General features: G+C 46.1%; 1 long non-coding RNA gene across 1 annotated transcript; it reads left to right on the top strand.

Annotated features, from left to right (window-relative positions):
• The first annotated feature begins 18508 nt into the window (after window positions 1–18508).
• Window positions 18509–137665, top strand: LOC111095218. The gene is made up of 7 exons (XR_005357043.1): window positions 18509–18713; window positions 116189–116294; window positions 119982–120193; window positions 120489–120597; window positions 133381–133597; window positions 134872–135000; window positions 135932–137665. It is a non-coding gene; the product is annotated as an uncharacterized LOC111095218 (long non-coding RNA).
• The last annotated feature ends 2222 nt before the right edge of the window (window positions 137666–139887 follow it).

The following is a 139887-nucleotide window of genomic DNA, read 5'->3' as shown; positions in this document are numbered from 1 at the left end:
AAGCATTCCTGCCTCCTCAGCCTTGGAGACCCTTTAGAAACCTTCAGAGAAGGGGTAATGGGGAGCAGGGACTGTCAGGGGAGCCTGGAGCATTCCTGTAACCCATGGAAGCATCCATACATGGCCCATGGAAACACCTAATCATGTTCCTCTCCTGCTTGGAGAGGACCAGGAGTAGGGCAGGATGGCCATGCAGGGAGTGGTGACTTCAAAGATCCAGGGACAAAGCAGAGCTTGGAGCCATGCTGGTCCCTGACAAAGGCTGCATTTCCCAAGGGCTGGGAGGGACGCTGGCCATGGGTGGTGTTTCCAAGGGTTGGGTGCCTGCAGCCATCCTGGCCCCGAAGCATATCCCTGGGCTAGGGTAGGTAGGGGTCAGTGCTTGAGGGAAGAATTCAGCTCTACATCATCCCTGTTATGCTCACCTCTCCCCATTCTCAGTTGCAAATTCCCAGTAAAATCAGTTTAAAGTGGAGGGGTACAGGCATGATTAATGACTCCTATTCACTCATCCAGGGACATTTAGCTTTGCCCTGTTCTCTCTGTGGAAAAAAACCCTAGGACTTGGGACCCGCCCCTTCCTGTTCTCAGCCTTCCCTTCCATCTGGGCATTTGGAGGTTTTCTCTGCATTAATTTCAGACTTTGTGTAAATATCGAACCTGGGATTTTGGAAGGGAGTGTCCTGCAGCCCAAACTTTCCATCAGGCACAAGCACCCTTTTTGGGGCAGGGATCCTGGGCCAAGAGCTGAGTTCCCTCCACTTGGTGCTGACCGCCAACCTGGCAGGACAAAGAGCTCCTTCCTGCAGGGCTTTGGGAAAGGTCTGGGGACCCAGTGTGACTCTGCAGTGGCCTCCCTGGCTGAGAAGGGAGGCCCAGTTTAAAAAATTATCCTCGGTAGAGGTTTCTGGAAGCTGAGAGTCTTGGTGGAAATGCCTGCTTGTCAGAAAGGGCTATCAGGTGTTTGGGGTTATAGTCGAGTCCCTGGGCAGGCAGAGGGCCAGATGCCTGGCTTGTGGCTGATGGGAAACAGCGGGCCACTGTCTCTCTGGGGCAGACGCTCCGGTTCTGTGGGTTTAGTCCTGGGTTCCAGTCAAGTCTAAGTAAGAAAATGGATTATTGGAGAAAAAAAAAAACCTCACTTTTTTTAAGACTTTTTATTTTGGGAGGTGCCTGGATGGCTCAGTCGGTTAAGCATATGCCTTCAGCTTGGGTCATGATGTTGGGATCTTGGGACTGAGCCCTGCGTTGGGCTCCCTGCTCAGTGGGGTGTCTGCTTCTCTCTCTCTCTCTGCCTCTGCCCCTCCCCTCCACTCATGCTCTCTCAAATAAGTAAATAAAATCTTTAAAAAGAAAAGATTTTTTATTTTTAAGTAATCTCTGCACCCAACATGGGGCTCCAACTCACAACTCTGAGATCAAGAGTTGCATGCTCTGAGTCAGCCAGGCACCCCAAACCTCATTCTTTTGACCCTAGTTTGCATGCCTCGGTTCCAGGACTGGGCAAGACTTCATGGTGAACATCCTTCTAACTCCTTTTGGGTCATGTTACTCTTTGACAGCCAGTGGGAGCTGGGGCCCCAGCTTCCAGGAGGTGATCTTTAAGTTCCTGTTCAGTTTACTTGGGGGCCTTAGGGCACATTTGAGAGTCTATGCTAACAGTGTGATCTATGGTGGGCATCTGGGGTCGTGTGGCATAAATTTGACCTTTGGAGGGGCTAGAGACTAAGGTCAACTATGTGGACAGTCAGCCACGTGACCCACCCCTCAGTAAAAACCCTAGACACTGAGGCTCTAGTGAACTTCTCTGGTTGGCAGTGCTCTGTATTGTAACGCACTGTGCACTGCTGTCGACACAACTCCACTGCACCAGCGCAGCTGGAACTCTGTACCTGGTCACCTTGGGACACTTTCCATGTGCCTCTTTGCTGATTTTGATCTGTATCATTTTGCTATAAAACACCGTATAACACCATAACTGTGAATATAACAGATTTACTGAGTTCTGTGCATCCTTCTAAGGAACTTTCTCTACAGAATGGTGCTCTTGGAGACCTCCTGACACTGCACTTTACCAGCTTCTTTGGGTGAGCTTGTCTTGCCCAGCATAGTTCAGGGCTGGCTGATGCGGCAGTGGACAAGACACCTTCACCCCGTGGCCATCCTTCACCCACATGGCTTTCCCTTCTTGGGGCATGTGCTCTGAAAAGCAGAGTATTCTTTTTTAGCTCTCGTGTGGAAGGAGCAATTGCCTCTCATCTGAAAAAGTTCCAACCATTTCTTGTCTTTCCTCCCTCCTTCTTTTCCTCTGTCAAATCCCCACCACATGGAAAACTCTGTGGTAGGTACTGACGAGGATCCAAGAATCGACCCGTGTAAATAAGATGTGTGAATAAATCCTACAGTACGAGAGGAAGAGCCTCTTTCAATGAAAGAATTCTGGGAGCTGAGAAGATGCAGAAACCGCTCCTGTCTGGGGGGGCCTGGGAGAGTTTTGAAGAAGAAGTGACATTTGAGTTGAGCCTTGACAGACAGGTACCCTATGGTAGAGGGAAAGGGCATTTAGGAGGGAGGGATCTCATGAACAGAGGCACGGAGAAAGGAGTACATCCAACCCATATAGGATCAAAAAAGTTAGGAACAAGGCTGGGACAGATTCTGAAGAATCTCTGTAATTAGGCTAGTGAGTTTGGCTTCTGTAGGAGACTCGCTGGCATGAGGGAGTGGAGTTCAGATCTCAGGTGTGTTTCAGAAGGAAACCAAAACTTCTGCTCCAGCTATTTCCGGCCCTACCTCTGTGAAGTCTCCCTGTTACCTCATCGTGACCAAGTTCACCCTCCTCCATGAGAGCAGGATCATACACTGCCTGCAGCTTTGTCTGCCTCTGCAAGGAGATGCCGCCCACTGGGGTGTGCACTAAGCTCATCCTTCCTTGGGTCTCCTGCATGCCTGAGCACCTACCCCCACTACTTCCTCTAAAAATTACCACGTATTGAAAGCTGACCCCTAGCCAGCATGGTGCCCAACAGCAATCGGAACAAATGCATCCTCTCATTCAATGCTCACAATTATCCCTGGAGGGGGGCACGATTGCTACTTCCATTTTATAATGGAGGATACAGAGGCTCAGAACAGGTCAGTAACTTACCTCAAATCCTGCAGCCAGGGAGTGGAAGGGCCAGGATTCAAACCCAGGTCTGCCTGACTCCTAGCCTATTCTCTGCTTCCCACATATATGCTAGTGATGGGGGCAGGCGCAGAGGATGGAGGCTGTCAGGGGTTTGTTCTCATTATTCAAAGGCTTTTGGCAATCTATGGACACAGCCCTAAAGCATGGATTCTGTTCACAAACATCTGCTGCGTGCCTGCTACAGAAGGAGTCTTCCAACAGATCGGGTTAAGCGTCAAAGATGGATTCAGAGCACCAAGATCACCTTGAGGCTTTAGAATAAGGCTGAACACCCCAAAGAGCTTGCTCTCTGAGCTCCTCACAGACACCCTCTGACTCTCCACTTGCTCCAGAAGAGTTGGCAAAGAGCTGTGAGCACTGACATGATATTATGCTGCACTCCACTCTGTTTCCTCCCCTTCCAGCTGTCTCCAGCATGTCCCCAGTTCTCAGCCAGCCTTCTCTGGCTGTGTAGCTCTGCCCTGCACGGCTGTCAGGATTACGGTGCCTAATAGCCTCCCAATAGGAAGCCAGCATAGTAGCCTTCCAGAAAGCGCCTTCTAGGGACTCATGCTGTCTGTCTGCTGCCTCCCGGCTCCTCCCCGCCAGTGTTTCTTCAATGACATAGTCCTCACAAGAAGGCTGCCTTTCCGTTTGTGCTGTTTTAAATTCTTTTAAAAAGAATCGTGGCAAAATACACATAACACAAAATTTACCATCTTTTTTTGGTGGATCCCATGTTGCTTGAACTCATGACCCTAAGATCAAGACCTGAGCTGAGATCAAGAGTCAGATACTTAACGCACTGAGCCATCCAGGCGTCTCACAAAGTACCACCGTAACTGTTTTTAAGTCCGTATTTTTTATAGTTCAGTGACATGAGGCACATCCACATTGTCATGTTACTGTGCCACCATCACTACCATCTGCCAAACTGAAACTTTGTACCCATTAGAGGATAACTCCCATCTCCCCCTCCCCCAGCTCTTGGCAACCACCATTCTACTTTCTGTTTCTATGAATTTGACTACTGGCTTTCCTTTTGAGGAGGAAAATCAGTAACCCTATCTGACCCAGTATCTAGAGATCTTTATGTGCTATTCCAATTGGCCAATTGGACAGGTTCTTTTTTTTTTCTTTTTCTTCTTCTGGAGTGCTTTCTATATTCAAGGAGACTTTTGTGCACTCAGGGCTCTTCCGGGTACCATACTGCCTTCAGCATCCTGGGACACCTGCAGCTTCATGGGGTTGGGCTCTAAAGGCACACAAGGCAGAGACCAGGTATGATCAACATTTCCCTTGAAAATTTCTTAGGAAGGCACCATGTTGGGGTCCCACATACTACCCCCAAATGAGTCAAACACAATTGTCTTTTTTCCATTTCTGGTTTATTTCTTTATCTGAGCAGCAGATGAATTAGTTGGCTTATTAGAAGGGTCATGTTTTACAAGCAACACTTCTCATTAAAACTAGAAAGATGCTTGGCTTTTCAAGATGCTCATACTGTGAGAGGAACAAGGGACCCGATGTTTACTCTGGGAGGAGGAAATTGAGTTTCTCATCTCTGGCTTGCTGGGGACACAGATACATCAGGTAGAGGAGCACCTGCAGACTTTCTCACTGAAGTGTGTTCTCTCTTGTTAACTACGCTGGCACTGTAGCTGAGCCTAACGCCCATCTGAGCTTGGTGGGAGCAGCGGTGGCCATCTTCTCGGATGGAAAAATTCACCCACAGCTGCACAGACAGTGGTCATGCTGGGATCAGGGCCTGGGGCTCTCTGCTTCCTATTTAGTTTTCATGGCAGTCATGGTTTCTCCCACCTAGACTGAGGGCTCTCCTAGAGGACAGGGCAGACTTCCCACTCCTTGTGTATTCCCCGCTGTGTCCCATAGAGAGCTTGGCACATGGAATATTCTAATTGTGGATAACTGCTTACTGACTTAGAAACATGTTCACATAAAAAGCAAACTGCAAAATATTATATGCAATGCAACTCCATTCCATTTTTGTGTGTAGCTATTCATGGGGGAAAAGACCTGAAAGATATACATAAATTTAACTCTGGTTGTCTTTGGGTGTTAGGTTTATGGTAGACTTTTATTTTTCCATTTCTAGTGTTTACATTTCCTCAACTTTCTGTGATGTTCTCTACCATTTTTCAAAGGAAAAGTGTTTCCAAAAATAAAATGAAATTTTATATCCTTAAAAAAAAATCTACATTCAGGACAATAAACTCCCCAGTGACCAAGGTGCCAGCCAGTGAAGAAGGGATGGGGTGGGGGCGGGGAAGGGTGGGAGGGCAGGGTGGAGGAGAGGAGAATGTTCTCCATGTACTATAAAACTCTTGGGAATGTGCTGAGAGACAGAATTTTCTTGCATCACAGTTAAGTGTTCAACAGACTCTGGGTCGAAGATCTTTCAAGCTCATGACTCTCTTCCAAAGATGATCCTAACTGTGAGCCAAGGAATCCCCATGAAGTTCATAGGCATGGAATGCCAGAATGAGCGGAGCTTTATGCACATACCCTGATGGATGGGCCCCAGAATGAGCAACAAGTCCCTTTGCTTCTCTTTCTTATGCTGGATGTCTGGGTCCAATCTGAGAAATTGGCCTTCTCTCTGGGCATGAAATAGCCAGGAAACCAGGAACATTTGGAATCAGACAGCCATGAGTTCCAGCCTTGGCCATGCCTTAGTTTCACCATCTACAAAATGGGGATAATTAGACCTACTTCAAGCTTCTTGTGGCTTTGGGTCATGCAACATTTATATCCTTTCTACTCAATACATCCAGTCTCTGGTTAGCACAGAAGCACTGACCAATCAGAGAATATGTCATTTATTTGACTTGATAGAACTTCCTGGACATCTCAGATGAAGCATGGATCCAAAATATGGTAGCAAGTCAATAAAGGGTGTCACGAGTTGAATTGAGCCCCCCCCACCCCCGCCCTGCAAAAAAAGGATATGTGGAAGCCCTAACCCCCAGGACCTGGGAATGTGACCTTATCTGGAAATAAGTCCTTTCAGATATAATCAAGTTAAGGTGAGGTCATTAGGATGGACCCTTAATCCAGTATGACTGGTGTCCTCGAAAGAAATGTAAGCAGCATGTGGAGATCCTGGCATCCATGCAGAGATCAGGGAGACAGAGATCGGAGTGAAACAGGTGCTGGCCCAGGAATGCCAAAAACTGAAACCAGAAGCTGAGAAGAGTCTAGGAAGGATTCTTTCCTTCAGGATTCAGAGGGAACATGGCCCTGAAGAGACCCTGATTTTGGACTTCTAGCCTCCAGAACTGAGAGACAATACACTTCTGTCATTTTTTTTTAAAGAATTTTATTTATTTATTCATGAGAGACACACAGAGAGAGGCAGAGACACAGGCAGAGGGAGAGGGAGAAGCAGGCTCCATGCAGGGAGCCTGATGTGGGACTCAATCCTGGGTCTCCAGGATCACACCCCAGGCTTCAGGCGGCGCTAAACCGCTGTGCCACCGGGGCTGCCCCTACTTCTGTCATTTTAAGCCTGCATTTTGCAGCGCTTTGTGATGGCAGTCCTTGAAACTAATACAATGGGTAACTCTTTATTTTACTACCACCACGACTAAAGACACTACTACAAAAGGAGATTGCCCCATCTTACTTGGGGGTCAAGTCAGGATGATTTAGATTTCTCTAGAAAATTATTTTTCATGTCTAATCTAAATCTCTCCTGCCCTCCTTTTCTCAGTGGGGACGTATCACGCCTTGGGATTTAATTTGATTTTTTAAGATTTTATTTTTAAGTCATCTCTATAACCACTTTGAACCCAGGGCTCAAATTCACAACCCTGAGAATAAGAGTCGCAGGCTCTACCTATTGAGCCAGCCAGGAGCCCTGGGCTTGTTCTTGATGGATTTTTCTAGAACCTTCTTGGTTGCCCTTTGAACCTGATCTTCGTGATTGTGATATTGTGATTTGAGAATCTTGTGATTCTCTTGGTTTGGCTCTTTGACCCTCATGCCATCATTGGGCTCATCCATATCCCCTTCTGCTCTCACTGATTGATGACAGTGGCTCTCTGCCTTTCTAGGGAGCCAGGAGAAAGGAGAAACATATCCTCGATCCTGGTCTGGATTCTGTCTTTTATTAACAAAAACCCAGAAGTGAACGTTTCTTTGAGGTTTCTGGCCCGTCTGGACTCAGAGCATCTTTTCTCCTAGGGTCTGCATAGGACCAAGAAAGGCTGACATTTCAACAGAGGCACATCTCAGGCTGTTCAGCTGCCTTAACTTTTTCAGAACCATCAACGGTTCTCCTGGGATAATTAGACTTCCTGGTTCCCCAGTCCCACGAGGGGAGGACAGGGCACTAAGCAGGAGATTGGCAGGGCCAGAGAAGCCCAGTTCTGCACCAGCTCCTCCCTCCCCAGCCTGCCTCCTGAAAGCACAGCCACAGAGCTGGTGGCAGGTAGAACACCTGAAAGAATTTCTTGCTGGTCCACCTTTTGCCAGTATGGTGCAGTCCCAAGAGGTAGTTGAAGGATTCGAGTAGGATCAGGGCTGGGGTGTAAAGCTCTAATCAGCTGTGCCCTGTACCACCCCAGGGGGCTGTCTACCCACGGAACACAATGGAATGGGATCTCCTGGAATTGTGCAGTGGGGGCCCCTTGGTACAACAGGGCTTGCTGCAGGGTACCGGCCCTGTTCCCCAGCTAGCTTCAAGGTGACAGAAGGCACAAGGCTCTTCTTGCATTTCCCACGTGCCTCCGTGCTCCAAGCTTGCATGGCTGCCTTAAGAGCATAAGTAGTCAGGAAATCAGCCGAGGAGCTTCAGGTTGGGCAAGAAGAGGTAGTCACGTGACTACCTTACCCATTGCTACAAAATGTCAGGTTCTCAGATACCAGGAACGACCCCAGGGATATTCATGATGAACAGCTATTACTGCTTTGAGGGCATTTGCTCTGTGCCCGGTACCTTGCTTTAGCTATGTTATATTATCCTCACAAACTCATGAGTTAAGAGACATTATACCTGATTTACAGATGTGGAAACTGAGGCATGCAAGACTAACCAACTCTGGCAAGGTCACACTGCTAGTGAATTAGCCAGATTGAGTCTGGAGCCCATCCACCGACTTCCACTCCTATAAGACAATGGCCTGATGGATCCTTTTGTGAATCGAAGTGCTACAATGTCATCAGGAAGGGGGCTGGGAATAAATCATAGGCGACCATTGGTGCTCATCCCAAGTGCCCTCCTTCAAGTTGCCCAGGTGGCTCAGCGGTTTAGCGCCTGCCTTTGGCCCAGGGCATGATCCAGGAGTCCCAGGATCGAGTCCCACATCAGGCTCCCTGCATGGAGCCTGCTCCCCCCTCTGCCTGTGTCTCTGCCTCTCTCTGTGTGTCTCTCATGAATAAATAAATAAAATAAAATAAAAAAGTGCCCTCTTTCATGCCCATCATCTGTTCCCCTATCCCAGCTCCCACCTCCCCACTGCTAACCTGCAATTTGTAATTGTTAAGAGTCTATTTCTTCGGATGCCTGGGTGGCTCAGCGTTTGAGCGTCTGCCTTTGGCTCAGGGCATGATCTCGGATCCGGGGATCGAGTCCCACATCTGGCTCCCTGTAGGGAGCCCACTTCTCCTTCTGCCTATGTCTCTCTGCCTCACTCTGTGTGTCATTAATAAATAAATAAAATCCTTAAAGACAAAAAAAGAGTCTATTTCTTGGTTTGCCTCTCTCTCTTTTTTCCACTCTCCTTTTTGCTCATTTGTTTTGTTTCTTAAATTCTACATAGGAGTGAGATCATATGGCATTCATCTTTCTCTGACAGATTTATTTCACTTAGCCATTTCATCAGACATATTCCTTTTTAGGTCTCAGTTTTCTGATCTCTGACAAGAGTAGAAAAGCACCAGATCAGTGGCTTTCAAAAGACATAAAAGTGGAGATGTTCTGATCAAATCTGACATGGGGACCCCTAAAATCACTGCCCCTCTCTCCTTACCTCTATGGCCCCTGTAGGGTGTCATAGACAACCCCTGAAGACTCTCGAGCGCAGTTTGAAAAGTACTGGGCTAAAGTCATTTGTCTGGTCAGCATATTTTTACTAAGCATTTTCTAGGTGTTGGAGATTGAAGAAGATCAAGACAGGGCATCTGTGTGATGGGCTCCTGTCCCATGCAACTTTTGATTTGGTGTGACTGGGGCAGGGGGCAGAAAACCAGCAAGGAAAACAACCAACCAGCACTTTTTAGACAGTGGCACACTACAAAGAAAGTTCAACCCAGGGCTGCTGGAACATGGGGGTGGGCATGTTTATCTTTAAACTGGGTGATAATGAAAGGCCTCCTGGAAGAGGTGTCATTTGAACTGAATGACCAGAATGAGCCAATCTTGCAAAGCCAAATGAGAAGAGCCTCAGGCAGGAGAGACCAGGAAGGCAAAGGCCCTGAGGCAGGAATTAATTGGGAGATGCTGAAGGTGGTGGGTGAGGGGAAGGTGATGGGGAAGCTCAAGGGGAAGAGGAAACAGGCTCCTGAGGGCCTGTGGGCCAAGGAAGAGAACTGGGCTGTATTCCAAGTATAAAAGGTCTTCTGAGAGCCTCTGTAATTCCCAGAGGCTTGAGAAGGGATGTGCAAATAACCTGACCTGATTGCTGCAAGCATAAGCATCTATGGGCCAGTCATCGACACCATACTTGCAGTAACTACAGAGGGAGCTGGAGTAGTTACAGTTTTCCAGCCACTGAACATTACAGGAGCCTTATTTGGCACGTGTGAGTCTTGCTGACCCCTGAGGGTAGGCCCCTGGAGTCCCGAAGGCATTGAGATGGCAGCTGGAGCTCCTCGAGAGAAGAGTGGATGAGAGGGCCCAGGTGAGCAGAGGAAGCAGTGGGAGGTGAGGCTCTAAGCCCCTGCTAGGTCTTCCCTCAGCTAATAAAGCAGCTTCTACCTCCAACCCAGCCTTACAGCACTCTTCTCTCTCAGGGCTGGGTGTGGAGACAATCTATGCAATCAGGTCCCCCATACCAGGGGGATCTACTCTGCTATAACAGTAACAAAAGATCAGTGGAAGCCATTGCAGGTTGGGCTTAGGAAAGAAGAATCACAAAATGAGGCTGCTTTAAGGGGGAATAAATGGCCCACAGGAGGGTGAAGAAGCTCTTTGGTTGAACGGTGTGGGGCTGAGGTGGGGTCGGTACTCATGGAGGTAGTGTTGGGGACAGGGGACAGAGGTAAGCATGCAGACACAGCTCTTTCTTGCTCAGCTCCAGGGGCAGGGGTTCACTTCAGGGGCAAGGGCTATACATAGACATGTCCATGAGACTGGCACTCCCTGGAGTCACATGGCAAATTGAGCACACAGGGCTAGGCCTCTGGTCCAGGTGGGAGGGCTCTACCTCACTCACCTGTTTTTCAATCCTGGGAAACAATGAAACTAAAACGATCATCCTGCATGGCCTACCTTTAAAGAGAAGGTGGCAGGTATCAGGTGAACAAGAAGAAGGTGTCCAGCCTTGCTCTGAGGGTGAAGAAAGCTTGCTGGGTCAGTGACCGTGTTTGAGATTAGGGTTCTAAGCACTCCTCGTCCCTTGGCCCCCACCTTGGGTCCCGTGCAGCTGCCTCATTCCTGCTGCAGGATCAGAGCTGGCTGACTGTATGGACCCTCAGTTCACTCTAGGAGAGAAGAGCTCCCTGGCCAAATTTGACTTAAGAAACTCAGGGAGATTTCCAATATCCATCAGCATATTGAGAATTCCTGCAGAGCAGGGGTGCTGTTTGAGCCGTGGGGATGAGACCCCCTTTTACATATAATGTCCATTGACCATCTCTGAAACAGATGTTCTAGGGAACCTATTTTTGGGAATCTTGGCCTAGCTTCATTCTCCAGGGACAAATATACGTGAATCCAGGGTCAATGACAACTATGTTAAGGAAGCAGGGCCTATGTGTCAGGCAGGAGAGAGGAGTCAGAGAGGCAGACTGTGACCTTCCCATTCCTCTAAAGGGCAAACTTGGGGCAGAGGCTGTCATTCTGCCTGCAGGGAGAGTTGGGGCAGGTGACCCTCAGAGGAAGGGCTACAAGAAAGTAGTTTAGAACCAAATGCACCCAGAGGAACTGTTTTGGGCTTTATACTAAGAGTTCAGAAACCAGACTGCATTGCAATCACCTGGGGTGATTCTGAAAAGCACAGATTCCTACCCTGTCCCCCAACCCCATGCAGAATCTCTGGGGTACATTATGATTTAGGCATACTTTTTTTCCCCCAAAGCTACTCCAATGCTTTTGATTCTAGGGACAGAGGCTACTTCTGATGACAGCATCCGAGTCTCTTTTAGAGCATCTTGTCAAGCTGAAAAACATCCACTACATTCCTGAGTCATCATAAAATCCAGGTGTTTCCCTAAGCCATCTGGATATGAGGTCAAAGTGAGAGTGGTTTTTTTTGGGGGGAGGGGCACCTAATGGGAGAAGGAAGGGATGGGAGGAAGGTCAGGCCAAGGTCCAGGTTTGGTTGGAGAAAATCCCTCCAATATGATCAAGGGTGGAGGCTGAGATAAGAAAGCCCAGGGGTTCTGAGGGACTTGGAAGGCTGGGCTCCCCTTTGCCCTGGACATTTCCCCTAACAAGACTTTCTTCCCCCAAGCATCTGGGCAACCATCAAGGACTCTGGAGGCACACAGTGAGAAGGTGGCCCAAGGGTAGACAACGGGTAGTCTCAAGATGAAGTCTGTCTGCATTTGGGCTCTTATGGGATGGCACAGTGTTTCTGTGATAAGGCACCTCCTTTTATTGGTTTGAATGTGACAGGTGATGTGGAGGGAGGAGCTTCAGCAGCCCATGGCTCTGCTGAGAGCCCCTGAACTCTCTCTCTGAGACTCAGGCTCCTCATTTGCATAACTAAGGAGGCGGGTGATTTAGGTGTCCCCTGTGTCCCTTTCTGATTTAATGCTTTTTTTTTTTAAAGATTTTATTTATTTGATGAGAGAGCACGTGAGCACAAAGAGGAGGGAACAGCAGAGGGAGAGGGAGAAGCAGGCTCCCCACTGAGCAGGGAGCAGGATGTGGAGCTTGATCCCAGGACCAAGGCAAACACTCAACCCACTGAGCTACCCAAGTGCCCCAATGCTTCATGACTGAAAAAATAGAGGCTCAGGGAAGCCTGGCAATTCCCAAATCCACCCCTTTGGCTAGTGACTTTCAGTCAGGCCTTAATATACTGTTAAGTTCAACTCCATGGAGTGGAGCAAAGGCCTTGTTGTACAGATGGGGCTCACCCACACCTCCTGCTACCACGGAGGTTCCCTCCTCCTGGCTGGCACAACTCAACTGCTAATAACTGCAGTACCCTCTAGAGGGTGCTGCTGTCAGCGCTGTAACTCGTGCCTGGTGCCCTACAGGAACTAGAGGACCAGGTTTCCGGAGGGCTGGGGATGGAGGCATGGTAAAGTGGAGGACCGCCCATTTGAAAATTGCTGGTATTCTTCTCCTCAAGCATTGGAGGTAATTTATAGTGCGAAGGTCCGCTCATTCATTCATTCATTCATTCAACCAGCCTGACTGTGTGTGCCAGGCGCTGGATTAAGTGTAGCACACACCATGAAGGCAGGCCTTAGGATGTCCATTTTACAGAGAAGAAAACCAAGGCTCAGAGAGGCAAAGCAATTTGCCCACATTATGCAGCCAGGCAGTGCGCAGTTCAAGTGGCTTCAAGCTCAGCGTTCTCCCACTGCCCATGCTATAGGATACACACATTGGCCTTCCCACTGGAGCAAACCCCACCCCTTGATTCTCACCCCCTGCTGGGAGTTGTGTGTGTGGGGAGGTGCTGACCCACATGCCACCCCCCACCCAACAGAATGCATTACTGTGGCAATTGTGTCCCCAATGGCAACCTTCTTTGGCCTCATGATCACACATCCATACTTGCTGATGCTATGATTTTTCAGAGTGGGATTTCGGAAAACCTCAAAAATTATAATAGCAGTTTGATATTTTGTTGCAGGTCTACTTTGTGCCAGGTCCTGTCTTCGCTTTATCTTGAACTCTCTCAGTCATCAGATGAGCCTCATTTCATGGATGTGAAAAGTGAGGCTCAGAGAGCTTAAGTGACTTGCCCAAGGGCACACAGCTGGGATTTCAACCTACATCCGGGGCTGCCAAAGTCCCCGTTCTTTCTGCTTTACCACTGGGGCCTGGCTCCTTGTTTTCTTTTGTTGTCTGCCCTTCATCGCCTGCCTAACCCTCCCTTCTTGCCGCCCTCCTCCCCCTTCCCCCAGCCGTTGGACTTCTGTTGCACACAGCTGGGCATGCTCTGGCCCCATAACTAAATGAAGGTCTGGAGCAGGACTTCTCAATATTGGCACTACTGACATTTTGGGCTGGATAATTCTCTGCTGGTAGAAGGAAAGTGCTATCCTCTGCATTTTCAGATGTTTAGTAGCATCCCTGGTCTCCACCCACTGGATGCTAGTACTATCACCCCTCCCCTATGGCGACAACAAAAAAAGTCTCTCCACATAAGGTCAAATGTTCCCTGGGGAGCAAAATAGCCCCCAGTTGAGAGCCATTGCTTTATAGGAATACGGGGTTGGGGTCAAGTTGATTATAGCCTGTCTTCTTCAATAGACAATGAGCAGCTGGAGGGCCAGAAGAGTGAATGGTTTACCCACATCTAGTGCAGTGCCTGTAGCATGTAGCAAGTGGTGCTGCAGGGAGAATGAATGAATGCTTTCCATGGATATGGTATGTTTCAGGATGAGGGCCTGAAGGCCTGCGTTCCCATCCAGATCCTCACTAGTCTGCTCTGGGCCAGCCGGGGGCACACACCTACCCCCTCCTGGGCCTCTGTCCCCTTTGTGATCTCTTAGAAGATTATCACAGCCCCAAATGCCCTGGACACCTATGGAACTGCCATGCTCCACCTCAGAGGCCCAGAGTCCAGGGGCTGAGGAGGGGCTGTTCGCCAGGTTGGATGCTACACAACTGCCCGGTACTCAGTTCCTTCATTGGACCCTTGCCCCTCAAGCCAAATCAATCACAGAGAGAAGAGCAAGCCCTCCCACACCCAAAAGAGACCCAATGCAGGAGAGGTGGCTTCTTTTTTGGGTGTGTGTCTTAAAAGGGAAAACACATAACCTCAAAGGTAACCAAATATCCAAATCATGATGGCCAGCAGCGCACACCCCAAATCCACCTATTCATGAGTTTAACAAAAAGCTTCTTTAGGATACACTGTAAGGCCATTGAGAGGGAGAAAAGTCGCCTCTCACAAGCTCAGGCCAGCCCGCAGGCCCGCCCGCCTAGTGTGTGCACACACGCACGCGCTGCGCGCGCGCACACACACACACACGAACACACACACGAACACACACACACACATACACATTCGGCTGCTTACAAGGAGGCTCTGAGTTTTTAAAAGTAAACTCTATGGTTTCCGTTCTTGCCCTGGATTCAACTTTTGAAAAAAGGAACTGTTTTCCCGTTTTCCCTACAAAGGCCCACACGCCCCCCTCCCTCCATTCTGGTCCTCCGGCCTCTCTCGGGCTCTCCCTCTCTAACCCTGAACCCGCCCAGCACCACTGCCCCTCTCAGCCACTCCTCCCCTGCAACAAGGACTCCGTTTCCAGCCACGCCCAGGGGCCCAGACCTCCTCTCGGGGATGGGGGTATCCTATCCGGTCTGGGGGAAGGAGAGCAGCTAGGGGAGATGCCACAATCTCCTTTCCCTCCATTGAACAGAGAGCTTTCTTAAGGAAAGAGGGAAAGAGGGTAGCAAGGCCCACAGCATGGTCAAAAGGCCAGCCTGGTGATAGCAGGAGAAGATGGCTCCTGTTTGGAGATGTTCCCACCCACAGGGGCACCTGGGTGGTTCAGTGGGTTAGGCATCTGACTTGATTTCAGCTCAGGTCATGATCTTAGCTCTGTGCTCAGCACACCATCTGCTTGTCCCTCTCCCTCTGTGCCTCCCTCATTCATATTCTCTCTCTCTCTCTCTCTCTTTAAAAATAAATAAATAAATAAATAAATAAATAAATAAATAAATAAATAGATAGATAAATAAATAAATGAATAAAATATTTTTAAAAAAGGTTCATTGGCCCTGTCACTCCTCACACTCCACTTGCAAGCAGGCCTGTTCTCCACGCATTGCTTCCTGTCTGAGTCTGGGTTGTCTTCCTTGAACTTGCCTTTCACTCCCACCCCCAGCTTCTACTTCTTGCTGCCCCCACTCCCAAGATGTTCAAGGGTCCAGTCCAGGTGTTAGCACAGAGGCAGCAAGGATGCCCCAGGACCTGCCAGCTGGAGCCCCGGGGCAGGGATTTCTCAGAGACAGAAACATTACCAGGATCAGGGGCTTTCAAGCTTTTTTGACCATAGCCCGCAGTAAGAAATCATCAGTTAAACACCAAGTTTGTATGTATTGTGTACATACAAATACCTATGTATTATAATCACATATACACTTATCTAGGACTGCAAAATATTTAACAGTAATAGAAGTTTTCAGAAATAATACTTACCTTTATTACATGGAAGGCACTATGAGATTTCTCTTTCCTATGTCATTACACTGCCCTAAATTGATTTTACCAGCTGCAGATGGACATGTTCTGTGCTAGATGTCCCTGCAGGAGCAGACACAGACTAAAAGTGAGACTCCAAGCAGGGGCCCGTGGGCCTCCCGTTGCTCAGCCGAGGCCCTTCTCAGCCCAAGAAGAAGGGGCTTGCGAGGGACCAGGTTCTACAAGGCATCATGAAAAAAATCCACGTGAAAAGTTGGGACATGGCCTTTTACTATTACAGAACATTCTAAATGAGTACTCCTGAACCTACAGATTGTGACCCCAAGGGGACCTAGAAGCCATTAGAGGAGAGGAATTAAGGCTTATGGTGCCTACTGAGAGCCTGACAAGGACCTCTTCAATATCATGTAGCCAATTAACTGGCTGAGTTGGGATTTGCACTCAGGTCTGCCCTACCTGGCAGGTTCCCACCTTAGCAGCTCCACCCCACCATCCAGGGAGTGAGGTCCCTTGGAGCTCCTGCTCTGACTGGGGAGTTCGACAGTTTGTTCTCAACATGTGGGGATAGAAGGCGCCTCCATGGGCATGCAGGGGTGCAGGCTGCCTGGGATGTGGGTGCGTGTGAGATGGGGAGCAGGGGCAAAGTATGTGCATAGCTGTAAGAAGGGGCCTGGAGTCAGGTGTGGCTCAGACAGCACACAGACTCCCTGCAAATAAGTAATACTACATCTATCATTTTACCCTCTTGGATTCTTTACTCCTATATTGACCAGAGGGCTTTCAAATAATAAAGAGAGAATCCCAACTTAAGTATAATTTTTATGAAAAATTCTAGGAAAAGAAAAATATTTACTTAATATTGAAATTAGTACTACTACTAATAAATGATATTGAACGGTTATTGAGTTCAATAACTGCCCAGTGGCAGGCACCATGCTAAGGGCTTTGCTTGTATCGTTGCAGCTACTGTTTATCGAGAGGGCCAGCTACGGGCCTGCACTGAGCACAGACCTGGCACCTAGGTGGCGCTCAGAAGTTACTGGAGAATGAATGAAGGTACCAGGTGATGCGCTAGAAAGTGGACCTACATACATCTCATTTAAACCCAACTTGATATAACCTGAAAAGTTCCAGTATTTCTCTGAGAGAGTTTTTCTTCCTTTTGATTATTCCTTCATCTGAAACTTTTTAAATTGGAGGAGCGATCTCTCCTTCTGGGTTAGAGGCACCACCTCCTTTGGGTTTTCTCCGCCATGGCCATGTGGTTTTCTCCCCAATGGCCTTTCCATTCCTGGGCAGTCTCTTCCAGGCTCAGTGCCTGACAGGCCAACACTCCTACACTGATCTTCAAAGCACCTCCTAAGCCGCCCTGCCCAGGGCCACAGGCGATCTGATCGTCCCTTCTCCTTGGCAACCCAGAGGCAAGGGAGGAACAAGGATTAGAGCCTAGACATCTGGGTTCTTTAATCAAGATGAGCAACTGACTAGAGCCTCAGAAAACCCAGATTCTAGTTCTGCCCTTCCCCTAAGTCACATATGACCTTTAGAAAGTCATCATCACACCTTTCTGGGTTCACTTTCTTTCAAATGTGTTTCCCAAGATCCAGGGTTCCCCCAAATGGTCAGATACCCACCCACCACAGTATCCCGGACCTGAAACACCACACTAATCCATCCAGCTTCCTTCCTTTCCTCCTGGCAGTCACCCTGACAGAATTGGAATTTATGCACCAAACAAAATGCTGGCTGGGTCCTGGGCTCCTTCGTGGTGAAACCCTAGAGGAATCCTATCAGAACCATTCTCACAATTGCAAGGAGTAGAATGATGGAAAAGTTTCGGTTGGATACTGTCTTTCAACAGGAGACAAGCCGGCACCCCACAGTTGGGTCTGGCCTAGAATGCAGGTTAACACTGACAACCGTCCACCCAACCCCAGGGTTAGAAAGGCTCCACCTCCATTGGCTTCAACTGCAGAGGAACCCAGAGATGGAAAAACTGTCTCTGGTCATGTGTCCTCATTTAGTCTCCTCTTTCTTGAGAGATGCCCCTGCTTGGTGACACAGTTTGTCTCCCTTGCGGACAGCTCAGTGGCCCTGTCCCAGGTTCTGTCAATTCCCCCCAGCTTTTTGCCAGCCCTCTGGGGCGCCCTGTGGCTCCTGGAGTAGGCCAAGTGGCCAAGGCGGTGGGACCAATGGGTTCTTACAGCCTCTGCTTGGGCACCTGCGGTGCCCCTGACACACTGTTCCTCCCACTTCGTGTATCCCTCAGAGCCTCCTCCTTCCCGCTGCCAGCACAGGCCACGGCTCAGAATCAGGAGGCGCCTCTTCCAGCTCAGAAGTAGCAGCGGGGATCGGACCCCGCAAACCCACTCTAAAGCTGCTAGCCTGCCCACCCCGGCTCGTTCCTGACCCTAGGACTTGAAAGCACGCGCGGGCGTTTGGTGTAAAAGCTCCCTTAATTTCGGGGGATCGGCAGACCGGAGCCCCTCCTCACGTGTCCCTTTGCCCCATTCGCGCTGCGTCTGCAACAGCCAGAAAGTTTGCTCAACTCCACGGGCCGGCGGGGGGCCCCGGCACACGCCTCCCCCCACAGGGGACACGGAGCGGGGCAGCCGGGCGCGCCGCGGGCTGGTCCAGGCCCCCCACCCGCCGCCGGGAGAGCCTCTCCCGGAGGGAAGGAGACAGTTACCTTGAAGAGTTGGACTCCCTTCCGCAAGAACTTCAGGGCCACACACCTGGCCAGGCGGCAGGGGCTCCTGGGGCCGGGGGCGCGGGTGTCGCGGCGCTGCGGGGAGGCGCTCCTGCGCGCGCCGCGCACCCCTCTGGCGGCTGCCGGCGTGCTGTCCGCAGGTCCCCGGCGGCGGCTGGGTGGCCGAGTCCCGGCGGGCCGAGCGAAGGGCCGCTGCAGGGTGCCCGGAGCCCCTGGCACCCGCGTCAGACGCGCGGAGGGAGGCCGAGAGAGAGGGACCTTGAGCGGCGCGGCGCGCGTCCTCAGCTCTGCGAGCCCCCTCTGGAGCGGCGGGGAGGTAGGTGGGCGGGCGGGCGGGCGGGCATGGCGCGCGGTGACACATACATAGGGGCGGGCGGGGGAGGGGAGGCCGGCGCCGAGGGAAACCCCACCCCCGGGAGACCCGAGGGGCGGCCGGGGGGGAGGGGCGGGGAGGGCGGAGGCGTCTGGAGAGCGCTGGACCCCGGCTCCGGACCGGCGCGCCGCGGGGAAGCCGCCGGGGCGCAGGGGCGCGAGAGGAGCACGCGGCCCGGGCCCGCGGGAGGCAGCGGCGCGGGAAGGGCTGCAATGCGGTCGGCGGCTCCGCAGTCCGAGGGGCCCTGGAGGGCTGCGTCGCCCCGGCGCCGGCGCCCGCACCCGCACCCGCGCCCGCACCCGCACCCGCACCCGCGCCCGCGCCCGCGCCCGCGGTGACCGGCCGCGGCTCCCGGGCGCCCGGCGCGGGGAGTGCAGCGGACGCCCCGCGGAAGCCACCCGGCGGGGCGCGCCCGCTGCTCCCGGGCCACGGTTTGGAAGGACCCTCAGGAGGAGCTGGCTCAAAGTTTCTGGGGATGGGGTGCGCCGGGATGGCAGGGCGCACGGAGGTTAGGGCGCAGCGGGGAGGCGCGCTGGGCACTCGACCCTCAGGGCAAAAGGCTGAGGTTCTTCAAAGTCCCGGAGAGACCAAGGACGCCTCAAACCAAGCAGGCTTCTCCGGCACTTCTGTAGCTCCAGACACCACCCTCCTTAATAATTTCGTTTCCAGTCAAAAGAATAAGAGAACCAACAGCGCTTAACACCTTCGGTGAGCTGGTTGCTTAACATGCATTAATATCTCACTTAAATTTCCCCAAAGCCCAGTGAGGTAAATATTAGGATTCCTCCATTCCCAAAGGATGTGAAAACGGAGGCTCAGACAGTGATGGAGTTACCTACTCAAGGCGGGGTCTGAATTCAAACCCAAAGTCGTGCTCTCTCTGCTACACGAGCTGCTGACTAAGCCACGGGAGTTTTGGAGCCACCCAGGCTGGTTGGTGGCCCTCGGGGTCCTTATGAAGGATGCTGGTGATGCTTGACCCTAAGATTTAGTGGCCTCGGTCAGTGTGGTGGAAGCCGCTTGACTCCCTCACTGGGCATGGATTGAATGAAGAAGAGCAAGAAGTGGGGTGTTTGTGGGCTGCCCATGACAGAGATAGTAGACTAAGCTTTTTCTTGATTAAAAGGCATGAAAGTGGCTCCGTTTCCCAGGGGTGACAACTCTGGAATGTGTGGGTTTTTTGCTGGCCATCTCTGCTAGGGGGCAGGACTGGCCCTGGCCCAGCACATTCCCTTGTCTGTTCTCTACACAGGCCGGTGAAGCCTGGAGAGGGCGTGGTTCCCACTCCACCCACTGGTCCCCAGGAGCCATGGTGAGGTGTTCCACTGATGGGCAGTTCTTGGCTGTACCCCTTTTCTACCTGAATCTGTTGGTTTCTTCCCGTCAGGTCTCCAAGTTACAGAGCATCTTGGGCAGTGCTGACAGGAGGGTGACTAGAACCTCTCAGGGGGGAGAACAGCATCTTGTCTTTCAAACAAAAAAGTGGGATGAAATCTTATTAGTTACTGACCCAAGACTGCCTCGATCAGGAGAAATGATTCTTCTAGGAAAAAAAAAATATAATCCTTAAAATTCCAACAGGAGGAGTCATGGGTTCTCATGCCAATATTTGCCTGATGCTCTAGGTGAGAACAAACCACACCCTCATCTGTAAAACGGGGTCATATCTGACTTACATCCCAGAATGTGTAGGGTTAGTGAAGGACAATTCAATTCAAAGACAAATATTGATTAGATAATTTATCTTTGTAATGAAGTGAACAAATTCTTATTGATTATCTAATTTTGTAATGAGGCTGAGAGACATACAATGGGCTCCTATTATATGCCAGACGCTGTTTGATACAGCAGCCTTGCAGGTGGATATTATTTCCATTTTGCACACTAAGAAACTGAGACTCACAGGCCACCCAGGTAGTGAATGAATGCAGGTTAGCATTAGGTCATTAGTGACTCCACACTGCTGCCCCTTCGGGCTACGGCAAACACAGGATGATTGGAAAGTGCTGGGACAATTTGAAGACCACGTTCCAAAAATTAAAGGATGTAGTGTCAGAAAGCCATTGGTGGCATGTGGATGTTCCCCTGTTTAATGCAGAGTGCTCTTCCTTGTGTAGTATTTCTGATGCTGGTCATCTCTCCTCTGCTCAAATACTTAATGCCCTTTCCAGGCTGCCTGATCCTATCTGCTGCTATGGGCGACCTTTTAACCTCTGGCTGCTCCAAGTGTGGTCCACAGACTAGTGGCGTCAGCTGGGCACTTGTTCAAAATGCAAAAATCTCAGGCCTACTCCAGACCTTCTGCCTCAGAATCTGCATTTTAATGAGATCCCCCCCAGGGGAGTTTTATATGCCTTCTGAAGTTTTAAGAACCACTGTGCTGGCATCATTCAGCAGGTTTTACTCAGTCAACCACAAAACTGCAGAATAAGAGGATCTCAGAGCTGAGAAGGGCTCTAGGAGAAGATTGAGGACCACATCCTCATTGTCTGGAACATAGGATCCTTGAACATGCTCATGGATTTGACTCCCTTCTGAGTCCATGTCCCATTTTCACATGGTTCTCAGATTTTGTAGAAGCACCTGCTGGTTCCCATCACTGTGGGTTCAACAGTGAACAAAACAGGCCCATTTCCACCTCCTGGCCTTGTCTGCCAGACCTCCTTCCACATGGCAGATCTTTTTATGTTTGAAATCAATGATTCCACTGCTCGTGCACTTTCCCTCTTCCCCTTTAGGACTGGGCATCACCACTTCATTCTCTCCTTCCTCATCTCTCTCTAGCCATGGATGCTACCCACTGCCACCAGTCTTCTTCCAGCAGGTTGGACTGCCCTGTCTCGTGTAGTGAGTGATTCAGACCTAAACAAAGTCCTGCTAAGTGTGCTTAGCCCAGGGAGCTCACCTCCTTTGATGGGGTACTATGCTTCTGTTAATGTAGCCTACATTTATGTGCTTTTCTGGCAACCTCATCACAGCTCATTCTGAGCCTGTAGTCAACTCAGATCTCCTTTCTACATGTACTGCCATGGCCCAGTGTCTTCCCTGGTTTGTTCTGGTATGGTGGGTTGTTCTAATCCAAGTGTGGGACTTCACCTTTACCTATCTTAAAAATTTCCCTGATAAGATAAGCTCAACACTCCTAACCCTCTCGGTTCCTGTTTCTGTCATTCTCTGTGTTTGCTGTTGTTCTCATCAGTGGACTTTCTACAAAGCTGACTGGTGTCCCACTTTTCTGTCTTCACTTATCCTGGGGCTGAGTTCTAGAGCAGGGCAGGATGCCATGGCTCCCTATCCCAATTATAATGGCTGCATAATGCATCACCCCAAACCTTAGTGGCTTAAAGCAATGAGTCGTTTAATGTCGTTCCGGGTTTCTCTGAGTCAGGAATCTGGGAGAAGCATGGCCAGGCAGTTCTGCCTTGGGTTATCTCGTGGGGTTGCAGTTAGATGTCAGCTGAAGGCTTGACTGGGGCTTGAAGTTCCAGGTCTACTGTGGCCAGCAAGTCGGTGTTGGCTGTTGGCCAGTGGCCTCAGCTCTTCTCCATCCAGCCTGCCAGTGGAACTGCCTCATGACATGGCAGCTGGCTTCTGCCAGAGCAAGTGATACAGGAGGCTGAGTGGAAGCTGCAGTACTCAGATGTCCTAGCTTTGGAAGTCACACACTGTCATGTCTACCATATTCTTTTAGCACACAGCCCACCCTGAATTAATGTGTGAGTACCAGGGGTAGGGATTCCTGGGAAGCATCTTGGAGATTGGCTTCCACAATCCATTAAATTGACTCTTAGAGGATGGCCAGTCTCCTTTCAGTTCACTTAAGTGTAGCACCACTAGCACTTGTTTCTGTCCATTACATGGGGACACCATGTACATATCTTGCTAAGTCCCAGTGCAAGCTCTTTGCAGAATTCCTTTGAAGCATCCTTTGAATACTCTTGTATGAGCAAGCAGTCTAGCTTGTGCTCTGGGACAACATATCCGTCCCAATTTCTAATTTTTTTTATTTTTTAAATTCAGTTAGCCAATATAGAGTACATCATTAGTTTCAGATGTAGTGTTCAATAATTTATCAGTTGTGTATACCACCCGGTGCTCATAAGGAGGGCATGTGATATGATGTCCCAATTTCTGCAGGACAGCCTTCAGCATCCCACTCCTCCTGATACAGCCAAAGATTGTTGTGTTGCTCTGCTACGTCACACTTTTGGTTGATATTAAAACTTGTGGACAATTAAAACCATCAGACCGTTTTCATGCTGGCCCCCGTAAAAAGGGATTCCTGTCTATCTCAAGCAACAAAACAGAGTTAAGGAGGGAGAGGTTCCCTGTGTGTTCAGTAGTATTGGAAGTGAACCCCCGGTCTGGCACAGAGGACTTAGGGGAGTTTCTTAACTTCTCTGGATATCAGTTTTCTCATCTGTGAAATGGAACCGTATGGAATTGTAGAATTGGAATGAGGGATGTCAGTCAACACCTAGTCAGTGATCTGGCTCCAGGAGCAAGATGGTGAATTTTCTTCCCTTTCCTCTCCACTACAATTCAATGTCCCTCAGTAAGTGTGTGCTGCTTTCTAGGTTTGTAAAAGAAGCTAAAATACCTTATCAGAGGGCAGCAATGATAAATACTGTATGTAATGCATGTAGAGAGGTTGTGATCTTTTCTGGAAGCAAAGGGCCATGGAAGTATGATATAGAAAAGTCTACTTATTGCAGAACGGGGTGGGGGAGTGGTCTTCTGAGAATTAGCGGAACATTTGAAATGTGCCGTTTTATTACTATAACACTGTGCAAGTGACAAATTCAGAGAGAAATGTTCTAATAATAAAGACCATGGGGTAAGCTAATGAAACACTTACAATTCCCCACAGGTCTATGTGGCGTAATGACGTTCAGACACTGGAAATTGCTGTGTCACATAAGACATAGAAATTGAAGGGCACATTTAAGGAAACTCACATTTCTTGAAGATTCAGTTTGATTTATTTTCCCCCTGAATTTATAGCAGATTCTATTTTCAGTAGAACCCTGCCATTTATAACAGAGGAAATTATGGCAAGCATTTTACTCATGACTCACTAGTGTTTTTATCATTGAGAATACGCAGGGAATGACACTGAGTGGGATGTTACCATGTTGGTGTACAGCATCGTCACCATCATCATCACCACCACCATCATCAGCTAAAACAATATTTTCCAAACAGGTCTAGGGTAAGAGGAGAGGTAGAAGGAGTCTTCTCTTGGCAGCCTCAGCCCCTGAAACTCGTGGGAGCTTGCTCACTTTCTCTGTCCCCAACCCTGAATCCTAAGGGGCTGCCTCCCACAACCCCTACCTGCCTGAACTGGCTCTTTCTTGTTCTTTCCCTTATCCCTGCTATCGGAGAGTTCTGGGAACTGATTGCTCAGCCCTTGTCCCATTGTGCTTGCTGATTTTATTTTCTTTCATTGATAAACATGGGATCATTCTGAAAATTTTTTGTCCTAAATATTTCACACATTCCAGTAGAGATACAAAATGCATGCTTTCTAGGGATGCCTGGGTGGCTTAGCACGTGATCTCGGGGTCCTAGGATCGAGTGTTGCATCAGGCTTCCTACGGGGAGTTTGCTTCTCCCTCTGCCTATGGTCTCTACCTCTCTCTCTGTGTCTCTCATGAATAAATAATAAATAAATAAAATCTTTTAAAAATATATGCTTTCTAAATGCAGATATGGTATCCCATGCTTGCTTGCTAAAGACCAAATGTAAGAGGTACAGAAAGCATTTCCATGGCTCAAAAATCATCTGTTAATACACAGACATGGCTTTCCCCCACAAAACTTGGCATTTATTTGACACTAAAGCCTTGGGGAATAGTTATCTTGACATTTTAGCTGTTGCTATTGATCTGTTTGGTTTCTTAATGTGTATTCCTTTAAGGGGAGAACACACAGAATGTGTAAGGGAGGAAAAAGCAGTATTTAACTAGGTAATCTTTTATCCTTAGGGCATTTACTTATTAGCATTTAATCTTGAAATAATCATGAAAAAACAAGGATTATCAAAATGCTGGAGGGTGCATTGTCTACCCTGAAAACCTTAAGTTCAAAGATATGAAATGTCAGTTCCTTCATGGGCTAGCGCAGCTCATCTGTTTTCTTTCCTGCCTTCCTTCCTTCTTTTTCTTTCTCTTTCTTTGTTATCTTTGTAAAATATGCATAACCCAAAGTTTATCATTTTAACCACTTTAAGTGTACAGTTCAGTGGCGTTAAGCACATTCACAATGTTCTACAACCATCTCCACCCTCTGTGTTCAGAGCTTTTTCATCTTCCCAGACTGAAACTCTAGACCTGTGTCTATTAGACACTAACTCCCCATCCCCATCCAAGTCTCGGGCCACCACCATTGGATGTTCTGTCTCTATGAATTTAGTTACTCTAAGTACTTCATATAAGTGGAATCATACAGTATTTATGTTCTTTATTGACTGGTTTCCTCACAACTCAATGCATTTTTAGCATATACAAACACCATTATAATCACAATGAAGTGAGGACCTGGTTCCCTGGAAGGTTCCTTTGTGTCACTCCTAGTCGGTACATCCCACTCAGGGAGACCACTATTTTGCCCTTACTGACAGACCAACCAGTTTTGTCTATTCTTAAACTTGATAGAAATATTATTATCCTATGAATAATTTGTTGTGCCTGGCTTCATTTGCTCAAGCTGAAGGCAAACTGGAGAGTGTAGGCCCATCCAAGGAAACAGCCACTACTTTGCTCCAGCTAAATATCACCAGTCAGGAATTCAGACTCATTGTTGTTGGATCATATAGTATTAATATTAGTATTGGTAGTGGTGGTGAAGATGATAGGGATGGTGGTGGTAGTACTAGCAGTGGTGGTGGTAGTAGTGGTGGTAGTGGTAGTGGTAGTGGTAGTAATAGTGGTGGCAGTGTTAGTAGTAGTGGTAGTGGTGGTGGTGGTAGTACTAGAAGTGGTGGGAGTGGTGGTGATGGTGATGGTAGTAATAGTGGTGGCAGTGATAGTGGTGTTGGTAGTAATAGTGGTGGTAGTGGTAGTAATATTGGTGGCAGTGATAGTGGTCTTGGTAGTAATAGTGGCGGTGATGGTGGTAGTAATAGTGGTGGCAGTGATAATGGTGTTGGTAGTAATGGTGGTGGTGGTAGTGGTGGCGGTGGTAGTACTAGTGGTGGTGGTGGTAGTACTGGTGGCAGTGGTAGTGGTGGTGGTAGTAGTAGTGGTGGTGGTGGTAGTAGTAGTGTGGCAGTGGTGGTACTTGTTTTCCTTGAAAGCGAAATTTCTGGATTTTTACATAAAGTCAGGCAATAACTACCTTAAACATTAAAATATGGTGTGCATCAAAACATTAAAGGATTGGCAGGACACATCTGTGAGTGGTGGGATCATGCTCTGGTGATGGCAGTTGATTAACGGACAAGGGATAATTGAAAGGAAAAATCAAAGACACTGGATCTTAAGGGAGAAGCATGAAAGGCCTCCGATTTTTGAACCTGCCTGCCTCAGGGACGGGGAGTCCCTACGACAGCAGCAGAGATGTCAGGAAGAGTAGCCGACTTGGGGAAAAAGGCAGCAGGTGCCATGGTAGTCAGTTGTGTTTTCGGACAGAGTTGGAGGGACCATTGGGGGAGGTGGCCAGCAGGCTGAGAGAAATGTGGAGTCCAGGACTTGGGGAGATGCTCAGCCTGAGGAGAGTCCACTCACAGGAAAGCAGGGAATGTGGAATTCTACCCAATAAATGTTAAAATAGACTTTAATTGCATACTGTAACCAATTAAGGGAGAGAAGCACAGTAAAGATGGAGGATGAGAGATTGTTGGATAGAAATGCAAGGATGCTGAGAGACACAGAGACAGCCCCAGAAATGTAGAGAGGGAATGCCAGAGACCCTGACACACTCAAGGAAAAGTGATGCAGATACACCCCGGCCGGGTCCCACCTACTGGGCCCACCTTTGGTTTCAGATCAAGTCAGAAGTCCAGTCCCTCAAAAGTCACCCCAGCCTTCCTGAGGTTTCCTGGCTTTATAGGAGCTCTGTCTAATTTGAGCTAGAGGTTCTCTCCAGAGCTGTGTTGGAGCCAGTTTAACCTTTGAAGGATGAAGAGGAGAAAAAAGGGTGAACGTCATTTATTTTGTGTGTGGGGGGTGGGTGCTTATCATTTTGTTGTTATTTCTGGCCTCCCATTTCCCACAGTTGATGGATGAGGACCACTGAGTCCCACTGTTGTGCCTACAGAGTAAAGCATTTGACCAGGTCCTAAGTTGCGTGTGTCAAAAAAAATAGCAGCCATAAGGCTACCAAAGGGACACTTACATTTTAATAAGGGAACAGGAAATTGACAAATTAGAGCAATTTAGAGCCTTGACAAACAAATATGAATATATGAGAAAATCAATACTGAGTAAAACTCACTGATCAAGAGGAGGTAGATGACAGATACTGAGTGGAGTTAACCAGGGAAGGGTAAGAGTGCCAGGAAAACCTATGAATTAATTGAAGGGGGGGCAAATAAACAGAAATTGCACAGGAGGGAGAAGAAGGGCTTCCTCCCAGCCCCCCAGCTTGAAAATCAGTTGTTCCCCACGTCCAGGTGAGCTGGGTCCTGCTGCCTGCCCAAATCGCACACCGGTGCGCGCTCTCCCCACCCCTGGCCCCTCTGCATGCCGTGGTTGGAAACGTGGCTTTTCCAGAGTCAAAAGCCAGAACACAAGGCACCTATTCACCCTGCTGGGTTTGAAATTCTCCTCCGAAATTCCTTTAACTGCAAACACCTTCTCCCGAGTACACTGTGCATCTTTTCAAATTTCAGACATAAACAGCAGCATGGCCCCGCCTGGCAACCCCCTCTCACTCTCCTGATAAAAATAGAAAGGGCCAAGGTGGGGAAAGTCGTGGGCACAGTGGGGGTTTTGTGGATCAGCTGTTTGCATGGGTGTTCCTGACCCTCTCTGCCTATTTTGGGGAGGGGTGTCTCTCAGGGGAGCTTCAAACTGAATTCTCGGGGGATTTGTCATCCCTGGCACCTTGGCCCCTTCCATTCTGGGCCCGAGACACATCTCTGTAGTTGTGTGTTTAACTGTGTGTCCCAGGGAGAAACACGTTTACTTGTGGTCATTGGCGTGGTTGTGGGGGATGGAAAAAGTGGTGGGTAAGAAGTGCGGGGAAGCAGTTCATTTCCAGAAGCCATTGGTATGAAAACTATCACGAGACACCCAATTGCACATGGTGGAGGCCTGGGTGTGGTGTGAGTTTAAACCAAGACAGGCACCATGACCCCATGAATAAGTGAAGGGCTTTGGGAGGTCACGAGGTGTTCCTGGCGCAGTTGGCTCCTGTCCTATGGGACGGGGGTGAGCTAGGAGGGCAGGGTGAATTGACCAATTCCCTGAGCTGGGGCTTAGGGGACCTGTTCTAGTTCCAGATGCACCCTTTACCAGTGACATGAAATATCCCCCAGAGAAAGATGGAAGATGGGATCCTGCTGCTTCTCTGCCCACAGCCATCCAGTGGCTTCTGGTCGCACTCAGGGCACTGTGGCCAGCAGAGCTGGAATGATCTGGCCCTGCCTCTCCCACCTATCTCCTCACCCCCACAGGGCTCCCTTGCTCTTGCCCTTAATGTTCTGGCTCCATCTCCTCTTTGGATCGTGCTTTCAACATCAGGGAGGCCTTTGCTGACCACCCTGGCTTTTCTACCTCCTTCGCTTCTCTCTTATGGCACCTGGTCCCTCCCTTATTAGCCTGGACCACAGCTCGCTGGTGTATATTTTGATCTGTTTACTTGTGCAGTGTCTGCTAGCCTCTCTTAATGGACTGCAAACTTTGTGAGGGTGGAGACACATATTCCCTGGCCCCCACCGCAGTGTGTGGCACATGCAGCTTCTCAGTCAATATTTGTTGGATGAACGAATAGGTCTATTTTGTCCTCCTCTGTATCTTCTATGTCTGACACATTTAGATACTCTATAAGTGAGTCACAACAACTCACGTGCATGGAGCACTCTGTGTTAGACATTGTTCTAAGCATTCTCTGTCTAGCAGCTGATTTAGTAGCCATAATTATTTATTGTTTTATAACGGAAAGGAAGAAAAGGGAAGAATGGAAAGGAAAGGCAAGGAAAGAAAAGGGAAAGGAAAAGAAAAAGAAAAGAAACAGGCCCAGAGAGGTCAAGCACCATGCCTCAAATCACACAGCAAGTGAGTGGTAGAGCAGATTTGATGCCAGACAGTGAAGTTTCAGAGCCTGTGCCTTTACCCTCCTCATCCTGCTTGAATGAAGGCGTGAACAACTAGCTCATTGCAGAGGTTCATAAACATTAATTTATCACCACCCCACACACTTGATTGAAAGGGTCAGATTGGATCTTTATAAGACAGTGAAGATGCAGTCAAGTGTATAATCAGGAATAAGAATCAGTGGGGTAGGGTGAGGCCTCAGTACCGACCAGGCAGCCTCTCTGTCAGGAACCCCTCCCGGGGGTAGAGGGGTTGGAGCTGTTTAAATGATGAGAGAGAAAGGTGTGATGGGCCAAGCCAAGGCTTGAGGCTTGAGCAGGCAAGGTTTGGAAGCAAAGACATGAGACAAGAAGGTGCATCTCCCGTGAGAGATAGTCAGAGCCATCAGATGATGAAACTGATGAGAGAACAGAAGTACCACGAAGATTTGCTAGGATGTAAGGCTGAAAGTGGTGCCCAGTGCAGTCGTCAGGGTGGGACCGACAGGTGGGGATTCTCTTTGGCCAAAAAGAAGTCAGGGAAGGGAAAAGTCTGTTTGTTTAGTCAAACCAGAAAACAAGTGTTGGAGCTCTGGAGTGATATCAGACGTCAGTTCACATGCCACGGTTCAACTCCTGGCATTTGGTTGGTGCCCCGAATGTTGCCATTTGCAGCCACCTAAACCCCACCCTAACTGCACTGGAATCCACCAAATTCTGAAGTACTGCCATCTTGGTCTCTGGGAAAAAGATCATCACCTCAGAATCTTCAAGCTGGACAAGACTCCAGCATCCTTACTCTTGTGTTAGGACTGAGCTGGTGGCTTGGACCCAAAGTTCAAAGTGGGTGATTGGGAATCAAGGTTGTATGGGCACTGGGAATAGGTGATATTGATCACCTAAAGTGCCAGTTGACCTTTGACCCCTGTTTCAGTCAGCATAGGTTATGCTGCAGTAACAACAGCCCCCCAAATCTTAGTGACTTAAAATAACAAAGATCTAATTCTCATGTATGCTTGTGTCTACCAAAGTTAGACTGGGAGCTTTGCACCAGGTTATCATTGGCATCACTCTAGGTCAGCCTGGTGGAGCAGCCACTATCTGAAGCATTGCTGGTTGCCATGGCAGAGAGGAGAGAAAGTTCTGGAGCATGATGTATTAGCAACTGAGTGCTCCAACCCAGAGTTGACACATGTCACTTCTGGTTACAAATTGCTGGCTAGAACTGGCCATGTGACCCCCATCCAGCTAAAGTGGGAGGAGAAGTATAATCCTATGTGCTAGCAAGATGAAGGACTGAAATATTGTGAACACTCAATATTACTATCTCTAGTCAATCTCTTAGTGATAAAGTAAGGTTTGGGTTTCACCTATCTATATTGTCACTGAGATCCTTTCCTTAGGGGACGGAATGCTTCCCAGAGTAGGTGGGGATGGTAATGGTGCACGGGAGGTCCTGATAGCCCCAATACTGGGTACCTGTTTCCAGAACAACCCCATCAAACCTTGAGGCAGGTTTTGGACATCTGTTGGAGCCCCATTTGGTGGCTGGTATGCCCAAGGTCTAGACCTACTCTACTAAAGAGTAGGACAGCCTCCTCCCTATAGCTGTTCCTCACCAAAGCATTCACCTTAAGATATGTTTTGGGTCAAAGTCTTTGACCCAAGGTGGTGGGTCACCTTGACAGATGAGGCCTCCTCTGAGATCCTCAGAAGGCCTCATGGCTTCACTCCTCATCTCCTGGGACCTGGTCTTAGAGGCCACAGAGCTCTCCAAAAGATGGAGGCATCACTGGACCTGGACCTCAGACCATCATCTGAACCCTGCAGGCTACACACATCTCATCTTGGGACCCCTGCTCACTCCATAAAGATGGTACAATCAGAGAATGGAGCATCTTGTGTGGTGAGAGCAAGGACATAGGGAGGCATACCTGGAGCCCACTGTGTTCAGATTTTGACTTGTAGCTTGGACCTGGCTCTGGGAAGCCTGCCCTTCCTCACTTAGCAAAGCAGGGAGGGCTGGGGGAGAAGCTTCCTAGCTAATTGGGAGATGGAGACAATACAGGCTGAGAGATCCCAAGCTGCTTTCTTTAGACAAGCACACAGGATCAAATCCAGGGATTGTGCTGGAGCTAGGATCTGAGACACTTCAAATTGCTTCATTTTGTGTTCAGAGAGGCCCCAAGGCCTTGGTCCAAGTCCATTCCCTAGAGTCTTGGAGTTGAGTGATGGAAGCCTAAGAAGGGTCAGGGATGCGGCATGGAGGTAAGGATCAGATGCCAGGTCATAGGAGAAGAGCTCACTGTGAATGGAATCCCTCTGCTGTACAGGGCAGAGACCACTTGGAAATCGGGTAAAGGCTTCATGAGAAACCAGGCTGGTACAGAGGACCCAGAGGGTACTAAGGGGACATCATGAGCAGGAAGGAACTGGCATTGATGTTTCTACATGTCAAAATCCTGCCCCATTGTCAGGACCCAGCTCATAGGCTACCCTGTTAGCAGAGTTTTATCTTAATCTGGAATCAAAGTTCATCTTCTTTTGTGATTCTGTAACTATTGACTTTTGTCATACCCACCTGTGCTGGAGTTAGTTATGGGTGTCCTAATACCCTGATCTCACTGAATACAGGACTTCACTGCAGGGCACCTCCAGCTCAGCAACTGGCTATCAGGTATCTGAGGAGCCAAAGGGAAGGCAGCAGGGTGAGGTAGGCCCTTTCCCCAACTTCCAGACTGTTTCAGTGGGGTTCCAGGGCCACTTGCCTTCCAGGCCCCTGGGCTGTTTGTTTCAGAAGCACCCCGGAGGGATCCCTGGGTGGCTCAGCGGTTTGGCGCCTGCCTTTGGCCCAGGGCGCGATCCTGGAGACCCGGGATCGAATCCCACGTCGGGCTCCCGGTGCATGGAGCCTGCTTCTCCCTCTGCCTGTGTCTCTGCCTCTCTCTCTCTCTCTGTGACTATCATAAATAAATAAAAATTAAAAAAAAAAAAGAAGCACCCCGGACTTGCCAAATCTGACTGGCTAAGATTGGTCCCCCAAGTGTACACTTTTCAGCTTTCTTTTAAAATTAATTTTGCAAAAAAAATAAAAAATAAAAATAAAATTAATTTTGCTGAGGCAAATTTATATATAATGAAATGTAACCATTGTAAGGGTCAAGTATGATGAGTTTTGATAAATTTACAGTCATGTAATCACCATCTCGATCATCATATATAGTATTTCCTTCACACTAGAATGTTTCCTCAGGCCCCTCTGCAGTTAATTTACGACTCCTATAGACTCCAGACAACCACTTCTTTTTATTACTATAGATTAGTTTTATTTCCTCTAGAATTTCATATAAATGGAATCATTACATGTGGTGGGTTGAGCGATGGCCCCAAAGATATGATGTCCTAATCCCTGAAACTTGTAACTGTTACCTTATTTGGAAAAAAGTGCCTTTGCAGATGGAACTAAGTTGAAGATTCTGAGATGAGAAGATAGTTCTGGATTATCTAAGTGAGCCCTAAATACCATCACAAGTGTCCTTATATGAGAGTAATAGAGGAAACCTAACACCACACACACAGAAGAAGAGGGTGTAAAATGGAGTCAGAGATTGGAATGTGGGGGACACCTTAATGTTGGGCTTCTGGTGTCAGGAATTCTGAGAGAGTAAATTTCAGTTGTTTTAAGCCACCAAAGTTGTGATCATTTGTTACAGCAGCCCTAGGAAATGAATGCATGTAGTATGTAATTGTCTTCGCCTGATTGCTTTTGCTCAGCCTAAGTTTAATATTCCTTCATGTTGTTTGTAGCCATAGTTCATGTTTTTATATTACCAAGGAGTCATTCATTGTACAGATGACATTTATTTCTTTATCTGACCTACTGATTAAAATTTAATTGTTCCTAGATTCAGGCTGTTATGAGTAAAGCTGCTATGAACAACTTCATATGTGTATACAATACATATTATTTCTCTTGGATAAATATCAAGGGGCAGAATTGTTGAGTTATATAATACATGTATGTTCAATTTAATAAGGAATTCTCAAATACTTTCCTGAAGTGGTTGTCCCATTTTGATTTTCCCAATCAAGAGCAATGTATCAGAGTTACAGTTACTTCCCATCTTCACCAACACCCGATTTTGTTAGTTTTTTTATTTATTATATATGTATATGTATTATGTGTATATATAATAAATGGAAATATGTAATTCCATTTTAATTGGAATATATGATATGTAATAGATTTATATAGACAATGGACCCTTGAATAATGCTGACATTAGGGTGCTGACCAACTGCCACTCCGTGTGGTTAAATATTTGCATATAACTTTTGACTCTCCAGAAACTTTATCAGTAGTCCACTGTTGACTTGAAAGCCTTATCTATAACATAAAGGTGGATTAACACTTTTTTTGTAGAAGTATTATATACTGTATTCTTACACTAACATAAGCTAGAGAAAGAAAATGTTATTAAGAAAATCATTATGAAAGAGAAAATACATTTATAATACTGGACTGTATTTACTTTAAAAAGTCCATGTTTAAGTGGACTCACAGTTCAGATCTGTTTGGTTCAAGAGTATGTGTGTGTGTGTGTGTGTGTGTGTGTGTGTGTATTCTCGACTTAAATTGAAAAACATTTACTTGTAAAGAAATGTTCTTTTAAAAAAGTATTTATTTATTCATGAAGACAGAGAGTGAGGGAGGTAGAGGGAGAAGCAGGCTGTCCACAGAGCAGGGAGCCTGATGCAGGACTTGATCCCAAGACCCTGGAATCATGACCTGAAGCCAAAGGCAGATGCTTGACCGACTGAGCCACCCAGGCACCCAAGAAATATTCTTTAAAATAAAAAGAAGAGTTCCTTTATTTCCCCAAAGGAAAAGTTTAAAAATTCATGATACAAAGATGATCCTATAATATTAGTGGAAAATAAGAAGATACAACAAGTAGGTTAATTTCTAGAAACATCTCAATATGAACCACATAATAGTGTCCAGTGTGCATATTTAGTCAAATGTGAAGTTGTTGACTTACTGAAATTTTCCTTCTTAATTTTCTTGACTTTTAAGTGTTAAAAATCAAAGTAAACCTTTGAATGTTCTTTCATAATTCCTATCAAGCCTGTCTTGTCATTTAAAAATGTGGACTGCCTCACAAATTTGTGCACCATCTTTGTACAGAGGGCTTGGCTTGCTGGTCCCTGTCATTCTGATATTTTATTTTAAAGATTTATTTATTTGAGAGAGAGAGAGAAAGAGAGAGCATGGGGGCGGGGGGAGAGACAGAGAGCATCTCCAGTAGACCCTGTGTGAGCATAGAACCCTACATGAGGCTCCATCTCATGGCCCTGAATCACGACCTGAGCCCAAACCAAGAGTCAGTGACCCAACTGACTGCACCACCCAGGCGCCCCCTCTATCATTCTGATTTGATTTATTTTAAAGATGTATTTGTTTATTTTAGAGAGAGAAAGAAAGAGCACGAGGGCTAGAGGAGAGACAGAGAGAATCTCTGGTAGACCCTGTGCAAGTCCAGAGCCCTACATGGGGCTCCATCTCATGCCCCTGAATCATGACCTGAGCCAAAACCAAGAGTTGGCCACCCAACTGATTACACCATCCAGGTGCCCCATCTGTCATTCTGATTTAGAATGTGTGCATTGTCAGTCTTCCAAACATGAGTTATTTAAGTGAATATATAGAGGTACCTCACTGTGGCTTTAACTTGCACTAATGATTACCACATTGAGCATTTTTTTTTTTTGGTGTGTTTATTGGCCATCTGTGTATCTTCTTTTTGAAAAGTCTGTTCAAATCTTTTGCCCACTCTGTGTGTAGGGGGTATTTTTCAGCTTCTTACTGAGTTTACAGAATTCTTGATATATTCTGGATATGAGTCCTCTATTTTATGTAAGGATTGCAAATATTTTTCTTCCAGTCTGTGCCTTTCCCTTTCATTTCTTTAACAGTGACTTTCAAAGAGCAGAAGTCTTTAATTTTGAGAAAGCCCAGTTTTCCAATTGTTCCCTCTTTATATTTACTGTCTTTTGTGTCCCACCTAAGAAATCTTTGCCTATCAAGGTCACAAAAATGTTTCTTCTGTTTTCTTCTAGAAGCTCTATAGTTTTAATGTTTTATAGTTAGGTCTGGAGTAATACATCCTGAATCATTTGTGTGTATGTGTGTGTGTGGTGTGGTATGAGATAAGAGTCCAGGTTATTTTTTTTTTTCTTACAGATATTCAGCTTTCTAGCACCAGTTGTTGAAAAGATTAGTTTTTCCCAATGAATTACCTTGGCATCTATGTTGGAAATCAACATGTAGGTTGTTTATCCATTCATCCATGGTTGGATCATTTTTTTTTAAGATTTTATTTATTTATTCATGAAAGACACACAGAGAGAGGCAGAAACATAGGCTGAGGGAGAAGCAGGCTCCCTATGGGGAGCCCGATGCAGGACTTGATCCCGGGACCCTGGGATCACAACCTGAGCTGAAGGCAGGCACTCAACCACGGAGCTACCAGGTGCCCCGGATCATGTTTTTAGATGCTACTGGGCGATATTACTCTTTAGATTTCCTTTTTCCCATTGGTTTGTGGCTCAAATCTGCATTTTTATTGAGCAGCTCTGGTGATTCTTATGCCCGCTAAAGTGGGAGACCCTTTTTTTTGTAAGGGCAGTGGTTCCTAACTAGGAATATGAAGGACACAGCCCCATCTTTAAAGGGCCTGATTTAGCAGGTATGGAGTAAAGCCCTCAGAATAAAACTTGACCAAGAGCTAAAAGCTGTTGATTCTTTGCCAAGAACAGTGGATACATCCTGTCTTCTTCATTCATCCATTCATTAGACACATCACGATTGACCCTTCTACTAGGCTCTAAGGTGTCACAGTGAACAAGGTTTGGTAAAGGGAGAGATAAGCACAGGCCAATGCAGCTTCATGTGTGGGGTACAGATGGAAGGCAACTGAACCTTGTGGGAAGAGTGGATGAATCTGGTGGTCCTGGATGCCACTGGGAATGCTACCATTTGGGGTCCCAGAGGGGCCTCTCTTTGTCCTACAAAGACACCCTAAGGCCGGGCTACACCTCCATGCTGGTTGGCGTCCAAACATGAGGCTCCTTCCTGGGGTTAAGACCACATGTCATGTTCCTTATGTGGACTTTCTGGCTTTGTCTTAGGACAGCCACCTCATGCTGTCTCCAAAAGCTGTCCCTAAGTGGAAAGTTTTGGTCTCTGGAGGTACAGAGAGGAGGCAGCTCTGTTGGCTCTGTTGGAGTTCTGTGACCACTGAGCTGTCCACATAACTTGGTCTCACCTCACCCTGCCCTGTTTGTTTTGCCGTCTGGGTTGTTCTCCTAGTAGAATGGACTGTCCCTCATGCCCAGTTTCACACCACACCTGAAGCCATTTGGGCTTCCTTCCCTGCCTTCCTCCACCTGAGAGAGCATCGAGCCTGATTGCTTACAATGTGCAAAGCCAGTGAATAGGCAGGGTACTCAGGCCCCAGAGGCATTAACCAAGATTAGTTTTGCCTGATTCTCTTTCTGACCTGGGCTAGAGCCTCACAATTCTATAAGCAGAGGGGAGGCTGTTTGTGGTTCTCTAGAATGGTCCAGAAACCCTTGTGGCACAGTTTCCCTTGGTAGATTTACCTCCCTGGACAAAATATGCCACACTCTGTTGCATTTGCGATTAAAATTGTAGAGATATCACCTCTCTTTCTTTAAAGAGAGCCTAGACTAATACGGTTTCAGTGTTAGGTTCTAAGATCACCACCTTATGAACGCAAAATATACTCCCTTGGGTGGGGGAACAGGGTGTGGAGGGTACAGGATTTGTTTGGCTCCATGTTTTCGTCTGACTGCATGCTGCTGTGATTTCTCTGGTTGGGGAGGACTGGCAGGGGAAGGCAGGGGTGCTGACAGTGGCTCAGAAGAGCCTGTGCATTCGGTGCTGCCACTCCCTGGCTTCTCCTATGCTTACCTCACCCACTCGCACCCTGCTTCTCACTGTGAGCCTGTCATCCCTGCAAAGCTGCAGGCAGCCCTAACCACATCCCTCTCTTTCCACCCACCATGGCCCCACTCCCACACCCCTACTTCAGAAAAAACAGAAGCCCCATATAAAGACCCTACACCTCAAACCCACAGCAGTCAACTGTGGGATCTTCCTCTCATCTGGTGGGGCTTCCCTCCCCTCTGAGGCCAATCCTCCATTCACCTGGGGCGCCCCTATCTCCATCATATCTTCTCAGGATCCCATGCTGATGGGCTCTTCTCTCTTGTGCACATTCAACCGCTGGGTTTTTCCGAACTTCCATCATCCTGCTGAAGAAGCTCCTCCGGCTGCTGTTACCTCTAACCCCTATATAACCAAACCTGATGGATTTCTCACTCTTTGTCTGAAGGGACAGTTGACCACTCCCTTCCTCAGATGCTCCCTCCGCTTGGCTCTTGCTAGTATTCTTTCTACCTCTCTACCTGCTCATCCATGTCCTGTAGACTCATTATTTTCCTACAAGCCATTACCTGTAGACATTCCCCAAGCTGGGGCCTACGTGCCTTTATCTTTCCATTCAAAGCCAGTCACATCCTGAGCCCTCATGACTACCAAGTCCTAGATATTCCACATATTTCATCTCCAGCCTAGATTTTTATTTTGAGCTCAAAGCAGATACATCCAATTGCCTCCTTGCCCTTAAAAAAAAAAAAAAAAAAAAAACAACTGGGGTAAAAAATGCATAAAATAAAATTGGCCTTAAATGGATGAAATTTTCCAAGAACATAGTTCAGTAGTGTTAATTATATTTACATTGTTGTGCAACCAGTTTCCAGAGATTTTTCATGTTGCAAAATTGAAACTCTATACTCATTAAACAAGCATTCCCCATTTCCCTCTCCCATGTCCCCTAGTAACCACTATTCTGCTTTTTGTTTCCATGAATTTGATGCTTTAGATTCCTCACAGAAGTGAAATATTACAGTATTTGTCTTTTGGTAACTGACCTATTTTACTGAACATAATGTCCTCAGGATTCATCTATGTTGTAGCATGTGATAGGATTTCCTTCCTTTTTAAAGCTGAATAATATTCCATTGTATATACATATCACATTTTTAAAAAAGATTTTATTTATTCATGAAAGACAGAGAGAGAGAGAGAGAGAGGCAGAGACACAGGCAGAGGGAGAAACAGGCTCCATGCCGGGTGCCTGATGTGGGACTCGATCCCGGGACTCCAGGACCACGCCCTGAGCCGAAGGCAGGCGCTAAACCGCTGAGCCACCCAGGGATCCCACATTTTGTTTATCCACTCATCCACTGGAGGACATTTGGGTTGCTTCCACCTCTTGACTATTATGAATGATGCTGCTATGAACATGGGTGTGCAAATATTTCTTTGAGATCTTGCTTTCAATTCTTGTGGATGTAGACCCAGAAGTAGAATTGCTGAATCATATAGTGGTTCTAGTTTCAATTTTTTGAGGAAGTTGTGTACCATTTTCCAAAGCAGTTGCACCATTTAACAACCCCACTGCTAATGAATAAGTGTCTCGATTTCTTCACATCCTTACAAACACTTGTTATTTTCTGGGTTTTGTTTTGTTTATGGTGGTTGTTCTAATGGGTGTGAGGTGATATCTCATTGTGGTTATGATTTGCATTTTCTTAGTGATCAGTGATGTTGTTTTCATATGCTTGTCTCTCATTTGTATATCTTCTTTGAAGAATGTCTATTTTATCTTCGTCCATTTTTAACTATTGGTTATTTGTTTTTTGTAGTTGAATTGTAAGAGTTCTTTATATATTCTGTGTTATTAGCCCCTTATCAGTACATAATTGACAAATATTTTCTCCTATTACCTAGGTCTCCTTTTGCTCTGTTTCTTGTGTCCTCAGATGCACACAAATTCTAAAATTTTTTTAAAGATTTTATTTATTCATGAGACACACACACACACACACACACACACACACACACACACACACACACACAGAGACACACAGACAGAGGGAGAAGCAGGCTCCATGCAGGGAGCCTGGGACTCCAGGATCATGCTCTGAGCCAAAGGCAGACTTGCTTAACTGCTGAGCCACTTAGGCGTCCCAAATTCTAATTTTTTAAAAAGATTTATTTATTCATGAGAGACACATAGAGACAGAGAGAGAGGCAGAGACATAGGCAGAGGGAGAAGCAGACTCTTTGCAAGAGCCCGATGCAGGACTTGATCCCAGATCCTGGGATCACAACCTGAGCCGAAGGCAGCCGTCCAACTGCTGAGCCACCCAGATGTCCCACAAATTCTAAATTTTGACATAGTCTAATTTGTTTATTTTCACTTCTGTCACCTGTGCTTTTAGCATCATGTTCAGGAAATCTTTGCCAAACCCAGCATCATGACAATTTTCCCCCCTATGTTTTCTTCTACAGGTTATATAGTTTTAGGTCTTTGATGCAGTTTGATATGACATAGTGTCCATCTTCATTCTTTTGCATGTGGATGTCCAGTTTTCCCAACCCCATTTTTTAAAGTTTTTTTTTATTTGAGAGAGAGAGAGAGAGAGAAAGAGAGTACAAGCAGGGAGAGCAACAGAGGGAGAAGGAGAAACAGACTCCCTGCTGAGCAGGGAACCCAATGTGGGTCTCTATCCCAGGACCCTGGGATCATGACCTGAGCTGAAGGCAGACAGACACTTAACTGACTGAGCCACCCAGGCGCTCCCCCCACACACACACCATTTTTTAAAGAGACTATCCTTTCTCCATTGGACAGTCTTAACACCCTAGATGTGTTAATCATTTGACCATTTCTTTAAGGGTTTATATCTGGGCTCTTTATTCTATTCCATTGGTCTATATATATGTCTATCTTTATGACAGCACCATGCTGCTCTGATCACTGTATCATTGCAATTAGTTCCTCCTTGTTCTTTTAAAAAATGTTTAGTTTTTGTTTCTGTTCATAGATGTGTGCATATATCTGTCTGTGAATGCAATTTAAGGAGGCAATTATTCTATGAGGCTTATTCTTCTTTTGCCCAAATCAGATGCTGCCCCTCTCTGTTTTTTTTGTTAGTTTGTTTTTGCTCCCTGGAGGCAACCACTTCAAGTCTTATATTTTTCATGTGGAATTCATCTTCATATACTTAAATAATATGCATAAACTTCTTGGCTTTTAAATTTTAGGCATTATCTTCTGACTTCTTATTGTTCTGGAAATGAGGCTTTCATTTCCTTTCACCACCCCCTTCCAGTTTGTGCACATGTTTTGGTCCCCTTATCTTCCCAATAGAGTTAAATCAAAATTTTGGACAAGTCAGTATGCAGCATTATTATGACTATGGAATTTGCTTCACAGCTGAGGCATGTGGTGTACAGTCATATTTTCTTACAGAACCTTCTGTTTTCCCCAGGCTTAATAATATTTCTATTTGATTACAATGTTTTCTGCATATGTATCATCAATTCAACAGCAAAAGATACATGGGAACACCCTTGGTACAAATCTGCTAAACACGAAGAAGTCTACAGCTTGGGGATGGGTCACATATCCCTGGACAGAGCACCTTCCTTTGCTGGGGAGAGCCTTATTCGCCAGGAATCAAGTTCAAAAGTAATTGTCCGTGATGGAATTTCTTTTACATATAAGGTGTGAGGCTAGGGTGACAGGGATGGATATGACAGTATTCTGCACACAATTGAGTGGGAGATAGGCTCACTGAGGCAGTCATTCCCATAGGAGGCAAACATTGAAGAGCAGAATAAAAGAGAATACTCTAGGAACAGTTGTTTCTCAGTAGAAGATTCAAGGGGGGCTTGAGCTTAGAGCTGGTGTTTGAGATGAATTAAGATTCCAATAGGAAGAATTGATAGTGTGGAGAGAAGGACATTTAGGTGCAGGAAGAAGGGGGAATCAAAGGTACTGCGACAGGAAGGTACAGCATGGGGTCAGGGGAAGGGGAAAGGCTGTGTGGCCATGGTGTGGGATGCATGGGTCAATATCATATAAACGAGAACTGACATCTGTATTGGGCATCTGTGATACCCACTGAACTCAGTCTATTATGGTTACTATACTAGTGGTTCCCCAAATGCCATCACCTGGGAAATTCCTAGAAATGCAAATCTTGGAGCCCTATCCAGACTCATTGAATCAGAAACTCTGGGAGTGGAATCCAACAATATCTGTTTCAGTGAGCTCTCCAGATGACTCTGAGGCATGCTAATATTTTAGAATTATTATACTATACAATTTGATCCTTACAACAATGATGGAGCTAGACATACTTAAGAACAAATTATGAGCACCTCTTGCCGGCTTTAGGTTTAGTGATGTCATATTAGTAGCTTGAAGTTGGCCCTAGTGGAAGTGTTAATGCCATGGAAATTGGCAAATGCTACAAATCAGGGTATCAAGTCCACCCCACAGGCCAGTTATTAAATACTCACTAGCATACCACTGTCAGGTCACTTGGTTGGTAAGTGGTTGGTAGGATGGATCTTGTACACTGACAGTCTGGCTCCTGAGTGCCATGCTCTTTAACCACCAAGTCAAACTTATTCCAAAAGTCTGGAAAGACAGGCTGGGGCTGCAATGTGGAAATCTTTAAGTGCATGTTAAAAATTTGGGCTTTATTCTGCACACCCTGGATTTTTCAGAGTTTTGAATAGATAAGTGATATGGTTGTATGTTTAGGCAGGATAATGAAATTGTTGGCTGTGGCTTTTCACTTTGCAAATACGGTGAAAAATGGGGTGACAGGGTATTGTGAGGAGAGCCAAAATAGTTGCTCTTCACAGAGAAGGGCCTCAGCATCCAGTGGGTTGTGCATTCGCAGAAGAGGTCGTGAAGCACTGCAGAGCAGAAGCCACATGCCTCACAAAGCCTCCTTGTCCTGCAGGAGAAAGGTTCCCTGTCTCTTATTCCAACGGTCTGCCACAGCATGTACTGGGCTTGACGCAACCGCTGCTGGCCAAATTTGTCCCAGGAGCCCCTAGTGCAGGTCAGGATTCACTTAGCAGCCACTGTAGCAGACCACTTGGTCACTTACCCAAATTTGTTCCTCATTCCTCCTTCCTCATAGAACCGTGAAGGTTTTCAGGCCCTTTAGACAGCTATGGACTTTGGGGGAGGCTGCACCCCACCTTAAATACCAAAGGGTGAATCTTGATTGAATTTAAGCCATCCATTCTCAAACTTTTGGTTTCAGGACATTTAAAAATGAGGCCCCCTAAAGAGCTTTTGTTTATGTGTCATATTGTTCAATTTTCCTATATCAGAAATTAAATCTGACAATTAAACATTTTAAAATTCATTAAAAAGTAACCACCATAGACACAATGCATGGTAACACAAATAACATATTTTTATGAGAAATTAATATATTTTTATTTATTTATTCATGAGACACACACACACACACACACACACACACACACAGAAGCAGAGACACAGGCAGAAGGAGAAGCAGGTTCCATGCAGGGAGCCTGATGTGGGACTCAATCCTAGGACTCCAGGATCATGCCCTGGGCTGAATGCGGCTCTAAACTGTTGAGCCACCCGGGCTGCCCCAAAATTAATATTTTTTAACACAAAAATATTCTGTGGGAATATCTAGTTATAAAAGAGTGTTTATGTACCATATAGTTAAAATTTACTAAGAGAGTACATCTCAAGCATTTTTACCACACATACACACACAGAATAGCTATGTAAGTTGATGGATATATTAATTAGCTTGATTGTGGTAATCATTTCACAATGTATATCTATAGCAAAATATTAAGTTATACAACCTAATGTATATAGTTTTTATTTGGAAATTATATCTCAATGCAGCTTGGTGAAATTTTTTTAAATGAATATTTTAATAGCTTTTTCAGGTAGTTATGGATATTTTTCTTTGATACTACACCAAAACTCAGCAAGAGATCATTTTTTTAAAGTTTAGGTATAATGTGATATCTGAAATGGGATCAATGAACTTTTCATACCCTGTTACATTAAAATCTATTGGAATATCTTGCTCTTTGGTTGGATCTTCTACCCACCCACAATCATTTGGAAAATGTAGCTCACTGAGTATGCACATCTTCCAAATGTTGACACATTTTGTTATACAACATAAAAAAAATCACATTTATCAATATCACCACCAAAAAGTCTTTATTGGGAAGCTGCCAAGTTCATGTTTCCCCAAATTCCTAGTTTTTGCTTGAAAGGTTGGATTTTATTATTGACCACAAACTGTCAGTTGTTTTCCTTGAAATAATGCAGGCTTTTGTTCATTTTTGAGAAACTTTTGCTACACACCCAGGTTTGAGTGACTCTAGTTTGCCAATTATTCTTTCACATGCAAATAATGTTCTCTGAAAAAAAGTGGCTAGTTTAGTCTGCAACTCAAATGATTGTTGTAAGTGCTTTTTCTCTAGATAACCATTTTCTTCAGTGTATCAGATAGCTTCAGGCTTTGATGCTTTATGCATGCTTTTCATTTCATTGCATAGGATATTAAAAAGCCATGCTAAAATAAGACATGCAGTAGGTGTTAAGATTTACCAAACTAATACTCTTACTGCTTCATCAAGGACATTCTCAAGTGAAACTGGCTTTAAAATTTTTCCTTTTAGGAGCACCTGGGTGGCTCAGGGGTTAAGCATCTGCCTTTGCCTCAGGTTGTGATCCTGAGGTCCTGGGATGAATCCCGCATTGGGCTTCCTATAGGGAGCCTGCTTCTCCCTCTGCCTATGTCTTTGCCTCTCTCTGTGTCTCCCATGAATAAATAAACAAAATCGTAAATAAATAAATAAATAAATAAATACATACATACATACATACATACAATCTTTAACTAAATAAATAAAATTTCCCTTTTAATTGGCAGTGGCTGACAGTGAAGTGCACAATGGCTGTGAGTGCAGTTTGCCCCTGTCTGGGTGCTAAGACCTTGGTGGTTTTATCCACCACTGCATTTGTCTCATCAACACAAATGTCAACACAATTGTTTCAGGATAAAATGTAAGGTTCAAAAAAATTCTTCAATGCTTTGAATACTTCTACACCACTTGTGTTTGTGGCCAAACATTACCATAAAATTACCTTAAAAGATCTTCAATGTTTGTTAGTGCTGATCCTGGACAACTATAAGCCTAAATAGCCCTCCAGCCACACACATCTATACATTCATGCATTTATAATGCAAAACACAACTCTGCTGACAAGGGATCAACTCAGTCTTCATGTTGTAGTTAAGTCTTGCATTTGGCAAGTTGCTGTGCCATTGGGAAGTGGTGATGTTATTTCTTTTACTGACTTTTCATTCAGTGGGAGGATTCCGCAGCATCAACTCTACAAGACTTTTTTAATCTTCCAATTGTATGACTTACTCTGTAAGATGCTCCTGTGGCTTTTTTCATTTCTAGTTTGAAGAGCTATAATAAATAATTTTTGGCTTTTTAAGAGCTCATAATGTCTACATTTAAACTACTTCAATTCTTTTTCTTTGAACTTTGGCCTTAAAATGGTGCTACAACTTAAATGGCCCATCAAGACTGAGGCAAGAGTGAGACAAGCAAGTACCTAGGGCACAGGATTTATGGAGGTGGTCACAGTGCCACCCTGCACTTTCAGGGCCCTGAGAGTGTGTGCCTCCTGAGAATTTGCACCCTGGGTGCCTCACTTGCCTCTCCCTGGTCCTGGCCCTGGGCACCATAATGATAATCAGAAATGTTCTGTTGTATAAGATGCAATAAGGAAAGCAGTTAATTTCTGTGAAGTTGAGGGGGAGATTGCTTTCATCATAGTTTTGCTTCTTATTTACAGTTTCTCCCAGTTTCTTTGGAGTAACTTTCTCCTATCCATGAGTCTGAAAATGCTCTGACATATCACTTTCCTCTTTTTCAGGATCTCTAGCTTTCAGTGGTGCTGTAGTGTGTTAAGAAAGCAAGTCTTCTAAGTATCCCCTCTTTTAAAGCTAATGGTTTTGGGATGCCTGGGTGGCTCAGTCGGTTAAGCATCTACCTTTGGCTCAGGTCGTGATCCCAGGGTCCTGGGATTGAGTGCCACATTGGGCTCCCTGCTCAGTGAGGATCCTGCTTCTCCCTCTCCCTCTGCTGCTCCTTGTGTTCTCTCTCTCTTTCATGCTCTCTCTTGCTGTCAAATAAACAAATAAAATATTTTTTAAAAATAGAGCTAATGACTCATTATTGAAAGTAAGAAAATATATAAGTAAAATATCTTTTATTTCAGAATAAAACACAATTGTTCTAAAATAATAGCTATAGAGAAAAAATTTTAATTCCCTCCAATTTTTGAACATTTAACACATAGTATTTCAAAACAAAACAACAAGTTGTACTTCTTGTGTTTCTGTATAAGTGCAAGGGAAACTTTGGGATTTCAGAATGTCCATTTGTGGGTGATAATGAGGTTATAAATTACAGCAAGTATAATTAAAGATAAAAAAAAGATAGCTAATAAGAACACATTGGAAATACTGAAAACAAATAAAGTTAATATCAGAAAAATGCATATATTTATGCCTTATGCTTACTTTCCTTAAGATATTCTAGAAAACACAAGAATACACAGTATATTTTCCATGAACTGTTAGAGCAATGACATCCTCACCTGAGATGTAGTTTCTGGAAACCTCTGCTCTATGCTCATGGGAGAATGAGCACGAATAAGGCAAATGGAGTCTTGTTACTATAATGGAAATAGTTTTGATGTCATTTAAAGGGGTTCCAGAATCACACTATGAGAACCACTGGTCTAAGATCCTATTAATCTCCTTACCAGCGATTAGTTTAGGCACAGGTATGTGACATTGTTCTGGCCGAGAGACATGAGGAGAATTCTGCTCAGTGGTTTCTGGGAAGGTTTCCTAGCCATTAAGAGAGAAATAGAAGGGATAACCTTTTCTTCCATTGGCCATTTTTGGAATTGGTTGTAATGCCCTGAATGTGGCAGCCATCTTATGCCTGTAAATTATACTTCATTGCTGCCTTCCTCTCACATTCAACATCCAGTGTGTTGGCAGATCCCATTAGCTCCACTGTTAAAATATATCTAGCATCAGACCTTCTTCCACACCCAGTCCAAGCCACTATCATTTCTCACTTAGGTTATTGCAATATTTTCCTAACTAATTTTTCTGTTTCCCTTGCTCCTCTTATTATCTACAAGGCAGCCAGGGTGAGTCTTTCAAAAACAAATTCAGATCCTATTACTCTTCTGTCCAAAATCTTGTGGCAATTTTCCCTTTCTCAGGGTGAAGGCCCAACTTCTTATCATAGCCACAGGACCTAACTGATCTGGCTCCTAGCTGCGTCTCTGTGCTGCTCTGCCCCTTCCTTACTCATTCTCGCTTCCTGGCTCCTTCTGTTCCTCTGACAAGCCAAGTAGGCTCCTGTCCCAAGGCCTTTGCCCTTGCGTTTCTCTCTGCCTGTAATTCTCTTTCCCTAGATGTCTGCATGTCTTGCTCCTTTAGTTCTTTTAGTCCTTTACTCCAAGATACCTTCCTCACCCCAGCCCCACCTGGAATCCCCGAGCCCCTTTATCCTGCTTTATTTTTCTCCGTGGCATTTTCTTCTTTGACATATTACATTGTCAAGTTAGGTACATTTCAGAGAAAATTCTGAAAGTTTACAGAAAGAAAAAGCAGTTCATGTACAAATATAAGAATTACATTGATGAGTGCCTGAGTGCCTTGGTTGGTTAAGCGGCTGACTCTTGATTTCAGTTCGGTCATGATCTCAGGGTCCTGGGATCTTGCCCTGATCGGTCAGGCTTTGCACTCAGTGGGGAGTCTGCTTTAGGCTTTTTCCTTCTGCCCTTTCTCACTCTCTCTCTCTAAAATAAATAAATAAGTCTTTTTAAAAAATTACATTGACATAAGATTTCTCAACAGGAGGAAAAATGATGCATGGGAAGTAAAGACTTACAAATAACTTAATAAGATTTGTCATTCTCTAAAAAAGAAATTTTTAATAGAGAAGAATTACTCATAACTATCAAGAACCAATTCTAGGTGATATCAGTATGGCAAGTGGAGATGATGTAGGGGATGTGAAGACCAGAAAGAGGTGAGTGAGTGCCAGGGAAAAATAAATTAATAATAAAAAATAAGCATAAATATGTTTAAGTTAGGGAAAGCAACTAGAAGAATAAAAATAAAATATAAAACTTTCAGTCCAGCAGAATAAAATCTGATTCATGCAATGAAAAGTAGAGAAGAGAGAAAATCTATATAAGTAAAAGTAAACACAAAATAAAATGGCTGAAATAAGACATAATATACTAGTAATCAAAATAAATGTGAATGAGCTAAACTCACTGATCAGATTGGATTATAAACAAAACAGAACAAGTCTAAGCAATATAATGTCTTCTTAAGATGACATTATTATTATACATTATACAAATTTTCCAGAAAATAGAATTGAAATAAATAAAGTGATTCTATGAGGCTAACATATTTTTTTTTTTAAGTTCTAGTTAGTTGACATACAGTTCAATATTGGTTGAGGAGTAGAGTTCAGTGGTTCATCATTTACATATAACACCCAGTGCTCATCATAACAAGTGCTCTCTTTGATACCTATCACCCACCCATCTCCCTCCATCAACCCTTGGTTTGTTTTCTGTAGTTAAGGGCTTCTCATGATTTGTTTCCCTCTCTCTTTTTCCTCTTGAATGTTTATCTGTTTTGCTTCCTAAATTCCACATATGAGTGGCTAGCATATTCTTGATTCTAACACTGATAAAGGACATCACAAGAAAAGAATATTGTACACCTGTTTCATTTATAAGCACAACTACAAAAATCTTAAGTAAGACATCAATTTAATCCAAATATGTATTTCTTAAATAAGAAATTATGATCAATTAGAATTTATCCTAGGAAAGCAAAACTGTTGAACATCAGAAAAACAAAGTCAGTGTAATTCACCATTTTAATGGACTAAAGGAGAAAAAGCACACCAGAGACAAGAAGATAATTCTATCTATTCTATTCAATAGATACATAAATGGTTTTTAATAGAGTACACACTTATTTATGATTTTTAAAATTCTTAGAAAATTGAGAATAGACATACACTCCCTTGATAAAATTTATCTATCCAAAATCTCATAGTTAAAGAGAAGCATTTCTTTTAATAGTAAGAATAAGACATAGATGCTTGGTATTCAACATAGCAATTGAAGTGTTGTCAATGCAATAAGACAAGAAAAACAAATAATAAACATTTAGAAAGGAAGAGTAAAAATTGTCATTGTTTATAGATAAAGATTATCAATTATGTAAAAACTCAGGAGAATCTAAAGAATTTTTGGTATTAATAAGAGAGTTTCACACATTTTTTAAAAGATTTTTATTTATTTATTCATGAGAGACACACACACACAGAGAGGCAGAGACACAGGCAGAGGAAGAAGCAGGGTCCATGCAGGGAGCCCGATGTGGGACTCAATCCTGGGACTCCAGGATCACGCCCTGGGCCAAAGGCAGGTGCTAAACTGCTGAGTCACCCAGGGATTCCCTCACACATTTTTTAGATTCAAGATCAATGAGAAAAAATCACTAACATTTCCATACTCGAGGAAAGACCAACCAGAAAATAAGATAACATTTGCAATTGTAACAAAAAAAAATTTTTTTAAGACTTTATTTATTCATAAGGCACACACACACACACACACACACACACAGAGGCAGAGACAGAGACAGAGACAGAGGGAGAAGCAGGCTTCCTGCAAGCAGCCTAATGAAGGACTCAATCTCAGGCCCTGATCACACCCTGAGCCAAAGGCAGACACTCAACCACTGAGCACCCAGGCCTCCCGGTAACAAAAATTTTAATGAAAAAAGTTCTTGAGATATTTATAAATAAAATTTTAAAAATAAAATTAAGGACTTAAAATTAATATATGAATAAGTTAAGCATTAGACCTATGCCACCCAATCCATAGCAACTAGCCACACGTGGCTACTGAGCACTTAAAATGTAACTAGTTCCAATTGAAATGTGATATAAGTGTATAACAAACATTCCATTTCAAAGACTCAGTTAAACAAAACGTGCTATTGATTTCACCTGCATCTTTTTACTTTTTTAAGTGAAAGTTACTACTAAAATTTTTTGAATTACATATGTAGCTCATGTTATATTTCTAGTAGACAATGGTAGACCATAATTCTGTATGGAATGGCTTCACAATGTAATGATGCAAAGTATTGTATATATGTATTGTATATGATGATGTAAACTCTTTATTCAATCCAATTTCAATCATAATTCCAGCAGACAGTTTTTGTTTGTTTATTTGCTTTTTGTTTTGGTGGTCATGGTGGGGAGCATGGAAAAATCTCAAAGAAAGGATATAAGTAGGCAGTTTACAGAAGATGAAATCTGCATGGTAAGAACCCTTTGAAGAGATACTTTACCTCAGTAGCAATAAGAAAAATACTTAAACAAAAAAGCAATACCATTTTGTACTTAAGTATTGGTAATAGTTAAAAAGTTGGATAATATCAAGTGCTGGTAAGATGGTGAGGAAACCTATTGGTTAGACTGTAAACTGGTTATAGGTGTCTGGAAACCAATCCAACAGTACTTAGTGAAAACAAGTTAGTGTGTATCTTGAAAGTCAGCAATCCAAATCCTGGGTATAAAGGCTCACAAGTTTCTTGCCAAGATCCATAGAGGGACATGCACATGAATGTTCATCATTACCTTATTTGTGGTAGCAGGGAGGTGGAGACAACACAGGTATCCATCACCAGGCAAGTGTATGCATGGGTGGACTGTTACACAGTGGTCCTGTATAGAAGGGCTATAGAGCATCAAGGATACACCTTCCAAACATAGGACCAAGATGAAAAAGAGTGCATCTCTACCAGTACCACTGATATCAATTAAAATCACATACACTCACCACAGCAATATCTTCAAAGGAACACATGTATATAAAAGAATGTGTATTCAACAAATTCAAATGTATAATGGAGACGGCCTGAGAGTGAATATCTGGGGGAGAAGGAAGTACTGGAAACAAGAGATGGTGGCCACTTAGGAATGATGATATGGATCATCTTCTCTATTTTGTACCTGAAACCCTAAAATAAAAGAATAACATAAAATGACAAATATTTCCCCAGAGGTGAAAAATTATTTGACTGGATCTGGAAAACAGTTCCTGTCCTCCGGGGAAGGCTCCCTGCCTTGCATCCCTCCCTGAACACCTTACTTTTCTCAGAGATGTTTTCCTGGGGCCTCACAGTGTGCCAGGCCTGTGTGAGGCTCCTGTAAGCCTGTGTAGAAGGTGAAGAACAAACTGAAACCCACTCTTTCTCCTGAGGGGGCGGATCGCTTCCCTGGTCAGGCCTGGGAGGCACCTTGGCCTGGGCAGGCAGCTTGCGAAACACAGCAGGGTCTCTGTGCAGCCCTGAGGTGACCCAACAGGAGCGAGGCTGCTCCTCCTGGGCCAGAGAGAATGGGCTTCTCTGTGTGCGCTTGTTTGCTTTGGTTTCGAGCTAAAAAAAAATGATTTCACACATAATTAGGGCTGTGGCAGTGAGATTGTGTCTGAGGTGCTTTTACTGGAAATATCAAGAGGAGGGACAAGGGAGGGCTGTGTTCCTCTTCCAGCCAGGGCTTGGAAGGAGGAGGAGGAGCCCAGCAGCTACATGGAGGAGACAACAGGCAGTGTTCAGGGCAGAGAAGCAGCTTTCATGGAGGCAGGCCCAGCTGTGAGGGGCTGAGGTTGGCTGTGGAGGTGGGCAGAGCGTGTGGTGTGTTGGGGATGGGAAGCGGGGGGTTAAGGAATGGGGGCTGCTACCTACTCCTGCCTCTCCTTCCCTTCTCCATCCCTCCAGCTGCCTGTGGAGGAAGACAGGCAGTCCTCGTAGAAAGAAGAGGTGGGGAACAGGTTGGGGGTGAAGAAAGAGATGGGGTGAGAGGTGCAGGCCACAGGAGAGGCTGAAGGGATGGAGAAGGAGATGTGGCAAGAAAGAGCTACCATGCTCTTCTGAATCTGCACTATCCATGTGCCTGACAACCGAGCTTCCCCTAAGCCCAGCACCATGTGACCAGGGTACTAGTCCTGACTCTGGGTATATCTGGACAGGTCCCTGAACATTTCTGGGCCTCCAGTGCTTCCCCATGAAGCTAAGGCTGGACCCTTAGCCCTTTGCAGAACGATAGCCCAAAACGTTTGGGGAATACCCAATACCATATCTCCCTCTTGGAGATTCACAGGGCACATTATGTATTAAAGACTATGAAGAGCCCTGTTATAAAATAAAACCCTGTTTTATTTGGAATTTGTGTAACAAAGTACTTTCCAAACATTTAATTACAGGAACCCTCCCCCCTCCTTTTTGTGTAATATCTATTAACATCATGTGTGTCCCAGTAACTATTGCTGCATAAGCAACCATCCCAAAACTCAATGGCCTGAACAACCATTTTATTATGCCCATAGATTTTGTGGGTCAGAAATTCGAACAGGACACAGCAGAGATGGCTTGTCTCCATTCCACTCAGGGCCTCATCTGAAAAAAACTTGAAGGCTGGGGTGACTATGGCCGGAGGTTGTCTTCACTCAGTTCCTGGTAGTTGATGCTGGCTGTGGTTGGGACCTCAGCTGGGGCTATGAGCTGGGACACCTCCATGTGGCCTGTCCATGTGCCTAGAGCTTAGCAGCCTCAGTCACATGGTGACTCATGGCTCCAAGGCAAGTGTCCCAAGAGACCCAGACAGAGGCTTACACCTCTTACTCCTTAGTTTTGGGTGTCAAGGTCACATTAAGAAGGGGACATGGGATGGGAGAGATTGAGGTGTCCATATTGGGAAAATGCAATCTGCCATACTCCCAGAAATAGAGGGCTAAAGGTCTGAGGACATCTAAGGACTGCTTGAAATCTGAAATTCTACCAGGACTCTATTCTCTGGGTCCCATACCCCTATTCTCTTGCTCACATTCAGGCCCAAACAGCCAGTGCCAGGTACCTCCCTGTTGCCTGTGATCTTGCTCTTTCCCTGCTATACAGCCCCCACATGGCCCTGGAGAGCATCGCAGGCTATAGAACTGAAGGATGGATGTAGGTGAGCAAGGTAGAGGGGCAGGGTGAGAACGAGTACCTTCCAGCTACAGGGAGTAGCCCCTGCAAAGACACTGAGGTGACAAGGAGCAGAGTGAACACCAGGCACTTGGACAGCCTGTGGTTGGGGTGTGCAGAGCTATATGTGGAGAGTGTGAGATCAAGCTCTTGGAATATACCGTTTGAGGTCTTCAAGGTCTTGTTGAAGCTTTTGGATTTTATTGTAAGAGTCGCTTACAACTCTTACCCTCTTTGGAAGAAAGAGGGTTTTAAAGAGAGATGGGCTTGATGATGATTTTTATTTTGAGAAGAACCTTCTGGTTGTTGCCAAAGAACGGGCTTGAGGGTGAGTATGGACAGCTGGGACGTCATTTTAGAGCTGGAAAGAAGTGGATGGCTTGGACTGATATTTAAGAGGCAGGGCCTGGCTTGGGCAACTGCACGCTACTTTTTCTGTCAGAGGGAACCTGGGAGAAGAATGAGTTTGAGCTACCTCTGGGACATAGTTGTCAAGGAGGTAGTTGAATATGAAGGGCTGAAGTTAAAGAAGAGGCTAATACATAATATGAGAGTTAGCACTTTGTATCCAGTGAGCAAAAGCTATGGTGTGGATGACCATGCCCAGGGAAAGGGTAGAGAGAGAGGAGAAAGGGACCCAGCAGTGAGGAGGTGCCTCACCATGTATAAGCATTCCAAATTAACATGGTCTTGGCTTAAGAACCTGAACAAAACCCTGAGTGTCTTCAACTTATCAAAATCTGGATGGAACCAGCTGAGTCTCTGGTCATTCAGCTGGTACCTGAGCATGGACCAGCCTCTCTGAGGGGTCCTTGCCCCTCCTCTTTCTATATATAGAGAGAGGATGAAGGGTAAGGTGAGATCCTCTTGTGGCTGAAAAATCACAACAGATCTGGGCTTTTTTGTGTTTTTGGAGACTTTTGCTATATTAGAAATGAATAAATTCTAAAACATGGCTATAGAAATTGTGGGAACATTTTTTAAAAGATTTTATTTACTTATTTGAGAAAGAGAGAGCATGCACAAGAGAACGAGAGAGAGAGAGAGACGGGGGGGGGGAGAGAGAGAGAGAGAGAACATGAGCAGGGTGTGAGGAGAGGGAGAAACAGATTCCCTGCTGAGCAAGGAGCCCAGTGCAAGCCTGAGCCAAAGGCCTACACTTAACTGACTGAACCACCCAGATGCCCCTAAAATTGTGGGAAAATTTTAAAGATTTGTTTTATTTGGAAATAATTTCAATCTTACAGACAACACATACAAATAAAACTAGTACAATCACACCTGTAACCCTTTATCCAGATTCTGTTAACACTTTACCCATCTGCCTTATTGTTTGCTTCCCACTCTTCCTCTTTCATCTGTCCATCCATCCATCTATCCATCCATCTATCCATCACCCATCTACCCATCCATCTACCCACCCATCCACCCCATTCATCCACTTACCCATCCACCAAGGCATCCATCCATCCATCCATCCATCCATCCATCCACCCATCCATTTACCTAACTATCATATATCCATTTATCACCAGTCTAATTTCTGAGTCATTTGCAGGTAAGTTAAATGTATCATGGCCCTCTGTCCCTAGATATTTCAGTGTGTATTTTCTAAAAATAGGGATCTTCTTGTACATAATGATAGTACACTTATCAGCTTCAGCAAATTTAACATTGATATAGTACTTTTATAAAATCTATTATTTCTATTCCAGTTTTATCAGTTGACCCAATAATGTTCGTAATAGCATTTCCCCCCCACCTTCCATGTAGGATCCAGCCTAGGGTCAGGTTTAAATGTCATGTCTCTTTAGCTCTCTTTAATTAAGAATATTCCACAGCTCTCTTTGTTTTGCATGATACTGACATTTTAAAATTTAAATCCAATATGTCAACATACAGTATAATACCCAGTGCTTGTCACATCACATTCCCTCCTTAATGTCTGTCACCCATTTACCCTATCTCCCCACCCATACCCCCTTCTGGAACCTTTTGTTTGTTTCCCAGAGTTAGGAGTCTTTCATTGTTTGTCTTCCTCTCTAATTTTTCCCCACTCAGTTTCTCCCCCTTCCCTTATGGTCTCTTTCACTATTTCTTACATTCCACATATGAGTGAAACCAGATGACAATTGTCTTTCACTGATTGACTTATTTCACTCAACATAATACCCTCCAGTTCCATCCACATCAGTGTAAATGGTAGATATTCATCCCTTCTGATGGCTGAGTGATATTCCATTGTATGTATATACCACATTTTCTTTACCCATTCATCTGTGGAAGGACATCTCAGCTCCTTCCACAGTTCGGCTATTGTGGACATTGATGCTATGAACATTGGGGTGCAGGTGTCTCATCATTTTAATACATCTGTATCTTTGGGGTAAATACCCAATAAAGCAATTGCTGGATCATGCGGTAGCTTTATTTTTAATTTCTTAAATTAAACCTAGGAACCTCCACACTATTTTCCAGAGTGGTTGTACCAGTTTGTGTTCCCACCAACATCAGTGTTCCCACCAGTGCAAGAGGATTCTCCGTTCTCTACATCCTCACCAACATTTGCTGTTTCCTGTCTTGTTCATTTTAGCCATTCTCACTGGTGCAAAGCGGTATTTCATTGTGTTTTGATTTGTATTTCCCTGGTGACAAGTGATGTGGAGCATTTTTTTTCATGTGCTTGTTGGCCATGTGTAGGTCTTCTTTGGAGTAATGTCCTGTTCATGCCCATTTCTTGACTGGATTGTTAATTTTTTCTGTGTTGAGTTTGATAAATTCTTTATATGATACTGACATTTTTTGAAGGAATACAGCATCCCTCCCTTAATAGAATGTGGCTCATTCTATGTTTGCCTGATGGTTTCCTGATGGTTAGATTGAGGTTTATATTTTTGGCTGGAACACTGCATAGGTGATAGTGTGTCCTTCCTAGGGCATCACATATGAAAGGCACATGACACCCATTTGTCTCTCATTGATTATGCTAATTTTTTTTTAAGAGAGGGAGCAGAGAGGGTCAGAGGGAGAGAGAGAATCTTGAGCTGGCTCTGTGCCCAGCATGGAGGCTGCCTTGGGGCTCAATCTCACAACCCTGAGGTCATGGCCTAAGCTGAAATTGAGTCAGACACTTAAATGACTGAGCCACCAGGCACCCCAATGATGCTAATTTTTTATCACCCAGTCTAGGTGTTATCTGATTTTTTTCTATTGTAAAATAATTATTTTCTCCCTTGTAACCAACACATAATCTGTGGAAGAACAGTTTAAGACTACATAAATATCCTTTTTCTTGTCTCAGTTGCCCCCTAGATTTAGCATCCATGATGCTTCTTGCCTGATTTAGTCTTTACTATCAGGCTTGCAAAGTGAAGATTTTCCAGCTTCACCAATTTCATCACATTTAATAGTCGATCCTCAAGAGTCCTGTTTCAACCAAAAGTTCTTCCTGTTCTCTATTTTTGTACCTATGTATTATCAGATTGGACTCATGAATTCCAGTCTTTTTTAGCAATTTGTAATTCATTACTATTTAATTACATGGCACTTAATTACCTTGCTCAGATTGTTGTGGATGTAGTCAGTGGCTGTCTTTCCAAGCTGGGTCCCATGACCTTATGGCATGTGCCTCTCGTTTTTGAGCACCTACTTTCTGGCATAACAAGATATTCCAGGCCATTTTTTTTTTCAGGCTCATCTTATACCAGCTAGAACAAGCCTTTTCTTGAGCAGCCCTGGTTCCTTTTAGTGGAGGATGATATTAGAGACCAAGATCTGAGCACTAGGGGTGCTCATTACTGCTTTGCTTCTGGGAGGCATGGAATATTTTAAATATTTTAAGTGTTGACAAAACTTAATGCTTTTATAAAAATGCAATATAGTAGAATTGCTCTATTTTCAAGAGAATAATGGGGTTTATAAAACCATATTATTTCATTGTGCTTCATGGCCCTACCCTGGGACATTGGAGCCAAGGCATGATCGTCCTCTTCTCTCTATGCTGCTAGTTGGTGTCTGCAACCATAAAAAAAGCCTCAGTGGGGAGAATTGTTAAAGCCTGTGTTCAAAACACTTTATGGAGTTTGAAGTCAAATCCTAATGACTCATCTATGCTGCACTTCTGGGTTCCTCTGATTCCAGCCACCTTCTGATTACATTTGCATAGTACTGGTCACAAAGTACCTCTTATATTGCAAATGCCCAATATTGTTTACCCAAAGAACAAGGTCCTCTCTGTGACCTTGTGGCCCTGACCTAGAGTTAACTAGTGATGCTAACCTTCTTGCAGTTGGGCATCTCAGTCCACCTGGGTCTCTAACAATAGGTCTTTTTTGGCTTCTTTGAGCTTCTCCTTTCTCCTGTAAACAGTGTTAAAACAGGCTGTCCCTCCTGAGCTTGGTCCAATCAGTGCCAGAGAGAAGCTCAGACTGGCTGTGATGCTGAACATGGCTAAAGCCCTGTGTTTTGAGAAAAAAATTCATGTTTAATCTTTTTATTATTATAGCCTATTCCATTTTTAAAGTTGTGACCTCACCCTCTGACCTGTAGCATCTGAGGCCTCTGAACTGCAAATCTTTTGGGAAGGGGGTGAACTTCACCCCAGGATGCCCCTCAGGACTTACCCTATTAGACAAGGTCAGATATTGGGTCTGGAGGAATAAGGACTTGGGGCTTGGGAGGAAGGTATTTAAACAGCCTGTTACAAGGAGCATCTTCAAGTTAATCCATGAAGACTATTGGGTTACAGTCCTGTGCAAGCAGCAGAGAAGGAAGAGTACATTCAATTTTAGCCTCAAGGAGCCCACATTTTGTGGGAAAATGGGCTCAATCAACCGGAATATAATAGGCTGTGGCTTCTGATTTTAGAAGAGAGAATTGCTATGTCAATCCAAAGAAGAAAGAAGTTCTTTCAACAGGAGGGAGACTTCCTGGATGGGGTGGCATGCCAGTGGGATTCTGGAAATGAGGAAGAAGATGAAAGGAGAAGAGGAAGAATGGAGAAGTAGGCTTGAAGTGAGCCTAGGGAAGCAAGCCTCACATCCACAGACCTGACTACCTCTCCAGAGGCTCCCCTGCTGGCTTCAGCTGAGGGTGTGAAGGCTGGCATTAAGCAGAGAATATGTGGGACAGAGCAGCCAGATGGGGGTGGGAACCAGAATTCTCTGTTGTGGGTACTTGCTGGCACCTGGGATAGGGCCTACACTCTGGGTGTGTCTACTGCCCCAAACAGTAACCTCAGGGAGGAGTCAAGGTCAAACTCAGGAGTCCCAGGAGAGCAGTGGCCACTGAACTCCTCTTTTGATGAGTTCCTGATGAGGATGGGATTGAAGTAGAAGCAGGCCAGGAAGGACATTTCTCCACTGAATATATATTCAGCTCACTCAGGAAAAAGAATAATTAATCACACTGAGGAGGGAGCTGCTCTAATTTTAAAATGATGTCTTTAGTTTGACTGAGTAATCTGGGACCAGATTCTGGGAACATGAGCCTTTCTTCTCAAACATGCTTCTACCTCAGGGACTTTGCATTTGCTGGTTCTTCTTCCTGGATCACCCTGTCACTGAATACATACATGCCTCCCTCCTTCATTCACTTCAGGTCTTTGTTCATCTGTTAGCTTCTCCATGAAGCTTCACTGACCCCCTGGCGTGAAACTGCACACTGCCATGCTGACATTTCCTCTCCTTCCTCCATTTTTCCTCAGTTCTACTTATTGACACTTGACATGCCACATATTTAGCTTACCTATTTTATCTGTCTCTTCCTTCCTTCTTCCATCACACATACCAGAATGTAAGCTCCACGAGGGCAGACATATTTGTCTGTTTTGTCCATTGCTTTATCCCCAGTGCCTATGTTAGTATTTGGCTCATTGTAGGCCCTCAATAAATATTTGTTAATAGATATAGAACCTGGGGGATCCCTGGGTGGCTCAGTGGTTTAGCGCCTGCCTTTGGCCCAGGGCTGATCCAGGAGACTCGGGACTGAGTCCCACATGGGGCTCCCTGCATGGAGCCTGCTTCTCCCTCTGCCTGTGTCTCTGCCTCTCTCTCTCTCTCTCTCTGTGTCTATCATGAATAAATAAATAAAATCTTAAAAAAAAAGACATAGAACCTATTGGAGCAAAAGAGCCTAGGCTGGTCCGTCTGAGCATTGCATTCAGCAGCAGTAGCTGAGTAACAATGTGATCTGGGGGATGTGTGTAGTAGCCTCAGCATCCTTGGCATAGGGCCTTAGGAGAAAACACAGTAGAAAGTCTCTTTCCTGGTGGTTGATGCCCAGCACTCAGTAAATTTCCATCTTGAACTCATGGCCACTTATGAGGGCTGTTTGCAAATATAACAGGGTTCTGAGGCATCCCCCATCTTCCCTGGCTCATGCTGGGTGGTAGGGAACTTTAGCTGGCCCTGTGCTTCTTGTCACAGCCCATTCCCTCCAGGGGGCTCTGTCTCCTGCAGAATATATACTTTGCATCCTCAAATTTGGGCACAGATTATAGACTTTAGTCACAGCTATACAGTCAATTTTTATTCTAGACTGTTGAGTCCATGTATGAGATCTAAGTTTCTAAGTACTGATTGACAGTGCTGATAAGAAATGCATCTTAAAAAGTTCATCATCTGTGCTAGTCTTGGGTGAAGCATAGCTTCCAACAGAACAAATGCAGACTTCATAGAGTACCTTAAGTAGAGCATCCTTCATTTCTCTTTGGATCCAACTATTTTCTTTGCTTAAGATATAATAAAACATCTTAGAAGTGGAAGACTAAGAGGCAGGCTAAGTGACATAAAATGCTATCAATGGGGCCCATTATGATTCAGGGGCAGACTGTCAAGACTGTTTAATTATTGTACATTGGCCAGTGTGGTAGATTAGATCAGGGATCTGGAAACTTTTACTGTAAGTGACCAGTTTGTAAATATTTTCAGCTTCCGGGCCCGGATACTCTGCCATTGTACTACAAAAGCAGCAACAGGCAAACAAGTGTACCAATAAAACTTTATTTACAAAAAATAAAGGTGTGGCTTACAGTTTATAGTGTGCTGAGCCCTGAATTTAAGTATTGTTTGGTAGTTATTTGCTCCTTTCTCTTTTCTCCCTGTCCCTGGACTTTGGGCTCAGTCATGTGACTTTCTTCGGCCAATGCATGTCAGCATATGTGATACAAACAGAGACTTGAAATGTGTTTGTGTGGTTGGGCTTGCCTTCTGAAGCTTCTGTCATTCCCAGGAGAAGATCACACTTTGAATAGTACATTGGCTGAAGTATGATAAGAGAGCCATAGAACAACTCAGCCTAGAACAGCCAACATACAGTTGACCCATAAACATGTGGATGAGAAGAAATGACTATTGATTTAAGATGCTGAGCTTTGAGGTGGTTTGTTATACAGCATTATCATGGCAATGGCTGACTGACACAGCAGTTGACACAGCTCACTCTTGTGTCAACACAACTCATCCAAAGTGAATTATCTTCTCTCCCAAACCTGCTCCTCCTCTCCTCTTTCTGTTCTTCCCAGTAACACAGATGTGGTCCAACCTCCTTATCCCTGGTCCCCAACCATGTGATGAGTCTCTAAGTTCTGTTTATTCTACCCTTTTCATTTATCTTACAACAGTTCAATATTTTTTATCCCTACAGCCACTTCCATCCATTATCTGTCTTCAGTATTACTACAATATTCTTCTGGCAAGTCTCCTTTTTGCTGAAACAAAAGTTAAGTTACATCACTTTCCTCTGCAAAAGCCAGGATTGGATCCCCCATTGCTTCTATCCAGACGTTTAAAATCTGGGGTGTTAAGAGAAATGAGGAGGCAGGCAAAGAGTTCTTTTGGCAAAGCTTATCCAATATCGTGGCTTCTCTGTCTTGGCAAAGCTTATCCAGCATCGTGGCTTCTCTGTCCACCACTCTGTCTTGCCCAGTGATTGGTACCTTTTTTTAAAGATTTTATTTATTTATTCATGAGACACACACACACACAGAGAGAGAGAGAGAGAGAGAGAGAGATTGAGAGAGAGAGAGAGGCAGAGACACAGGCAGAGGGAGAAGCAAGCTCCATTGCAGGGAGCTCCACGTGGGACTCAGTCCCGAGTCTCCAGGATCAGCCCTGGGCCGAAGGCAGCACTAAACCACTGAGCCACCCAGGCTGCCCTGATTGGACCTTCAACTGCAACTTTCTCCATGCCATGCAACAGTTGGGATGTGAAACTCAGCTTTGCCACCCCCTGAAGAATTCAACTGACTTCCCTGATGTTCTGACAGTAGAGCTCAAAGATGTGAGATTCCCAAAGCCCCCTGCTGCATCACCCAAAAGCCCAGGTCTAATGGCACCAGGTATCATGAGTTTCACTTCCTTTTAGACTTCCTGACTTCATTGGTTAGCCCAGGAGCTCTGCAGGCAATGGGATGGTGAGATGAGGCAGGACAGGGTCCTTTCTTCAGCTCTGTTATATGACCCACTGCCCATCTAACATCTCTACTTAAGTGTCTAACTGGCATCTCAAATATGAGCTCCTGATCCTGTCTCACAGATTTGCTCCTTCTAGAATCTTCTCCATCTCCATTAGCAACAACTCCAGCCTTCCAGTATCTGAGGCACAAAATCTTGGAGTCATTCTTGGCACCTCTTTCTCTCACACCTCATCTTCATTATATAGGGAAATCTTTTTGACTCTACCTTCAAAATGTATTCAGAATCCAACCACTTTTCACTTCCGCTGTTAGCACCGTGGTCCTTGCCATTGTCATGGATCCTGTGAGTTACAACATTAGCCTTCTAGCGGGTATATTTGCTTCTATTTTGTCCCCTGTTAGTCTCAACACAGAAGCCAGCATTAAAAACCAAGTCAGATCATGATGCGTTTCAACTCAGACACATTTATCATCTCCTCCACTTCACCGGCTCTCCCTTCCTTCACTGTCCTCATCTCCTATTACTCTCTCCTTTAATCTACTGCATCTGCTCTGGCCTCCATGTTGTTCCCGGAACATGCCAGGCACATTCCTGCCACAAGGCCTTTGTAGGTGTCATTCCTTTGAGTTCTGTTTCCTATGCTCGCGTGCTGATGGGTGCTCTGTCTCTCCATTTGCATTCAAAGGTCACATACTCATGACACTCTATCAAAAATTCAGTCCCCCTCTGGACTGCATTCCCTGTTCCCTGCTTGATTTTCTCCTCTGCATTTATCACAAACATACTGCATATTTTGCTTTTTCCTCTTGTTGGCTGTCCATCTCCATTATGAGTACAAAAATTCTCTGAGTGTCTTTGTTCACTCAGGCTGCTAGAAGAGGCTAACATAATCCAGTGGCTATAGCAACAAACATTTACTCCTCACACTTCTGGAGGTCAGGAAGTCCAAGGTCAAGGTGCTGGCAGATTCTGTGTGGTGACCCGCTTCCTGGGTCACAGACTGCCTTTTTTCACGGTGTCCTCACAGGGTGGGAGTGGAGACGGAGCTCTCTGAGGTTAAGGGCGCTGATCCCCTTCCTCAGGGTTCACAGTCATGACCCAGTCAGCTCCCCGAAGCCTCACCTCCTAACATCATCATTTTGGGGGGTTAGAATTTCAACATAGGAATTTGGGGAGAAGGGACGCCTGGGTGGCTCAGCGATTGAGCACCTGCCTTTCGCTCAGGGCATGATCCCAAGGTCCAGGGATCAAGTCCCACATCAGGCTCCCCGCAGGGAGCCTACTTCTCCCTCTGCCTACGTCTCTGCCTCTCTCTGTGTCTCTCATGAATAAATAAATAAAAATCTTAAAAAATAGAATTTGGGGGGGAAGGAGACACAAACATTCAATTTGTAGCACTAGGTATCTTCATCTGGTTCCCGAGAAGCAAACTGTGAGGTGAGGATTGGTGTGTAAGTGATTTATTAAGAAAATTCTCCTGAGGTAGGGTGGGGGGTGGAGTGAAGGAATGTAAAACAGGGAAGAGGAAGAGGCTAAGCAATGGCAATTTGAAGTGAGGTTCCAGCCTCAGCCTGGTTCCCTGGGGAAGTCTGGAGTATATATTACATCTCAGAATTTTTCTTCTATGCGGATCAGTCACTGGCTGCTGACTGCCCTCGCCCCTCCATGTGTGTGTTGGTGGGGGGGGGGCCCTGATATCAATTCCCAGGCATTTCCTGCTTAGAGGGAATGGCTCTACAGCCCAGAGCAGCCCTCTGAAGATGACAGATGTGAGCCTTTAAAGCAAAGCATACAGAAGCTGGGGATGGGCTCACAGAATGGACAAAGGGACAGGAGGTAGAGTGTGTAGAGTGTCTGCTAAGATGGGTAAAGGGATATTTTTAAAGAGAAAGGAGTTAATATTTATCAAAGTCCTACTTTTTTAACAAGAGCTTTATATACATTGTCTTATTTAATTCTCAGAAAAGAAAAAAAAAAAACTCTTTAAAGTACACATTTCTCCTTATTTCACAGAAAAGAAAATGGGAGGATAACCCATTAAACAGGATAACCAACTCACTCCACCCAGAGAATGTCAGAGCCCATCCCAGTTCCAACGCAGAGTTCTCTGGTGTGAAACCCATGCTCTTTCCACTAGGACACTATCATTCCCAAAGAAAGAAATTAAAAATCAAGTTATAAAGTGGCAGAGAGAGAGGGGGGTGGGTGGTGCCTGGCTGGCTCAATTGGTGGAGCACAAAACTCTTGATTTCAGGGTGGTGAATTCAAGCCCCATGTTGGACGTAGAGCTTACTCTAAAAAACAACAACAACAACAACACTCATTTGAATTGCTGAAATAAGCTAAAGAATTATTTTAAAAAAAAATAAAGTGGTAGGGCCCACTGTGGGCCATTGAGCAGACCAAATAAATTAAACAGTTAACATTAAAAAAAAAGTGGTAGACAGAGGAGGAAATCCTGCTGAGGGCTTTAATAATAAAATGCAAAATGTCTCTGAGCCTCTGAGAAAAGGGATTTTTTTGTATTTGTTTTTAAGATTTCATTACTTGAGAGAGAGAGCTTGCATAAGCAGGGGGAGTGGCAGAGGGAGAGGGAGAAACAGGCTCCCCACTGAGCAGGGAGCCCAACTTAGGGCTCCATCTCAGAAACCCAAGATCATGACCCGAGCCAAAGGCAGATGCCCAGCTGACTGAGCCACCCAAGTGCCCCAAGAAAAAGGAGTTTTGTTGATTTTGTTTTTAGCTGTGTCCATAGTGCCTGGGCCATAGCTGGGGCTCCATAAATACTTGCTGAATGAGTGAGAGAGCAAGCGAGCAGGAGTCTAGGGATTAGCTGCACCCACCTGAGTGGCTGGGGTGGGTAGCTTAAGGAAAAGGCTACCCTGGCAGCTGCCCATGGCTTCTGGGCAGTGTGATGTCTGCTGAAAGGGCTCTGTGGGGGATGAGATTTGAGGGCAGGAGGCTCAGCATGGAGTGGCAGGTGGACATCTCACCAGGTGTGTGTAACTCAGTGCTGGGAGGGCTGCAGGAGGCACTGTCCAGAGATGCAGGTGGGCCGTGCATCAGAGATATCTGGTGGCAGCAAACAACAAGGCTCACACAGGCACGAGACCCCAGGCCTGTGGGGCTATTGGAAGGGAACCCCCGGGGTCCAGGCCTGGGGAAGCCAGTGTTTAAACTGAATCTTGGTAGAAGGATTGGATCACCAGGGTGGCCCCTAGATTGGGGGTGCAACTCAAAGCAGGATCAACATTGCATTTAATTGGGTTCCATGCCTGAGGAGTGTGCCAGAGACTCTTAATTCCCACTGGGCTGGGTCTGCAGAGGAAGGCAGAGGAGGGCATGTGGGTCTAAATGTGAGGGTGGCTGCCACGTGCCACTCCCAGTTCTGCACTCAGCTTCCCTCTGGAGTCCCATTCCTGCCCGCCCCCTGCATCGGCAGTTCATCTGGTCTTGGTTCAGAGCTGCAGTGACTGGCAGCTGCCTTCCTAAGCCCATGACCCCTGCCCACAACACACACCTGGCCAGTCTCCCTGAAGCACCTTACAGTCCTCACCTCCTTTCCACGCCAGGCTGCTTTGAAGAGGTGTTATGAGGAGGAAATAAACACATGTATGGAAAGCCTGGAGAACAGTGCATGGCACATGCTAAGCACTCAGCAAACATTAACTGTTGTTGTGCGGTGTCAAGTCTTTGGGCTCAGCTAGGGGCTTGGAAGCCTGCTTAGGAAGATGATTCAAACATAGTTGAGGTTTAGGATGATGTCCTGATGCTGCTGGCTTTGTGCCTTCCCACCTTCTGCATTTATCTCTCATAGCTGTCATCAGGAGATTAAAGCTGCAACTTTTTTTTGGTCATGTAACAGACACTGTGGTTTGGCATGGAAAAGAAGATCCCTCTGGGGACATATAACTTCATATTCACCAGCATTTATATGAAGGAAAGTGAAGTATTTATAATAAGAAATCATGTCAATTTGCTTTCCAAAAGCACAAATCATAGTATACCAAATAGAGTGAAGATGAACAAAAAGAATCTACATCCTAGAGCCAGCCTCTACCTTAGATGTCATCTGCTCCATTCTTCCCATAGTAAAGGATGGAAAGCCTGGGCTGGGAGATGGGGAGGGATTTGCCAGGGTCATGCTGGTCAGTTACAAAGCTGGACCTAGAACCAGGCAATCCGATTTCCTCGTTATGGCTCTGACTTCATCCAGCCATGTTGATTTTCCAGGACACTCCTCGGGCAGGCCTTGTCCTCAGAGTCCCTTTGTATTTCCTTCTCTTGACAAACCAAGTGCAAAGAAAACTCTGAGGTTTGCCTTGGGCTGATCTTAGCATATCAGCAATTGTGAGCCTTGGGCAACTCATTTCATTTCTCCAAGCATTAAATGATTTCCCTTTTGAAAATGAATAATTCAGAGTGGCCTGTTGACTACAAACTGTAGTGAGGATCGGGATGTGATAATGTATGTCAAATTGCTTAGAGTTTGAATGAACATATATAAGCAGCAGACCACTAGGTATTTACCTGAAGAAAATAAAGACATTAATTCAAAAAGGTACATGGGCCCCTATGTTTATGGCAGCATATTTGCAATAGCCAAGATATGGAAGCAGCTAAAGTGTCCATTAATAGACAAATGGATAAGGAATATGTGGTATACACACACGTGCGTGCGCATGTACACACATACAGAAATATTATGCAGCCAAAAAGGACAAGATCATGCTGTTTGCAACAACATGGATGGACCTAGAGGACATTATGCTAAATGAGATAGGTCAAACAGAGAAAGACAAATAACATGATTTCACTCATATGTGGAATCTATAAAAATAAATGAATCAACAAGCAAATGAAAAGCAGAATCAGACCCATAAATACAGAGAATAAATTAACGGTTGCCAGAGGGGCAGATGAAGGGGTCGGGCAAAATGGATGAAGGGGAGTGGGAGGTATGGGCTTCTAGTCATGGGATGAATAAGTCACAGAAATAAAAGGCACAGAATAGGGAATATGGATAATAGTATCATAGTGGCATTGTGTGGGATGGTGGCTCCACTTGAGGTGAGCACAGCATAATGTATTAACTTGTCCAATCATTGTGTTGTATACCAGAAACTAATGTGATATAGTATGCTAACTATACTCAAATGAAAAAATTCGGGGCACCTAAGTGGCTCAGTGCATGATCCTAGTGTCTGGGATCAAGTCCGGCATGGGACTCCCCACAGGGAGCCTGCTTCTTCCTCTGCTTGTGTCTCTGCCTCTCTCTGTGTGTCTCTCATGAATAAATAAATAAAAATCCTTAAAAATTTAAAAATTTTAAAAATGGTGTGCTGGGGTGACTTCTCCTTTGGATGTATTGACTTTACCTTGCCTTTGAGACATTAACAATCAGTATACACTGGGACAGCCATAGCCTATTACAGAAGGCTTGAGAATTTGTACTTGGGATACCCAAATCACTAAGTCCACAGTTCCTGTCCCTCTATGAGGAGCAACTGATGACAGTAACCGAACAAAGACTGAGCCTTTGGTGTGATAGAAGGGGAAAACACAACATTGCCCAGGTGGTATTTTTTTTTTTTTTTTTGAAAGGGTCTAACCTACCCACAATCATGTACTCAGATTGTGGTGGTTTTGGCCAAACAAGCCTGAACTCTTAAAATAAATAAATAAATAAAAAGTTAATGTCATGAAAGAAGAAATGAACGGGCTTGGGACCACTGTAGGTTAAAAGGAGACCAAAGAGCCGTGACAACCATGATGATCCTTGATTGGAGCTGGATTTAAGAAAATAGCTATAAGGAACATTTTAAGGACAAGTGGAGAAAGTTGAATATGGGTTCTATATTAGATCATATATTCTATCAGTACTGATATCTTGGGTGTGATAATGATACTGGGCTCATATAGGTCACAATGATAGTTCTCAGGAAATGAGACACATGCTACAGTGCTTGGGGGTGGAGTGAGAATGTCTGCAGCTGATTTTCCAAGGAATCTGAAAAAACACAAGACAACCAAAAAACTCACACAACAGAACATACACCCAAATATGAATATAGTAGGAGAAGGAGAGAATGTGAATCTAGGTAAAGGTTATATTGGTAGTCATTGTACAATTCAAATTTCTGCCAGTTTGATGTTTTAATTTTTTAAAATATTTTATTTATTGGTTTGACAGACAGAGAGAAAGTATAAACTGGGGGAGCAGCAGGCAGAGGGAGAGGGAGAAGCAGGCTCCCTGCTGAACAGGGAGCATGACACAGAGCTCAATCCCAGGACGCTGGGGCCAAGACCTGAGCCGAAGGCAGATGCTTAACAGACTGAACCTCCCAGGTACCCCCAGTTTGATGTTTTTGAAATAAAAAGAGGAAATTGTTACATTATGGTAGTCTCCTCCACTAAATACTGTTATTTTGATGATGCATACTATTTTGCTATAGAAATATAGTACAATGTACTTAACCAAATCGGCTGCTAGATCATATATTTTATTTTATTTATTTATATTTTTATTGTTATAAACTGTAAATGTCCTTGTAATTAAACTTGAGCACACATTCTTGATTATGTCCCATACTGGTCTTCTTATTCTCATGCTAAAGGGAAAGAATTTCTAAGCAATTTTTTAGGTCTAATGGGATGAATTTGTAAATTAAGAGGATCTACAATATAAGCAAATGTGAAGAGCAGGGGTTCTGACAGCACAGTAGGGGCACCTGAGTAGCTTCAAACAATAATAGCCTCAGCTAAGAGCACAAGCAGAGGGAGCAACAGGCAGAGGGAGAGGGAGAAGCAGATGCCCTGCTAAGCAGGGAGCTGGACACAAGGCTCCATTCCAGGACCTTGATCATGACCTGAGCCGAAGGCAGACACTTAACCACCTGGGCCACCCCGGTGCCCCAAAGTAGTTGGGATTTTTGGAAAGGGGAGTAATATTTAGATTTCTCTCAAGGTGGGGACTAGGTGAGAGTAGAGGGGGCCAAAGAGGTCCCCAATTACTCTAATTCCCAGTGGGAGGGAGAGTTGGCAGGGCTGCAAAGGATAGTGTCATATTCTGACTTGCCACCTCACTCTCTGGGGCACAAGTTCATGAGTTGGCTCTGCTAGGTCACTCTTCTCCCTTCCTGCCCAACACATTCTAAAGGTTACAGAGTTGTAACCATTCTATTATTTTATTATTAGATTTACGAGACACTCAGTCTCTCTTTATTTGATCAGAATATGCCACAGTTTTCAAGGGTGTATTGATTCAAAGCCAACCAAGATCATTCAAACCACAACCAAAATCTCTCGAGAAAGCTGGTTTTAATCTTTTGTCCCTAGTAAAATGGCATACTTGCTCCTTGTTACATTTTCTTTGTAGTATAAGAGGTAGATAGACCTCCTGTTCTGAAGGCATACCTGGGAATTTTAAGCAGTGATTTATTTTGACGATTTTTCAGCTTCGTTTGGCATCTACATCAGAAAATTGAATAATTCCTTCTTTCTCCATAAATGCCTGCTGAAGCAGTTGTTGAGAGGAGAGAAATAGTAGTTTGTGAGGGTTTTTTTTTGTTGTTGTTTGTTTCTTTTTTGTGTCATGATTGCCCATTTAGGACAGCAACCACCACCAAAAATAAGACATGAGAACTTCAATGAAAGCAACAAGTGTATTTGCTTATATTCTTCCATAAAAGACATGATTCCTTTATAATAATAACATATAGAGGAAAGCTGAAATGTATGGTTTTTAAAAAGTAAAGGTAGGTCACTTCAGCTGGGACTTAGAATGTTGCATTATGTGGTCACCTCAGACTTCCTCTTCTTGTTTGCTCCGATAAGAAAAAAGTTAGGATGCATTTTTATACCTTATTCTCAGTCAATTTATTACTTTGGGATTTACTAGAGCAAAGAAAAAATATTATTTTTAAAATACATAGAAGATGCTCCTTCTCTAAAAGGATTTTGAAGATTGATTGCAACGAAAATTCTGTGAATCTAGGCTGGAGTCACATAATCAAATCCCCACAGGGACTGTGTAATAAAAACAACTTAGTAATCTTGACATTAAATGACCCCTGGAACTGTTAGAGGTAAAAGAGGGAGGGCTGGACGCTATAAAAAACTGTAAAGAATCCTGTGTCTCAAGGGGAAGTCCCTTAGCTCAGTGTCATTTTTTGAGTGTGTGAGAAGCCAGAAATCTGTAGTTTTGTGTTAAGTTTCCCAATTATTAAATGTTGGTCTACAATTCATTAGCATGTGGGCCAAGCAAAACTGATTTGTGGGCAAGGTTTGGTTTTCAGGTTGACAGTTTGAGATATGTTATCAGATAGGAAAATCTGAAGTGCATCATTGGCAGAAGGGAGCAAATGCACAGGATGTTCTGGAGGAAAACCTGGAGGGTTTGGTGATGGGCACGGTGCAAGGGGACGAAGGGTCTGACTGCCCGAGAGGACTCAGGATGTGGACTAGGGAGAGCTTGATTTGGTGCAAGGATTGTATGTGTGTGTGTGTGTGTGTGTGTTTCTCTCAGTGAGTCGGGGGCGGGGTGGGTGGGTGGGGGAGATGTGCAGAAGGGGAGCCAGAGGAAAATGAGTCCTGTTTTAACAGGTTATACTTGAGGTCATTACTGGGCATATCCAAGAGGAAAGGACAAGGAGGATGTAATTAACCTTGAATTCAATATGTACCTACAGCATTACACAGCTGCAGTGTTATATGATCAGAGTTAGTGTCTGGCATCATCAAGGAGGCATTTGTCTGTACTTTGTCCTGCTCTACGTTTATCAGAAATTGTACTCTGTTCTGGGTATCACCTAAAAAAAACAAACACTCTTTTTCTCTTAAATTACAAAAGTAATGTTCTCGTTGCAGAAAACTGGGAAACTACTGAAATTGGGAAAAGGAAAATTGCCCCAAATCCTGCCACCTATACTAACAATATATATTCTTCAAGCCTTTTTTTCCCCCATAAGTGTAGACCTAAATATATTACCGAATAGGAATCATAGTATGAACACTACATTGCAATAGGTGTTTTTTTCCATAACATATCTTGAATATTTTCTCACATCAGTAAAATGGTCTGCTACAGCATTATTTTTAATGGCTATTTAGAATTTATTCCAGTCGACGTAGGTATCAAAATTCAGAGCTAAGAGTCTATTGCTGAATGCATACTCCTTCTCCATTATATATATATAAAAAATGTCATCTTTAATGCTAAATCTTTGCATATATTTCTGGTGATTTTCTTAGGATAAAATGTTCCCAAGAAAATGGAATTATTAGGTGTGTCAAAGGTAGAGGGCACCTAAAAACCTGAAACAAGAAGTGGAATCTATTGTTTGTGAGGCAGGGGAATCTATTGTTTGTGCCTTGGGACACAGTCTTACAGAACAAAGCAAAGGAGTTCAAGGAGTAAGGGAATTTGAGGAGTGAGGGTGTGCAGGATTGGTTGACCATTAGCGGAGATGCAGCTCTTGGAGGGCAATTATTGCTGATTGGCTGGCAGAGGCATAGGACTCTCTCTGATTGGCTGGCCTTCAGAAGCATGAGCCATTGATTGGCTGACTCTCAGAAGCTTGGATTCTAGGGTTTAAATTCTTTGTGGTACTTGTTACTATGGGTGAGGAGCAATTAGTCTTATTCTAAGAGTTAAGAGGAACTTTTTATTCTCAAGTCAAAGGACCAAACTGTTGACCATATGTATTCTTATCGTGATAAAAAAAAAAAAAAAAACAAAACAAAAAACTAAGGAACAAACTTCTAACAGGAGATCTACCTTTTTCACAAACTTCCAAGTGCACAATATAGTATCGTTAACTAGAAGCACAATGTTGTCCAGCAAATCTCCAGAAGTTTTGTGTTTTGTTTTGTTTGTATCTTGTATGACTGAAACTTCATATCCATTGAACAACAACTCTTCATTTCCCTGTTCTAGCTTCTGGCATGCACACTTCTACTTTCTGCTTCTATGAGTTTGACTACTCATTTTATTTTATTTTATTTTATTTTTTTAGTTTGACTACTTTAGATACCTCCTATATGTGGAATCATGTAGTATTTGTCCTTCAGTGACCAGCTTATTTCTGGTATCATAATATCTCTAAGGTTCATTCATATTGTAGTTCATGACAATTTTTTCTTTTGCATGGCTGAATAATATTTAAGAATATGTGTATATACCACATTTTGTTTATCCATTCCTCTGCTAGTGGACATTTAGGTTGTTTATATCTCTTGGCTATTGTGAATAATGCTGCGATGAACATGAGAGTGCAAATATCTTTTCAAGATCTTGATTTCAATGCTTTTGGATCAATACCCAGAAGTGGGGCTCTATAGTATATTCCATAGCAGCTGCACCATTTCACATTCCAGTAGTGCACAAAGGCTCCAATTTCTCTACATCCTAATGTTTATTATTTTCTGGGGTTTTGTGTGCGTGTGTGTGTGTGTGTGTGTGTGTTTTCATGTATATAGCTCAGCCATTCTAACAGGTGTGAAGTAATAGCTCATTGTGGTTTTTTTTTTAAGATTTATTTTTTTATTTTTAGAGAGAGATAGAGAGAAATGGGGGGCAAAGGGAGAGACAATCCTCAAGCAGACTTCTCGGTGAGTGGGAAGCCTGACATGGGGCTTTGTCCCAAGATCCTGAGATCATGACCTGAGCTGCAATCAAGAGTCGGATGCTTAACTGACTGAATCACCCAGGTGCTCCTCTCATTGTGGTTTTGATTGCATTTCCTGATGATTTGTGATGTCAAGCATCTTTTCATATGCTTGATGGCCATTTGTATGTTTTCTTTGGAGAAATATCTATACAAGTCCTTTGCCCAATTTTTAATTGGGTTACTTGGTTTTTTGTTGTTGAGTTGTAGGAGTTCCTATAAATTCCTGATATTAATCCACTACCAGATATATGGCATATAAATATTTTCTCCCATTCAGTAGGTTGCCTTACACTCTGTTGATGGCTTCCTTGGCATGCAGAAGCTCTTTAGTTTTATACAGTCTCACTTGTCTATTTTTGCTTTGGTGGCCTGTTCTTTTGGTGTCAAGTACAGAAAACCATTGTCAAGATCAATGTCTTACAGCTTGTCTTCTATTTTTTCTCATAGGAGTTTTATAATTTCAGGTCTTACTTTTAAGTCCTTCATTCATTTTGAGTTGATTTTTATATATTGTGTAAGTTAAGCATCCAGTTACATTCTTTCACATGTAGATATCCAGTTTCCCCAAAACCATTTGTTGAAGAAACCATCTCTTCCCCATTGTGTATTCTTGGCATCTATGTTGAAGATCAGTTGAAAGTGTATATGTGAGTTTATATCTGGACTTTCTATTCTGTGCTGTTGTTTTATTTGTCTATGCTAGTACCATACTGTTTTGATTTCTATAGCTTTGTAGTATGTGTTGAAATCAGGAAGTGTGAAGCCTTCCACTTTGTTCTTTCTCAAGATTGTTTTGGCTATTCAGGCTCTTTTGTGATCCCATATGAATTTTAGGATTATTTTTTCTATTTCTGTTTTTAAAAATGCCATTGGGGTGTTGGTAGGGATTGCACTGAATCTGTAAGATCACTTTGGATAGCATAGACACATTAACAATGTTAAATCTTCCAACCCATGAACATGAGATGTTTTTCCATTTATTTGCATCTTTTAAAATTTCTCTCAGCACTGTTTTGTGGTTTTAGCATACAAGTTTTTGGCCTTTTAGGCTAAGTTTATTCCTAAGTATCATTATTTTGGATGCTATTGTAAATAAGATTGTTTTCTTAAATACTTTATGGATTGTTTATTGTTTCTGGCACCACATTTGAAACAATATATACACAGATTCAAATACTTCTAGAAGAGACTGATAATTATGGGAAAACTAGGAACCCTACACTATGAAGGAAAGTTTAAGAAACATGATGGAAGGGTGCCTGGGTGGCCCAGTCAGTTAAGCATCCAGTTCTTGGTTTTGGCTCAAGTCATGATCTCATGATTAATGGAATTAAGCCCCATGTTGGGCTCTGTGCTCAGATGGGGAGTCTATTTGGGTTCTCTCTCTGCTCCCCCCTTGCTCGCTCTCTCTCTCTCTCAAATAAATAAATACATCTTAAAAAAAGAAAGAGAGAAAGAGGAAAGAAAGAGAGAGAGAGAAAGAGAGAAAGAGAGAAAAGAAAGAAAAGAAAGAAAGAAAGAAAGAAAGAAAGAAAGAAAGAAAGAAAGAAAGAAAGAAAGAAAGAAGAAAGAGAAAGAAAGAAAACGAAAGAATAGAGAAGACCAGGGTGGACTTGAACATAGACTGCAAAGCCAGTCATCTCCAAGAGGTACACTTGGCTTTTCTCTAATGATAAAGGCCCTCCAACTTTGGAATAAAGGCATTTGTAAAGTGAGAAGCTTCTGTATTCACTAGACACTCATCATACAAGCTGGTTAGGCATCTGGCATTGAGAAATATCAGGCCTGTGAGTGAATCCTAGCTGGGCCACTTGTCAGCTGTATGGCCCAGGGCAGGTTATTTAAGCTCTCTGAATCTGAACTCACTCATATATCAAATGTGGAATTCAACAGTATCTTCCTCATAATAATGCCATGAGATTTATGTACAGCATGTGAACTATAATTCTGAAGACTTAGAGTGCTCTTTGCTCTTTGGTGATTTCAGTAAATATTATTGGGAATTTTAGTGAATATTACTGAGAGCACACAGCATGTGCCTCGTGCTGTGCCCTCAAGAGGCTCACAGAGAGGCAAAGATACAATCTGTACCCTGGACGGGATGACAGAGAGAAAAAAGGAAAGGAACTGGACTTGACACTGAAAGGTGGGGTGGGGGGCATTTTTCAGAAAATAAAGAATGGGGCACAAGAATGTATGTAAGCAAATATAATAAATATTTTTGTGAACCAACAACAGCAACAGCAAAAAGATTTTTTAAAAAGGAAAGAAAGGAAGAAAGAAACTCTCAAAAATGTTTTCATTTGGGAATGCTTTCTTTTATTTTCTGAATTTTATGCAACATTTATATAACCATGTGAAGAAATTTTATTCTCAGCCACTGCTAAAGTGGACATAGAAGAGGAAAGAATGAGGAGGGATGAGGGGACCATTGACATTTGGATTATATTACATTTAAAAATAACTTTATTTTTCAGTAGTATAGAGAAACCCATATTTGGTGACATGAGTAGATTTGCAGGACAAATTTAGCATGCTACCATCTGCAAATAACTTTTTTTTTTTTGCAAATAACTTTTAATCCGTTAGTTGCATCAGTATTTTTGTAGCCAGTAAAGTGGTGCTGATTTATGTCTGCTTTTAAAGAAACCATTTACAGAAATGTTGTTTCCACTCATTGAAACAGCAAGCTTGAGAAGTTTTAGATTCACAAAGAGCTATTTTCTGAGGGCGGTTATATTCTAAATGTAACTCTTATGTAAAAATATAGAAATGTCATTCCAAGTCACAAAATAAAGCCAATAGGTCAAAGACCACATTCAAATGAAGCTTTTAATAGATATTTCAGTAAGTGAAAAATTCACTGCTTTGCTCAGCAGATAGTGATTGAGTGCAGCATGTCTAGGAAAGCCCACTCTGGTTTTGTGACTTCACCTCTCTGTCCTCAGGAGAGATTAGGCAGGGAGCATTGTCACCAGCTCAGGAAAGTAAGTTGTAGAGGGCATTCTTGACATAGGTGAGTGCTGTCTTTAATTGGATGACCATCAAACTTCTGTGTTCCTGTGACATGGCAGGTGTCCTCACCAATTCTACAGCATAGCTTTGTTTACAGCCAGTTGAAAAAGAAGCATGTATTTCTTTACTAGTTTTATTCCTATCCCTAAAGTTCTCCCTAGAGGCATAATGCAAGAATGTCAGGCATGTTACAGGTGTACCATGGCCAATATAAAGCATTAGGTCTCTCAGCAGGATTGTATACCTGTGATATCACCATATCTTGATTACTATTTGTTTTTACCTTCTACCTTGATGAAAACATTAGCAATTTTTACCTATCTCAGAAAAAACAAACAAACAAACAGAACCATGAATTATGTTTGGCATTCTTTGATACTGATGGAGGCTGGTGGCCTTCTGGGATTGATTCTAAATTGTATCCACACTTGGGAGTTCAAATACACAGGAATGGGGTAGAGAAGCCAATAGACACTTAATTGCAAGGGGGATTAATATTTGAGAACCTGGAAGAAAATCTACCACAGAGAAAGGAGGACAAGCCATGGTGAAACTGACTCAGCAATGGGCTTGAGTATTGAAGGGGACCAGTATTTCATTAGTCACAGTGTTTGGTTGTGAGTTGGACCTGCTGAAGCCCAGCCCCCCAGAAGTATATATGCCACTTGAAGAAGAAGAGGTTATGTGTGTCTAATTCCTGAGGACCTGGACAGTTCTAATAGAGTATATCACTGGGCAGGAGACAGGTGAGCTTTGGCACCTGAGAGAGGCGGTGGAGAGCACTGGGCTGTGGTCAGCAGCCCATTGGACGGAAGATAGTAGAAAGGAGTGGGGTGTGACAGCATAGGATGGTAAGCATGGTGTTGAGCTCCTGTGGCCGGTAACTAAGGTGTAAGCAGTTAGTTTTAATTTGCATCCTCCCATTCCCAGAGCAGTACAGAATCCCAAGTTTGGTAGTCATTCTACCTTCCTTTTTAAAAATTGGATCTTCATATCCTTTTACTTTTGAGCTTGATTTTTTTGTTGATACTTAAGAATTCTTTTATAAATTCTGGAGACTAATCCAGTGTCAGGTTGATCTATTATAAATATCTTCTTCCAGCCTATGGTTTGTATTTCTCTTTTGTCTGTAATGTCTTGTCATGAAGGAAGTTTTAGTTCGAAGATTGTTAATTTTATTGGCTTTTTACATTCTTTCTGCATGTCTTTTTATGTCTTATTTAAGACATTCTTCCCAGCCCTGAGGCCATAAATACGCTAGCCTATATTTTCTTGAAATATTTTAAAAAACGTGAATCCTTCTGTCATCAGTTATTGTTGCACATCATTATGAATTTTTCATCTGTGGTGATGAGTGCAGCTATGGTTCATTGATATTTTTGGATCTGTGGTGTTACCTTGTATGAATAGATCATGATTTTTTTGGTCTACTCTATGAACACTTAATTTGTTTTTCTTTTTTGACTATTACAAACAACACTGCAAAGAGCATTCTTGTACTGTCTTTTGGGGCATATGAAGAAGTTTTTGAGGGTGAAATTGCTGGGTCATAGGTTATGCACATATTAAACTTTACCAAAGGAAAATTGTTTTTTTCATTGGTTGTATAAAGTTACATTCTCTCCGTAAGTGTGGAAACATTGCCCTGACCTTATGACATTGCCAACATTTATCTCTTATTTCCTTCCTTCTACTTTCTTTAGATTTAATCTGTTTTTCTTTCTCAAATGTCTTGGTACTTTGTTGGTTGAGTTGCAATCTTCTTTTCTCTATAAGCCTTTAGGCTATAAGATGTTGCTTTATTGCTCTAGGTGCACGCTGTAAGGTTTTTAAATGAATTTTTAAAACATAATCTCCAACTTATAGAAAAGTTTCAAGTAAAGTACAAAAAAAATGGTTCTTTTGGGTAAAGTACAAAAAAATGGCATTAAAAAAATAAAGTACAAAAAAAATGTTGGAGACCAAGCCAGGTTAGAAGGTCTGTCTACTTAGAGGGGAGGAGGCAGCAGTGGTAGAGACTGTTTTCAAGGGGAATGGACTAAATGGTTGCTATATTAGAGATCATGGGAGCCAGATTTCTCACTGTTAGTGAAGGAAGTTGTACCTATGGAGAGGAGAATAGTGCATGAACTCTTGATGTTAAATTGGAATTGGAGGCATTAGCATGCGGTCTGTGGGTGTCCTCATGCAGCTTGGACTCTGGCACCTCCCACAAGGTACCCCCCCTAGGCTGATGGATGCTGTTCTCACCAGGTTGGGGCTTCAGCCCCCCCACACCAGGCTGCTTCCTTACACAGATGCCATCCTCTCCCAGCTGAGGCTCTGACTCCCCATGTAAGCCTCCCCACCACATGGATGTGCTCCTCACTCCTTGGCTGTGATACCCATTCCAGATCACCTCTCAGTGGGCACCTCTCTTTTACCCAGCTCTGTCCATCCACCTACTGGTTTAGGACTCCATGGCTCAAGAAGGGAGAGAAGGAGAAAGGCATCCCATAAGTTTTGATATGTAATATTTTCAATGTCATTCAGTTTCTATCTACTAATTTCCAATTTTGTTTTTCCTGTAACCCATGAGTTATCGAGAAGCGTGTTTTAAATTTTCCAAAAATGTACGCTATTATATTTGTTTTCTTTTAGTTCTTGATTTGTCTTATTAATTGCACTGCATCAGAGCATATGATTTATATGACACTGATTCTAGTTTTTATTATGATTTGCTTTGTGCCTGGTAAATAATTTTCCCAAATGTGTTATGTGTTCTTGAAAAGTATTTCTAAGTGTTGAGTACATGTAGAAATGTATGGTTCTATACATCTTCATAGATTAAACTTAATTGGATTACTCAAATATTCTGTCCTTCCTAAATTTTTATCTGCTTAACATATCAGTTATCAAGAGAAGTACAATAAAAGTCTATCACTATGATTGAGGGTTTGTACATTTTTTTTGTAAAAAAAAAATTCTGTCACTTTTTGTTTTATAAAATTTGGATACTAAGCCTACTATGTTATTGCAGTTGTTATAGCTTCCTGGTGAATCACTCCTTTTGTAATCATGTAGCTATTGATATTTTCAGTAATTGTTTTCCCTTTAAAGTTAAACGTAACCATGGCAGCTTGGTGTGGGGCCGGGGGAGGGTTGTATTTCTTGGTGTATCATTTTCAGCCTTAGTTTTAGCCTTTCTCTTTCATGTTTTGATTGTTTCTCTCATAAATATTATATATAAGATTGTGGATTTATAAATGTCTTCTTGTAACTTTTGATTTGTGCATATTTTTTAACCAAATCGGCAATTTTTTAAATGTGGAGTTTAGACTTTTGCTGTCTGTAATAATTACTGACAGTTCTTATTTTTGCCATCCTACTGTATGTTTTCTATTTATCCTGCATTTCCTATGCATCTTTAACCACTTTCTGCTTTTCCGTTGTCATCATCTAGTTCTTTAAAATTTCTCTCTACATCATCAACACTTAGTGAATGCTAGCTAGTACTATTTCATTTGGTCATCCAGAAAACTCTGTGCTATATATTGCTAGGCATGGATGTATATTTGGAAATCCTGACTTCTTTTTATTTTAGTATTCTGTTTCTGCATACTCACAACACTGGCTTCCTTGGACCTACCAGAGCAATTACAACTGAAAACGTATGACTCTATGACTTACATTTCCGCCCCACCAAATATATGTATCATGACAAATTTTCTCATGTCCATGCTTTGTAATATCTGTGTTATAGTTTATTGTTGGCCATAAATTAACTCCTAGTTGCTGTGTCATTATAGGTAATGCCACAGTGAACATCTTTGTGCATATTTATAATTCCTCTCTTAGGATAGATTGCTTGAAGCTACTGATCAGAAGGAAGAACCATTTTAAAGGCCTTGCCACGTATTGCCAAGTTGCCTCCTGAAATGCCACACTCCTTTGTGTGGACATTTTTCAGCAGTGTAAGAACGCCTAGAGAACATTCCAACAGTGTCCTTCTCAAGGTCACACTGACCCCAGGCGGAGTGGGGAGGGGGGGAAGAGGCAGGGGATCGGGTGCTGGTGGGTGTGGCTTGGGTGGGAACCTGAGGGACCTTCCTCAGGCTGCCACCTGCTTTGGCCGGGCAATTGGTGGGCTCAGCATAGAGTCCCCACGGCAGCAGGACCAGGCAAGATACTCAGGTGTCTCAGGTGTGCAAGCCCCCTTACTCCTGGGGACCACGGGAGGCTGGGCGCTGGGGCCGGGAGAGGGAGGACCGACCCCCTGGCACCCTGAAACCCCGCGGGGGCAGTCGGATGGGCCCCTTCAGGTGGGGAGGAGGAGCCAGGTGGGCCCCGTTGGCCCTGGCGCCGGCTCGCGCGGGGAGCAAGCCTGTGCGGAGGTCGCCGCCTTGACTTGGTGGACCTTCTGCCTCCCTCGGGGGCCGGGGCGCCTCTGCCCGCTGCGGGGCTCCTCTCGCGGAGACGAGGGGAGCGCCAGGGCCCGGGGCTAAGCCAGCCGCTCTGCCAGGTCCCAGCGGCCGCAGGAATCCGCGGGCAGCGGCCGGGCAGGGGCGGGAGGGGCGCGGGGACTCGCCGTCCTGCCCGCCGCCGCGGCACAAAGCGCGCCCTTGTTCGGCGGCCTCGGATGCGCGCCCTGGGCCCAGACCTCCCGGGGTCCCCGACTGAGCCCGGGCCGGGGACGTGCCGCCTGCCGCGGACGCCGGCCCGGAAAGGGGGGGCGGGGCGCTCTGCCAGGGCTCCTGGGGCCCTGCCCGGGGCTCTGCGCCGCCCTGACCGCCTGCTGGGCCTAGACCCCCCCCCCCCCCCCCCCGGGTGCTTGGCCCCCAGCCGGTGGGCTTCTCAACCTGCGGGTCATGGGCATCCCTCCTAGGGAGGCCGAGGGGGTGAAGGTGCGCGGTCACCCTCCCCGCGCCCCCCGGGGTGGCGGCTGGATGGAGGTGCTGGGTGGGGGTGGGGCAGAGGAGGACGTGGGCGCTGAGCTGGTTTTTTCTTTTCTTTTTTTTTTTTTTTAGATTTTATTTATTTATTCATGAGAGACACAGAGGGAGAAGCAGGCTCCCTGCAGGGAACCCCACGTGGGACTCAGTCCCACGACCCCGGGATCATGACCTGAGTCCAAGGCAGGCGCTCAACCACCGAGCCACCCAGGTACCCTGCGCCCAGCTGTTTTGACATAGTAGTTCACTCGGAGCATTCCTCGCCGAACTCCTCCTTTGGAGGTGGACCTGCTAGCACACCCCTGCCCACCTGCCCTTCATTTTTAAATTTATTTATTTATTTATTTATTTATTTATTTATTTATTTATTTATTTATTTTTAAAGATTTTATTTATTTATTCATGAGAGAGACACAGGCAGAGGGAGAAGCAGGCAGAGGGAGAAGCAGGCTCCATGCAGGGAGCCCGACCTGGAACTCGATCCCAGGTCTCCAGGACCAGGCCCTGGGCCAAAGATGGCGCTAAACCCCCGAGCCACTGGGGCTGCCCCCACCTGCCCTTCAATACATGCCCTTTACCCACCTCCCACCGTGCACGGTGAGGAGTGGCTGCCCTCTTCCAACCTCTGGCAGATGGCCCCAAGGCACCTCTGAGCTGGAGCTCCCCGGACCCTGCATAACGTTCCTTACACTTGCACAGGTCATGATGATGGGCATTCGTCCCTCCACTCACTGCTTTAACTTAGCATCCATTTATTGAGCACCTGCTGTGTGCCAGGCACTGTTCCAAGTGCTGGGAATGCATCAGAGAACAAGGCAGACCCAGTGTCTACCTTCAGGGGTCCCATGGCCTGATTCCAAAGCCTGAGCTCCTTTACTGTGATTACACTGACTTTGGCAGATCACTCTCAGCTGGCCCCAGCTCTCCCTACCTACAGATTCAACATGATGGGTGTGTGAGACAGACTGCCAGGCCTGGGCCATTCTTTGCTAAGAATCCCCTTATTGGAGACTGGCAGAGAGAACTGCAGAGGGGAAAGAAAAAGAAAAAAAAAAAAAAAGAAATCCCAGGGAAGTGAGAAGAAACATGTGTGAAAACTAGCCCTGGACGAGCATTAAATAAATGAGGGCCTGGTTAAAAAGGAGTGCAGAGCTGCTATTTCTCACTGAGTTCTGTTATTTTCACTCAGCAAATTCGAGCAAGATTTCACGTTCACATTCAGGGACAGGAGAAGAAAGCCATGATCCTCAGTGGCAAGACTGTCCCTTCTCGCTGTGTAGGCTGAGGGTGGAGAGTGGTGTTGGCCTGATCTGAACATAGGGCATTGGTGACAAGACCACAGGCTGAGTCCTCCTCTGTCTCTAAACTCTCCATTCTCACCTTATTCCCTGGCACCAGCGCTGTTCTCCTCTTTCTCCTGCTCACAAACCTTCAATGGCTCCCTATGACCACTGATTTAAGTATAAACTTCCCACAGGCCATAGCTGTGGCATGACCTCCAATCTGTCTTTTGTGCCATTTCACACCTGCCCCTAGCTCCAGCCAAGTAGGACAACCTCTTGCTGCCTGTGTACCCCTCTGTCTTTGCACTTGATAATCATGGTACCTGATACATGCTCAGCACTCTTGATGTGTTAGGTTCCATGCTTCCCATATTCCGATCCTACAAGGTAGCAAGCTTTTGACAGATGAGGAAACTGATGCTTAGAATAGTTTCTGTCTTGCCCAAAGTCACCCAGTAAATGGGAATTGGAACCCAGGCCTCCCAGTCCCAAGAACCTAAACCTTTGGTACACAGACCTGTGTTGGGAATCATGATGCTGTGTCATGTATGATCTCTAGTAAATGACCTTACAAAAATCCTAGAAGTTTGGGGTAAGTTACCAAAAGCAAGAGATGATACCAATGACTTATATCTCTCAGAAAACCTTAGAGTGTCTCCTGTTAGAACTTTCTTTCTTCCTTCAATACATTCTCACACCCCACATCCTCCCACCTGGTTCCGTTGTGCGCCACCTTCTCCACTAGCCACTCTGAAGCCAACTCAACTGGGGCACAAGTTTCTGGGCCAGTGCCCAGGAGCACCTGCCCTTCTCAAGCATGCCAATGTGCAAGGGGAAGTGGCTGTAATTGCCTAGGCCACTTGGAATCCTCACACTGGTTAGTCAGTACTTTTGTTACAATTTAAGATCACTGAACACCATGGTCCCCTACCATGGCAAAGGAAGACAAGGAAAGGGGGAACACAGTGGTCCAGGTTCTGTGACCACAGAAAGGAGCCTCCTAACTTTTGGTGCCAACTGGCACCTGACCCAGAGGGAAAGGTGGGGGGGAATGTTGTGGTCTTCTGTGCTTTCCAAGGTCACAGAAAACCCAGAGAGTGCCGAATGGGAAGTCCAAGAGTAAGAGAGTAAGCCGTGGGCTGGTGGAAGGCCATTTGTTACAGGCCTTCCCTGGGCTTTGCCCACTGCCCGTTAGGCCCCAAAGGTCAAGTGAGGCAGTTGAGAAAAAATCCTCACCGTGAGGTATCTGAGGCCTTTCTGAGATGAGAGAAAGGCCCCCTTTTAGCAGCTCCGCTTGGAGCCAGGACAGTATTCCCAGAGGGAGCAGGCCGGTGAATGGTCATCTGTATGCCCAGATGGACCAAGGCCTGGTCTGGAAGGGAGGAGACGCCAATTCTGGTTTCTGTTTGCAAATTCAGGGGCTCTGGAGTACTTCAATAAATAAACACCTATTTATTGAGCTCCTACTGTGTGCATAGCCCTGGGAGGGAAACAGACAAGCACTGATTGGAAAAACCACAGATCAGAATTTATCCATGCAAATGAGTTTGCTCCTTGGGGAAGGTAGGATACTCACATGTCCAGGGAAGCTGGACTATTTGAGGAACTGATCCCAGCCCCTTCTCCAAACTGTCTTCAATTTTCTCAGGGGAGATGGCTGATGTTTTAAAATTAAAAATAGCTCATAGTCGTTTGGAGCTCTTTCATCCGTTGCCTGCTATGAGCCAGGCATTGTTCTTGTTGCTTGGGGAGGAGAATATCCTCGAAGTGTTTATGGTTTGCAAGAGGCGTGATTAGCAGGTTGGCTGGTTATCCTGCTAAGAGCCCCCCCCCCCCCAATCGCACCCAGTCTGGGAATGACCCCAGCCCTCAGAGAGCATAACTTAGACACTTTGCCCTCAGAGACCCCAGCCCTCAGAGAGCACACTTAGACACATTGTCTGGCGTAAAGTGGCAGACAATGCCAATGCCCAGAATCCTAAATGATAATGATAGGCATCCTGGGGTGCTGAGGGAGCAAAGAGGAGGGAGCCTTAACCATATGTGGAAGGGATGGGGAGCAGTCCAGGGCTTTCCTGGGAAGGATAGTAATTGCCAGTGTTCACTGAACACCCTTTATGCACTAGGCATGGTGTTAAGCACTTTACGTGCATAGATTACCTTATTGTGTCCTCACAGCCCCTTCCAGGAGCTAGAATAGGATTCCCTTGTCCACAGTTTACATATGAGAAAACGGAGGTATAGAGAGTATAAGTAACTTATCCAACATCACCCAGCAGGAAAGAAGTTTCAAACCCATTTGGTCTGATACCTGAGTCTACCTGTTTAACTTCCACACTGTGCTGTTTTCAGAGAGAAGGGGAGAAGGCATATGGCTAACCAATAATATACAACCAAATTTCAATGAGACTGGTTTTTTTGGCACTGAAGACAGCTCTTAAGGAAGATACATGAGCCGTAACAATGGATGCAGAGCTTGGCCTCCTGACAGGGAAAGTATAGAATCTTGGAGACACAGAGGCTCTGGGAGGCAGACATCCTTGGGTTCGCACTCTAGTTCCCCCACGTTAGACATCAACCCCTGGGCATTGGCTTCCTCATATATAAAGTGGAGCTACTGATACCAGTTTGGCAGTGTTCTTATGAGGACTCAAAAGGATCATTTATAGAAAGCATTTAGCAGATTAGCCACTCCATGAATGCCAATCATCCTTTCTCTTGCTAAAGACAAGAAAGAGAATACTCAACATGTAGGCTGATGGGATTAAAACTCTCATAGCCATCATGGGCCTGTTAGAAAATGCAGAAGACAGTGGCCAGATTAGAAGCTGGCAAAAGAACCAGAGGAACTGACCACGTTTTGTCCTAGAGAAAGGACCAAAGGGGAAGGAGAGAGGACCATTATTTTATTCTTTGCTGCTGTTCTGGGATACATTGACTCCCTGGCTTCCATAGAATCACCTTGCTGTCTTCACTCTACATAATTGCATAATTGATGGTGATATGACACATCCCTCATGTTGACCCCTTTTCTGGGCAGGATATGTTCACAGGCATTGCCTCAGTGAAATCATGGCCTCAGACCAGCAGTTCTCCACCATATGTTGTGCAGAGATGGTAGCCTTATTTTCCAGCAGGGAAACTGAGACCCAGAATGAATGCCATGTAACTAATGAGTAGAGTCAGAACTGGAAACCAAGTATCTCCCCCTACCCCCCCCCCCCCCACACACACACACCACGAGACAAGTCCTTGGGAGCAGATTGTTTATTTGATAGGTCATCCTATTGAAAGAGTGAACAAAGTGAGACAGGGGGAAGGGGAAAGCCCATACAGAGCACATTAATGCAGATGACAGAAAGGGCAAATGAAGCTCCATCTCATGGGGGGGCCGTCTGAGAAACTATGTGGATTGTGCCTCTGACTTGTGCCCAGGGCAGGAGGTTGGAGCACGAATCCACCGGTTCCTATCCCTGCTGGCTGAGGGTTGCCCTTGGCAGAGAGCAAGCCCTGGTCTGGGAGAAATCTTGAAGCCAGACAGGAAGAGAGAAGGAATACGTGATGAGGGTGGATTTTACTTTCCTGGGCCCCGATGCCTCAATGAGAACCTACCTTGTAGAGCTTGTGAAGTTCAAATGAGACGATGCATAGAAAGCACTTAGAACCTCCCTGGTCCATTTCAGATCTGGCTGCACGGAACTGCCAAGACTCAACCAGTCTGCCCATTGAAGTGGAAATTTCATCAAGCTCAAACTGAACTGTGTTGAGTGCCAAGAGATATTAATACTTACTATTATCACATATGATCTTAGTCCTCATATTCCACACAGCCAAAGGGAGGCAGTTGGGAACGCTAACATCCCCCAGTCCTAGAATTGGGATCGCTGGTGTTTGTCTCTCCTTCCAGGTGCGGGAAGGGCTCACAGCCTGGGTGAGTCAGCAAGGGTCCCACTCAGAAGGACTGACTCAGGGTCCTGCCCCTCCCCTCTCATGACTGGCCTCCTTCATGCCTCATTATGGGTGGAGTGTGGAATGCTTTGCTCACCGGAGTCCAAATGCCACGTCCTGCCGAGTTCAGGAGGAATTTCACATTCTCTGTACAAACCCAGCCTGTGGAAGGATCTGACCCTTGGCCTCTCCCTGTGGGCTGCTTCTCCCCCTGCTTGCTGACTCCCCTGAGCCTTTGGAGGGGAAGAGGTGTGGTAGTCATCACCATGCTCACACTGGGCTCCATGGCTCCCTGTCTCACCAGGTCCTGGATATTTACACATCTGATTCCGGGCAGTTTTCTTGGCCTGGAAGGGGCAAAAGTGGCCTGAGATCCCGAGGACATAGCTGAGGAAGCACTGGTAGATTTTGCTTCTTGTTTTCCTCCTTCCTCAAGGAACAAAACCTCTCTGAACACACGATAAACAAAGTCAGGGGCACCTGGGTGGCTCAGTGGTTGAGTGTCTGCCTTTGGCTCAGGGTGTGATCCCGGGGTCCTGGGGTTGAGTCCTGCATGGGACTCCCCGCAGGGAGCCTGCTTCTCCCTCTGCCTGTGTCTCTGCCTCTCTCTGTGTCTCTCATGAATAAATAAAATCTTTTAAAAAAGCCACCCCAAAGTCAAAACACAAATGACATGCTTCAAGGGGGAGGGCAGTGGGTATTTGCAATCTATATCACAGGTAAAGCATTGATATATAAATCAGTCTTTGAAATTGAGAAGGAAGGAGCAAAAATGTAATAGAAAAATGGGTGAATGACATGGGCAGACAGTTCACAGCAAAAAGAAAGGCAAATGGCTCCAGTGTAGAAAACGGTGTTCAGTCTTACAATTAGAGAAATGCATATGAACACTTCATGGAACCTTCGTTTCTCACTTATCACATTGCCAAAAATCCCAAAGTGTGACAATCCAGGCTGAGGCTATGCTGTGTGAGTGCAAAATGGTGGGGAACTTGACATCCAAGCCAGTGGCGTAGGCGAGTACCCTCTGACCCAACCATTTTATTCCAGGGATCTACCCTGAAGGTACAACTTGACAAACCAAAACATGGCTATTCACTGTGGCATTATTTATAAAATCAAAAGATTGGGCGAACCCCAATGCCCACCAGTAGGGGACTGTTTGGTTAAATAAACCCTGGTAAGTCCCAATCATGAGTACCAGGCAGGCCTAAAACAGAATGAAAGTCCCTGTGAACACATGTATAGTGATTTCTAGGATATACTGTTAAATGTAAAAACGCAAGATGCCTAAGAGTACATAGTGTTACCTTTTGTGTAAGAAAGAAATGAAAATAGTAATTAGGTGTTGACTTAGGCTATAGCATGAGCTGGAGGAGGCAAAGACGATAGGTAGACTTTTCTGAGTAAGTCCTTTATATCATTTTAACTTTTGAACTATGTAAACGTTTTATATATTTGAAAGTAAAATTCAATAGAAAGAAAAAAAGCAAACACTAAAACCGAATAGAAATAGAAGCAAATGAACCTAACTCCATGTTAAATTGATAATATTACCTTCAGGAGGGAATAACTACTTCAGACAACTTTTATTTATTTATTTATTTATTTATTTATTTATTTATTTATAATATTTTATTTAAATTCAATTTGCCAACATATAGTATAACACCCAGTGCTCATCCCATAAAGTGCCCTCCTTAGTGCCTGTTACCCACTTACCCCATCCTCTCACCCACCTCCCCTTTCACAATCCTTTGTTTCCCATAGTCAGGAATCTCTCGTGATTTGTTCAGATAACCACTCCTGACCAGAGTGGAATTTATTCTAAGGCAAAAAAGAAATTTTAGAAGAAAATTTAAATTTCACTTAGTAAGTTTATTGTTATAAGTAATATCAGTACTGTAATTTTGAAACTATTTTATTTTTGTAGAATAAAACAAATAAGAAAATAGATTAATTTTGTTAGGAACCAAGATCTGCAAAAGAGATACAAATAAAAAAATAATTGTGGGGCTTGAATTCACAATGTTGAGATCAAGACCTGAGCTGAGATCAATAGTCGATGCTTGACCAACTAAGCCACCAGGCACCCCAAGCATGATCTTGGATCATGAATTCGAGCTCCATGTTGGGGACAGAGTTTACTTAAAAAAGAAAGAAAAGCACATAAAGCAGGGACACTCCAGTGACAATGAGCACACCTAGTGCCCAGATCTTGGTTTCTAAACACTATGCAGGCAAAGCATAAGAGGAGCTTGGAACATTGTCTGCAGAAAGCAAGGAGGTGCCTGGGATGATGAATGGGAGTCATGTCAAAAGAACAGAGCCGCCAAATAAAAGGGGCATCCTCTGAACAAATGTGGCTCAATTTGAGCCAAATCACAAAGAACAATGATGATAATTAATTAATAATATGAATATAAAAAAGAATCCTTAGGGATGTCCCCCCAAATTAAATACAGAGGGTTAGGGTTAGGGAAAACTCTCTCTTTTTAAATGATTAAGGTTTATTGGCACACATAAAGAGTGATAGAAGTAGAAAGATAAGTTTTACAAGCTCAGCATAAGAATTAATTAAGGCAAAGATCATCAATGGATACCAACATCATTAGATGAAAGGTCACTGCAGAACTCCCCAGTGTCTAGTAACACTCCACAGAATTACTTACTTCAAAGAGAAAAATGTGCTTTTACAATAGAAATTCCTGGAGATCATCATCACCAGAAGATTTAATAGCATCACTCAAGGACATCTGGGTGGCTTAGCGGCTGAGCGTTTGCCTCCGGCTTAGAGCGTGATTCCAGGATCCGGGATCGAGGACTACATTTTGCTTCTTGTAGGGAGCCTGCTTCTCCCTCTGCCTATGTCTCTGCTTCTCTCTCTCTCTGTCTCTCATAAATAAGTAAAATCTTAAAAAAAAAAATACTAGCATCACTCAGAGAGAGGCAACATGATAGTATATGCCTTCTGGGATGAGTACGCTAAGTGTTAAGTACGCTAAGTCACTTATGAAATATTCTTACCAAAATTTGTTTGACCCAAATCTACCCAAGCATCCAAACTTAACGTCTAGTTTATAAGAAATATGAAGCTTGAGGGGTGGCACAGTTGGTGAAGCTGCTGCCTTCAGCTCAGGTCATGATCCTAGGGTCCTGGGATCAAGACCCTCACCGGGCTCTGTGCTCACCAGGAAGCCTGCTTCTCCCTCTTCCTCTGCCCCTCCCCCTGCCCGTGCTCTTCCTCTGGCTGTCGCTCAAATGGATAAATATTCTTTTAAAATTTTTTAAAAAGGAAATACAAAGTTTGAGGAACAAATGAAATAATACCATATGGATGCAATTAGGTAATGTGGGACCTTCTACAGAGACTCTTCAAAAAGCCAGTGTCATAGGTCTGGCTACATAATTTGCAGAGCCCAGTGCAAAGGGCAAATGTGTAGTCCTATTTCAAAAAGCAAGAAAATAGTGCTATTAAAGGTATTCCTTTTTTCCCGTGGTTTCTCTCTCTCTTGATTGGACATGATATTTTTAATGTGTTATTTAATGCCATTTTTTAAATGACTATTTATTTATGTGAGAAAGAGAGAGTGAACGTGAAAGAGAGAGCACAAGCAGGGGGAGCGGCAGAGGGGAGAGAAAAGCAGACCCCCCACTGAGCAGGGAGCCCAACATGAGGCTTGATCCAAGGACCCTGGGATCATGACCTGAGCCAAAGGCAGACGTTAACCTACTGAGCCACCCAGGCGCCCTTAATGCCATTTTAGGTAAAGAGAAATTAGAATTTTGTGTTATTAGCATGTAATATATGTAATCTCTATATTGCGCAATGCCACTTTTAAAACACAAATGTAAAAGCATTAGGCTTACATGTGGAATCAAGAAAATTACATATTTCGTGTTTCATACTTTGTACAGGCATATGTATTTGGTTCTTACCAGAACAGTGGAAATGTTGCACAAAACTAACACGGCTGTTTTTATGTCATTTCTCAATACACTCTGCCAACCCTCTCTTCATTTCATGTATTTATAGATAAGGAAGTACTGGAGGGAAAAGATTGCTCTGTCTTTCCCTTTCCTTGAATGTCCTCTTTTGCAGAGTAAGTTACAGGGAAGCTGGTCACAGGGAAGTAAGGTGCATAGGGAAGGGTGTGACAGAATCTTGTGGTCACGTGTGTTTCTTAGAACCCTCCTGCCTCCTGTCTGCATTTGAATCCAGTTCTGGTTTGAGTAGAAAGACTCTGGTTTGAACAAAGGTGTCCCGCTTACTCTGTTGTAGATGTAACATACGTCATGAGTCCAATGGAACTGTGTGCTCGTGGGACACCAGGGACACTATACATAGATGGGTGGCAGGGATTGGCAGCACACACCCACATTGTGTGTTTCTCCTCCCCTCATGCACATAATCCACTGTCTGTTCATCAGACTCCACTTCCAAGTTGAAGATAAAATTTCAGGAGAGTTATAACAGGACATCAAACCAAGCACTGGGTCCTTGTGAGCACCCAAGTCTTCAGACAATGCACAGGTCACACATCCATGGTCACCAGATAGAAAATGAGGACAGAGGGCTCTAACTCGGAAGGTGGCAACCTACAGCTCATGTAATAAATCTAGCTCATTGCCTTTTTTTTTCTTGGTTTGCAAAACATAACATTTTTATTATCTGGCTCTTTGCAGAAAGATCCAGACCCTTGCTCTAGATTAAAGGAGACTAAAGAAAAGAAACAGAGCAAGGAGCAAAACAACAAAATGCAATGGGGAGCTTTACTTTGATCTTTGTTTGGGAGAGAAGACAGAAAAAGACATTCTTGGTACAATTGAAGAAAATGTGAATATGTATTTGTAAACTATATACATGGTTACTGTATGTTCCTTCAGCTTTTCTGTACATTTGAATTTTCTCATAATAAAAAGTTCTGGGGAAATAAACAAACCTACCTGATGAGTTTCCCTGCCTATTGGGGGTTCGAAATTACTGCAAGACTCCTATTGGGGTTCTCGGAGAGCAGTCGGTGGTGTGGTGTTAAATGTTTAACAATTGGATCTCCAAGAACAGGAAGTTGGCTGTAAGTTGGCTTCAACTTACAGCATTTGCCAGTCTCTATGGTATAAAAACTCTCACCACAGCTGATACCAAACTACCAGTGTGTCACTGAATTTGAAGTTGAGAAGACATTCCCACAATCAGCGCTCACAGGCCCTTTTGAGTTGACTACAGCACGCCACTGCAATCAAGCCCGGCAAAGGGTCAGATCTGACAAAATGCATCCTGATTTTTTGGGTGTCACTGAATTAGAGTTAAGGTATGGGGGTGGTTGGAATCTGGACCTCCTTTGGGAAAGAAGGAGCAAATAAGCCAAGACTTAAGGTTAAATGATCCTCCAGCCAGAGCCAGCCCCTTCCCTGCTGGGAACCTGGCTCTCATCACTGAGTTCCCAAGGGTTCGGGTTCGGCATCTCCATGCCCGATGCCACACCTCCCAGCAGACGGCTTACCATTTCCAGACCACCCACAGCACACCCTTTTTCCTAATAGCCCGGGCTTCCAGGGTTCTCCATTCGCCACCCAGAATCTGAACCCCTCAGTCTGGGTTTATTCTCCTTGTGGCACTCCATTCCCCCATGGCATTCATCATCCCCTCTACCAGGGTGCTCTCTTCCCTGCCCCACAGATACAGCCTACTTATTCTGTCCCCACTTATTCTCACTCACCTTCCCCTGGCTTGAGATGTCCTGCTCTATCTTCTTTATCTAAATTCTAGGTGTCTGTAAATGCTGGTTCAAGACCCAACCACTCCAGGATTCCCTCCCTGACTGCTCCAGCTCCAACTTCTTTATTTGCCACCTTGCTGGAGTGATTGCGCACTTCACCTCTGTCTCCACCTTTATGTTCACTGGCTTCATCTCCCGCATCACCTCTGCCATCCCTGGTCTGCTACTTCCACTGCTACTTTTGCCATCACCTCCACCACCAATGCTCTGTTACTTCCAGTATCTCTTCTGCCATAATTATCCTCACCTCCAGTTCTATCTCCACTGACTTCTCCTCCATCACCCACCACTGTGGGATCCACCTTACCTTCCACGGTTCAGTCTCAGCTGCCAGCTTCACCATTATGACCACTACTACCTGTCACCACTTTTCTGTCCTCTACTCTTCATTCCTCCTCCTCCATAATTGTCAGATTTTATCTTAATTCCCTCCATGCCCCTACCCCTAACACTGAACATAGAAACCTCATATTTGACTCTTGCCCATTAGTGATATCAGTGTAAAAATGAGCATTTTCCTGTTGAGCTAAAGAGACCTGTAAGCTCAGATACTGCTCAAAGCCCATGGAAGGGGTATCCATAGTCCTTCTCAGGAACTAGAGGTTGGCACATGTGTGTGCGGCTGGAAGAGAGAGCAGGGACTGTTCTCTAGGGTGGGTTCCCAGGCTCAGCAACTCCTGCTCTGAGTCCTGCTTCCCCATCATTATCAGAACCAGGGTCACCCGGGCTTGCAGCCAGTGGTGCAGGAAGCAGCAGCAGTGCCAGCTGGGTTGGATGAGTGGTCAGTCTGGCCCAGCCCTTGGTCTCCCCTGTCTGCAAAGCTTGCTGGGAAAATATGCTGGTGCTCCAAGACTCCAGCCTCAAGTGGTTAGGCCTAAGTCCCAAACATCCCTGGCTTCCCTTAATAATCACTGTGCCCTCCCACCCCTGAAATTATCAAAACCCCCCTTGAACTCATTTCTCTTTGCCTCCCTACCATCTCTAGGGTGTATTAATTCCAGATGTTTTTTCTTAAAGATTTTATTTATTTATTTATGAGAGACACAGAGACAGAGGCAGAGACACAGGCAGAGGGTGAAGCAGGCTCCCTGTAAGGAGCCTGATGTGGGACTTGATCCCAGATCCCAGGATCACACCCTGAACCCAAGGCAGACTCTCAACCGCTGAGCCACTCAGGCGTCCCAAGATTAATTCCAGATGTATACAGCTTCCTGGATAAAGTACTGCTTCCTGTCATTCCCTCACAAACACCTCTTTCTGAGCTTGTTGGGGGTACTCCCCACTACCTCCATTTGGAAGTGCTAAGCCTTCTCCGTGTGCTTCATGATGTGAACACTTTGTCTCTTCTCAATTCTCTAGAGATTGAACAAGACAAATATTTACATCTATTTCTGGTCTAGGTCTTCTGTGTGCTCTGATAGGTGTAATCACTGTTTTCTGGACCTCCTTTTGTGTAGTAATGCCTTTATCCCTGGGACACGGGCGGTGAGTCAGAGGCAGCTCCGCAGCATGAAACCCATGTTGCCGGTTACTCATCTGATTCTCATGTTTGTGCCTTCCGGGTAAATCAAAAAGAGAAGCATGGCCTAAGTCTCCTTCCAAACTAGATCTTCTCTCTCCCCATCCCGCTTCCCTCCCTCAGGTTTCCTGCCACCTGCTAAGCACTCACAGCTCTGCTTTTGCACCTGTGGCTTCTCCTCCTGGAATGTCCTTCCCTTCTCTTCTGGCTCAAAACCCAGCTCAGATACTGAGTCACTGGAAGGCTTCCCTGCTACCCTAGGAGGGGCTAGCTGTCCTCCTCCAGGCACCCAAAGTCCCCTGCTCTCCCCCACTCAGAGCATTTAACACACTCCACTGTAACTGTGAGTTTAGGTCCTGCATCAGCTTTGTTCTCTCTCCATGGGTTGGGGATGGGGAGATCCTGGCTTCACCTCTAACTTGAATTTGTATTATTGGTTTGAGATGTCTCAAGTAAGAAGTTCCTTGAACCATCTATAAACCTTATCAAGGCAGCCCATTGGGTACCTGGCTGACTCTGTTGGTTAAGTGTCTGCCTTCAGCTCAGGTCATGATCCCGGGGTCCTGGGATGGAGTCCTGCATCAGGCTCCCTGCTCAGTGGGGAGTCTGCTTCTCCCTCTCCATCTGCCCCTTCTCCCTGCTCATGCTCTCTCTCCCTCTCTCTCAAATAAATAAATAAAATCTTTTTAGATAAAAAAAAAGCCCATAAAAGAAGGGCTTATGGATGAGAGAATTCAGTACTTCTATTAGAGGAATTTATTTTATTTTTTATGTTTTATTTTATTTTTAAAAATATTTTTAAATTAAATTTTATTTTTTTATTTAAATTCAATTTGCCAACATATAGTATAACATCCAGTGCTCATCCCATTGCATGCCCTCCTTAATGCCCATGACCCAATTATCCCCATCCCTCCACCACTTCTCCTTTCGAAACCCTTTGTTTCCCAGAGTCAAGAGTCTCTCATAGTTTATCTTTCTCTCTAATTTTTCCCCACTCAGTATCCCCCACCCCTTCCCTGTGGTCCCTTTCATTATTTCTTATATTCCACATATGAGTGAAACTATATGATGATTGTCTTTCTCCAACTGACTTAACTTCACTCAGCATAAAACCCTCCAGTTCTATCCATGTCAGTGTAAATGGTGAATATTTGTCCTTTCTGATGGCTGAGTAATATCCCATGGAATATATATACCACATCTTCTTATGAGAGGAATTTTGAATGCACAGAGGACAGAGGAGAGCCTTGAATGAATCAGGGAGCGGTGCAGGTGTGCAGGGGCAGGGGCCAGCTTAGCGTCTGGGCTAGACAGCACCAGCTGCCTCTCTGCAGGGGCTTCTGGGTTCCTGTGTTTCCTAAGACTTGCTTCCCACTTTGGAAATGACACCTTTCCTCTGCAAATGATCTGAAGCTTCACCAGCCCAGAGAAACAGGTTCACTTTTTAGCAGCTACTTCTTTGGAGCCCAGCTCACATCTTTCCTGGACTTTCAATATGAGATTTTAAAATAGTCTTGTGGCTTCCTGTGGACTATTTGCTTTTAAAGCAGGAGAAATTTCTATTTATTTCTATTTTTTCCTAACAATATTTTCCAACTGTTCCTCTTACTAAAAATGGCACATTTCTCTGGTTCTCCCCTATCAACAGGAGGTAAAGTTTAATCAAGTGTGTGTGTTGAGGTGGGAGGTTTACTCAAATATTTCCTGTGTAAGATCCAGGTCCCTACTTAGGACTGAGCCCCATATGTGTCCTTTCCCTGTGGGTTCTGAAGCCATAGTGCTTGCTCCAGGAAATGCTTGCATATCGCCTTGTCAAACATCTCTTCCGTTCTGGGTTTGGAAGAGGTGATTTCAGCTCTTAGGGAAGATGTCATGTGGGGCATGCAAGCCACTGTGGGTGGATATAGGGCCCCTGATCCAGGGGCTTCCTGGATCTCTATCGGCACAACCCTTGCCTGGCAATGTCTGTGGGAGGAGAAGAGCTGTGAGGCATGGATGGGCAGCAGTGTGGCTGAAGGGCCAGCACTCTGGAACTAGCTCTGCTGTGGCTTGGTGTGGGTGACCTGGATCCCAGTGTTCACAAGTTTCACTGGCAGTGGGTGCCTACTCATGACATGAAAACAGAGAAGTTCCCCCTCAGAGATTTCACTTTCCCTGGCTTCTCTCTCCCCATCCTTTCCAACAGGGAACATACACTCTGTTTAAGCACATGAGGGGCAACTTCAGAGCATGGTGGATGGCTGCTCACAGGCTCAAATATAGCTTGACAGGGCTCACTTAGCTAGCTGAGATCATGACCACCACCCCCCGCCAATCCCAGATTCATCATGGCTTTCCAAGGACCACCTGCTTCCCTTCTCCTTTGGTTATCAGTCTCCTTCCTGAGCTGTGCCACCAGAAAGTCTAGTTCTTTCTGGTCCTGTGTCCTCTCAAACATAAGACTAAAGTCATCCTAGAAAATAACATTTCTATTTTATCTGTATTGAAGTAGACTTGGCATTATGAGTAAAGCCGCTGTAGACATTCTTGTTTGTATCTTTTTGCTGACTATTCATACTTTCTGTTGGTTACCGGCCTACAGGTGGAATCACTGGGTCAGAGGGTGCTATTTACCTTTAGTAGATTCTACCAAATGCTTTCCCAACCTGGCCGAACCAACTTGCCCTCGCACCTGCTCCACCTCCTCCCCAACACTTGGTGGTGTCAGTCTCTTTAATTTCAGTCGTTCTGACAGGTATGCCATTAGGTTGAGGCCTTATGGTTTTAAATTCCATTTCTCTGGTGAATCATGATGTTGGGTATTTTTTCCTAGGCTTACCTGCAACTTTGGATATGTTTTTTAATGTCTCTGTTAAAATATTTTACCTATTTTATAACCAAGTTATTTCTTTCCTTATATCTGACTTGCAGAGTTTTAAAAACACACATTCTGAATAGGACTACTTTGTCAGACATGTGTATTGCAAATATCTCCCAGTCTTTGGCTTGCCTATTCAGATTCTTAATGATGTCTTTGATGTAAAGGTTATTAGTTTTAATGAAGTTCACTTTCTTTTTATTTTTTTCTTTAATGGTTAATGTCTTTTATGTCCCATTTAAAACATGCTTGCCCTTCCCAAAGTCATGAAGATATTCTCTTGTTTTCTTGTAGAAGAATGTTTTATTTTCCTACTTCAGGTCTGTGATCCACCTTGCATCCATTTTTGTGTGACGTGTAAATTAGAGGTAAATGTTAGTTTTCTCCCAAACAGATATCCAGTTGCTCCAGTACCATTTCAAGATGGTTTCTCCCATAGAATATCAAATGGAGTTTTGTTGTAAATCAGAGCAGCTTCATTCATAACAGCCCCAAATGGAAAACAACCCAAATGTCCATGAAGACATAAGCAATTTATGATACATTTATACAATGGAATACTTCTCAGCCAATCAGAAGAATGAACTGTGGATATGCACAACAACATGAATGAATCTCAAAAACACACTGAGGAAAGGAAGACAGAAATAAAAGAATACATACAGTTTGGTTCCATTTATGAGGCATAATTAATGTATGGTGATAAAGTCAGAAAAGTGGGTTACCACATTCCCAGAAGAATGGGAAGGTGTTGACTGGGTGGGCTGGGTGGGAGGCACTCTTTATATGCTCTGCACAGTCACACTGGCTGCAGAGGTCAAGAGAGGATGTGTGGCATCAGAGTCATGTTACCTGTTTGTATCATAGCTGGGCTTTTCCTATTCCTACTCTGAGCAGGACCATATCAGGGCATTAACTCTTTGCTGGGGAGTTCCAGAATGTGTCAAGTCCCAGAGTCCTAAGTCTTTGTCTCTAGCAGCAATCTTGGAGGAGGGGCTGTGGAAATGGAAGCTTGGATTAATGTATGCCTTCACTGCCATGAGCTGAAAGAATTCAGTCATCATCCTCATCATCTTTGTCATCATGGTTGCTAAGGTTTTGCAGACTTATTACATGTCAAACATTGTCCTGAACCTTCTCTAATTAACCCTCCCAACAAGCCTGGGGTGGGAGGTGCTAGCATTAGCCCGTGGTACAGATGAAGAGTTTGGATCCCTGTCTTCTCTGGTCCCTGAGGCCACATTCATATGGGAGCTCCCTTCCATGAGTGCAGATGTGGAGGGTCGTCACCCAGAGCTATGCTCCTTTCCCATCTTCTCTATCTTTTAGGGCTTCTGTCTTCTGTGTGGTATGGGGCCAATCCCCTCTAGGTTCCTCTTATGGAGCCCAGAAGAGTGGTATGAGGCTGCATTTTGTACAGACCTGTAGAAGGCTTGTGAGCAAGTGTGAAAGATGACTCACTTTCACACCAACCCACAGTTCCTGTCAACCCTCAAGGCCCAGGATTCACGTCCTGGATTTTCTCAATTTTCTCTATGGGGTGGAGACTTTATAGATAGAAGTGACACATTGAAAAGACATGCTAAACCAATCTGAAATTCCTTTCCCATCCTGTGGACCATGAGGCTGTGTTTGTATGTGTGTGTATGTGTACATGTGCATTCATGGGGTCAGAGCCACGGGGTTTCAGGACTGGGGCTGCCTTTAACCAGAGGCAAATCTGTGCCATGGGTTTCAAGGAGGCTGGGAATTTATTTTCTTCTCCATTCACTTGGCCCACTGTCTAATATCCCCTTCCCTGGGAAGTCATTTCTTTGTGTTTGGTGGGACTCTGTTGGGAGTGCTTGCCTTACCCTGGATCTGAACACAGCTGCCTGCAGGTTTGTGAAGACCCCAAGAGATGCAGTTCCAGGGGGTCTCCAGCCAAGTGCAGCCAAGTGCAGCCAGGGGGACTGTTATGCCCCCTGGACCATCTGCATGGGCGAGGAAGAGCTGACTTAACAACTCAGAATCAAAGACTTCTGTTACTCAGGTCCCAGAAACCCTGGAACAAAGGCAATCCTCAGCAGCCACTGGCTACCCTGCTTTCCCTGGGGAGAGAAAGAGAAGGAGAAAAAGGTAGAGAAAGGAAAGGAATAAGGAGGAGGAAGGAGGAAGAAAGAAGGAGGAGGAGCTCACTATCATAATCTAAACTGTATGCCCCTCTGGACCTTTCCCTAAGGAAAATGTGGGGATAGGAGGCCAGCAGATACCTCATCCCTGGAGAAGTGTCTGTAATTTTTGAAGCTGCTTTCAGACAGAGTCTCAGGGGGCTTTGTTTTTAAATATGATCATGGAGTTGGTTTGACATATGTTTAAAGAGTTTTGGAGTCAAAAGTTGGGTCCTGTGCAGTCATAAAGATGGGACATTCATTGATTTATGTATTTATTTGTCATTACAGCACATCCCTGTTGTACTAGACCTGACATGTCAAAGAGCAAGATAGTTGTGATTCCTGCCCTTGGGTCCCATGCAGTTTTAGGGGGGATTTCCACCATAGCTAGGTAAAAATGGATGTTGCTCAGGAGGCAGAGAGCGATGAGCCCAGGGAGAGAGAGAAATGTGATAAGGAGACAGGATGCTGGTAGACCAGGAGTCCGTGGACAGACCACAGCCTAGCACCTGTTTGTAGGTGCTCGTTCATCTATGTGATCTCTCAGAATTACAGTGGCAGAGTTGGGTAGTTGTGACAGAGACCATATGCCCTGCAAAACCTGAAATACTTACTTTTTGGCCCTGTACAGAAAAAGTGTATCACCCTTGACCTAGACTCCGATCCATTTTCTGGAGCCCCAAACAAAGTCCTTAGCACAGTGCCTGGTACATACTTGTTGTTCAATAAATGTTTGCTGTGTGAACAGGTAAGGAAGTGCCTATGTGGGGACAGAGTGGACAAAGGTGGGACATGGCAGAGAGGATCCAGAAGTATTTGGTGAAGGAAAGGAGGAAGGGTGGGGAGAGCAAGAGGCACACACACAATCCTCGTTATTCGTAGATTACATTTTTGTGAATTTGCCTACTTGCTAACATTTATCTGCAATCCAAAACCAACACTGTGGGCATAGTCACTTATGGACACCCACAGATCAGTGACAACTTTGTATTGCCACCTCTGCGTGTTCCCACTGAGGTTGAACAAGGCGACACTCTGCCTGCTTATTTCTGCTCTCACACAGTTTGCAAGTGTCCTTCTTGTTGTCTATTCAGTGCCACGTTTGTTTACATGTTTATGCTTTTCATGGGTGATTCTTCTGTTTAAAGTGGCCCTCACGTGAAGTTCTGCAGTGCAGGCTGGTGTGACATGCCTTATGAAGGAAATACGGGTTAGATAAGCTTTGTTCAGGCAGGAGTCATAGTTTAATGTTAATGGACCCACTAAGACATCTTTAAATGGAAACACATGTAAGGGAAAGTTGTGGATTAATGGGTTGATGAAAATGTGACCAGAGGCTCACAGGAACCAACCTTGTTCACTCCGAAGAATGACAGTAGGCTCTTGGCTAATTCGATGTTCATGGCAAATTTATAGGACATAACTATTGTGAATGACAAGAATTCTCTATGGATCAAGTAAGTGATCTCAAGGAATAGACAAAGTCTATTAGAATTGACCAAGACAAGAGAGGTGTAGTGTGGGATGAAAATGCAAGATGGAGGGGTGCCTGAGTGGCTCAGTGGTTGAGCGTCTGCCTTTGGCTCAGATTGTGATCCCGGGATCCAGGGATCAAGTCCTGCATTGGGCTCCCTGTAGGAAGTCTGCTTCTCCCTCTGCCTATGTATCTGTGTCTCCATGAATAAATAAATAAAATCTTTAAAAAGAAAGAAAGAGAAAGAAAGAAAGAAAGAAAGAAAGAAAGAAAGAAAGAAAGAAAGAAAGAAAGAAAGAAAGAAAAGAGAGAGGGAGGGAGGGAGGAAGGAAGGAAGGAAGGAAGGCAGGAAGGAAGAAAATGCAAAATGGAGATTGGAGAGGCAAGGAGCCGGGACTCTTTGGGATGCGTCAGGGCCAGCAGCTGTGGGACCATGAGGACAACCACTGTGATGTCGGCACTTTCAGCCAGAGGCCACAGCAAGCACCAGGGACCCACACAGAAAAGGATCTGAACCCACAGAAATGCAATGAGAGATAAACGATGGCCCAGCTGGGAGGCAGGATGGGACAAGCACACTTGGAAGGGAAGGCTCTCCTTGCCCAGGAGAGCACCCCATGGTGCAGTGCGGAGATGGGCCTTGAGGATGGAAGCCTTCCATCCATCCCTCCATGGTGTGGGACACAGAGTGGGCAGGACCTTTCAGCGGCACCAGACTTCCTGAACCAGGCACGGGCACTCATGGAGGCATATGCCTCTAGTGTGTGCCCCCAATTGCCCTTGGAGCAGAGGAGCACTGCCCTGGGCACCAGGCCTGCGCCATGGGCCAGCTGGCCGTGGGCAAGGTCAGGGGCAGAGGGGCCTTAGCAGAGGATGCCCAGCCAAGGCTGGGGGCTTCAGGGGAACGTCGGCCCCAGGAGGGGTGGTGTAGAGGAAACCATAAAGGCCTTTCTATTCAGAAACCATCCCCCAAGGAAGACTGGCTGTGATTTAGAATGGGATTTAATCCTTACCACTGATCTGGAAGTCACCAGGCAGAAAGCTACTTCCCTCCTCCACCCCAGGCACATCTTGTTATGTCAATGTTCTGTTTGCACACAAATAACCTTTTATTGGCATTAAAAGAAAAAACACAAAACTATTAAGTCATAGGTTTTCAAACTGGAAAGTACCTCAAGAAGTCCAGTTCCTTACCTTGGAGCAAATAAAATATCATTTCCACGTTACAGATGAGGAGCAGGGTGCCGGGGCCCAACGCTGACAGATACTAAGGGACCCCTCTTCCTAGGGTCCCCTTTAGCCTGGCTCGGCGCTACCTTCTTCTCTCCACCTGGTTTTGGGACTTGACTTATCTCCATCCGGCCCCTGATTTTCTCCAGCAAGTCTCTGTGTAAGGGGGCTTTGTGCCAGCTGTGCATTGGTCCGTGAGCTCCTGCGCCTGCTGACTCGGGCCTCTCTGCGCCCCCCCTTCTTGGCGCTCAGTCCTGGCCCTGCCTCCACCACTCTGTCCAGGGCTGCTCTCCGCAGCCCTCGAGGGAACTGGCAGCTGGGGGCTCAGACACGGGTGGGCTGCTGCGCAGAGCAGGGTTCTGTGGCTCCTCAAAAACAAGCCTTGCTCTGTGTGCTATGCTGCTGAGGCCAGCTGCCAGGGGAGTTGAGGGAGGCGGACAGGGGGGTGGTGGGGAGCAAAGGAAAGAAAATCTGTTGTAAAAAGCTCAGGTGAAGGCAGCCAAGACAAATATACCCAGCCAAAGGAACAGGAGTGCTGGAAGATTCCAGATGCAGAGGCCTCCCTCCACCGCCACGCTCTGTCTGAGGGGCTGGGTAAGGGAAGGAGGAAGGTAAGTGTCAGGGCCAGGCATCCTTTACCTGCTGCCCCCTGAACCCAAGTGGGAGCAGCTTCCCTGGGGACAGACCCTTACTGAGGACCACAGGGGAGGTGAGGAGGGTTCAACCCAACATCTCGGGCCTGGCTTTGAAACCCACAGTCCCATGAGGGGCAGCCGGGGAAGGGGCACGTGGACAATGCCAGGCTTTGTTGCAGGTGACATGCGGCCACGAGCTCCTGCCCTCCTCCTCCTTCTCCCTGTCCTGTTCCTTCCAGATCCCTGCCTTCCTCACTCTCATGTCACGTGGCCCTTCTGTCAACACTGGCCGAGCCCCAGGGGAGGGCGGCGGTGGGGGGGGCTGAGGGAATGTGTGGGTCCTTCCTTTATGGCTGTTCTGGGAACTGAATCTGGGCCTCATGGAAATGTACGCTCTGAAAGGACAGCCCAGCACGGGACATTTACCCAGGGCGGACCCCGGGTGAGTCAGGGGGCCACACGTCCTGGGAGAGATTCAGGCCAGCGCATCGCAGGCCATGAACAGTAGGGCATTTTGCTGCCTTCTCACTAATCATGCTCTCTACACACTGGGAAAGAGAGGAGAACAGAACCTACTGTGGACAAAAAGTTGGCACAAGGTGGGGGGATCTCATGGGGCTGAAGCAAGTTTGAGGACCTGGTGGGACAAAAGCCCCTGGGGCTGGTCACTAGGCAGAGGCTCTGGGGTCTGCAAATGGCATTGGCCTCATGCCAGGGCAGAACCACAGGGCAGTGGGACAGGAGCCACCATAGGCAGCCTCCCTGTATGTCTGAGGCCACCTGGCTAAGACCCTAGGGTCTTTTCCAAATTTTTGGAGGGCTGGCCTCTGAAGAGAGTGATGCTGCTCTATACGGCCCCCAGAGGGCACAGGGGTGATGGAGAAAGAGTGACACTCAAAATAAGGAAGAACTTGTTAGTAACTGTGAAATCTCTCTGAGGACAAGTGATGTGTTCTAGAAGATCATGAGTTATCTCCAATTAAATGTGCTCAGGCAAAAGCTAGGGCAATAGGAGACTTTGAAGGGACTTCTGGAGGGGAGTCGCCAACTGGATAGCTCGCCAAAACAAATACTCTTGAAGGGCCCATCCTTAAAAGTCTTTGAATCCTAGAAACCATGTCTGTGACATGCACCCTGGCAAGGGTCTTCATATCACCGAGCCTCAGGTTCTCCATCTGCAAACCTGAACTTGTCTAGGCCTCATCATGGTGGGGACCAAATGAGCTTTGACACCCTTGAGGGTGTACTGACACAGAACGTATCCCGAACATGGGGTCTCAGTAGATATGTATGGCTGTGAAATTACCAAGGTCAGTAGTTGATGAAACCAATGGCAAGACCCCAAGAAGGTCCACAAGCTCTAGAGTCAAGCCTTGCCTCACTGTTCCTTCTATCAACCGTCTCTCCTATCTGGCTTTTATCTTTTCTTAAAAGACTGATCTCAAAGATAATCTCTTCTAAGTTTAACCTCCTTGCCCTGTGAGAGCTAGACCAGCTGCCCCTTCCCGCCTAAGCTGGTGTTCCCTAAGGCTTTTCTGTAATGATCTGTTTTCTGGCTGCTCTTTCCCAGCCCTGGCTGGGCTCCCGGAGGACAGGGGTGGTGCTTTCTGCATCATTGAGGTGGGAGAGTTTAGTGGGGAAGAACATGTGCTTTGGAATCGAGCTCACCTGGGTCCCAGTCCCTGCCTGTTCTTGGCTAAGGGCAGAAACTTGGCCTCCCAAAGTCTCAGTTTGCTCATCTGTGAAATGGGGGTAATAAAGAGAGGCTGTCCCACTCGCAGTTGTTGTGGGGATTAAAGCAAGAACACATGTGGAGTGCGTAGCACAGGGCCAGTTGCACTGTGCACGTCCCATAGATGGAGCGCTGTGACCGCGGTTATGGAGGCAATGGCCAACACACTATGAGTACTGAATAGATGGAGACAGACATCTCCTTCTGCGTGGGCACCATGTACCATCTCCCCGCAGCAGAAAGGGCCCTGTGTTAGGAGGCAACGAACAAGATGAGCCTCTCAAGGGCAGGGAACTTGGGCACCAAGGAGTCCAGACTTTTCCTCCCCCACCCACCCCTCAACAGCTGCCTGGAATCCTTCAGAGGCCCTAGAGGACAGTCCTTGCTGGGGAGCCTTGCTGGGGCACCAAGGTCCCTGGTGCCACAGACCGGGCTCATCCACTCTGACACAAGCCTCACTCCCAGGCTGACCTTTGCGTCTGGAGTTTGTTTAAGGGAAGTGGCAGAAGGAGCAGGAGTATTGCAACCACTCATTGTCTGGCTGGGTCTGACACACGACAAAGCAGCCCATTGAGGGCTGGAACCCCCCTAGTCCCATAAACAGCCTGCAGCAGGGACACCTCCTCCCACATTGACAGAAATGCCCCCAGGGGGCTCTATTTAAAGTTCCACACACTGGAATAAGCACAGGTAGGTTTATTTCTGATTGTCCACATGGCCCTCTGGGATTCTCTCTGAAGAATGACTCCACTTCCCTGTTGCCCCAAAATAACCCCCTCACACACACACACCCATCCCCAGACATTTTAGTCTCTCTGGGTCTTTTCATTAAAACAAACAACCAACCTAGTCTATTAGCTCTTTTGCTGTTGTTGTTTCTTTCCGAAACATGGTTCAGCCCAGTCTCTCTGAGAGGTCAGAGTCTGGGCCAAATGGGAATGTTTAAAATTTAATTGTTTTGATGTCACCAAGTAGCAGAGACCAGAATTTTTTTTTCTTTTTTTCTTTTTTTCTTTTTTTTTTTTTTTGAGACCAGGATTTTTTGGTAGGGAGGTAGGTTGTGGGGCAGGTGCAGGTTGTGAAATCCAGGCCACCTTCAAATTTAGAGCACATGATGATTGCTCTCTGCCTGGCAGAAAGGACTTCTGAAAGCACAGATGAGAGCAAAATGACCCCTGAGCCCCAAAGGCCTGCCTTCCATCTGGCCACTCAAGGGGAACTCACTGGTGATGACAGAGCCAGTGCCAGGTGTCAGGCTCTGAGCCCGGCATGTGTGTGTTGTGCACCCATCCTGGGTGGCAGTATAATGAGAGATGAGGGGAGCTCTGCAGATAGGCATTGGAGTCCTGGCTGCACCAGACAAGCTGCTTATGTGTCTGTGCCTCAGTTTCTTTGCCTGTATGAGAGGATAACAAAAGAACCACTTCAGAGGGTTGTGGCAAAGTCAAAATGAGGTCATGTTTGCCAAAAAGTTAGAACAGAGCCTGGGTCTTGGCAAACGATCGATGATTACTATTTCTACATTAGAGAGGAAGAACCCAGGCTTCAGAGGTCATGCGACTTGCCCAGGGTCACCCAGCCAGTCATCAGTGGAGACAGGATTCAAGCCCAGATCAGCTTGTCCCACTTTATATGGCCAAAGAGAGGAAGAGGATTCCAGCTGGCTCCTGAGCTGAAGGAGCTGGTGAGCACCCTGCCTACCCTCTTCCATGCCCACAACCAAGGGGGGACCAGGGAAATCAGGTGAGTCCTAGGATTCTGGGTTTTTGTCACACTGAAATGTAGCCAATGCTTCCTGTGGCTTATATCCGATGCATATACACTTTACATATATTAACTCAGTTCTTGTAATAATCCCCTAGGAGATAGCTACTATTATTATCATCCCCATTTTATAGATGAGGAAACTGAGGCCCAGAGAGGTTAAGTGACTGACTCCCTATCACACAGCTACCACATGCTAGGATTTAAACCCAGGTCTGGCTCCAGAATCCATGCTCTTAACCATCATGTCAAACGTTTTACACCCAAAAACACCTAATACGGCAACTTACCCTTGCCCCTGCCCCTGCCCTCAGCACTCCATTCCCTATATCCTTTGTCACTTTTTGTCTCTATGGCACTTGTCCTTCTATAACTTACCATATACTTTGCTTATTGATTGTATCTATTGTTTATTGTCTCTGCTCCATCTTTAGTGAATGGAAGCACCGCCAGGTGCTTGCACACAGTAAGCACTCAATAAATACTGAGCTCATAAATGAATGAATGAATGAATGAATGAATGAATGAATCACTGGATGAAGAAGCAAAGGGCTCCTAGGAGTTGCACTGTATTAAGTATACTAAATACTGTGATTTGTTTAAGCCCTCATTTAGTTGAGTGGTGAGCCAGGACTCAAATCCACATCTCCAAAAGGCTCTTCTTAATCATGGCTTTTCTCTTAAGAAATGATGCATTTAGGGGCGCCTGGATGGCTCAGTGGTTGAGTATCTATCTGCCTTTGGCTCAGTTTATGATCCCAGGGTTCTGGGATTGAGTCCACATCAGGCTCCCTGCAGGGAACCTGCCTCTCCCTCGGCTTATGTCACTGCCTCTCTCTATGTGTCTCTCATGAATAAATAAATAAAATCTTTAGAAAAAGAAAAAGAAAAAAAAGAAAGGATGCATTTAGCCATTATGTTACTGTATATAAATATACATACATATGTATATAGGTATGTATTTTTAAAGGACAAAACTCTGAAAGAAGTCTGCAATGGGGCTCATTGTTCGCTTAGCAAACAGCTAATGCCAAACTTTCCAGGTGCTGCATCGAGAAACCAAAACAGAGAAGCAAACAGTTCGTAAGCAGAGCTGCTGGGTGAAAAAGACTTTGAAAGTTGTAGTGGACCCAAAAGAATATGCCCCCCTATGTAAATCAAAATGAAAGTCCCACTGAAACAATGGAAGTGTAAGGGAGTCCAGCAAAATTCTGATTTTTCTGGTGTTGGGGACTTTGATGCTTCTCTTAGAAATATCAAAACTCCAACTTTTTCTCAAAAAAATCTTGTGTGTGTGTGTGTGTGTGTCTGTGTGTCTGTGTGCCCCTGCCATACTGGTGCTCTAAGAGGCTGAGCCAGCATGGGGATGACACTGTCGCTGCCCTCAGGGAGCTCAGTCCAGTGGGGATACCAGAACACAGCACCCAGCAGACTGTGAGGCATGGTGCATAGAAGCCAAGGATGAGGTACGGGCCAGGTATGTGGGAACTCCAAGAGTCCCAAGAGGCATGGTGCATAGAAGCCAAGGATGTGGGCCAGGTATTGGGGAACTCCCACAAAGCTTCAAAGAATCCACCCAGAAGAAGGAGGGGACATTTGGGCCAGCTTCTTCCATCACCCAGGTTCCCCAAGGTTTGAGGTTCATCCATTTGGGTCACCTCCATGAGGGTCCCATGGGAGTGCTTGGCCTGGGATGATAGGATGATGCCACCTGTCATGACGCAGCTCCTGTGATCACAGAGCCTGATCCCCACGGGGGTAACCAGAGTCCATTCCAGGGAGCATCCTCTGTGCTCCACCTCCTGCTCCACCCTTAGAGCAGCTGTCCTCCCATTAGACCCCTGCTTTACTGTGAACCCCTGGGGGCAGGGCTCGTCTCTCTCCCAGTCCTGTAGTGCTCTGTCTTGCCCCACTGCTGGGCCCCACACACTTCCTGGAGATGCCCCAGAGCTGTCCTCATGCAGCTCCTCCAGCATTGGTTAGTTTCCTGACAGCTAACATTTATCAAGCACCGAACATGCTCCCAAAGCTCTGCTGCTTTATCTCAACCCTCACATCCAATGCCCACCCTTCCCACCCCACTCCCACCCCCACCTTGCAGGGAAATGCTGCTGTTATTTCCATTTCACAGATGAAGTAACAGAGGTGGAGAGAGAAGTCAGCTACTTCCCGCGTCACACAGACTGCAGGGGCTTCGCTGACCCTGATGGCAGGTGGTTGACTCTGGGTCATCAGGCTTTCTCTATTGCCTCCCTCCTTTGCAGGGGAGTGGCCCTCGGGCCTGGAGGTGGACTTGGGAGGGGCAGATATGGGGACATCCTAGACATAGCTCCACCGCCTCAACTTAGGTTCACCTTGCAGCTGGAATGCAAGAACATTCCCATGAGGTCTTTCCACTCCCATCCTGGGTGGGGGTCCAGGCATGCCCCTTACACCAATCTTGTGGAACCTGAAAGCTGATATCTCCTAGGCTTGCCCTCCTACGAAGGTGGTGTGCTCCAGACTTCTCTTGACACATCTTCCACCCCTACCATGGCTTCTTGGGCTTCCCAAGGTGCTCTCCCCCCAAGAATGTATTAAAGGCATCTGTCCTTCTTCCCCAAGTGGGGCTTTGGGGAGACATGGCATTAAGACTGCGATGAGAATTTTAATGATGAATTTTTTGGTGTGAATGAAATTTTGGTAGGGCCGCTAAGCTGACTTTGAGCCTTCTAACTAGAGCTCCTCCATCCAGGGCTCTTGATGGTTCTGAGCTGGTCTGCCTGGGGTCATCTCCGTACCTCTCCTCCTGGAGCAGTATGAGCTCAGATGGCAGCCAGCCTCAGTATGTGGGCTCAGCACCCACTCCCTGCCAGGCCCCAGGGGAGCTGCGGGTTTGAGCACATTTCACCTTGGGATCAGCTCCTGCTGTCTCGGATGCACCAGGCATCCAAGGACCTCAGGACAGAGCTGAAGCTCTTCCTTCTTCAGGAACTGGGAGATTGCTGGCAACCTCAGGGAAAGATTTCATATTTTTTGTCTCTTGCTTCTCTTTAATAGCAAATGGATGGAAAATGCAGAAAACCCTGTGCTCAGCAAAATCTCCCTCTATAGGAAATAGCTGTAAACCACGGTCCAGGATGAACACCAGGCCAGCTTAGGTGTTTCTCAGAGGTTCTGGCTTGATTACATAATGCCTGCTGGCCCAGCCCAGGCGAGCTGGCACCCCTGGAGCTTGGCAAGCCCCCTTTACTCTGTGAGCCCCCTGCCCTGGGCTGGGCAGGCCCCTGGGAAGGCACAGGCTTTCTCTGTGGTTAACAATTGGTCTGTTTAATAACTGACTCCTCCCTCTGCCCCTTCTCTCCTACCCCCAGGCTCCTTTTTCATGGAAAAACAACAGTTTCCATGATGAGCTCAGTGTAGTGGCAGGAACCGAACCTGTCTGGGCCTTCGTCTCCCCATTGGAGGGGTGAGGATTAAGTGACCTGTGGTTTGTGCTCGGAGCCAACATTCCATGATTCTATGGTTTTTCTCATGGAGAAAAGCTTCTCCCTGTTCTTGAGTCTGCAGACCGTGACTGAGTGGGAAGGTTTCCAGGCAGAGCCATCAAGCCCCCCCTCCTGGTTGGCTGTGACTAATCTTGTTCTCTTCCCCACCTAGCAACAATGCACACATACACATAGGGTAGCAAGCAAGCATGCCTCACGTGGCTTGCTTTCATTCATCCATACATCCATCCACCCGTCCTTTCATTCACTTACTCATTCATTTGTTCCATGACAGTTCATTGAGCTCCCACTGAGTCCTGTAGACACAAAGGTGATGGGATCCCCTCCTTGCCGTTGAACTCACCGATTACTAGGGAAGGGATAGCATGTAGGTCAGATAGAACGATGCTGAGTGAAAGGGCTAGGGGAATGGTCCTAAGGACAGAAGTGCCCGCAGCATCACAGAGATACATCCAGCAAGCATCACACTAGACCCAGAGTGTACACATGCCTACGAGGTGCCCTCAACAGTCTGGAGATGATGTCTCTGCTCCTGTGCCCAGGACGGTTGGCCAAGGTCAGGAAGGGCATGCACGTGGGGAAGTCCTGGGAACCAAACCCAGGACCCACGAAGGTCATCGGTTTGGCGATTCTTATCTTGACCACAGTACACAAAGTTCAGGCTTGGGACTCTAAGAGAAGACAGGGGGAGAAAAGTGCCTCATTGTAGAATTCGAGAGCCAGTGTTGTCATGTGCTCCTGCCTTCTCTTGAAGGCAAGAGAACTGAGGCATGGACTGGTCCAGTCACCTGCTCAGCGTTACCCAGCTAGGAAGAGGCTAAGCTAGAAGGGGGCCAGGTCTGCTGACTCCAGGCTGTCTCTGGCCGGCTCTGGTTCAGGCACACTGCTGTAACTGCTTATGCCACCCCGCCCCCCTTCCTAGAACTTTCCCTGGGAGATCCTGAATCAGACTGCCTGGCCGCAGCAAATGCTGCTGTGCTAGCAGACACGGGGTGAGCTCATCCCCTGAGGTGGCGTGGCAGGACTGTAGTGGCAGCTGGGCTTCTGCTCCCGTCTGAAATCATGGATGAAAATAGCTTGCCTGCGGTCCATTGATACTCAATACTCTATCATCAGATTGGGGAAGTCAATTAAAAGTGTCTCGTTTTTCCCCCCTGGGGGCCTGGGAACTGCACAGAAGCCAGAGACCAGTGACCCACAGGAACCAGGCCATAAGTTCCCCTTTACAACTGCACCAAAGTCAGAGGCTGCAGGCTGCACCTCACCATTCTATGGGCTGTGTCAGGCAGCTCCCAGGGACTGGCGACAAGAACTGAGCTCTAGTCTGGAGAATGGGCTCAGGCTCAGGTTGCAGGAACATCTGGTGCTCCTGGAAAATGCACAGGAAACAGCTCAGGACGGGAGGGCCCTGGGATTGCCCTGAAACTTCCTGTGGGCAATGAGGCAGAGGCCAGGAGACCAGGCTGGTATGAGTTGAGAGCGACTGTGGCCGGTGCCAAATGGGACCTCAGGGACACTGGTTAATGCTCAGACCAGGCCAGAGGTATGAGTGCCCAGGGGAATGCAAACGCCTCTCCTGTCACATGGGAAATGCAGAGAGGTGGACCACTTCTCCTCTGCAGCTCAGTGCTGACTCAGGGCCAGGGAACTGGGCTCCTCCAGCCCCACTCCCGCTCTGACATCAAACCGGACCCTTCCTCGAGACCCAGTCCTCTGTGGGCTGTAGGTGTAATGTAGCTCCCTCCACCTTATGACTCAGCTTGCCCCCCTTCCACCTTTGCCCCCCACAGCCCTTCCCCTCTCTAGGCCCCCTGGGGTTCCAGCTTTCCTCAGCTGGCAGGTGATAGCTATGATAGCACCGGGATAAGAGGCTGACCCAGCGTTTCTTCCTACTTAAGAATCTAACACCAGCATCACCTGGAGGGATTGTTAAACCGGAGTGTTGGGCCCTACCTCCAGAGTTTCTGATTCAGTAGGTCTGGAGTGGATCCTAAGAACATGCATTTTGAACAAGTTCCCAGGTGATGGTAATGCTGCTGGTCCAGGGACCACACTTTGAGAGCCACTGTGCTAGGCAATGACTGCATGAGAAGGGGACGAAGCAGTTAGCTGACCTAGCCAAGAAACACCCCCCCCCCCCCCAAGAGGTGACATTACGCTAGGACCTGAATGACAAGGAAGAGCTAGTCGTGCAAAGGTCTAGGTCTTTTTTTTTTTTTTAAGATTTTTTTAAAATTTTTATTTATTTATGATAGTCACACACACAGAGAGAGAGAGAGAGAGAGAGAGGCAGAGAGAGAAGCAGGCTCCATGCACCGGGAGCCTGACGTGGGATTCGATCCCTGGTCTCCAGGATCGTGCCCTGGGCCAAAGGCAGGCGCTAAACCGCTGCGCCACCCAGGGATCCTGGTCTAGGGGTTTCTAAACTCTCCATGGGCACTGGGCAGTTTAGCGAAGCCTACGGAACCCTTCCCAAAGCCATGTTTTCAAATCCATAACATAATACACATCGGGTTGCACAGGAAAATGATGAAATTGAAATCCAGCTCAAGCCACAGCCCGCCCCCCCTCGTTTAAAAATCCCCCCTTCCCCGGAAGGAGTGTTTGGAATAATCCGTGCAAAGTCCCTGGGGTAGAAGGGACTTTGGCAGGTTGGGGGATGAGACTGGCTATGGGCAGGCGGGTGAAAGCGGGGGGCGGCCAGGTGGCTGGCTTTCGCGCCTAGTCCCAGCTGCTGGACTCCCTCCCATCTCCCTCCTACAGATCGCGCTGGCCGCCCGACGGAGAAGGCGGTGTTGGCAGAACCAGAGGGGCGCCGAGGGCACAGGCCCCTCGGGCCTCCTGCCGGCCTGGGGCTGGGACAGGGCGCGAGTCTCGGGCTGTGAGCGCCAACGCCCGGAGCGCGGAGAGCCTGCGGCTCCCTCGGGATTCGGGGGCAGCGCGCGGGGACCGGCCGGGGCGCAGGACGCGCGGCGAGGAGGGGACGCGCCCCCGAGTCGGAGCCCAGGGCTCGCGCGGGTCCCAGGCACCGTGTGACCGGGGGCCAGCGGCTTCCCCGCCCGGGCGGCACGGGCGGCCCCGCCGGCTGAGAAGGGCTGTTTGCGGGGGGAGGCGGAGGCCCCAGGCGGCGGGCGCCCCGAGGCTGCCCAGCCGGGCTGCGGGCGGAGGGGGCCGGGCCGGGGGGCGCCTCCACTCTGCTGCCCGCGGCGCCCGCCCCGGACAGTGGGAACCCGGCGGGGCGGGGGCGGGGCTAGCCTCGGGCACCCCTCCGCCCCCTCCCCTCCGCCCCCTTCTTTCCCTTGCTCCTTCTCCTTCCCCCTTCCCTCTCCTTCCTCCTCCTCGCCCCACCTCCTCCTCTTTCCTCCCGCTCCTCCCCCCATCTCGCCTCCTCCATCCTCGTCTCACCTTCTCCCCCTCTTCCTTCCCCTCTCCCCTCTTCTGCCCCTCCTCTCCCCCGCCCCCCTCCTTTCCCTTCCTCCTCCCCCACCTCTTCGTCCTCCCCCCGCCCTTTCTTCCTTCCGGTCCTCCTCCCTGCAGAGTGGTTGGAAAAAAGGGTACAGCACTGGGGCTGACGCCAGGGCAGACCAGTGCTCAAGACCACCTCTCAGTGCTGCTGCTCCCACCCACCTGGGTCCTTGGTCTTGGAGTCCAGGGCTAGAGACCTGGAGGAGAGGCCTCCCCCACCTGTCCACCGGACAGCTGTTGGCTTCCTGTGTAGAGAATGGGTTCCCCACATTCCCAGGTTCATTGCCACAGCCCCCCATTCCCTCACTCGGATCCTTCAATTGCAATCTGGAGATTGTTTCGGGGAGGCTCCATCATTTATTCAATCAAAAAGCTTTATTGATCAAAACCACAATGAGATACCACTCTAAGTGGTGAGAATGGCTAAAATGAACAAGACAGGAAACAACAAATGTTGGAGAGGATGTGGAAAAAGGGGAACCCTCTTGCACTGTTGGTGGGAATGCCAGCTGGTGCAGCCCCTCTGAAAAACAGTGTGGAGTTCCTCAAGAAGTTAAAAATAGAGCTACCCTACAACCCAGCAATTGCACTACTGGGTATTTACCCGAAAGATACTGATGTAGTGAAACGATGGACGCCTGCACCCCAATGTTCATAGCAGCAATGTCCACAATAGCCAAACTGTGGGTGTCCATCGACAGATGAATGGATAAAGAAGATGTGGTCTATGTATACAATGAAATATTACTCAGCTATCAGAAAGTATAAATACCCATCACTTACATCGATGTGGATCGAACTTAAGGGTATTATGCAGAGTGAAATAAGTCAGAGAAAGACAATTATCATATGGTTTCACTCATTTGTGGAATATAAGAAATTGTGCAGAGGTCCATAACGGAAGGGGGGGGACACTGAGTGGGGAAAAATTAGAGAGGAAGAGGGATCCCTGGGTGGCGCAGCGGTTTGGCGCCTGCCTTTGGCCCAGGGCGCGATCCTGGAGACCCGGGATCGAATCCCACGTCGGGCTTCCGGTGCATGGAGCCTGCTTCTCCCTCTGCCTGTGTCTCTGCCTCTCTCTCTCTCTCTCTCTCTCTCTGTGACTATCATAAATAAATAAAAGTTTAAAAAAAATTAGAGAGGAAGATAAGCCATGAGAACCTCCTAACTCTGGGAAACAAAGGGTTGCAGAAGGGGAGGTGGGTTGGGGGATGGGGTAACTGAGTGACAAGGGCACGGCATTGGGTGTTATCTATATATTGGCAAATTGAACTTAAATAAAAAATAAAAGAGTGCACAAGTTTACCACACCTAAAAACACCACACACAGAAAACTTTATTGAAAAACTGCTCCTTACTGGCTCCAAGTAAGGCCCTAACACAAATTAAAATTCAGTCCCTCTGACATGGAAGACAGAAAGGTATAATAGCATAGTGGTGGAGACAGATATAGAAGCATGAATTCAGTACTTATTGTTTGCCAGGTCTTTGAAAGTAGATAGTATTATCCTCATTTACATATGAGGAGACAGGTACCATAGAAGGTGGACAAAGATAATAGATGAGTGAAATTTCCATTTACAATATATAAAACCCCCAAAAGGTCAATCTCTTAGGTTATAGAGATTGCTTTCAAAACCGACCAGCGTGGATATAATTTAAAAAACTGAAAATGTCAAGTATTGGCAGGACAAGGAGCAACTGGAATTTTCATACACTCCTGGTACAACACGGTGCAAACACTTTAGAAAAATGTTTGGCAGTTCCCACTAAAGCTAAGCCTGCAAAATCCCGGTGATGCAACAGCTCCACTCCCAACTGGACTGAGTGCTTCTATTCACCAAAAAACATTTTTCAGTAATGTTCATAGTCATAGAAGCTTTATTCATGTATACTAGCCCCAAATTGGAAACAACCAAATGTCCATCAACAAGGAAATAAATCATGGTATAGGCATGTGGTGGAATATTATGCAGCAATGAAAAAGCATGCATTAGTGCAGCAGACACAACATAAATGGATCTCACAGATAATATTGAATGAAAAAAAAGCCAGACACAAAGGGGAACATACTGTATGACTCCATCCATATGAGGTTTTAGGACAGGAAAACTGACATAAAATGACAAAGATCAGGGTAGTGGTTACTTTAAGAGGTTATGGACTATGGGGACACACAGAGCCTTTGTGGGAGCTGGAAATGCTCTAAATCTCCATCTAAGCAGTGGTTGCACTAGCATAAGCATGCATAAAAACTAACCACGCTCCACACTGCAGATCTATGTACTTCACATCATGTAAGTTATGTCTCAATTTAAATAAAACAAAGAGCTCCTGCCAATCTACAGGAAAAGCTAGGAAATACAAACATTTTATCAGCAAAGACTATACATTGGTAATTCACAGAAAGAGAAGTCCTAAGAGCTAACAAGTATTTGAAAAGATGCCCAATCTCACTAGTAGTTAGACAAATATAGATTGAAACATCTGATCACTCCACAACCGTGAGAATGACAAATATTAGCAAAGTGGACAGTACCAAGTGTTGGCCAAGATGTGGGGAGCTGCGCTGCTGGAGGGGATATGATTAGTTGGCTTAGGCAGTGCGAAAGCAAGCAAGCCAGCAGCCCTTGGTGATATCAAGTAAGCGCACACCTTGGAACCCAGAGATCCAACTCTCAGTGCTTGAACAGGTTGGCAAGGGGGCCAGAAGGATAACATGTTCACTGGGACATTTTAAATGGGAATGCTGCGTTGTACTCAACCTTGGTATTCCTCAAAGGAAGGGATAAGTCAGGTGGTGGGACACACTATGGAATGTTAAACAGTAGTTAGAAGCAACAAATTTGTAATTGCTGAATGTGCATACATGGATCTCAAAAAAATAGAATGAATTGAAACAATTCTAGATTGAAACAGAACTAGATTTCCAGCATGGTACCACATATATAAAATAACACCCTCCCCCCACGCACACACACACACACACACGCACACACAATTGCCCTGCACATTTTATGAAAATATGTGCATATTTAAGGGCATATGGTAAACATCAGAGTAGATGCTTAAGGGAGATTGAAAATAAATATTGGGGAAGAAAGAGAAATAGAAAATAAAATAGAACCCGGTCATTCTACTTCAAGAGAGAAATGAAAGCATATGTCTACACTGAGACTTCTTTTTTTTTTAAGATTTTATTTATTTATTCATGAGAGACACAGAGAGTCAGAGACAGAGGCAGAGGGAGAAGCAGGCTGCTTGCGGGGAACCTGATATGGGACTTGATCCCAGGACCCTGGGATCACAACCTGAGCCAAAGGCAGATGCTCAACCACTGAGCCACCCAGGTGTCCCTACACTGAGATTTCTATATGCATGATCATAGAAGCTTTATTTGTGATAGCTCCAAACTAGAAACAACCCAGGTGTCCATCAACAGATAAATGGATGAACAGATTTTACCTCAACCATACAATGGAATGCTACAATTAAAGAGGAAAAAAAAAAAAACACTGATACGCACAACAATATGAATGACTCCAAAAATAATTATACTCAATGACAGAATCCAGACTGTATCATGCCACTCACATAAACTCCTAGAAAATGTGAACTAGTCTAGAGTGAGAGAAAGCAGATGAGTGGTTGCCTCCAGAGTGGGGGGTAGGGAGAGAGGAGAAGTGGGCAGAGGGATTACCAAAGGGTTTGAGGAAACTTTTGGGGGTGGAAGATTTGTGCCTTATCTTGATCATGGTGCTGATTTCTCAGGTGTATACATATGCTGAAACTCATCAGATTGCACACTTTAAATATGTGCAGTTTGTTTAATGTCAATTGAAGCTACAAAAATAAAAGAAAATAAGAAGAGGGTTTTGCATTAACTGATACTGATAATATACCTGGAACCAAAGGATGTGGTGATTAACCCACCTTGTTGCCCTTGAAATTAAAGCTAACAAAAACCAAAAACGAAGACAGCACATAATAAAGCTTAGCTGGTTAAATGGCATGCTCAGGCCCTGCAACTGGGATGCTGATTCCTACACTACCAGGATGACCTCTGTGGCTCAGGGCTTGAGCTAGTTCAAGGTTCTCTGTAAGCACTTGTGTTTGGTGAAGGCATTCATCCAAGCCCTACGGTCATCTCTAAGAAAGGCTCTGGGCACTCAGAGATGGGGGATAAGGTCTCTAGGCCCTCCCACCCACTTGGACAGAGAGTCACAAAGCTAGGTGAAGTCAGGGAGGGCTTCCTGTAAGAGGTGATGCTTGAGTTCAGAGGTGTGTGGGTCAGAGTAAACACTTGCTATTATCTGTATTATTATGGCTCCCCATGATCTTAGAGAGAGGAAAACGGAGAGGAAGACTGAGTTCCAGGAAGCAGGCCCTGATGGGTGAGTGTGTGGGAGAGGTGGAGGTGGGCATGTGCAGGCCCTGATGGGTGAGTGTGTGGGAGAGGTGGAGGTGGGCATGTTGATTGGATTTGGCTGTGACCAGGGAATAGTTCAAATTACAGGGGAAGTCTTTTCAGGGCTGGTTGCCATCCCCTGGAAAGTAAGCGTCCCAAAAGACATGGAGGCTCAGGTGTAACGAAGACTCCCCCCAAGTATTCACCTGGCCTGGAGCTTTGAGTGGGTGACCCAGAGTCTCAGCAGTAACCTGACATCCTGAGCAATCTAATCTGCAGATGCTTTAATCCATCAAGAGTGTCCTCACTGGGCCTCTGTCTGCTCCAAGCACAATAGGAAATCCATCAGTGTTGGGTTCCTCCCTTGCTTTCTTCCTTTCCCCACACACTTACAGGCTCTGCTCAAGACCTACCCACAGGGCCACTGTCCGCATCAGGCCATGACCAGGGCAGGTGGATCCCGAGTCCCAGGAAGTGTCCGGCAAAGGCTGCAGGGATGAGCAGCCCCTCAGCCATGTGGAGGGCGGCGGCTGTTCTTGATTCCCTGCCATGAAAAAGCCCCATTGTGGGGTCTTTGAAGGAGGATATATTTATTTTGTTTCCTGAGCTGTGTGAACAGTGCACTGTGCCACCAGGATTGAGAGGGCTCTGTGTGGCTGGGGAGGGATTACGTCCCCCTCCTGGGTGGTGTGATGTCAAAAGGCCCCATTCAGTGGGGGCTGGCAGCCCACCAGCAGCCCCAGACTCCTGAGCTGTCCCTGGGGGGCAGCTTGGTTTCCCTCTTTCTCTCTGAAGGAGGGGCTTGGGGCTAGGTGTGGGGCGGGAGGGGGCGGGGGGGGGGGGGGCTCAGGCAGCCGTCTGAGGCCTAGTCCCTGAGTCTCCAACCTCTTCAAATTCAGGAGCTGTCCTCCTCCGAGGTGGAGCAGGGATGCAAGACTGCTGCTTGATCCCTGACTCACTTCCTGGAAGGACCTCTCATTTCTGCTTGAGATGTTACTTTGAAGGGAAGTTTCACACCAGATCACAGAGATTTGCTAAAGGCAAACTTCGCTATACAACTCCAAATCCACGCTCTGAATTTATGTGCATATCATTTCTATGATTATTTTGTGAATAGCACAACTGTGTTATGTTATGCTTGGTGTGGGTGTGGGTGTGAATGTTGAGTGTGTGAGTGTGTGTGTGTGTGTAGTGTTAATTTGTTCACAGGAAATGTTTTAAACACATCTTAATTTTTGCAACCCTGTTCTGGCATTTTTCTGTTTTTTAGTACAATGGGAGCCTCAGTACCTGGAAATGGACCTGGAGTCTCTTGGGCTGAGGGCCCTTGGCAAAGGGACCCTGCGTCTTGAGCATGTCTGGACACGAGCGGTGAGGTGAGTGGGCAGGGTGCCTAAGTCTCTGGGCAACCATGGGAACAGTGGGTGGTGGGGCCAGGTATCCTGCCAATAGCCAGAGAGGCCAGGAAGAGGGTCCTTCCTCAAAGTTGGCTGGTTCCCCAGGGGATCAGGCCATTGGTAGGGAACGTGAAGTTCAAGTCTTTGCTGGGCTGTTCCTAGTCTCTCCCCTTATGCCAGTCTCCCAGGTCAAGCATGGGCTGCCTCTCACGGGACATGATCCCCACCTCTGCTCAGGAAACCCCACTCAGGTCTCTACTGTTCTGTCCTCACATGGTCTGCCTGGCTCCACTAACAGAACAGGTGTGACCTGTATGTGACCCCTGTATGAGGGGCAGAACCCAGAACCCCTTGGGCTTGTCCCTCCATCCATCAGCTCATCAACCCAAAATCAGGCTGCCATGGGGTCTTACGTCAGTGAGAAGGTAGCTCATTGTCTCCTTCCTGCTCAATGGGCTGGCCTCCTGCCTCTAGTTTCAGCTGTCTCTGCCTCACTGAGTGACCAAAGGAATTCACCAAGCTTTGGTTCTCCCATCTGCACAGGATTCCATTGGTTGGTCTCAGGGGGCCCTCTCAGCTCCGATTTTCTGTAAGCCTTGGAAACCGGATGCAGGTATAAATGGGATCCGATGGGAAATCTTTACATGGGCATCTGGAAGGTCACACTGGGATGCTGGCAACTCCGTGTGCCCCAACGCAGCCTGAAAGGAATTTTCTCCTGGCCATTTGCATCCATGCTCCTGGGAAGGTTAAAGATGTTTGACTAATATACAACCCTTCTCATCCTTTTTCCTCTTTGAAAAGAGCCATAGGGTGACGGGCACTGAGGGGGGCAGTTGACGGGATGAGCACTGGGTGTTATTCTGTATGTTGGCAAATTGAACACCAATAAAAAATAAATTTATTATTGAAAAAAAAAAAAGAAATTGCCATAGAGGAGGGCGTGATGCCGGCATTTGAAAGAGAGATGGGTAGTGTAGAGAGGAGGCTAAGGAGGGAAGGCATTGGAAGCTGGTAAGGAAAGGCTCTGCTCAGCCCTGGGGAGCCCTGAGCACCCAGCTGCCTATCCTAAAATAGGGTCTGTTTTGGGATTATGGCCCAGTCTCAGGAGAGACAGAGGGCCCCCCCCCCCCCAAAAGAAGGAAGAGGGCCATTTGCTGTCCAGTAAGGCCTCCTGGTGGGGAGGCATCTCCATGTGTGGAGTAACTGGGCACACACTCTTGGCCTTGATCTTGTACTCAAGGGTGAAAGGAAGGTGAGGGGCTGTGGGTTCTGTGAGAGGCCAGGATCACCTGGGCTGGGCATGGCTTAAATGCCTGGTGGATGCATATGTGAGCAGCCTTAGCTCAGATATGACAATTACCCTGGGTTTGGGGAATAAGGCTCTGGCTTCCCTGGAACATGACCTAGTCATCCCAGAGTAAGCTGGAGTGTTCTTGAAGGATAAAGGATGGATTCATGGGTAGATGGATGGATAAAATCAAAGCAGTCTAAGGGAGGAATCCCTAATCTTTTGTAGATGACTAATTTCTATAACAAGAGAGGAAAGTGAAATTTTATCTCAATGTTTTGAGCCAGATGGACTAAGAGAATGGATTCTGGTTGGGGTTATGGAAATAGTCAGCAAAGGGGCAGTGGAGAGAGATACACTGTGGGAACCAAGGGAGGAGGACATATTAGGAAAACAAATAATGTCCAATCTCAAGGAGCTCAAAGAGAGGGAAAGCAAGTTGGATTTTCTCTTTGCTGGATCCTGGGAGACAATTTTAGTAGACTGTTGGCAAGGGCTAAGGAGGGGTTGTCTCTGCTCCTGGAAGACAGACAGGAATGCCTCTGGCTTTTGCATTGTGCTTTGCAGAGGTGAAACCTTATTTCAGTACAGCCAGCACATTCACAAAGTACAGACATACTGCCTGCAATGTCCGAATAGGACTCCATCAGGACAGAGTTCCCCAAAATAGACCATATGCTCTATTGTCTCCCATCTAGTCATTTATGAGTGATACTATAGTGCATTGGGAAAAGCCCAGTGCCAGATGTCAGAAGATCTGGTTTCTGATCCAGCCTCTGATACCAACCAAGTGGATTTCCTTGGCCAGATCATTCAGCTGGATTCCTTTATCCGTGCACCAATGAAGTTACTTACCACTCCTTATCTGCTGTTGCTGTTCATATTGGACCCCCCCCCCCATAAATGTATTACCTTGCCTATGGTGACTGCTCAGTAAATACATTTGTTGATTGGATGGCTAGGTGGATGAACAAGTTCTGGAGCTTAGTTTGCATATCTATAAACCAGGGGGTATGAATTCAAGCTTCCTGAGGTCCCTTCCATCTCCAGTCATTTATGACTAAATATATATATTTTGTCATAAGCAGTGTTCTTCCAAAGTTTCTTCGACCTGGCTCATCTGAGGCAATTTGGCTTTTGTAGATTATTTAATTTAATCTCCTTGAGGGTAGAGACTGTGCCATGTATCATCACAGCTCCAAAGCCTAACTTCTATGACCAGTAATAAGATCTTAGCAGATAAACATGAAGCCTTCATTGACTGAAAAAGTAAATCACTTCCAACTATACTTTGATCCTCTAGGAACACATTCAAAGATATGTAGCATGTGGTTCTAATGCCATCATGTTGCCAGCTGATCAAGGATTATCCTGATGACAGGACAGGATGTGTCCGATGGCCAATTTCTGGTGTGACATCTGCATGTGGCTTTTTAACTTCAAGTTTGGGCTTGTCCCTCCATCCATCAGCTCATCAACCCAAAATCAGGAAGCATCATGTCCAGGCCCCAGGCACAGTATAAAAGGGATCCTGATGACTTGGAAAATGTCCAGAGGCAAGTGGCCAGGATGGTGAAGGGTCTGGAAATGACCATGAAGTGAGGAGTGATTAACAGAACCAGAGGAATAAGCCAGAGAAGATGGAGACATGGTAACTACTGAGAATATCTGAAGGGTTGTTACAAAGTGTGTTGTCCAAGCCAACTTGGACTAGGGTAGTTTTTATCCCTCCAAGGGCCTCCTGAGAACAGACCTGCCCCTGGCAAATGTAAAGTAACAGGGAGGCCAATTTCAGTTCCACTTAAGAACTCCAGAAGATTTTTCTGATCCGACGTATAAGAACATAGATTTGACCACCCAGTGAAGTAGAGAATGGGTGACAATTGCCAAGGATGAAGGACAGGAGATTGTCAGAGGCTGGGTGGTTGCACTAGGTGACTTCTGAGGTCCCTTTCAATGTAAAGATTCCAGGATTCTAGAGAATTTTGCACTAGAGGAAAAAGAAAGCTCCTTGCTTTGTCAATTTAGAAACAGTCCTCTGGTCTTAGCCGTGGTTCATCTCATTCCTGGCTGGTGTCCTCTAAACACATTTCTCTATTCGGCGGTTTTGGCCTTCCAGCTGAAGTGACTATAAACCTCTCTCCTCTTCATCTTAAAAAAAAAAAAAAAAAAAAAAAAAAAGATAAAAAGATCTTTTTCTTTTCCAAATAAAGAGCTAGGAGGTCTTGGGAAGCCTGTACCCAAATGGAGGAATTCCATTTAAAAAAATCATTAAATAATTAAACAAATAAGCAGTAAACCTCCAAGCCAAAATTAGATGACCAAATTCAATTGGCCCAGCTGTCCAGAAAACAGAGCTTTTGTCTGTCTTCTAGATCTCTTCAAGGATGATGGATTTGCCTGACCCGAGATTGGACTCATTAAATTCACATCTGGGGATAGGTAGATGGGAAACCCTCTGAAGCTCAGACCTCCTGATGGTGGTTGGAGAGGGAGAAACGTGGTCTCCATGGCAACTCCCTGGGGCAACCAGGACAGCCTCTTTTCACCTGGAGCCAAGCCTTCGAACTCAGCCACTCAGCCCAAGGTTTGTACACCAGGGGCCTCCTATCTGGTGGTTGGTGATGTCAGTGGAGCCTGTGATGGAGTGATTTTCTTGGAATTATGCAGAATGTGGCCCATAAAAAAGAAATGAATCTATCAGCTGCAAGGCTGAAAATAAAAACTGATTCACAACCACTTTATTTGTGACAATACCACGCCAACCAGAAGTCTCCCTTGGCTCCCCCACCCAGGGCTCTGTTGGGTTTTCTTTTCATAGTAGCACAAACTCTCAGAGTCAGAATGGCTCTCTGGGCTCATCCAACCCCCTCATTTTACAGATGAGGTTTCGTTTGAAGCTTAGTTCCAAGAGGGCTTGGCGTCCAACAGGAAAGCGTTAACATTTTCCAGAAGCAGCCCTAGCCTCCCAACTGAAGGCTACTTTAACATGTAAGTCCACGTCTTGTTTCAATTAGCTCTGGTGCTCTGGGCACAATTACTGGAAAATGGGTGAGTTGAGGGTTGAGGAAGTGATGTCACTGGAGACCCCAGGTAAAATCCGGGTGATGACGGGATGACAGCCACCAACAGAGCCCTCACTTGTTTGGTTAGTGATGGAGGGAGACACGGGGTACTGCTTCTGGAGCTGGTTCTAGGTGGTAGCTGCTGGTCACCAGGGGCCACTACTGGGAGAGGCAGGTCAGCGAGGTGGGTAACAGACACAAGGGCGCCGCCTCTTGGTTGCAGAGATCATGGGGCTCCCTGTTTGGATCCTTTGTGGGCAAAGGAACTGTATGTAGCTTAATTTGCTGGGCCTCTTCTCCAGGGGTTTGAGATGTTTGAAGAGGAGCCTTTTTACCAGCCACATCCTCAACACTATCATCCCCTTCACCAACCAGGGCTCATCCACCTGCTAGGTCTTTCAAGGAAACTAGGTTCTATTACCCTGACGAGGTGTCACAGAGGAAGGGTTCAAATTGCCTGGAATCATACTCTGTCTATAAACCCACAGGAGACCCTGCCTGCATGGGTTTCTCATCCGTGTGTGTGTGTGTGTGTGTGTATGTGTGTGTGTGTGTGTGGTGTTTTGGGGGAAGGGAGGGTAGAGGAGGGAGGTTGAGCCGTTAATGCTGACAATTGCAAGTCTGTTCTGAAGCCAGAGGAAAAAATTAGTACAGACTAAAGAAAGAAAATTTCAGGGTTTCCAAGAATACTTAAATAATTGCTGTTATTCCGGCCCTCAGATTGGTGGTTTGTTTGAGTAATGGCCTGGCAGGAGTCTTTGACACCACACTTTGTCCTGGAGGCCAGGCTGGCTCTGTCATGCCTGTGGGGGATATCCTAAGGGCATGTGATATTCGGGGGTCCTTGGTGGCCAGGCGAAGTGATGAAACCTTGGGCTACAAGGTGAGGTGGTAAAGATGGCATTTCACTGTGGGAGCGCATGTCCACAGGCTTGTAGCCAGTCAGATATGTGGGCCTTCTCTGAGGTGTGAGTTCCCTACCCTGCAGATGCCTAACCTATATTATTACCCAGTGAGATCTCAGTGCATAGAAGGAGGCTACAGATGTCCTTATCACTTGGGGGCACCCTCATCTTGCATCATGCTGCCCTGGGTTGAGCTGGAGGCTCGGTGCTTGCGGGATCCCTGAGCATCCGCTTTGTCCCTTGTGTCTTTGTGTGTATGGTTGGGATGTGATTGCTTTATCGGTCATGATTTGTTCAGGTGCCTCTTCCCCACATAGGTAAGGACATCAGCTCCCTAGGAGAGAAGGGAGTCTTTTCTGGAGCTCTCAGAGGAGCAGTAGGGCTGGATCCTGGAGGCCCAAGATCGGGTCCCAACTCTGCCATTAAGTGACTGTGTCCTTTTGAGCAAGTCATTTAATCCTGCCAAAAAAATGATGGGGGCAGGACTCAGCCCATATCCTCAAATACTGAAGGTTGTGACCCATCAGCCAGGGTTCATGACATCCATTTGGGCAGAGTAAATACAAGCAGCCCTACTCGAGGTGGGCTGCCTGTGAGCTCTGGGAATTGACTCTTCCCTTCCCTGGGGACTCCCACACCAAGCTCAGCAATCTTTCCTTTCTGACTTTTGAAACACCACCTTTCCAGGAGAGTAGGGCTCTTGAACCACTGTCATACCCCCTGAGTAACCTGAGTGTTTTCAGGGAACCCTACATGCCCCCTCTACACATTGCTTCCTAGGTGATCTTCCAAGGGTGGCCAATGTAACTTCCTCTTTTGCTAGAACAGAAACACACACACACACACACACACACACACACTCACACAGAGGCTAAATCTGTTTCAGAACACTGTCATCTCCCTTAAGAGATGTCATTGTAAAGTTGAAGTGTGTAACTCTTGTTTCTCAGGGTGTACCCACTCACAACAGATAGATTCAAGACCTGGTTGCAGTAGAAGTGGTTTTAGTGTTTGAGTTCAGGGTCCCTCTCTCACTTCTTGGAACAGCCCTCATTGGGTATCTACCATTTTCTTATACTGAAGGACAATCCCAGAGGCTACTCCGTTAAGTGAATGTTGCTGTCCTGATGACAATTCAACCATGGCTTCCCACCAAGTCCCAAATACTTAATGTAGTACCCAGGCTGCAAATGGCCTGTCCCTGCCAGATTCTGCATCTTGATAGCTCTCTCTCTTTCTCTCTCTTTCTCTCTTTCCCCACCTCCCCCAACACTGCTCTGTTCTCCCTGCCCTTTGCTTCTCCTACCTATTGTGGCAAGTGGCCCCGGGGGGTGGGGGTGGGGGGGTGGAGCCCTAGTTCAGAAGAGAGCTCCTCATTTCCTCAGGATCTGCATGACAGACAACAGTCAACTCTGTGGAAAGTGTTTTAATCCAAATAATAAAAAATAAGACAGCAATCCACCTTCCTCAAAGATTTCAATAGTTACCTTCTGTAGGGTCATATAATGGGGTTCTCAAAAATCCCTGAGTGGGAAGGAAGGCAGGACCACTGTGATAAATGTGAGACATCGCTGGTAGGATCTAGACTCCTTGCCATGCCCCCGAGGACTCTCCTTGCTCACTTGAAGACCTTTGGCACTTGGAGAGCACCACAAGGGGGAGCCCTGAGCATAAACCCAAGACTGGCTTTACTCCCACCTGAGAAGAAAGTAGTCCAGGGACCAGCTGACTTATTCCTCCAAGGCAAGCTTCCTAGGTTCCTTTGAAGGTCCTGGGATGGACTATAGGTTGTCTTTAAAGGCCCTGCAACTCCATGCAATATTTTGGGCATAAGTACATGTATATTTCTGGAATGAGGGTCCAAAGTCATATTCTCAAAGAGATTTTGAGAACAAAAGATTAGGAGCTTCCAAGGGGCCTTCTCATAACTCCCAAAGGAGCAGGGTTTCCCATTATTGCTGAACCAAACAGAGGAAATCAGGGAGCATGGATTTAAGATTCCCTCTGGGTTTGGCTATCTGAAGCAATGACCTCCCTTAGCATCTAGAGAAATGTGTTCAGAAACATTTGGTAGCCTGTCGGAGCATTTATTTTGTCCAGATTGTCTCCTTCCTGGACTACAGAATCAGAGCATCCCCGGGTTGAGGGACCTTGCAGCTTTCTCTACTTTACACCCTATCCTGGGTCACCCATCATTTCTCAGAGAGGGCCCCGTACAGTGTTGGTCAAAGTGGAGTTGGTGGGTTTGTGTTGGTGGCAGACTGTTACTGGTCCACAGGGAGGTTAGTACAGAGAGTGAGAGTAGGCATTTGGAAACTTTTATAGCAACTTGACATTGTTGAAAGACCCAAGAGAATGATCAGAGTCAGCAAATGTGGCTTGGAGTTTAGTTTTGTGCAGGAGCGTGTTTGGTGGCACAGCTGTGATAGGAAAAGTAATTACCCAGATTAAGGAGATTGGGCCAGAATGTGAATCAATGCACTGCTTCCCTTCATCGAGAATGTCTTGCCAAAAAAAAAAAGAAAGAAAGAAAAAGAAGAAAATAGCGAAATTAACAGGCTTAGTGAGGAAAGAAAAAGTGTGAGTTACAGAAAGCTAAGATGTTAAGCTGAAAATGATTGTCTTTATCATGTGTGTTAGTACGGGAGCTGGCTGTAAACAACTATTGTCCCATACAAAGTAAAATGGTTATTAAAGGGAAGGTCCTGTGGAAAAATTCATTCTACGGAATAAACTCTTGGAATTTCTGCAGCAAACTTTTTAAATATGTCGATTGGACAACCAGATTTGTGTATTTATCCAATATCCTCAGTTATTTTTGATGACCTGAATACTTCCCCGCCAGGAAAGGACTGTGCCATGCTTTTTATTAAAATTTTTTTCGTGTTATATCATTTTTACTAAATTAGCCATTCTATGCACATATGTCAGATGAATCTTCCAGAAACTTCATTTTTTAAATCATGTCATCACCCTTCTCAAAAATCTCAAACATTTTCAAAAAAGGCGAAAAATCCAAGCTTCTCTACGTGACAGTTAAGATCCCCTGTAACTGGGCACTGACTCATGTTTCCAGCCTTAGTACTGGCTGCCTTTTTAAAAAATAAAAATGAAAATAAAATAAAATAAAATAAAAAATAAAAAATAAAAATGGTATATATTTAAGGGGTAAATATGATTGTTTGCTATATAGATACACAGTGACGTGATTACTAGGATCAAGTTATTTATCATATCATCCCCTCCCAGTTAGCGTGCGTGATGAGAATATCTGTAATCTTCTCTCTTAACAAATTTCCAGGATGCAATTCAGTCTTAACTATGGTCACCATTCTAAACATTAACCTCTGGACTTACTCATCCTATGTAACTACAATGTTGAACCCTTTGACCAACATCTCCTGACTACTCCCATAGCCTGCCCCTGGTAACCACTCTTTGTTCTACTTTCTGCTTCTATGAATTTAATTTTTTTTAATTTCACATATAAGCGAGATCATGCAGGGTTTTCTTTAAATTTCTGTGTCTGGCTTATTTCATTTAGCATTATGTCTGCTAAGTTCATCCATGTGGTTGCAAATGGCAGGGTCTCCTTCTTTTGGGGGGCTGAATGGTATCCCTGTGCGTGTCTGTATGTATATGTGTATGTATACATTTCTTTGTCCATTCATCTATCAATGGACACTAAGGTTGTTTCCGTATCACCATGCTTTCCAATATCAGATAAGATCAAAGGACAAAAACAAAGAATTAGAAATTTGGGAAAAAAAATAGAATTTCTACAGATTGTTGTAATGTGGTCCATAATTTGGGGTGCCCGGCTGGCTCTGTCAGTGGAGTACGCAACGCTTGATCTCAGGGTTCTACGTGTGCGCTTCACCTTGGATATAGAAATGACTTAAAAATAAAATCTTAAGAAAATGCCTTACATAATTTAAAACACTTATCAACAAGGTAGCATATGCGTAACTTGATGCTGCATATTTGTAAAAAGTTGTCAGTTTACAGAATGATGAAACTCTTTGAATTTTGAATAAATTGGAATGGAATGGAATTTTGAATTTGACTGGATTTTATTTTCCATCAAAAAAATCCATGCATAATAAATTCATGGTTCCAGAATCCATTTTCCACTGAAAGATTATTTAAATTTAAGTATAATTTTTCAGGGTAGTTGTCGAAACTGGCTACTGAAGAAGTACTGGAGATGAATGTTTTAAAGCCTCATCATTTAGCTTGCCTTGGGTAAAGGTTAAAAAAATAAATATCCTGAGCTTGGCAAAACTTTTTAAAAATCTCTGTCCATCCCTACACTCCTATGAGACTGATTTCTTGTACAGAAATCTAAACTGTGAAACAGTTTAGAGGCACGTCGTCTCCTGTGACTAGCATTGTCATCAATTCAACCTAAATATATAAGATTTTTGTTCAAAATGTGTGATACAGTGTGATACAAAAGAGTGATACAGTGAATACCCATCTGCCCACTGCCTAGATTCTTCAATTAACATACATAATCCCTCCATCATGTGTCTTTTTTTAAATCTACTTGAAACATCAGTATACACCACTTCAGCCCTAAACACTTCAGCATTCCTAAATATTTCAGCATTCCAGGGTTTGATATTTATTCATGGTTATTTTTTATTCTTTGAGCTAAATTGTTTTAAAGATTTTATTTATTCATGAGAGACACAGAGAGAGAGGCAGAAACATAGGCAGAGGGAGAAGCAGGCTCCTTGAGGGGAGCCCAATGCAGGACCCAAACCCAGGACCCTAGGATCATGACCTAGCCAAAGGCAGACGCTTAACCACTGAGCCACCCAGGTGCCCCTCAAGCTAAAATTTTTATGTAGTGCTATGCACACGCCTTGAGAGTGCCAGTCAGTGAGTTTTGGGAAATGTGAAAACCTGTGTGTTGCAAACATCTGAAAATTTAGAGCGATTTCATCACCCCAGAAAGTTTCCTCATGCCTTTTCTTAGTCCATGACCCCACCCAAGAGGGGACCACTGTTCTGATTTTTCTTCCCGCCGTAGATTAGCCTATGCCAAAATCCTACAGTATATACTATTCTGTGCCGGGCTTCTTTCACTCAGCATAGTTTTTGAGATGCATTCATGTTGTGTGTGTGTGTGTGTGCTTCATTCCCTTGTACTGCTGAGTCACATGCTATGTCTGACTATGTCACCACAGGTTTTGCTGTTTTTCCTGTTGATTTCCAACTTCTGATCATTATGAAAAAGCTGCTATGAACATTCTTGCACACATCTTGTAGAGTATGCTTTCACTTGTGTTGAGAGAATAGCAAAGACAGGAGTTGCTGCTGGCTCATAGGGTGATCGAACGTTCACTACCTTCGCTGGTGAGGCATCCAGCACATGTCAGCTTGCGCATTTCCTGTAACTTTCCATCTCAAGGGCTCGCTGTTCCACGGGCACTCTTAACCCCCTAGATCTTACAACTCTGATGCACACAATCTCTTGATAGTCTTTGCACAGCTCTTCGCTCTATCTGGGACAGGGCCACCTCTTTCTTGCCCTCCAGTTCTCAAATGACATGTCACTTGCATAGAAGGATGTTCTAATAGTAGCGTCTGCCCATCATGCTCCATTCTATGACCCTATTTTGTCTTCTTCATCTTGCACATCACTGCTAAAAGTTCTCTTTAAAGTATTTAACAAGTTTATGGGTTTGTTGTCTGACTCTCTGACTCGAAGGGAGCTCTGTGAGACCAAGGGTCTGGCCTCTGCATTCAATGCTGGGTTTCTGGGCTTCCAACAGTCCCTGGCATAGTGTGGACACCATAAATTTTGGTTGAATGAACAACTTGAAACCAGTAGTCATGGAGTTGGGGAGAGTATTCTTGCCACACCCATACACACACACACAGGCACAATAGAAATAATTATAGGGCAGCCCGGGTGGCTCAGCGGTTTAGTGCTGTCTTCAGCCCAGAGCCTGATCCTGGAGATCCAGGTTTGAGTCCCACATCAGGCTCCCTGCATAGAGGCTGCTTCTCCCTCTGCCTGTCTCTCTCTCTCTCTCTCTCTCTCTCTCAGGAATAAATGAATAAAACATTAAAAGTAATAATAATAATAATAAAAGGGTGGAAGGAAAATTTTGAGGTAGTATAAATGTATATGGCCTTGGTGGTGATGGTTTCATGGTGTTTATTTATTCCCAGTTTGAGTTGTATACATTCAACATTTACAGCTTTTTACATGTCAATTACATGTCAGTAATGTTATTTCATTTCATTTTATTTTTTTAAAAGGTTTTATTTATTTTTTCATGAGAGACACAGGAGAGAAAGAGGCAGAGACATAGGCAGAGGGAGAAGCAGGCTTCCTGCAGGGAGCCCGATGGGGGACTCGATCCCAGGACCCCTGGAATCAGGACCTGAGCCAAAGGCAGACACTCAACCACTGAGCCAGCCAGGCATCCTCACTAATGTGATTTTAAAAACATAAAATAAGAAGGTAATTATGAACCCTACCGTGGTAACATGGCAAAGTGATTATAAACCTTTAAAAAGACAAAATCACATATTACAATTATAATAATGTAAAAATAAGATTTTATGGGGGCCCAAATTACAACAAAGCACAAGATTATAATACTAAAAAAAAAATCAATTGATCAATCAATAATCATGGGGATCTTGTCATCCAGTACAACACAGACTCTCCTTCAACGTACCGTCATAAATGAGCAGGTCACTGTTCAGACTGACTCTCAGGGGCTTTGAGTCACTGACCTTCTAACATAAGCTGATTCATCAAGAGCTGCCTCCGGCCGCCTGGCCAGCTCTGCGCAGTCGGGGCCTGTGAAAGGGGCCCTTGTCACGTTTTACTGTGTGGTCATTCACTGGAATTGGCTCTCCTGGCCGAGAATTTTAAGTTTTTGAAAAAATTCAAACCATCCTTGAAGCACACAAGCCAAGTGTCCAAGAGCAGGTAGGGGAAGGATGAATACATTTATTTGGGAGGCTCCTTAGGGAAACTGCAGAAGGCAGGAACCCCACCCCCTGCTGCCCCCCTGAAACCCTTCCAGACTTCCCTACCCAAAGCTCCCAATGTATCAGTGCTCAGAGGATGGGGTGGGCGGGAGCACCCAGGAGGGGCTCCGAGGTGGTTAAGGCAACAGGATAGAGGAGTGAAGCCATGGCTGCCCTTGGGAGCATCAGATATCTGGTGCTCCTGGGCTCTCCACATCATCAAGACTTGTTGAATGTTTGCTCCCTAAATATTTCATAAATCTGTCCCCACCCTCCGCCCCTGATCAGCCTTTGCTCCAGGGCCATCATCACTCACCTGGACTGTGGAATTTGGGTGCCTCCAAACTGGCCACACAGCTTCTTGGCTGGCCTCCACTCTGTTTTATTCCTAGCAGCCAGAGGGACAGTTCCAAAGTCGGCATCTGATTGAGCAGCCCCTCCTTACAAAACATCACCGAGCCATCATCACGGACAGCTAAAATCCAACTTCTTCCCTGGGACTCAGGCCCATCCACACCTGATGCTGCTGCATCACACCCATCCGCTGCTCTGGCTATGCCTCCCCTGCCACCCACCTGGGTTCAGGTAGGACCCAGGAGCTTACAGTGTCCTGCCCACACTGTGTCGCTTCATAGTAGGGCAAAAGCTCAAAACTGTCAGTCTGGGAGCAAGGGCAGATGGAGTTGGTAGACTCCAGGAAGGCTTCCTGGAGGAGGCGACAGGGAGATAAGTCTTAAAGGGAAAGAGTGAACAAGGCAAAGAAGAGGGAGAGGAGTTTCAGGATTAAATTCTTTGCTCCAGGATCTCCTGGATCTTATGTGGCAGAGTTAATACTTCTGCTGCTTGGGGGAGGTTGGGTGCTGGTATGGGGAAGTGGAAGGGAGAATAGAGCACGGCACTCTGGAAGCCAGTCTTTACGTCCAGTAGGGTCAGGGAAATGAGGCTTTGGGATGGCAAAGGGGAAGGAGTTGGAGCCAAGACACTTCCATAAAGCCAGGACTGCATGGTCTGCAGCCTCAGAGCAGGGGCTGACAAAGGAAAATCATGCACCAGCAAGAGGAAAGCACAAAGCCGCATATCTGCCTCCACAGGGGTTTTGGATTTTTTTTTTTAATTTTATTTATGATAGTCGCACACAGAGAGAGAGAGAAAGAGAAGCAGAGACACAGGCAGAGGGAGAAGCAGGCTCCATGCACCGGGAGCCTGACATGGGATTCGATCCCGGGTCTCCAGGATCGCGCCCTGGGCCAAAGGCAGGCGCTAAACCGCTGCGCCACCCAGGGATCCCCGGGTTTCGGATTTTTTAAGATTTTTTAATTTATTCATTCAGGAGAGACACAGAGAGAGAAGCAGAGACACAGGCAGAGGGAGAAGCAGGCTCACCACAGGGAGCTCGATGCAGGACTCGATCCCAGGACCCTGGGATCATGATCTGAGCCAAAGACAGATGCTCAACCACTGAGCCACCCAGGTGCCTGAATTTTGAATTTTTTTAAGTCTCCACAGGAGAAATTAAAATGTCGAGTCTGGGGATCCCTGGGTGGCGCAGCGGTTTAGTGCCTGTCTTTGGCCCAGGGCGCGATCCTGGAGACCTGGGATCGAATCCCACGTCGGGCTCCTGGTGCATGGAGCCTGCTTCTCCCTCTGCCTGTGTCTCTGCCTCTCTCTCTCTCTCTCTCTCTCTCTCTGTGTGTGTGACTATCATAAATTAAAAAAAAAAAAATAAAATAAATAAATAAATAAAATGTCGAGTCTGCCCTTCTCGTGGATTTAGGTCCAAAGATACGTGATCTTGAGGTGCAGCAGCTCCCAGCCTAAGAAATTATCATAATTATGCCTCTCAGCTGATTGGCTAGAGGGCCTGGCCCTGGCGAGTGGATAGTTATTCTGGGTGAATGCTCCCAAGGCAGCAAGGGATCCTCACTAGGAAGAGGCCGTCCAGCCAAGACGAAGTTTAAAGAATGTTAAGAGTTGATAAGATATGATTCACCTGTTCACTGTGAGTAAAGATCAGGGGCCTGGGATCACAAGAATGCCAATGAACAGACACCGACCTGCAAGAGACAGTAAACAAAGAGACTTAGTAGATGAACACACTGGATAAAGACACTGTAAGAAAAGAAAAAAAAAGTAAGATTTGAAAGAGAACCATTGTGGGTTGAAGAGCATCCCCCTCGCAAACTCATACCTACTCTCAACCTCAGAAAGTGACCTGATTTGGAAAGAAGGATCTCCAGATGGAATTCACTCTCGATTGAAGGTGAGCTCTAAGTCCAACAGGGGCAGGAAGGAGAAATCTGGACGCACAGCTAGAGGCAGAGATTGGGGCGAAGCAGCCACAAGCCAAGGGCTGCCAGGAGCTGAAAGAGGCAAGGAAGGACCCCGCACCCCCACCCCTACAGCCTGCAGATAGCCCAGCCCTGCTGCCTCCTTGATTCAGACATGCAGCCTCCAGAATGGCAAGAGAATACCTTCTGGTTGCTTTAAGCCACCAAGGTTATGGTAATTTGTGGCAATTGCTCTTAAGAAGCCGAGATGAATACCCAGAAATGAAAAGTCTAGTCTTTATCACATTTTTAAAGTTGTTTTTTTTTTAAGATTATATATTTATTTATTCATGAGAGACACACAGAGAGAGGGACAGAGACATAGGCAGAGGGAGAAGCAAGCTCCCGGTGGGGAGCCTGATGCGGGATTCGATCCTAGGACCCCGGGATCATGACCTGAGCCAAAGGCAGATGTTCAACCACTGAACCACCCAGGTGCCCCACATTTTTTAGTTTATAGAAAAGTTTGCAGACCCCTGCTGTAGCGTACAGTGATCACCTGAATCCACCAGCCCCTCACCATAACCCGTGGTCCCCGGTCCGTGAGTCCCACTCATGCAGGTAGGGTAGCTGGTGGAGATGCCTACAGGAGCCACAGAGAGAATGAAACTAGTAAAGGAGTCTGAGGGGTGGAGGCCAATTTTGGGGGGGGCAAGCTGTACCCGTGGGGGGGCATTGGAAAGCTAGATGCAGAAACACCTCCGTAATATAACCTCATATTTATGAAACAGGGGGGAATCCACATGTACCCCCGACAGATGTGTGTGTTTATGCGGACACCTATGTCAAAATATGACTTCAGAGCTGGAGGAGTAGGCCAAAGGCTGTGTAGTAGGTGGGGGGCGTGGGTGTTACCTACGTGGAGGGGGGCGGGTGCTCCTGAGAGCAGGCGGGAAGCCGAGCCAGCCGGAGGGGAAACCGAGCATATGTGATATGATCATATTCCTGTTTTATGTCAGATTATATATGTAAAGAAGGAAAATATATAAGAACAAACCAAGTTGAAGAATTACAAGCAACAGAAGGTAAAGGCGCAGAGTAGCTGCTCAGCTGCAGCCAGCCACCGTCCTAAGGGAATGCAGCCCCCCACCCCCACCCCGTTTGTTCTGATCTCCCCATGCTGCAAAGAAAGCTGGAAATCTGGATTTGCGTGGGACATTGAAACACTGAGCAGCTACCAAATGCTTAAGGAAGAAATAATGCCAGTTCTACATCATCTCTTCTGGAAAACACTGAAGGAAAACCAGACGCATCTGGGGTGACCTCCAGCACACACAGGTTTGCAACTCCCGACCTGGAGCGATGGAGCCTGCACACCTATGACCAGAGTGGGGCCAGCGCCTTCTGATTCATCTTTGAGAAATGAGGGAGAGAGGGAGGGACATGTACTGAGCATGCCATGATGAGCCCTTCACATGCTTTTATTGATGGAATTGACCCCAAGCAGGTATTAAGCCCATTGCACAGATGGGGAGACTGAGGCTCTGTTGAGTAACTTGCCCCGATCATCCAGCTAGTAAGTGTCTCTGAGTGTCCCACCTCACCTGTCCCTCTCTGCTCTCCTTGCACATCTTCCCTCTGGTTCCTGCCCCCACCACTGTGTCCCAGGCTTACTTCTTCCAGGTCCAACAGGCATGCATGGCAGCTGGGCAGGCAGGGCTTAGCCAAATCCAGCATGTGTTCTGATGGGGGCACCATTCACCGACTCCTAACAAGCATGGACAAGGGGCTGCTCTGGAAAGTCAGGCGAACCTCTCACTTTATGGTTGGGAGACTTAAAGCCCAGAAGGGGCCACGCCTTGCCCAGGCTCACACAGCTGTTAACCCCCTTCCCCAAGCCCTCCCTCTCAGGCATTATTTAATGGATCCAGAGTTGTCTTTAAGCCTCAGCGGAAAGTCACAGGGTGAGTTCAGGGAGGTCGGTAGGGAACAGCCTGGGAGCCACCCAGGGTGACCCCCCAACACCTCCTTCCCAGATATGCCCTGCACCCCAGCCCCTGCCAGAGCCCCCTGGAAGGCCAGGTGGGTCCAGGGCTCCCCTAGCACCTGGGGGCTGAAGGAATACTGGGGAGCCCAGGCAGATTCTCAGGGTTTGCTCTGTTTCTCTTTCCAGCCACAGCTTTTCCCCAGGGTTTATTATTAGCAAAAATGACAAAGCCCCTCATGGCTAGAGGCTGGCTGCTGGCTCTTAAGCCCTGCTGGCGCCTCTCAGCAAATAGTTCCTTTGGAACAGGGCAGCTCTTCCTGAGGAGGGAGCAGGGCTGGGGGAGGTACCCATGTCCCCCACCCCACCCCTTGGGGGAGGTCCCTGTGCGAGGCATAACTGCTCCCCCAGGCAGGTAACTCTCTTGGGCAAGAGGCCTGAGCAATGCCATGCTCTCAAAAGGGTTGGTCCCTGCCACTCTTGCCACGGTGTTCCCTGGCATGACTTGGAAACCCAGTAGGCCTGTGGTTCTCCCTCTCTTGGTTGTGTTCCAGGCCCACTCACAGCACCAGGGAAGCTGGCTATGTCCTTGCATCTTAAGGATGATATGCATCCCTTCCTGCACCATCTCTCCTGCATTATAAGACATCTGCTGGGCTGCCTCAGGCCACTCGGACCCCAGGATTCCAGCCATCTTCACCTCACTGCCCCCTCCCTGACCAGTCCTGGCTGCATCCTCGGGGCTGCCACTTCCAAGAGGCCCAGCTACAGGTATCCTCCTCAGATCCTGCCCTTAAAGTGTGTGGGTGGGGGGGGGGGGGGGACTACGGTCCCTCCCTGCATTCCCCCTCCCCTGGGATGCCTGAAGGCCTCCCACATCTGCATCTGGGCACCACTCCATTGTTCACTTCCAACCCCCTCCTGCTCCCTGGATTGGAAGCTACTAATCAGTCTCCTGGGCCAGAAAAATCCTCACCCAGTAAGCACCACTCCTAGACCTTTCCAGACTAGCACCTGGAGGACAGCCCTGAAACTTAACATCAAGCATTATGGTCTTTTATTCTGTGCTTCCTCCATGACACTCCACTCTGGGGTGATGCTGGGTTTGTGTCTCCCTTCCCAGAGGAGAAAAGCCAAATGTGAAGGCAAAATTGGGGCGGTGGGAAATTCCAAACAGTTACTACTTCACATGGCATCTTGTCACCACCGTGTTGCTTTTAGCTCAAGGCAGGTCCCGGCTCACTTTTGAGCCTGCCCTCCTCCAGGTGGGGCTGTATCACCTCACATGGCAGCTTTTTCTGGTGTTCAGCAGTAGGGATGAAAACCCAGACACAGGTCTCTTCAGATTCCTATGAAAGGAGGCCATGGGCTGAAGGCAGTGGGCTCTGCAGGTGTCCTGGGTCCCCACAGCCTCCAGCTCCCACCCTCAGGGCCCTGCTAAAATGCTAGAGTGCTGGGTTGAGGACCACAGCCTTGATATTTTTATCTGGTGTTGCCATTTCCTAGCCATTTGCTCTCCGGAAAGGCACTTAAATTTCTTGAGCCTTAGGTTTCTCATCTGTAAAATGGGGTTAGCAGTACAATCCACAATCCCTTTTCTGAAACCCTTGATGTGTTTCAGAAATCAGAGTTTTTCAGCTTCACACGGGTAATATGGAACATGTACTCCATATTATGTTAACACCCTGATGGGGTCTGAAAGCATCTTGTAATCAAACACATTAATATTTCTTTAGCTGAACTCTTGAACAATCACACTAAGTGCAGTAAATAAAGACTATACCTTGCCCCATGTCTGTTCAGGTCAAATTTTGTTACCAAATAAATGTTTTAAAAGTTCTTTTTCAGGGGTGCCTGGGTGGCTCAGTGGTTGAGCGTCTGCCTTTGGCTCAGGGTGTGATCCCAGGGTCCTGGGATCAAGTCCCACAGTGAACTTCCCTCAGGGAGCCTGCTTCTCCCTCTGCCTGTGTCTCTTCCTCTCTTTCTCTGTGTTTCATGAGTAAATAAATAAAATCTTTTAAAAAATAATAAAAATTCTTTTTCAGTTTTCAGAGCCTTTCAGAGGTTTGGGGTTGTGGATAAGGACCATACCACCCTGTGTCTCCGTGGACAGTGGCACACGGCATAAAGAGATAAAACACGTTCACAGCTTTGAGGCCGCACCGAACCCAGCTGTAAGGCTTGGGATAAAACAAATCTCTTGACAAGGCCAAGGGCAATGAGTGGGGAGAATAATTCTGGAACGGCTGTGCCATTAGCCAAGTGTCTGAGCCATTGATTCAAAAATCAACGGATCCTGATTGCCCCAAATTTGCCTTGAGCTCAGAAGCTGCCAAGCAGATGTCTGGCATTTCTGTCCTCACCGACACCAGCATCTCTCTGAGCCCCTCCCTCTGCTTTGCCAATCACACCTGCCCCACCCACCCACACCCAACATCCTGTCCCTTGGCTCTGAAAGGGCCCTGCCAGCACCTGCAGCCTCTCCTCAAAGGTATATGCCTCGGGGTGCCTGGGTAGCTCAGTCAGTTGGTCATTCACCTCTCGATTTCGGCTCAGCTCAAGTCATGATCTCAGGGTTGTAAGATCGAGCCCTGTGTGGGGCTCTCTGCTCAGTGTGGAATCTGCTTGAGATCCTCTCTCTCCCTCTGTCCCTTCCCACCTCTCCCTCTCTAAAAAACTAAATAAATTAAATAAAGGTGTGTGCCTGCATGCATGCAATGTGTGTGTGTGTGTGCACGCACATATGCAATAAGACCAAAAGCCCTATACAGTAATTGGTAGCCAGGAAAGAACCACAAGCCTCTTCCTCTCTAACGCTCAGCCACAAAGCCTCAGAGCACAGCATCCTTCGTGTCACTAGAGGCAGAGGGAGAGCCATGGGGAGGGGCCAGGGACAGACCCATCTGGCTGCCACTCATCTCTGTACTGGGACGAGGCATGCATTCTTCCCATGGGAGCAGGCTGGGCGGACTGGGAGGGCTTACGGGAGGTGCCCCATGATGGGTGAATCTTAAGCAAGATTTGACTGTTTTTTTGTGACACCCTGCGTTCCACAATTCTGGGTGCAAGGAATCTCACATTTTTACATTTTCCTAAATCAAACAGAATGCAACCTTGGATCTGGCTTCCCAGGACAATGAGAAATTCCATCTCAGGCCATCCCCTGGGTTTACCAAGCGAACTGGAGAGGAACGGGCTCATGTGAGGTGCTCCCTGTCCAAGTGCTCATGCTTCGTGAACATGGCTCTCGCTCCCTCCCTGGCTGATGGGGATTCACATGGGCCATTTGTCACAACTCCAAGGCAAGGTCCAGCCCCTTCACTTTGGAGCTCAAAAGAAAGTTTAGAAGCCACCACCCTTCAGTCCAACCTTCTGGTCCTAGAGAAGATACAACTGGGGAGGTGGCAGGGTCACCCACTGCGCAGCAGAGTCAAAGATTGGACCCAGGCTTCCTGGTTCCCAGGCCACCTCTGTTTTCACTACCACACCCTGCTTGTGACATGTGTGGCAACAACATCCTCGGGGCTAGTCCTAGGCCACATCCTCTCCGGTTCTGCCACAGACCTGCCACGTGACCCAGAGGAGGTCACCTTGCTGCTGGGTGAGTCCATTTCCTCGGCTCCAGGATGAGGGTAGGTGATGCCAGAGGTCCCTGGTCCCCTCCTAACCCTTCCTCTGCCCCATGTCCCTAGGCTGTGCCCATCTTGGAGATTCAGCCTTGCAGATGTGACCTGGCCTCCCTCCCCTTCTGCTCACCCTCCCTGCCTATTTTCCTCCTGGCCTGCTATGATCCTATTTATTAGTTAAATCCTTCCTGGTTCGACAAACCCTCCCTCCCCTTCACCTTTGCTTCGTGGTAAACATATTTCCCTTTCACCAAATATGTTTTTCTCAGTCACTTACCAGTAGTCACACTCTTGAGTGATCATTTTCAAAAACACAAATTGCTTACAGGTGCCTCGGAAGTCAGAGGCCTCCCAGACTTCCTTGCTCCTGCTCACTCCTGACTTTCCACTTATGGGTCTGGCTCAGCAGCCCAATGCCCTCATCCTGTTTGGGTAGCTCATCTTTCCTTTATGCTTAGAGAACCCTTCTGCTGGGGGTGCGAGGGGCTGACCCCGGGCAATAGGAAAGACGATGGAAACCCAGAGTAGAAGAGAGGTAGGCCTGGGGTCCACAGCCAGACCACAGAAACATCTGCCTCTCACTCCAGTCATGTGGCCCCAGAGCCCTGGTTGGGTACTGCTGGGGATGAAACAGGACTAGTGTGGAGGTTAGTACCCAAGAGACCTGGTTTCTTCTTCTAGGTCTGCCATAGGGCAACTTGTGACCATGGATCAGTCTGGTCCTTGCGGGGAGCCTGTTTCCCATTTAGAAAATAAGCAGGTTGGGATTCTGGAGCAGTGGTTCCTACAGTGTTCCCTGGAGGGCTGAGGTCCTGGCGAGGTTCTCCTAAGGCCTGGCAGGGGTGGTGGAAGTTGCTATGAGGGTGTTACCCTCACCTACCACTTCTCTAACCAGAGCAGCCTGGCATGAATCAAGCTTCCACCCAAGATCTCATTTGAAAATGAGGTTGGAAAGACTGGGAAAAACCCCTGTGCTGATCTTTAGGATGCTGGTTGATAGAATAACTGCAAGATGGACTAGCATGCAGCTGGAAAAAATGAGGATACTGTAAAAAATAATGATGAGGCAAGATCTCCGGGATACATTAGATAAAAACAGGAAGATACAGATGATGTGTAGTATGTTTTTTTTTTAAGATGTTATTTATTTAATTATTTGAGAGATATAGAGCACTAGAGAGACAGAGCAAGTACGAATGGGAGGCAGAGGGAGAGGGAGAAGCAGGCTTGCCGCTGAGCAGGGAGCCTGACATGGGGCTCGGTCCCGGACCCTGGGATCATGACCTGAGCCAATTTACCAACCGAGCCACCCAGGTGCCCTGTGGAAGTACTGTTCATAAGTATGGATACAATCCTCTCTCCTGATGGCTGGCAGCAACAGCGAGCTGCAGCTCCCAGCCAGCCACACAACCACACGGCTGACCAGCAGCCTGATACACTGAGAGCCATTCTGTGTCCATCACGCAGGCATGCTGGTTTTCCCTCTCAGGACACTCTGCAATAAATTGCAGGAGATATTCAACACTGTTATAAAACGGGCTTTGCCTGCCTGTAGGCTAATCACGTAAGTGTTCTGAGCATGTGTGAGGTAGGCAAGGCTAAGCTATGATGTTCAGTAGGTTAGCTGTATTAAATGCATTTTCATTGTATGATATTTTCAATTTACGATGGATTTAGCAGGATGTAACTTCATTGGAAGTCGGGAAGATCTGGATAGCTCTTTATAGCAGCTTGACTTTGAACCCTGTAAATACATTATGTTTTCGAGATAATCTCTACACTCCCTTGCAGCCTTGCTGAGCGGGCAGAGGGAAGAGCTAAGAGGTGCCCATAAATGTCTGTCTCGAAAGGCCAAAGGGGAAGGGAGGCACCTTGGGTCTAGAGGCCCCGGGGAGGAGGAGCCGTGGCCCCGGGTCCACCTGCTGGAATGCCGCAGCCTCCCCAGCCCTTTTGCACCAACAGCCCATGGAGAAGGCCCTTGCCGCCGAGGCTCCCACCCCATCCCTGCTCCCCAGGCTGGCCCGGGCTCCCTGTCTCCTGGGGTGGAGGCCAGCGCCGCCCTCATCAGCTGGCCAGCCAGGCCGGCCCCACCCGCCGCCAGCAAGCCAGAGCCTCCTCCACGCAGCGCTGTCTCCGCTGACGCCAGCCCCAGACTGTGGCCTGAGCCGCATCCAGAACAGAGCTCAGGGCACAGATGTTCCCATTCTCTGGCTCTGGACAAGCTTCTTGGAAAAATCACGGAGCCAGCCTTCCTCAATCCACCTTTGAGTGGAGAGAGAGGGGCCCTTCTCTCCTGCGGCTGTGGGCACCTGGCTGCCCGCCCCGGGGCCGCCGGGCTGATGCATGCGGCCCTTGTCTGCGCTGCTGGCTCCTGTCCGAAGGTCCCTGGTAGGGGCGGGTGGGCCGAGGGGCGGCGGAGGCTCCCTTCAGCCCCCGTCTCAGGGCTGCGTTCATTCTGGCTTTTTCTGGCTGGCTGACCAACAGGAAGTGGTCTGGCTGAGGTGGGGACGCTGTGCAGCACCCCGGGGTAAGGCATATGGCAGCCAGCCGGGGACAGACATAGTCCAACACAGACTCCCAGACTCAGGGAAGAGGGGGACGGGCTCGGGGTTTATTGAGGGGTTATTATGCGCTGAGCTTTGCAATGAGACAGACTTGTATTCAGATCCATAATTTGTCATGGAGTACCGGTATGGCCTCGAGGAAGTCCCATGATGTTCTAAGCCTCAGCTTCGTCATCTATAAAATGGGGATGACAATAGTTATATCCCTGAAGGTCAAATGAATGGGATACTCAATCACCCAGTCAGTTGTTGGTGCTGAAAAAAATACTCGGCGCCCTCTCTCTCTGGAGTATAAAGTGCAAAGTCAGTGCCAGGCGGGGTTTAAGATCCTGAACTCAACAGCATGGGTTCAAATCCCAGCTCTGCCCACTTACTAGCTCTGTGATCTTGGGCCAGTTACTTAATCTCTCTGTGCCTGTGAACATGGGGACAATGCATCCACAGTCCATAGGACTGCAGGGAGGACCAGGGAATCCCGAGTAGTGCCTGGCATGCAGTGAGCACTGTACATGTTACCCTCTGGTCAAGTCCACATGGACCCTGTTTTAGCTGACCAAATATGTGAGTTCTAATCTGAGGGTCTCCTCTGGAGCCAGGCTGGGCTGGTGAGGGTTCACCCCAGTTGGTCTTTCCTGGGTCTGCTCCTGGCCAGGGGTGGGAGGGGAGGGAGAGCTCAGTTCATCCCCATCCCCTCACCTCATTTCAACCACCATCTGTTTTTCATAAATCCCTCCAGTGGTTTTCCTGGGAAGGACAGTGAGTTTCCTTAGGCCACAAAGCCCTCCAAAACCACCCATCAGGGCAACCAGGCTGCTCATGGGGTGGGCGGGTCCCTTTGGGCCTCCTTCCCACCCTACATCTGGCCCTGACA

Source organism: Canis lupus, chromosome 3 (assembly GCF_011100685.1).
Source record: "Canis lupus familiaris isolate Mischka breed German Shepherd chromosome 3, alternate assembly UU_Cfam_GSD_1.0, whole genome shotgun sequence".
Taxonomy (NCBI): Eukaryota; Metazoa; Chordata; class Mammalia; order Carnivora; family Canidae; genus Canis; species Canis lupus.
Note: the sequence above shows the minus strand (reverse complement) of the source record. Positions and strands in the feature narration are given on the sequence as shown.